At 48.3% G+C, this 125,439-nt stretch overlaps 4 protein-coding genes across 24 annotated transcripts; 3 read left to right on the forward strand and 1 right to left on the reverse strand.

Annotated features, from left to right (window-relative positions):
• Nucleotides 1–5,752: 5,752 nt before the first annotated feature.
• CELF1 (CUGBP Elav-like family member 1) lies at nt 5,753–72,627 on the forward strand. 17 transcript variants are annotated; one of them, XM_065945240.1, is made up of 17 exons: nt 5,800–5,931; nt 21,012–21,161; nt 38,528–38,568; nt 43,651–43,802; nt 51,618–51,805; nt 53,519–53,601; nt 54,109–54,157; nt 56,202–56,336; nt 56,859–56,938; nt 57,661–57,822; nt 60,178–60,253; nt 61,692–61,820; nt 62,183–62,296; nt 62,986–63,171; nt 65,701–65,844; nt 66,303–66,470; nt 69,745–72,627. In XM_065945240.1, exons 4-16 carry the CDS (start codon nt 43,732–43,734, stop codon nt 66,428–66,430), a joined length of 1,545 nt encoding a protein of 514 aa, XP_065801312.1. In that variant the 5' UTR covers nt 5,800–5,931; nt 21,012–21,161; nt 38,528–38,568; nt 43,651–43,731; the 3' UTR covers nt 66,431–66,470; nt 69,745–72,627. The 17 variants fall into 17 exon arrangements, with proteins under 17 accessions (XP_065801326.1, XP_065801327.1, XP_065801328.1 ...); XM_065945253.1 differs by lacking the exon at nt 43,651–43,802; XM_065945241.1 differs by lacking the exon at nt 38,528–38,568.
• An 11,551-nt stretch (nt 72,628–84,178) lies between these two features.
• On the forward strand, nt 84,179–97,153 carry RAPSN (receptor associated protein of the synapse). 3 transcript variants are annotated; one of them, XM_065944458.1, is made up of 8 exons: nt 84,179–84,493; nt 85,065–85,403; nt 93,464–93,622; nt 94,136–94,234; nt 94,316–94,438; nt 94,989–95,042; nt 96,362–96,514; nt 96,864–97,153. In XM_065944458.1, the coding sequence occupies exons 1-8, from the start codon at nt 84,302–84,304 to the stop codon at nt 97,134–97,136; spliced, it is 1,392 nt and encodes a 463-aa protein (XP_065800530.1). In that variant the 5' UTR covers nt 84,179–84,301; the 3' UTR covers nt 97,137–97,153. The 3 variants fall into 3 exon arrangements, with proteins under 3 accessions (XP_065800530.1, XP_065800531.1, XP_065800532.1); XM_065944459.1 differs by having other exon boundaries at nt 84,180–84,493; nt 94,989–95,087; nt 96,315–96,514; nt 96,864–97,085; XM_065944460.1 differs by having other exon boundaries at nt 84,184–84,493; nt 96,315–96,514; nt 96,864–97,085.
• A 4,909-nt stretch (nt 97,154–102,062) lies between these two features.
• Nucleotides 102,063–107,646, forward strand: PSMC3 (proteasome 26S subunit, ATPase 3). The gene is made up of 12 exons (XM_065945217.1): nt 102,063–102,155; nt 102,414–102,497; nt 103,120–103,245; nt 103,623–103,727; nt 103,833–103,895; nt 104,139–104,276; nt 104,694–104,837; nt 104,956–105,104; nt 105,953–106,049; nt 106,246–106,391; nt 107,148–107,229; nt 107,490–107,646. The coding sequence occupies exons 1-12, from the start codon at nt 102,078–102,080 to the stop codon at nt 107,598–107,600; spliced, it is 1,323 nt and encodes a 440-aa protein (XP_065801289.1). The 5' UTR covers nt 102,063–102,077; the 3' UTR covers nt 107,601–107,646.
• Nucleotides 107,647–109,506: 1,860 nt separating this feature from the next.
• Nucleotides 109,507–117,885, reverse strand: SLC39A13 (solute carrier family 39 member 13). 3 transcript variants are annotated; one of them, XM_065944714.1, is made up of 10 exons: nt 117,742–117,885; nt 115,888–116,190; nt 113,589–113,702; nt 113,268–113,392; nt 112,493–112,597; nt 112,290–112,379; nt 111,567–111,617; nt 111,125–111,253; nt 110,836–110,935; nt 109,507–110,742 (listed from the first exon to the last, which is right to left on the reverse strand). In XM_065944714.1, exons 2-9 carry the CDS (start codon nt 116,180–116,182, stop codon nt 110,873–110,875), a joined length of 972 nt encoding a protein of 323 aa, XP_065800786.1. In that variant the 5' UTR covers nt 116,183–116,190; nt 117,742–117,885; the 3' UTR covers nt 109,507–110,742; nt 110,836–110,872. The 3 variants fall into 3 exon arrangements, with proteins under 3 accessions (XP_065800786.1, XP_065800785.1, XP_065800784.1); XM_065944712.1 differs by having other exon boundaries at nt 109,511–110,742; nt 111,121–111,253; XM_065944713.1 differs by lacking the exon at nt 112,493–112,597 and having other exon boundaries at nt 109,508–110,742; nt 111,121–111,253.
• Between the last annotated feature and the right edge of the window lie 7,554 nt (nt 117,886–125,439).

A 125,439-nucleotide genomic window follows, 5' to 3' on the forward strand; every position in this document is an offset into this window, starting at 1 on the left:
ACAATAAAGGATAAAGTTTTCATGACCTGGGTGAACAAAAATTTCTCAAACAGAACACAGAAATCACCAGTCATTAAAGACCAATAAAAAGGTCTCATTAAAATCTAAAACTTCTGTTCATCAAAAGAAACCATTAGGAAAGTAAAAGGCAAGTCACTGACTGGAAAAATATATATGTGTGTGTGCGTGTGTATATATATGCATGTGTGTGTATATACATATGCATGTGTGTGTGTGTGTGTCTATATATATATATATATATATATGCATGCCAAGTCGCTTCAGTTGAGTCCGACTCTTCTCACCGACCCCCTGGACTGTAGTCAACCAGGCTCCTCTGTCCATGGGATTCTCCAGGCAAGAATACTGGAGTGGGTTGCCATTCTTGTCTCCTGGGGATCTTCCCAACCCAGGGATCGAACCCAGGTCTCCTGTGTCTGCATCACAAGCCAATTCTTTACCACTGAGTCACATGGGAAGCCCATATATTTGACAAGAAACTTGTATTTAAAATATGTAAAGAACTCCTCCAAACCAAAAAAAAAAAAAAAAAAAACAGAACAAAAAGAGAGAGAGAAAAAATAGATTAAATAGGCAATTCACATACACACAAAAGTATCCAAATGGTCAATAAGAATTATATATGTAGCCATTAGGGGAAAAAAAATTAAACCACAATAAAATATGACTCCACTTGCCCCAGAATGACTAAAATTAAAGGACTTGAAAGGGGCTTCCCTGGCAGCAGAGTGGTTGAAAAATCCACCTGCCAATGCTGGGGAGGATGGTTTGATCCCCGGTCGGGGAAGATTCCACATGCCTCAGGGGACTGAGCCGGAGCTGTAACTACTGAAGCCTGCTCACCTAGATCCTGAGCTGCACAGAAGAAGCCCCCGCCACGAGCAGCCTGTGCACCTCAACTAGAGAGGAGCCCTCGCTAGAGGAAAGTAGAGAAAGCCACCGTAGACGCCACCAGAGACGCTCAGAGGGCTCAAACAAACCTTGTTCACACAGGGACTGAGGCAGAACGGTGTTGGAGCGTCTCCTGCGGAGGTCCGGGTCAGCGGTGGTCTGCCGCGGGGACAGGGGCTCTGGGTGCAGCCGACTTGGGTATGGAATAAGCCTTCTTGGAGGAGGTCGCCCTTAACCCCACCATAGAGCTGCCAGAACGTACACAGGACTGGGAAATAGACTCTTGGAGAGCACAATAGAGGCTTGTGCTCCAGGACCCAGGAAAAAAGAGCACTGATCCCACAGCCGACTGCCCCGGACTTGCCTGTGGGTGTCTGGGAGGCTCCAGCGGAGGCGTGGGTTGGCGGTGGCCTGCTGCAGGGTCGGGGACACTGAGTGTGGCAGTGTGTGCATGGGACCTTTTGAAGGAGGTCACCATTATCCTCATTACCTCCACCATAGTTTGGCCCCAGGTAAATAGCAGGTAGGGAACACAGCTACACCCATCAACAGAAAATTGGATTAAAGATTTACTGAGCATGGCCCCACCCATCAGAACAAGACCCAGTTTCCCCCTCAGTCCCTCTCCCATCAGAAAGCTTCCATAAACCTCTTATCCTTCTCCATCAGAGGGCAGACAGACTGAAAACCGCAATCACAGAAAACTAACCAATCTGATCACATGGACCACAGCCTGGTCTAACTCAATGAAACTATGAGCCATGCCATGTAGGGCCACCCAAGACGGACGGGTCATGGTGGAGAGGTCTGACAGAATGTGGTCCACTGGAGAAGGGAATGGCAAACCACTTCAGTATTCTTGCCTTAAGAACCCCATGAACAGTATGAGAAGGCAAAATGATAGGATACTGAGAGAGGAACCCCCAGGTCGGTAGGTGCCCAATATGCTCCTGGAGATCAGTGGAGAAATAACTCCAGAAAGAATGAAGAGATGGAGCCAAAGCAAAACAAGACCCAGTTGTGGATGGGACTGGTGATAGAAGCAAGGTCTGATGCTGTAAAGAGCAATATTGCACAGGAACCTGGAATGTTAGGTCCATGACTCAAGGCAAATTGGAAGTGGTCAAGCAGGAGGTGGCAAGAGTGGATGTTGACATTCTAGGAATCAGCGAACTAAAATGGACTGGAATGGGTGAATTTAACTCAGATGACCATTATATCTACTACTGTGGGCAGGAATCCCTTAGAAGAAACGGAGTAGCCATCATGGTCAACAAAAGAGTCCGAAATGCAGTGCTTGGATGCAATCTCAAAAACGACAGAATGATCTCTGTTTGTTTCCAAGGCAAACCGTTCAATATCACGGTAATCCAAGCCTGTGCCCTGACCAGTAACGCTGAAGAAGCTGAAGTTGAACGGTTCTATGAAGACCTACAAGACCTTCTAGAACTAACACCCCCAAAAGATGTCCCTTTCTTTATAGGAGACTGGAATGCAGAAGTGGGAAGTTATAAGAAACACCTGGACCCCCACGCCGGTTCGCTTGCCCCGCCGGGCGGTGGTTCGCAGCCCACAAGTCAGGCCGCCGGCGCGGCGTCGCTTCTGCGGCGTTTCTCGCTTTTCTGAGGGCTCGCTCGGGCCTGAGGGACCCGCACCGAGCTCGAGGCGCCGCACACGGACCTCGACGGGACCCTCGGCTCGCGGAGTGGGAGACGCCTGCTGGGTGAGGTGAGAGAGCGGCGGCGAGCATCTCGCGGGCAGCGGGGCCTGGGCTGGAGCCTGAGGGACCATGGAGTTCATGTTGGCCAAGTCCCGGAATGAGAGGTCCGGGAGAGGCCAGGGGGCCCGCGCGGGGGCGGCGCAGGGGACCGGGGGCAAGCGCCCGAGGGAGCGGGCTGGCGACGAGGAGCTGTGGAGACCCAGGCCACAGAGGTTTCGCGCCTGAGGGCATTTCCAGTTCTTCCCTGTGTGGACCCCGTTTTGCGTTGTTTTTAATATGCGTTGGTAATTTTGGAAATAAAGCACTTAATATGTAAAAAAAAAAAAAAAAGAAAAGAAACACCTGGAATAACAGGTAAATTTGGCCTTGGGGTACAGAATGAAGCAGGGCAAAGGCTAATAGAGTTTTGCCAAGAGAACGCCTGGGCATAGCAAACACCCTCTTCCAACATCACAAGAGAAGACTCTACACGTGGACATCACCAGATGGTCAACACCGAAATCAGATTGATCATAATCTTTGAAGTCAAAAATGGAGAAGCTCTATACAGTCAGCAAAACAAGACCGGGAGCTGACTGTGGCTCAGATCATGAACTCCTTATTACCAAATTCAGACTTAAATTGAAGAAAGTGGGGAAAACCACTAGACCATTCAGGTATGACCTAAATCAAATCCCTTATGATTATACAGTGGAAGTGAGAAATAGGTTTAAGGGACTAGATCTGATAGACAGAGTGCCTGATGAACTATGGACGGAGGTTTGTGACATTCTATAGGAGACAGGGAGCAAGACCATCCCCAAGAAAAAGAAATGCAAAAAAGCAAAATGGCTGTCTGAGGAGGCCTTACAAATAGCTGTGAAAAGAAGAGACATGAAAGGCAAAGGAAAAAAGGAAATATATACCCATTTGAATGCAGAGTTCCAAACAATAGCAAGGAGAGATAAGAAAGCCTTCCTTAGTAATCAGTGCAAAGGAATAGAGAAAAACAATAGAATGGGAAAGACTAGAGATCTCTTGAAGAAAATTAGAGATATCAAGGGAATATTTCATGCAACGATGGGCTCAATAAAGGACAGAAATGGTATGGACCTAACAGAAGGAGAAGATATTAAGAAGAGGTGGCAAGAATACACAGAAAAACTGTATAAAAATGATCTTCATGACCCAGATAATTACGATGGTGTGATCACTCACTAGAGTCAGACATCCTGGAGCGTGAAGTCAAGGGGGCCTCAGGAAGCATCACTACAAAAAAGCAGGAAAGGGGGATTGGAAACATGGGTGTATGTGTCTGTATTCTGAAATAGGGTAGTCAGGGAAGGCCCAACTGAGAAGGTGACATTTAATTCAAGACCTGAAGGAGGCGAGGAGGTGAAACACAAGGATATCTGGATGATTCAATGGTGTACAAAAGAATGGAAAAGATTCTCTGCTTAAAAGGTTTCTACAATCTACAGCAGCTGGGAGACACATATAAAAATAATTGTGGTAGTGTATGTGACTGAGCAACCAAAGAACAGCAACATATGACAACCTTCTGTAAGCTGTAATGGTCTATAAATGGAAGATATTTTCAGTAAGTTACACATAAAACTATTAACAAGATCATAAATCAGGATTATTTGCTGTTGTCCACTAAGTCCTGTCCGACTCTTTGCAACCCCATGGACTGCAGCACGCCAGGCTTCCCTGTCCCTCACTATCTCCCCGAGTTTGCTCAAACTCACACCTGTTGAGTCGGTGATGCCATCCAAACATCTCATCCTCTGTTATCCCTTCTCTCCCTCCTTTAGTCTTTCCCAGCATCACGGTCTTTTCCAATGAATCAGCTCTTTGCATCAGGCGGCCAAAGTACTGGAGCTTCGGCTTCAGCATCAGAACTTCCAATGAATATTCAGGGTTGATGTCCTTTAGGATTGACTGGTTTGAATATCAGCATTATAAATGTATATAAAATGATAAACTACACAATACAAGGAGGAAATCAGTGTACAACTTAAGGGTTAATTGTTTAGATCTGTATGGTACTAGAAACACCATGACTATTTTTTTTTTCCCTCTAAAAGGGGAAAGAGGTGTTTCCAACACATGGGAAAACCTTTGAGGCCTCTGCTTGGGAGTCCACTTATTTTTTTGTGGTAAGGTAGGGTATAATCAGTATTTGTGGGTAGGAGAGTTAGTGTTCTGAGAAGCCAGATGTTACAGAGAAATCATTTGCAAACCCATGCGTTATTTGCATGTTGTTGGGGCCAAAAGGTCTCAGAACTAAGTTTTCTTTCTTTCTCTTCATTTTACTGTCCCACAAGATGTAGAACTTGCGGGAATAAATGACGTTGACCTTTTAAACAAACAAACAAAAGAAGGAACAAACTATTGAACTATTTGCATTCTACCTAGATCCTGGGATTTCTGAGTCACTCTGAAGGAGGTCTTCAGGAACCTAGCCTTGGTTACAGAAAAAAAAAATTTTTTTTCCACTGGGAGAAGCAGGTTAGGGCTGGAAAAATCAGTCTTTTAGTAGAACTCTTAGAGCTTCCTGGCGCTCCAAGGATTTCTGCAAGGTTGTGAGTTCACCCAGCTGATCATCCAGCCAGAGGGCATTCGTCTAACTCTGAAAGCTTGCAATACCCTTACAGTCCACATCACAGCGGACCAGGAAGGCCTGGATCCCGTTGCTTATCTGCTAGAAAGGAGGGTGTGACAGGTGCCCAGCGCTGGCCAAGCACCATTCCATTCACTCACCCATTCATTCATCAACTATTTTATTATGCGCATATTCAGCGCCAAGCAGAGGTCGGCGCCCGCCAGTTCGTCCAGAACTCCTGTGGGTGAGGGGCACAGAGCCGAGAACTTCCAAGTTTTCAGGCCGGGGGTCTTCCCCCGACCCGCGACTTCCCTGCAGCGGAGTAACAGGACAAAGAGACTTGCCCCGGCCGCTCCCCGGGCCGAGGGTTCCGCCCGAGGCCCCTGGGCTCCCGCGCAGCTGCTGCTCCACTCCCCAGCCCGAGGCGGCGCTGCAGCGCCGGGCGCTCGGCTCCGCGCTGCGGGCGGCACCGCGGTGGTACGTTCCCCCGAGCCGCCCTCCCCTCTCCGCGTCGGCCCTCCCCGCCGGTGGTAGGTGCCGGAAGTGCCGCCATTTTGGGGTGTTCTGCTCTGGCGGCGGCGGCAGCGGCGGCGGCGGCGGGACGCGGCGGCTCCCCCGGGACTCGGCCTCAGCAGCGAGGCGGCGGCGGCGGCGGCGGCTGCGGAGGCGCAGGCAGCAGCTGAGGCGGCGGCGGGCTGAGGTGCAGCCGCTGGTGAGTGCGGCGGCCGTGGGATAACGGGCCGCGCGGGTGGGAGGGAGGGAAAGGGGCCGGAGGGAGGCGCCTCGGGGCGGGTCCGGTCCGGGCGGCCCCGCGGGGTCACTAGGGCCCCTCCGGGCGCGGCCGCTCGGGCTTCCTCGCGGCCCCCGGAGGCAGGTCCGCGGTCTCTCCCCGGGTGTCGGAGTTCTCCGCTGCCCGGGTCCCGCCGCGCTAGTCCGGCGCGTGCCCCGCGCCCAGGGAGACCCGCCCTCCTCGTGGCCTTGCCCCTCTGCCCGCGCCCTTTGCCTTCCCCCTCGGGGCTCCGAGGGCTCGGTTCCCTGCCCCGGCGGTAGCTCCGTCCTCGTTTTTCCGGCCGCCGTGCCAGACCCAGGCTGCCTGCCCGGGACACCCCTTCCCTGCTCCTGTCGCCCCACGTGTTCTTCTCGGTCCTTATCCTTGGGGTAGGGGTGGGGTGTCCCCAGGACCCCCGCCTCCGGAGGGCCGCGCTTCTTCTCCGGAGCTTTGGGAGCCCCCCAATTCCTCGCCCCAGATCCGCTAGGGCCTTGGCTCACCCTCCCCCCACGTCAGGTGCTCACCCAGTCACGGCTTAGTAGCTGGGCTGGATTCTCGCACCCGGGAGCGCCGAGAGAGCACGGCCAGGAGCTTTCTTCTTTTGCTAAAGGACCTGCTTTTGGAATGTAAGCTTCTGGTGTCTTCGGTTGCTGTTCTCCTGGCAGGATGTTGTTTTAATTCTCGAGGACGGTTGTCTAGGCTCGATGCAGCTTCTCCTTGGTTTAGGCTCATCCCCGTAGTGGAGGGGCAGGTGGTAAGGTTTTGGTCAGAGGAGGCTGCTTTAGCAAAATGGAATCTTTTCCTTTTTTTCTTTTTCTCCCCAACAAAGTTAATGTTGTACTTTTATTACCTTCGAGTGACAAGGCTACCTAGTACTGTCAGACAGTGCTTTATAATGCTTGCAGTGTGAGAGGTTACAGATACCCGATGAATCCTTTGAAAGAACTTCACCCTTAACAAAGGTCTTTTCGCTTTCTTTGATGCTCTGTAGGTTGAAGAGGCTTTAGTGGCATTCTCTCACCTTTTCCACAAGTGTCGGGTTGGCTCATTTTCCACAAGTGTGCCATCTCTCCGAGGGGTATTGCCAAGTTTGAGTTTGTCCTGAAATTCTCGCTAAGGAAGGATCATCTGTGAGAACCACCAAGGATTCTTTCCACTTTAATATTCACGAGTCCACTTGGAAAATAATCCAGTTGCCACAGCGTGCATAAACTATTGCTCCAGGTCCCCCCCCTACGGCTGTGTTACCTTCTTCTAACTTTACTTTTTCCTCCTAAGTTAGCTAAGATTGAAGCATTGCTAGTAGGGAAGTGAAGCCGGAGCTTTCAGCTGTTGCTTCAACCAGGAAGTTCATGGTTTCCCCAGCCGGTTCTTTCCTCTTGACTGTCCATCACCTATTTCCATTGAGAATGGCCCTTGACCCAGAGCATAGGCCTCAACTTCTTTCCAACTATTCATTTATTTTTGCCCACGGGGTTTTCTTCTCCTCACTTGGTATCTAGACTTAAAATCCATTCGCTGGTGAGGCTAGATGAGCTGGTGAGATACAATAGCTTTTCCAACCACTTCACTTTTCAGATGAGGAAACTGAGGCTCCCACAGGTTCCTTGCCCCAGATTCTGTAGCGCCTGCCCTTAGGACGGTTTCAACATAGATTAAATATATATGTATTTAATAAATTATATATATACATGATGAGCAGTAATGCAAATTGCTCTTCAATCTGTGGTGGAACGGAAAGGACTTGGAGTTGGAAGGCCTCAGTTGTCACCCTTGCTCTGTTTCTAGCCATGCAGCCTTAACCCAGTCTCCGCTCTGAGCCTGTTCATTCTCGTCTGTAAAGTGGAGGGAATCATGACCATTTCCCATGGTGCCAGTTCAGCTCAGTGCAGTAGGACCAGAGGCAGACAGTGAAATTTTAAGCCAGAATGATTTATTCTTCTGACAGTTATATTTCTTATTGCAGAAGTTACAGATTCATTATAAAAAAAAAAAATGCAGGTATGGCCGAAAGGGAGAGCTTCACCGTTAGTTCCGCCACTCAGAGGTGATTGGTGATGTTTAGTCTTTATCTCACTATCTTTTTTTATATGCGGTAGAAATGTTCATTAGTTTATCAAAATAGGCTTATCCAGTTAATCGTTTTGTGATGTGTTTTTAGGATTTAATAATAGGTGATAGGCATTAACAACTACATATTAAATGATGCTCTGTGTCTTATAGCTCCAGCACATGAGTTAGGCCAGTGGCTATCCCAGCATGGGAGCTGAGAATTTGCCCTTTTAAACATGCTGGGCTGGAAGGAGAGGAGAGGAAGGGCAGAGACGGGACATTTATTGTATGTCTACTGTGTGATTTTTTTTTTTTTTTTTTTTAATATTTTGGCTCTGCTGCTGAATGTCGTGAATTCTGTGCCCTTTCCTGTGACTGCCACTGTAGCTTCTTTAACTTTCCTGTGACACCAGACATAATAAGGAACTGGGAAGTTAGAAGGTGGTGGTGATGTGCCTTGGAGGGGGAAAGAAAAGGGCTGTCACCTGGAGGCTGGGCTGAAGAAATTGGAGGAAGTAGAGGCACAGGATCCTCTCTGAGCTCAGGGATCTGGGTATTTCCAACAAATTGCTCTCTTTTCTTAAACCAGCAAATGATATAATTTGGTTAAACTCTGTTTCCTCTGCTTTTTTTTTTAAACAGCTTTATTGAGATGTAATTCACATACTATACAATTTCATGGTTTTAATATATTACATTATTTAAAGAAATTGTGGTAAAATATAACACAGTTTTGCCATTTTAACCATTTTTTTAATGTGACATAAAGCACATAATATGAAAGTTACCATCCTAATTATTTTTGAATGTACAGTTTTGTAGCATTAAGCTGTTATTGCCAAGTGGTATTTGACTCTTTTGCAACCAGATGGACTATAGCCCGCCAGGCTCCTCCGTCCATGAAATTTCCCAGGCTTGAAAATTGGAGTGGGTTGTTGAATGCTGGAGTGGGTTGTTGCCGACTCCCTCCTCTAGGGATTCTTTCCAACCCAGGGATCGAACCCACATCTTCTGCAGAGAGGAGGGTTGTTTACCACTGAGCCACCAGGGAAGCCCCTAGCATTAAGTACATTCATGTTAATGGAAAATAGATCTCCAGAACTTTGTCATGTTCTAAATCTGAAACTATATATCCATTAAACAACTCCCATTTTCTTCCTTTTCTCCTCACCCCAGCCTTTCATGGCTGCCATTCTGCTTACTACTTCTATGAATTTGATGATTTTTCTATTTATAAGTGGAATCACACAGTATTTGGCTATTTGTGACTGGTTTCTTTCACTTACTAGATTATCTTTAAGGTTCATCCACGTTGTAGCACGTGGAAGGACTTCTTTCCTTTTAAAGACTGAATAACCTGTTATGTGAATATACCACATTTTGTCCACTTATTTGTCGATGGACATAAGTTGTTTCCACCTTTGGGCCTTTATGATGAGTGCTGCTGTGAATATGGATGTGTGGATACATCTTTGAGATCCTACTTTCAATTCTTTTGGATAGTACTCAGAAGTGAATTGGCTGAATCATATGATGGTTCTGTGTTTAATTTTTTGGGGAGCCTCCATACTGTTCTCTGCAATGATTGCACTGTTTCACCACCCCACAAACAGTGCACAAGAGCTCATGTATCTCCCCATGCTCCTCAGCATTTGTTTTCTTCTTTGTTTTGGCCACACCATGGAGCATGCAGGGTCTTAGTTCTCCCCCCCAGAGACTGAACCCTGCCCCCTTTCTGAAGCACGGAGTCCTCACCACCAGACTGCCGGGGTTCTTCTCTGACAGTAGTTATCCTAACGGTGTGAGGACTCACTGTGGTTTTGATTTGCATTTCTGACTAAGGATCAACATCTTTTCATATGCTTGTTGACCATTTCTATATCAACTTTGCAGAAATGCCTGTTGAAGTCCTTCACCTGTTTAAAAAAATAAAAAATTGTATTTTTTAATGTGGTGTTGAGTTGCAGTTCTTCGTTTATTCTGAATGTTAACCCCTTAACAGACGTATATGATTTACACATACTTCCTCCCATGCCTTTTCACTCCGTTGTGTCTTTCGATGGAGTCTCGTTCGTGTTTGCTTTTGTTGCCTGTGCTTTTGGCGTCTCATCCAAGAAACCAGTGCCCTGAAGCTCATGCCCTGTTTTCTTCTACGAGTTTGATACTTTTAGGTTTAGGTCATTTTAACCTTCTGTTTTTGGCTGCTCCATGCCACTTGGCCTGCAGGATCTGACTTCCCTGAAGAGCCGTTGAACAGGGGCCACAACAGTGAAAGCCCGGAATCCTCACCACGAGGCCACCAGGGAGCTCGCCCGGTTTTAAGAGTGTGGTGCAGTGGCGTTAAGTACATTCACAGGGTTGTGCAGTCATCATCTCTGTCTGTTTCCAAAGTGTTTTCTTCAACCCAAGCAGAAAATCTATAACCATTAAGTAATAACTATCCATTGCTCCCTCCTCTTAGCCCCTGGTAACCTCTGGTCTACTGTCTGTCCCTGTGAATTTGCCTATTGTGGATATTTCATGTAATTGGAATCGTGCAATATTTATCCTTTTGTGTCTGGCTTATTTCATGTAGCACAGTTTTCAAGGTTCGTCCATGTGTAGCAGGTATTAGGACTTTGTGTGGTTGAAGTCCTCTGCTGATTGAAGTCAGGGATGTCTCTTTCGTCTTGGTATCTTGCTCTCTTGGCTCTTGAATTGGTTAGAATGCTTGCTCTTCATGGGAATTGCCAATTACAGGGGGATGTCCAGATTCCCTCAGATCTTTGAAAAAATTGAAACATATCAGTGTGCTTAAAAGTATGTAACAGTAACCCCGATCACACTTATCAGCATCATTTCTAATTTCTGATTTATATGTACAGAAAAAGTATCGCATGAAGAGAAAGAAAAGGCAAGTTTCTGCTATTGCTGTGTAACTGAGTGCTTTTTGTCAGAGGAGTGGACTGGTATCCAGGTATTCCATATCGTATGGAGGTAAAGTCTATAAACTGGCCTTTAATGGCCTACTTAGAGTTAATAATGAATACATTAAGGTAAGAGCCTTCGGAAAATTATGAGCCTCCGAGTTTGTTTCTGTATATTCAGAGTATTCTCACGATAGAAGGCTTTCTTCTTAAGATGAGCTTTTCCTTATTTTTTCGGAGGTTCATAACTGATTTTGATCTGCTTGACTGTCTACTTTTTCTCTTTGCTTTTCGGACGTAGCCTCCAACTCCATTTTTCTTCCTCTCCAGTAACAAAAGGAGTGTGATTAATATTAATTCTCGTGACATGAGAGGAACTGGAAGTTTTATTTGGTTAACTTTGTTGTCCTAAAGAGGTATTACAGGCCTCCCAGTACTTGATGCATGGGATTTTATTGTAGTGTTAGCCAGAAATTTATCTCTCTTTTTTTTTAATGATTTGTTTAGGGTCATAGTTGTTGCGCTCAGACTGTCTGGTTGGAGAGAGCAAGAGCTGCTCTGTAATTCCGGTGTGTGGGTGTCTTGTTGTGGTGGCTTTCCCAGTGGCAGAGCGTGGTCTCTTGGGCACACAGGTTTCGATAGTTTTGGCTCTTGGGCACCAGAGTACCCAGTAATTGTGGTGCATGGGCTTAGTTGCTCTGAGGCATGTGGGATCTTCCTGGTCCCAGGGATCAAATAGGTGTCCCATTCATTGCAAAGCGGATTCTTAACCACTTGACCACCGGGAAAGCCCCTTTTATTCCTCTTTCAAACAATGCGAACCATTTTTTTTTTTGTTTAGAACTGTTCCTTGATTCTTGATTATTTTTGGTAATAATTAAAAGTAGACTGTATCGTGGAAGTTCAAGTATTACACTATATGTTTGAAATAAGAATTAGCTTTATATGTAGGCCTTCTTAGCAGAAGTTACAAATTCTGCTAGTTGATTGCTATTAGTATAATCTTGTATTTACCTGCACACCTCTTCCTAGAGGTACTATGGCCTGCTGAAATGTTCAAAGAGCAAGTAAAATACAAACAATTTTTATACTAACTTTTTAGTTGAGGTATAGTTGATTTACAATATTATATATTTCAGATGTATGACATAGTGATTCACAATTTTTAAAGGATTTACCCCATTTATAGTTACTAAATATTGCCTATATTCCAAAACAAGAAATTTTTGAACAAAACCTGGAGGATTAATCTCATAATTGAGAGTTGATTCTAGGATTTTGAAGTTTTTAAAATTGGTTTGAAACCTGTGGTTTGAAAGAATGATGTGACCTGAATAGGGGGTATGAGCAGAGCTTGGCAGGGGTAGGTTTGACAACTCCAGCTCTGGGCCTTAAGTTGGTAATATCACTGTTTGACCGTAACATTTCTGGGCTTTCCCCCCATCTTTATTTATTTATTTATTTACAAATTAATATTTTTATTAACATGTTTCAAACAATAGCAGCTCATTTCTGAAAGAACAAATCTAGTCATATTTAATTCCCTTTTTGCTTGCTTCACCCCATCTTTAAAACGGAGGTCACCTGGCGTGGTAATGTGAGAATTGATTGAGATAACTGAGTAGTGCCTGGTGCAGTGCTGATAATGCTGCTTCCTTTCTTCATCTGTGAAAATGGGCCTGCTGCTTATTCGTTGGTCAGTAACGCAGTTAAGCCAAGTAAAAGATACAGGTAAAATGGCTCGGTGCGCCGTGCATGGACAGCAGCCACTGCCAGTGTTCCTTTCCCTTCCCCCTTTCAGGTGTGTTTTTTGTGCACTTTCCTTTGTTCATTGTGGCTTAGGGATAAGATCGTTTCCTAGAGTCCAGTTTGAGCATCTGAATTGTTTTGCTGGGAAGCGGGTCCTCTCCTGTGGGAACTTAGAGCTCGTTGTTCTCTGTGGGATGCTTGGGCACTGTGGTTTCCTGTCACCTTCACTTTGGGTACTTCACATGGACTTTGTTAATAGGGAGCCTTCCGTGTTCATAGAAAACTGAGTATATTACTGGATTTGCTCTAGGGACACCTGGTGATAGATAACTAGTTTTAGGCTTGGAGAGAGGGTGGACTCTAATATTTAGAGTTGTGATGACAGAGGATGAGATGGCTGGATGGCATCACCAACTCAATGGACATGAGTTTGAGCTGGCTCCTGGGAGATGGTGAAGGACAAAAGCCTGGTGAGTTGCACACCATGGGGTCAGGAGGAGTCAGACACCACTGAGCGACTGAACAAAGAGATGAAAGAGTTAATTGGTTGTAGCTATTTGCTTAGTAAACTATTGTATCAAGAGTCCTTATCTGAGCTTTGTAATTTACTGAAGACAGTTTTCTTGATGAGATCTTTGTAATTGTAACTTGTCCTTGCCATGAAATTGGCAGTTGGACTCTCCTTAAAGGACTGGTTTCCTCACAGGGTTAATCAGCAGAACTGTTGTATGGTTGGTTTGCGTTCCCTGGGGGCGCACCTTGCAGCTTGTGGGATTTGAGTTGCAGATGCCCAACCAGGGATTGAACCTGGGCCCACCGAGGTGAAAGCACCAAGTCTTAAACGCTGGATCGCCAGGGAATTCCCGTGTTCTCTAGTTATTTTTTAACCTGCTGTGCTGTGGAAGCCATGAGCATAGGTTTATTTTTAACTTCTTTGAGTTCCAGACCTGTAAAAATTTTCAAGAATGTTTTATATCCATGAACTCCCCTTTAGCTTAACACATTCTTTCGGCTAAGGAAATCTTTAATTCTTCAAAAATGTTACCTCACAGGCTCGAAGGATAAATACCAAAGTTTTTTTCTGGACATTGGGACATGAGCAGTTTTTCTTTTCTTCATACTTGGCATTGTTTTTAAATTTTCATACAGAGAACATGAATTTCATAAAAGTTACATTAAAATTAGACTGTATGCTCAAGAGATGAAAGTCTAGTTTGGGGAGACCGAGTATAAAATTTCTTACATTAAATGATTTTAAAGCATTTTAATTCTTAGAACTTTGTGAAGTTCTGATGTAACCCGCAATCAGCTGACCTTTCCCCCACTGTACAAGAAATGGACTCACTTTTAGAACAGCATTTGAGTTGTAACATTTTGATTTTTCTTTTACTTCACTTAGAAAATGTGGCAGAAAATATGAAGAGGAATGGTGAGTTCTGGTTTGGAGGCGGCAGTGAGATCTAATGGATCTCAATTGATTTTAATATGCCTCTTTTGGGATGTATTTGTAGGTTAGGAGTGTGGCTTTAGAACTGTTGGCTAGCTTTTTCTGACCCTAATAGCTGTGTTCAGCTTTGAAAAAATGGAGTTAAATACCGCCTCCCCCCCCCCCGCCAGATTGGGAGATGTCTTTAGTTTGGGGATTATACAAAATGAAGTTTTTTGGTTCTAAAGCTGTTTGATTTTATAGTGTTAGACATTTAATTTTGCTAGGTCTGTAGTTTTCATTTACATAACATTGTTACTCTTACAGCAAAGGAATCAGCAAATTAGAAACTGTCACCACTTTCTCATTGTTCTTTTTACCTTTTCCTTTCCTGTGAGATTGAAGCAAGCTCTCGCTGTGGGAATGTGTGGTATTTTGGTGATAATGGAGGGTAACTAATAGTCTGCTGTGAGTAGACTGTCTTTTTTAACCCAGTAGTTTTTGGACATCTGTTGAGTCTGTACTAGTTTCTGTTTTGCACAAAGAGTTTAGGCTTCTCCCAGCCCTTCTGCTTACAGCCTTTGTGTGTGGGCAGCTTTGCTCTCCTGTCCCGTCCCCTCCCCGCTCTGCTGCTCCCAGTCCGGCTGCTCTCGGCCTGAGCTGTCTGTGTGGTGCTGCTAGCCTGCTCGGCGGGCTGGGGCAGTGCCAGTGAGACACACCTCTGCAGTCCTGCTGGCTGCCTGGGCAGGAAGCTTAGGGGGTCCAGGGCGTGAAAGGAAGTCAGGGTGGGGGTGACGAGCACCTTGAAAATGTATAACCCACATTCGTCAGCTAGCAGGTTATTACTGCACTCTGAAACAGACCCTGATGCTGGGAGGGATTGGGGGCAGGAGGAGAAGGGGTCGACAGACGATGAGATGGCTGGATGGCATCACCGACTCGATGGACATGGGTTTGAGTAAACTCCGGGAGTTGCTGATGGACAGGGAGGCCTGGCGTGCTGCGGTTCATGGGGTCGCAAAGAGTCGGACACGACTGAGCGACTGAACTGAATTGAACTGAGTCCTTTTAAACCTTACAGCAGGCTTTCAACTGGGGTATTTCACAGAAGATATTTACGTGGTAAAAGACTGTTTATTCCTTAGGTTCATAGTTCTTAGATGTGTGGCCAGAGCGAGCAGAGCAGGCGTTGCATTTTGTGCTCTTCGGCCCTTCCCTGAACCTGGTTCTATTTCCGTTTGTCATGCAGTGCACAGCTGATCTTTGTCATGAAGCTCCTCCTGTCCGTTCATTCTGTAGTGTATCATAGGGTATTAGTTAGTATTAATATGTTTTTTCAGTGAGATTTTAAAGGTTTTTTTTTTGAGGATGCAGACTGTCTTATTGCCTATTTAGTGTAGTACACATCTTCTGAGGAGTCAGGCATGCAGACCCCACCCTAATTGTACTCTGTGATCTAGCCTTTCTTTTAACAGTTTGCTGGACCAGGGGCAGGCACTTAACCTAAGCTGAGCAAATCAGTTTCTCCTGGGAATTAGAGACTGGAACTGAGATTCGTGCCTTCAGGGAACAAACAGGTTCACCTGAATTCAGAGAACTTGAAACAGATAGGCAGATGCCAGGTCCTGCCAAATTCAGGCTTTTGTATGTGGGAGCATCGAGGCCAGTACGGGGTGGGGCAGGGGGGATTGAGTAGATTTACCCAGAAAGAAGCACTGATGAGAAATACTGCGCCGGGGAGAGACAGAGTGGAGACGCGTTGGAAGTAGAAGCCTGGGTGTGTGAAGGCCGTCCAGCTGTGGCCTCGTTGAGCTCCGGGCCTGTGGGTCCTGTCTTTGCAGTCAGCACCTCTCTTGCTTAAACTAGTTTGGAGGAAATTCTCTTTAATTCCAGCCAAAAGAGCTGTGACTGAGATGCTTACCGCAGAGCTCTGCCTAACATTTCTCAAATTTGAATTTTAGGATAGTCAATCCTAGGATCATGGCTCTTTGGAATATTGCCCTTTCCCCTCCAACCCCTGCCTGCGCCCCCTCCTCACCCCACCAGGCTGCCTGGGGTTCTGGCTTCTCCACCTGTGTGGTGTAGACATGCATCTTTGTTGTCCCTTCTGGTGTAGAGCTTCTCTCTGCTGCTTTGCCAGCTCAAGACTGAGGGCTTGGGTTCTTTGTAAAAACAAGTTTCTAATGATTATTTGTTTACAACTCGTTCTTCTTAGGCATGTAAGACTGATAATAAAGTAATACTGCTATTTAAGATAGAAAATTTAAAGTGAGCCATCATTTTTAAAGAGTTTTTTGTAAGGCATATGAATTAGACCCTCTCTTCATTTTCTAGTTAAATAACACATTTGCTTGTTTCCTGATTGTTTTCTCTTTAAGAAAGTTGATGGACTTGAGTGGAATACAATAATGTGGGTTGGACGGCAGTTGAGACTCTAAACAAAGGGTAATGGTGAGTGGCTGTGTGCCCAGTTGATGGAGTCTGTCTGGTCTCAGCTCAGCTAGGAACTTCATGAATGGTCTGTAATGGGAGCATCACAGTGGTGTTTTTCTCTTTGAGAAATAATAATGAGGGGGAGAGGGGAGCTCTGAGAAAGACAGTTTAATGCTTGTAATTTGATTTCTTTTTCTTCCTGTGATCATTTGGTTTCTGTTAAGTTGAAAGACTTTATACCAGAGAAGTGTAACATTCCTCTATACTATTAAAATGAGAGTTAAAAAGAAATGTGGATTTGTATACAGCCAAGAGGGTATATAGATGTGCAGGGTAGGAAAAGCTGAAAGTCATTATTTTACATTGAAGCCCAAATTGTTGAGAATACAACCTAAATAATGCTATGCCTTCGTATTGTGCTGTAGCGTGTGTATGGTATTGAACCAAGTGCTGTTCCTACTTTGACATTTTTACAGTACAGAGTGCTTACTGGTATAAGGCCCTTGCACAAAGTAGGTAATCGATAAGTATATATACAGTATATAAGTATGTAAGTTATATTTATATAAGTATATAAGTTATACAGTATATAAGTATAATACTGTATATCAAATGACAATTTTATGTTTGAGACAGTTCAGTGCTAAAGATTAGAAATAGGAAGAAAACTTTTAAGACTGAAATTCTGTGACTCCATTTTTTTGAATCATTGTCTTTTGAAAATTATCAGTACCTTAAAGCTCCAGAGAGTTTTCTGGGGGGAAAAATATAAGCCACTTTCCATTGAAACAACATTAAGTTGGCTGAGATTTGTACTATAAAAGCCTTTTTGTATCTTAAAACCTCACACCGTATAGTGCCTGGGCAGAATCAGAAGGCTCCTTGACAACCCAGCTTCTGGCTCTGTTTTCTGTAGCTCCAGAAAATAAGAAAAGGGGAATCTGATCTTGTTGGCAGTCTATGCTCTCTTGCTTTTCTGGGCCAAGACATGCATTCAAAAATAAAAGCAAGGAAATTGTAAACCAGTAGTAAAAACAAATAAAGCACCCAAGAGTGTGCCTCTTCTCAAGTCCTACGCCCCGAGTCTCTTAATAGTGGGCTTGTCCTTTCTTCTTCCCATTTACAGTTTAAGGGACATGCTCATGGAAAGACAGCAGGTTTACTGTATCGTTACTGTTTGTGTCGTATGCCATGTTTCTTTAATAGCCTCTGGATACAAGTCTTTTTTTTGTTTGTTTGTTTGCTTGCAAACTTCTTTACTGAAATAATTTGGGTTATAGATTGTGGAGATAGGATTGGGAAGCTGCTTAAAAATAACCCTTTTGGACCTGCTACAGAAGAGCTTAGGTGAGTAAAAAAATCAAAACCAGATGCAGTGTTTCTATGGAATATCTTGATGCCGGTTTACTTTTTCGACAGTGTAGCTTGTCTCCTTGGGTGTTTTTTTTTTCTTTCCCTCTTTAGACTTGTGAATTTGTGATTTGTTTTTTAGGTTATGAATTCTGTTTCAGCACATTTTATCTTAGTGATGTTTATATTTAGGTTTTTCAATAATTATTAGTGTGAGATCAGGGAAAGATTTTTATGAGCACGGGGACACGTCTTAAGCTTTGTTTCAAGTATTTTGTAGCTCACAAGGTAATTGTGGATCAGGCCTAGGATGGTTGAAGTTTTAGATTATTACTGTGAAATCAAGTGCTATTTTTATTAATGTTAATTTGTCAGGTGTAACTTTGCTTTGGGCTAAGTAAGACATAGAGAAATGTTTTATTCTGAATTCTGACTGCTCTACTTCCCTGAGCAAACCAGATCCAGAGATTAGCCTTGTAAATGATCTTCTTCCTTAAGGTATCTTCTAACAGAATGGGTCTCAGGGGAACCTGAGCCCTGGCACACATTTAGCTGGGAGTGACAGTTCATCTCCCTTTGTCCATATACAGCAGTTTTGGAGGCAGACCTGCAATTTAAACTGTGTTCTGGTCTGATCAGTGTGATTTATTTTATAATAAGTTTTATTTGTATAATTATTTTGTGTGATGTATTTCTGACATAATCGTGTAGGGAAGCTGAAATTTCTTGAGGAGAATCTTGATTTGGAAAACTTTGAAGTCTTGATGGGGAAATACTAAGTACAGTTCACGTGGTCTGGTGATCTGGAAAGAAATGACAGCATACGTAGGTCATTGAGACTTCACTGGGCTCGTGTTTATTTGCTTGTATGAATAGAGAGATTAAAAGTTGAACATACTTAACTCTTGTAAGAGTGTCATTAAAACAGTATTTTGTCAGAATTGTATACTACATAGGAAATGATCACGGAGACACACCAGTGTTTATTTTACCGTTATTGTTTTTATCATGTCATTTTTAATAGCCTCTGAATACATTTCCAAGTCTGTTTTTTAAAAATGTGTGTTCATTTTTGGCTGTGCCCCGTCTTCGTTGCAGTGCATGGCTTCTCACTGTGGTGGCGTCTCTTGCCGTGGAGCCGGGGCTCTAGACTCCGGGCTCCTGGGCTTCAGGAGGTGCGGCTCCCAGGCTCTGGAGCACATGCTTAGTGGTTGTGGCGCATGGACTTAGGTGCCCCGTGGCCTGTGGCGTCTTCCCAGGTCAGGGATTGAACCTGTGTCTCCTGCACTGACAGGCTGATTCTTTCCCACTGAGCCATCAGGGGAGGACCCCCCCCCACACACACCTTTCTTTTTTTTTTTTTTTTTCCACACCTTTCTTTTTAAAGCTTGGAGACTACCGAATTACTCTGGATTACAGATTGCGATGATGGGACTGGCAAACTACCCAAAAATAACCCTTTTAGACCTGCTATCTTTCCTAAAGGCAGCTTGCCGAAGAAAAATTAGATCAGGCTTTCTGAATTGCTAGATCCAGACCATCAAAAAATGCTCTGACCAAAAGGGGAAAAAGCCTGCTGGATCCACCCCCAGGAATCCTAGTGGGTCCCCATGGTAACAACCTCCTAGCTTACAACTTGTCACTGTAACTGTCACTGGAGTTCAAAGAAAAACCGGTATATCAAGGACTGTGTGGCATTAACTACTCCTTGGTAAAATGCTGTTGCACATGTGCAACAAGCCAGAAATAGAAAGCTAAAGGTTTTAATTTCTGTGTTCCATTAATTAGATGCTTTGAAAAGCTGCCTAATTATGGTAAGGTGCAGTAGTGGGAAGGTGGTGGGTGGCCGAGGCAGTCATAGGAGGAAGCCGTAGGCTCAGAATGTTAGGATCTTCATTTTCTTCTCTCAGCCTTTCATTTTGCAAAGAGGAAAGTGAAATGCCTTATTTAAGTTCACATAGAAGTAGAAGCAGGATTCCAACCCATGGCTTCTAATTTTCCAGCACTGTTCCGCTGTCTCTGCCTACACATCACATTTGCTTTGCTTCTACTTTTCAAAAACCAAGTCTCAGTTTCTGAGGTTAGGAAAAGACCTTAGAGGTCATGCAGGGAAATTTTCTACCCAGTGGAGGAATCCCTTCTGCAGCATCCTGAGCAGGTGGCCTCTTGCCTCTTCCCTCAGCTGGGGTTTACCTGTCTAGTTAGCGAAAACCCCACTGCCTGAATTCAAAGAGAAGATAGTTTTACATGGCTTTCTCATTTTAAAGCTGTAAGCTTTGTTTTTCTCCCTTACAAAATAGCAATTGGAAATCAGACCTGAATGTTTTTCATTAGCCTGTTTATCTCCACTTAAGTCATCCTTGTCAGTCATGACAAGATGGAATAATTTGTTGAAGAATTATGTCGTGCCTAAATCGTAGAACTTGGAAAAGATAATGCCATATTTGGAACAAGCTAGTCCTTTAACAGCTGGGAGGGAAGAGATGATAAATGCTATATTCAGCTTAAAGTATTTTATAATGTGCTTATTAATAGGATGAAATGATGGTGAGCTGAAGAGTTCTGCTGTTCTCAGAAGGCCTCAAAAGAGGCCTCAAAGTATTTTAAAAGCAAAATCAAAAGCTAAATAGGCAAGGTGTTTTTGGGGGGGGGAGGGGTTTGTGGTCCGCTTGTTACCATTACTCTCATTGTTTAGAGTAGATTGATTTACACAGAAGTGAGTTTTGGATTCAAAACCAACATTATTTTGGTAATTATTAATTGCATGTACCAAAAAAGGATTTTTTTAGGTCTGTTTTCTGGATATCATTGTTGCTCAATATGCCAGTTATTTAATGTCCCTTCAGTAAGTGCTTCAGCTTTTATTTCACTTTCCTTCTTTCCTAACTGCTGGAAGGGCAGTAACGGGTAAACATTTAAGGTTATTTGCCTGAGGTTTTGTTTCTTTAAATACCTTTTAAGCAAAGCATAAATGCATGTTTTCTGATAAAGTATACAAAAATGATTTCAGTTTCTTATAACCACGGATATTTTTTCCTCGAAGAATTTAGCATGTCTAAAAATGGAGAATTTGGCTCCAATGTTAATTTTTCTTTTTGTCTTACCAGAAAATTAAAGTGAAAATGCCGTTGGCAGTCTTTTGCTGTCTTGACTTCAACACAGTAGAGAATGCTATAATGAAAATGTGCCTGAGTTTTTAATGTTCTGGAATTTCATGACCACCAGCACCTCTTGGTTATGCAGCCAAGATAATTAAGGTAATCAAATATTTCAGTCATTAGCAGGTGCGACCTGGCTCTGAGAGAAACATCTAGTCCCAGCTTCAACCCAGTGCTCTGTTCCCTCATTTACTCCAAAACATTATTTTTATTGGTTGGTTTGGTTCTTAATTAAACCTGTGAGTTTTTGCATAAAAGTTCATACAGTTTTTCGTGATAAGAGAGCATGCCGAATTACAGTGTAATGATAGAAAGTAGCTGTTAGACTGCATGTTTTGGGTGGGAGGTGGGGAATGGGAGAGAGGGAGGAGAGGAAGAGAAGGAGTGAGACAGAGGGAGGGAGGGAGATGGTTGCATCTGTACCATGTTGTAGATAAGAAAACTTGAGTTAGGAACCTCAGTGAGGAGAGTAACTTATTGGGGGCATCCAGCTATCAAGTGGTAGGTCAGAGCAGGACTTCGAGTCCACATTCCAAATTCCATGCCATCTTCCTTTGCTTTTCTTGCTTTTAGAGGCTCAGACTCATAAAAATGATGAGATAATTTATTTTCATAACCACTCCTTTTCATGTGGTAGTAAATTTTTAATTGTTAATCAGTCATGTAAGTTCAGTGTCTCATTTTAGAAGTTCTTACCTTGAGTTAAGGGGGAAAATGGGCATATCTGTGAACTGCTCTGATGAGATATTGTTTGTGTACCTTACCTAAACTTTTTTCACCTGTTTTCTTGTTAAAAAGTAGGAGTAATTTAACCCTAACAGAAGTGGGATGGAAGTAATGGTTTTAAGGTAGGTAGCATTCATAGCACCTTCAGGTCTTTGCAAAGAAATGGATGGCATTCCTATGGGCAAATAAATGGGGGTATCCCTCCCACGGGTCATTTACTAGATGAGAAAACTAGATGTTGCATCTTTATTTGGTTCTTTAGTGAGAAATGGTGTGACAGAGAAGACTGCTCTGTTCCTTTTTTCCCCTTCTTCTTAGGGTCTGGTTCTTATCTCTGCTCCCGGGTCCACAGCCATCCTTTTGGCTCTGACATTACTTAATTCTAAACAGCCATATTCCACGAGCTCCTTGAAGAGAGAAAGAAATGACCAGTCTCTCCTGGCCACTTGTGCCAAGTGGTCTGCCCTGTGACCATGTCCTCTTTTTCTGGGCCCACATTACAGCCTGTCCCAAATGCTATCTGGATGTGTGTCCTTGCTAGCAGTCTTGTTTTTTAAGCCTCCATTTACAGGTTGATTCGCAGTGGGGAGAGCCATGCTCAGAAACTTTGTGATAGCCTGGTTTTTCTTGTCTTTCATCTCTTTGCTTCTATTTATGTTCTCTGTACCTCTTTCTTGAGCTTGCACCTTCTGCATAGTTGACTCTATTATATCATCTTTGAGGCTGCAAAATAAAAGTTGGAAGATTTTAAAGTTAAAGTTCCCAGAATAATGTTGTCGCCCACATTGCACATATGTCACATTTTTGAGTTTACTAGTTAAGCCTCTAAATATGTGCTTTATATACAGTGTGTGCAGTGTGATGACTTAGGTTGCCATGAGAACCTAAAAATTTTAGGTTTAAATGGTTCAGTAACGGACACATTTTTTTCTTTTATTGTCTTAGAGGCAGGCTAGCTTTCTCTTCGATCTAATGGACTTTTTACAAATGAGATGTTAGTCAGGCCTGTTCTCAGGGATCGCCTCTTGCTGACGGGATGGGCAGCCTCTTTGTCTGTCTGTCTGTCGTCAGTCTCCTTTATTCCAGCCTGCCATGCTCTGGTTTTTTCCCCTGTCTGTCTCCTATTACTTTACTACAGGATAGAATTAGAAGCAGGAAACTGGAAGCCTGGCCTTCTTAGACAAAGCAGTATAGCTGGTGAGGGAGGCGCTGTCTAGTGGGACAGCCCTGAGCACATCCACAGGATCCCACTCCCGTGCAGGCTCCTGGGGTAAGCTGTGGTGGGGAAGTTTGCTTAGGCCTGAGCCACTTGTTGTACTAGACTTCTTTTTTTTTTTTTTTTTTTTTTTCAACTCTGGCTCCTTTTTATTCAGGAAGCATACGCTAATTCATTTTATACATTTTTTTTTACATTCCAGAAATAAGCGAAAATAGCAGTTTTAAATATGTTACAAAGTTGGCTTTGGGGGCTAAATAAGCTTTTCGAGAGAGGACCAGCCAACTGACCTTTTCATCAAAGCACCAATGTATCTTCAGTCTTTTACCAAGCTCTACCACAGGTGTGGCCACCTTGGATGTGTTGTACATCCAAGCCACGTGAAAGCTGTTAACGGAGAGTTGCTGCGAGTCTCTCTGCAAGGCACCAAGAACAGACAGTTCCAGCTTCCTTTCTTCAGACTGAATCAAAATTTTGGAAACTTTTCAATTGCTCTCTCTAAGTAGTGCTCTCTCAGTGTGAAGACTGCTGCTGCTGCTAAGTCGCTTCAGTCGTGTCCGACTCTGTGCGACCCCTTAGACGGCAGCCCACCAGGCTCCGCCGTCCCTGGGATTCTCCAGGCAAGAATACTGGAGTGGGCTGCCATTTCCTTCTCCATAGACTTCTTTTTTTAGTAATTGAGGTATGGTTGATTTACAGTAGCTTGAGAATTTTTTAAAAAGAATTATGATGTTAGTCTGTCATGTAAAACAATTCAGATTCCTCTTGAATTGGAATATATTATTTTGAATAATTTCTTGGCCAGGGTGACTTGTTTATTCTTGACTAGGCTTAGTCATGAAGATTCCCTCCTTTTTGGACTAGGAAGTAGAAGAGGAGATGACGGGATGTTAGATGTAACAAACTGTGTATTGTTTGGTCTTTGATTCTTAAACCTGTTGTGCATCATAGACCCCCCTTTGATAATCTGGTAAAAAGCTATGGAGCTATTTCCCTACAAATACAATTTAAGTACATAAATTTATTTTGCATATATATGTAAAATTTTGCACATAGTATAGTGGAGTTTATGGAATCTATGAAATACTGTGAATTCTGTAGGTCTGTGGATCCTAAACACGGACTCCTGATCTGGTCCAATGCCATTTTTCTCCTGAGGATGTGGGTATCAGGAAAGAAATGACTTGCCAGAGGCCCAACTATAGGTGTGTATAGACATTTTGATTTTGTGGTTATACTTTAATCACCCTTGGTATATATAGTTGTGATGTTTTGCATTGTGTTTATTTTTACATAAGTAATCTTAATGGATAGTTAAAGTTGTGGTGTCATCCAGAAAGTAGCATATTAGTCCACAGTACGCTGCATTTTGGGAAATCAGAGTTGCTGTAACAGGCCTGGTCAGAATAAATTACACGTATAAGCCACCAACAGAGCTAAGAGATTTTTAATAAAACATTGAACACTGGCACATTAGTGTTTTGTGGGAAGTGCTTGGAACACCTCTCCTGCTGGAACCCCGTCACTCGTCACTCGGTGTGGACAAGGCTCTGCCTTGCACTAGGACATCTAGGAGGTGGGGTTGAGAGATCGGTTTATCTGTGATTGGGCCTCTTGCTCATCAGTACTGAGTTATGTACAAAAGGCACAGAGAAGGTTTCAAATGGTTAGTTTGCCTATGAAATACAGTAAAGTAGATAATTTTGATGGACCAATTAATTTTAAGGATTTGAAGGGTTTTCCTTTTTTGAGTTTTAGGGAAAGCATTTTGCTGGGGTGCTACCCAGTATGTTTGAGTGTTTATGTCCCGTAAGCTGGAGGATTGTGCACACATGTAAAGCAGACATTTCAGTGATAGAGAGGAGCTAGGCAGTGCTCTTGTCCACAGCTCCCCTTCATGACTGGATGACTTAGCAAATGTTTTGTCATCAAAGATATTCAAATGCACACTAAGTATTGGTTGATTGATTGAGAGCTAAAGTACAGAATCATTTGAGGCCATCAGCAATGCATTTCTTTCATTTTCTGGGCCCTCTCCCCACCTGCCGTCTTTTTTTTAAAAAAAAACAAAAACATGCATTTCTTATCTGTGGAGAGTTCACTCTGGCCACAAATGAAGCTTTTCATATATACTTTACATTGAGATGAATGTGAATGAATTGTTCGAGCAGAATAATTTTTAGAACATAAACATTTGACGTCTGATTATATAAGCCAGCATCCTGGGAAATACATTTTAAAAGTTATACATTGTAAAAGTTATATCAGGATTTATTTTAACTTGTAAATCAGAAGAGAACAAGAGACCCAAAATGTAGTCTGAGAGTTGGAATGAGACTTTCAATGTAAAAACACCAGCGGAGGGTCCTTCACACAGATGCAGAATAACCTTTTTTGCATGTTAAATTCCAGAATTTAAATGATAAATTAAACCTTGTGGTGGCTGCTGCTGATCTGGTAAGACTCTGACCTACTAAAGTGTTCACAGCGTCTTTTCTTTCTCCTGTGGCAGAGGGACTCTTGGTGTGAGTGACTGAGATGATTGGGAATTCCTCGGCTGAGATAGATGTCAGCGCTTTCTTCAAGCAGCAGCCTGTGTGTTTCTGTTCTTTGTCTGGAGCGTGTGAACACAGTGCCTGTGTGTGAGATAGCTGGGCTCTGAGCAGTGGCCCCCTTTCCGCAGCCATGTATGGGAAAGCTGCTGCGGCCCCGCTCCTCCCTCCCGCGCGCGGCGCGGGGTCTGTTCCGAGGCTGCGGCTCCACTTCTCCGCCTTCTATGTCAGTACGGCCCTTCCGGCCTGGGCCTGCTCAGGGCCCGGCCTGGGCCTGCAGCTTGCGCTCTTCCCTGCGTGCGTCTGTCTGTGCACACTTCTGTAGAGGACTGAGGTTTCAGGTTAAAGAGGTGACCTGTTTGCCGTGTTTTGTCAGTTATGAATGGTGAAGAATATTTCAAGAACTTGGGGATGGGGTGAGGAGGAAAGACTTGTATTCTTTAACAAAATATATTAGGGAGAGGATGCCAGACTGATAAACATAGTTTCAGAAATGACTTTGTTCTCTTAGAAACTTTTCTCATTAAAGTAGTAGTGTTTTTTCTCTTTTGTTTTTCACTAGTCACAAAGCCCAGTTCTTTGGGGGTGAAAGTGAATTCCTTTCCTGGTATGTGAATTTCCTGATGTAAGAATTGAGTGAAAAAGGCTAAGATATCTACCTCCTTAGGAAATGATCTCATACACATCTTTTTGTAAGAGGGGCTCCCCTGTGTCTCAGACTGTAAAGAATCTGCCTGCAATGCAGGAGACCCAGGTTTGATCCCTGGGTCCAGAAGACCCCCTGGAGAAGGGAATGGCCACCCACTCCAGGATTCTTGCCTGAAGAATCCCATGGTCAGAGGAGCCTGGCGGGCTACAGTCCACGGGGTCGCAAGGAGTCGGACACAACTGAGCGACTAACACTTTCACTTTTATAAGTAGGGGCTAAGCCTCTTCCTTTGACCTTTTGCTGGAAAAGGAACTGGGAAGTGCCCCATTTCTCTAGGCTTCGCAGTGACGGTGCTGTTTGCACCATTTCAGAGGGCTTTGTCTAGTTTGGCCTTACAGAAGGCTCGTGAATTTTTTTGGTGTCTCGTGTATTTAAGGACATGACATGTAGACAAGAGTTTGGGTTATTCCAAAGAGTATTAGGTTTGTTATGTGTTTAAAGAGTACTCTCTTGACTTGTTGTAAGGTATTTTAAGTAGACAAATAAATACCTCATTCTTGATCAACTCAAGTCTAATTTCAAGTTGGTTTCTTTGTTTTACACTTGCCTTTTACTCCCCTCCCCCAACCTCCCATGAGTCATAAGCACGCCAAGTTGGGAATAGAACTGTCAGCTGAGTAGGGATGAGACACTTCTCTGCACATATTTGTAACTGGCTGGTGAGGAAGGTAAGGGACTTTAAATGCTGGAGAAATGCATTCACTGAGGCAGCTTCTTCTGTGGCTGTGTGGTATGGTCGCAGGGTTCCGTGTGACCATTCACTGATGCCGTCTGCCTTTCAGTCACATAGGCATCTGTGGCCCCGTGACTTGTCCCTGTTGGCTTCAGGGGCGCGTATGTGTGTAGGGCCTAGGACCTGGTACTGAGTCTGTCGTGGGTCCCGTTACTTAACGACTTTCTAAAATTCTGTTGAGTGCGTCATTAAGTCGACTTCACCTTCTCCTTGGCAGCGCTTAGCCCCTGTCTCGGTTTGCCTTTCTGCTGATGTCTTCTCATTTATACCGTGAGTCACTGTACACTCTCTTTAGGGGCTGTCACTGGAGATGAAAATCAGTGGCAGCTCTCAGATTGTAGAGTTCAATCTCAGTAAAGGACACCGTGATTTAGCACATCTCTTATTTCACCTTTTCCTTTGTTCTTGATCGTTTAAAAACTTTTATAATTTTCCTGGTCTCGTTTTATTAGTTGGTATTTTTTCATTGTATGCTTCCATAAACCCTTTTTGGTATGATGAGGGTAATAAATAAATGTTTATAAATAAATAAGTGCTCTTAGAACAAGTGGTTCAGTCTTTTGTAATGAAGGTTACACTTACACTGGACTCTTAACAGACGCAGTTGAAGATTTGTCTGCCAGTCATTGCCTTCATATCTATAACCCCTCCCTCTCCTCCTAACAGGAGGTATTTCTGTATAATCTTAGGTACTCCATTTTGCTGGGATTGACATCTGCACACTGCTATATTTAAAGTAGATAACCAGCAGGGATCTACTGTATAGCACAGGGAACTCTGTTCAATATTCTGTAATAACCTAAATCGAAAAAGAATTGGAAAAATAATAGAAAAAAATCTTAGGTACTCAATTTTGAAGATAAATAATCCTGTCCTACCATAGGCACCAACCTCAGTGCCTGGGATAATCATGATAGCAGAAGTTTATTGAGTACTCTGTGTGTGCCAGGCACGGTTCTAAATGCTTTATATACATGGATTTTTAAAATTCAAACAAACACCTTCTAAAGTAGATACAGTTGCTGTGACCATTTGCCAGATGAGGTAACAGGTATAAAAATGTTAAGCAATTTACCCAAAGCTAAACGTGGCTAGTAAGGTCAAAGCTGGGACTAAAAAGCAGCGTTGTGACTCCAGAGTATGAGGGTAGGGTGTATTACTGGCTTGTACTCAATACTTGACTGTTAATTTTATTAGCATTCTGAATTTTATTTGGAGATTTTTGAATCATGAGTCATCTAACCCAGTTTCATTTTAGAATTTTCTTCTAAAAATGACTACAATATATGACTTTGGTTTTGCAGGTCACTGTCAACTAATTCATTTATTGATGATAAAAACTGGAAGGCAAGTAAAGTAGTGAGCCTGCAAAGCATACCCCAAATTACTAATTTATCTCTGCTAGTGCCAGATTGTGTGTTGAAGGTACTGAAAGCAGAGTTAATTTTAGCTTCTTTAAGTCTGGGGCCCTACACTACCCATCTTTAAGAGATGCCTTCATAGGGGAGCATGGGGAGCGAAGCCTGGCACATTTTTTTTTTGTCTGATCCATTAGCTTGTAATCTGTGTGAGGGTAACAGGATAATAAATATATTCAAAAGAAATGATGATGGTAGAATTATTAGTAGGCAGAATAATTTCAGCAGAGGGTAGCAAAAGTGTTATTTTAATCTTAGACAATGTGATTAACTATCACAAAAGTTTGGTTTAGACAGAAAAGGAAGAATTGGCTCTCCTGCCGTGTTTGTTCTCTTGAAATGATGACAGATTTTCCCTGACCATATATGCTTTTCCCTTGTATATATGTGGCCCAGTGTTTGTTCTTTGTGTAAAACTTGTCTTCTGAACAAGGACAAGGATTGGGCCTTTTTTGTACCCCCTCTGCTTTGAGAGTTAGATGTTCTATATGTGCGTTTTTTTTTGATGGATAGCTCTCCCATTTTATAAGGAGCTTGTTTTTGTAAAAATGAAATCAAAGCACTGACAAGTTTAATTTTGTGGAACAGTGGGATTTTTTTAGAAGTGATTTGAAGGAGGTGACAGAGATCATATAAATGGGTGTTTAAATGTGAGAAGCACTTTTAGGAGCACAGTTTGAGAGTGATGAAAGCATGATAATTGTTAGGAGCGCAGTTCGAGAGTGACGAAAGCATGAAAATTGAAGTCACTTTTTAAAAAAGTGACAGTATTAAAGAGAGATTTAGAATTTGCCCTAGGGCTGCACATCCTTTGGGATGAATCAAGCCATGCTGAACACATGCCCTGATTGGCTGAAGCAAAAGTATAATTTTTGTATCTCAGGGAGCATCTGCACGGAATGAAGTGGTTTCTGGTTTTGTAGAATTATGACCTTAACAGAGAGAGGTTGAGTAGAGTTTCCTGCTTTCCAACAGAATAGGACACACCTCCTGAGACAGGACCATATGGAAGCATCCTGCTTGAGTGCCCGTGTGTTGAGGTTGAGGTTGGGGCAGATGGTGCAGGCAGGGTTCCTGGCTGCTTGGTCAGGGATTTTGGAGATGACAGAAGTTAGATGCTAGGTACTGTGGAAGGACTGTTGTATGTGATGTATATTGGGCATGTTGGCCTAAGAGTTGAAGTGAGCTCAGTGAGAGAGTATTGATGTATTTGGTAGCGTAGGGGTAAGATAAGGGAAGAGATAGGAAGATGCTGACTTCAGTGATACCTCAAATTTGATCTTAACCTCCTGAGATTAGAAAGAGGGAGACAAGATACCGTGTGAGAAGCAGGATTCCAGATCCCTGGCCTCGATTGTTCTCTGGAGACTTCAGGTAAGGTACGGCAGGAATGTTCAGTTCAGTCGCTCAGTCGTGTCCGACTCTCTGTAATCCCATGGACTGTAGCACGCCAGGCTTCCCTGTCCACCAACTTCTGGAGCTTGCTCAAACTCGTGTCCATCGAGTTGGTGATGCCATCCAACCATCTCATCCTCTGTTGTCTCCTTCTCCTCCTGCAGGACTGTAGGATTTTTCTTTTTAAGCTTGAAGCTGTTTTGATTCCTTTTTGAGATACTCGGCCAAAAGCTGTATTTATAGAACTTGTTTTGACATGTTATCTCACCCTGTCCCTAGCTGGTGATTCCTTACTGGAATCCAGCTAATGTTGCACTCTGCCTGGCAGGAAGGATTGATTGAAGAAATGTACACATATATATATACAGCTGAGTGTTTGAAAATAGCTCCAGACTTTGTAAATAGGCCGGCTATAAGGTTTGCAGTCAGTTAAGCTGCTGGAATAATTTCACATGGTGTAATTCCTCAGCTAACACATGGTGGGTATACTGCTGGTTCACCTGGACATTGGCTGTTTCCACACATGTTTCTGGAGAGCAGGAAAAAAAAAATAGAAAAACAAAGTGCTTGGTTTGTAACAGATTTAGGATTTTTCTTTAGTTTGGTCTTCATAACTTCCAGGAGTTTTCTTTAAAAAAAAATTTTTTTTTCTATAAAATAGATAAAACATATCCATATGTAAGCTATTCAGTCAGTATTCCACTTCTGCAACCTTTTTAGCAATTTTTCTTTATTCTTCCAGAGATACTCTATTCTATAATTTTATAAATATTCTATTTATGTATTTATTTTTTTTGGTCAAACTGCGCTGCTTGTGGGATCTTAGTTCCAGGGACTGAACCCGGACGGACCCTGGCAGTGAAAGTGCTGCTGGACTCGGGAGTTCCCAGTCCTTTCCTGTGTATACACCCTCCTGATCAGTGCTTAGTGGTGTGTTGGAACTGCCTTTTTCTGTTTAATAGCTACAGCGGTATTGTGTCCCTATACTATAGTTTATTTAGCCAGGATCCAACTGATAGGCATATGTTTTTCCCGTTTTTGCTGTTATAAACAATGTCCTTGTGAATGCCCTTCTGTGTATGTCAAGTATAAGTTTATTTGGAGGGTGTATTTCTAGAACTGGAGTTGCTGGATTCAAATTGCATATATAGTTGTCAATATTGACACACATACTTAAGATCATTTTTTATATTTTGCAAGTGATGTCTATTGAAGGCTAGAAAGATTTTTTTTTTAATTTTATTAAAGTATATTTGATTACAGTGTTGTGCTGATTTCTGCTGTACAGCAAAGTGATATATTTATATTCTTTTTCATCTTTTTTTCAATTATGGTTTATTACAGGATATTGATTATGGTTCCCTGTGCTATATACAGTAGGACCTTGTTGTTTATCAGAGTAGAAAGATCTTAATGCAGTGGCAGTCAAACCGCTAGCCCAAACAATTACTAGAATGAAGAACATATGACTTGAAAGGGAAGATTTTTTAAAGAGACTGTCCTGAGATAAGCTGGACTATCAAAACCAGCAACCATTATTGCTGGAAAAGAGCCATGTTGCCTAGAGTAGGCAGGAGTAGCCCCTCCTTTTTAAAAATTTTTAGGGAACATGGTGATAGTAACTGAATCTGTAAGCCAGATATAGTTCTTTTACTCTCAAAATGTTAATTTCACCCATTTATGATCTCTGCCTTAGAAAAACATTTATGGTCCATATTTCATTCAGTTCTTTTTTCTTTCACCTACTCAGGTGGATGTCATGAGACCAGTCACAAGAATCAGCCAATAAATTCCAAGTAGTTGTTAAACCTAAAGTTTAATAATCACCTCAGAAAATGAAAGCAAACTAATAGTTTGAGTGTGCCCCCTCCCCCCGCAAAAAAGCACATTTTACAAACGGGTGTGTTTTACCAAATAAAGCCCTGTGACTCCAGAAAGTATGTCTCACTGGCTGGCTGTGGAACCTGGGTCACTCAATCTGGTATCTGCACTTTAGTTCCCTCATCTGGAAAATGGGAATAAAAATGCTGAAGAATCTCTTTTGAGCACTCAGAAGAATAATCATAAAGTCATTTCCAGAAGGTTGTGTATTACAGAAATGACTCTTCAGAGACATCAAGATTATAAGGTAATTTAAAAAGTAACTCTGACAGTGTTTTAGGGGAAAAAAAATTAGTCACATTCTGCCTACATGGTACTAACATATGGCACAGCCCTCATGAGCTGCACCAGTGGGCTGAAATCAAAATGCAGTTGGAGGGAGGAGCAGTGTGACTCACTGGATGAGACAGATTTGGCCGTGTGGCAGGGCAGTGAGACTGAGGCGGGCCTGGTGCTCTCCGAGCACGCCAGACTTCAGCAGAGGATACGTGAGCCTTCCGGGGAGGAGAATGGCTGCGCCCTGGGACTAGGTGCTCCGGCAGGGGCGCAGTCCCTGAGGCCCTCTCTCCTCGGTGCCCCCACTTCTCACACGCGGCGGGGACCCTGTGCTGCCTCTGACTGCTGGGTCTTTGGAGGTGGAAGCCACTTGGGGCTTCCTTGGTGGCTCAGATGGTGAAGAAGCCAGCAGGGAAGTATTTAACATTGTATCACTGGAGCACTGGGTTCAAACTAAAAAGACACATAGAAGAGTTAGCAGCTCTGCCTAGAGAAGGCTACATGGAAGCTTGGCCACCACATGTGAATTGCTGCCACTCCGTCAAGCAGTTTTGTTGGCCAGGACTGACGGTGCTGCCAAGGAGACAGGAGGAGCTGAAGGCAGAATGAGATTCTTATTCACTGCCCCCACCCTCCCCAGACAGAGAGCTGGATGGGGAGGAGAGAGTGAGTACTCATGGGGATTTGAGAATTACTGAGAGATAGAGGTATTTGGGGAGGAAGTATGAAGAATTTTTTTTTTTTTTTTAATGTATTTTGCATTTCCTGTCTGCCTCATCAGAGCACCTCCAAAATGGAATGGAGGTGAACTCTTGTTTCCATGTGTATGTAATCATGTGGAAAGATCATGTGACTCAACAGGAGATGAGCTGGCAGATCAGGGCAAGATAGAACAAAGCCCAGCTCACCACCATTCAAACTTTTTTTTTTTTTGGCCCTGTTCTATTTTGTGGACCACTTTTTTGTAACAAGTTTCAGAAGACTTAATCATTACGTTGACTTTGTCAGATAGGTGTTATATTTATTGATTTCTACATACAGATGATGTTGGCAGTCAGGCTTTATACCACTTCTAACTCTTAATTCTTAAATATGGGCTGCTCACAAGAAAATGTTTATCACTTTTTTTTTTAAGTGTTGCTATATTGCATAACAGTGTTAACACTCCTGAACTGTATACTCAGAAATGGTTAGATGGTAAATTCTTGGCTTTGTGTGACCCTGCTGTACCTCACAGCATCAGGGATCTTTGTTTCCTGACCAGGGATTGAACCCACACCCCTATGCATTGGAAAGTCCCTGTGCATGTAGTTTTTTTAATTGTTTCTTTTTTTTTTTTTCCAAGCTGGAGAAAAGTTGTTTCTAAAGAAAAGATGAGCATACTGGCCAGTGGTGAAGGAGATGAGGTTGAGATCTGTTTATAAACTTCTCTCCTAGGGTCAAGGAGAGGACACACATAGATGACTCAGTCAGTAAAGAATCAGAAGCCCCAAACTGAGTCTGAATCATGGAAATAGTAGCTACAGAGCAAGTGTCATAAGGCAGGGAAATGGTTTTTATACACCCCACAGAGAAAGTGTCAAGTTTTATCCCTGCTGACCAAGACAAGTCAGAACTAGGCCTGAGATAGTGCAGGACCCAAGCTGTTTAACATGAAACAGTTTACTTTGTGGAAGGAGATGCTCTGGGAATGAGGAGAGTGACAGGGGGATTTATTTGGTGTTTCAGTGCATCTGTTTAAGTTACCTAATCACCTCTATTTTACAGATGAGCAAAACAGTTAATGGTCAAATAGTTTCTCAGTCTTGGGTCCAACTATTTGTTGCTGAATTCTTTTACACATTTTTTTTCATTGAATGCTCAGATCATTGAGATAGATTCTGCTCACTATTAGCTGTGATGTCAAGGATCCTGGATTAGGATCTGGTGGCAACTGCCATTCCCCTGCTACAGGTTCCTGAGGAAAACAGATAGAGCGGCCAATCCAGGCAAGCCCCGCTGGATTTAGCACTAATCCCTGGTGGAGTTTTGCATCAGGAAGAGCTTGGTTAGGTAGGACCGCTTCCAGAGTTGATCCTTTTATCTGGTTATTTGGCTTTCTAGGGTATGGGAGTGGAAGAACATGCAGTTTTCCAAAGCAGTAAGCCCAACCTTCTTACTGAACCAGCCACATAACGGGAGGAGAAAGAAAGCCATGAGTGCATTGCACGCAGTCTAAAAAGTAACAGATGTTTTTTTAAAGGAGCACAGTTTTCGTGAGTCATTCCTATTTGTTTCCTCTTCCAGTTAGAGATTTGTACAGTGACTTGATTATATTCTGGGCATCCATTTGGTTTCTTTTGAGGGGGGCGTATAGTTAAGCCCTCTTTTACAGGTGAGGAAACTGACCCTTAAGAGATGTTAATGAACTTGATCAGAGTCACATGTCTCCTGAGTAACAGGAAGTTTTCACTAGCCCCAGTCAAATCTTTCAGGACCACTGAGATTTTGGACATTTACCTACTTAGAAGATTTGCCTTAGAAAAATGGTCAGATTTGGCTTTATGGAGTGCAGCATTTAAGCAGTCTTTTCTGTGGTCTGTGTACAGGATCTTCCTTATAGACAGCTTTTAATCTGATGTTCTGCAGGACCCAGACTTCCACTTGCTAGAGTGAAGGAGAGGTTCTGGAAAAGATGGGACTTGGAGAAGAAAGTTTATGATGTGCTTCAGTGTATCTGTCAGGCTTTCAATCAAGGATATTTTTGCCTATCTTTATATTCCGTCCAGCTCCTTCATTGCCTGGATTCCTGTGGTCTTGAGCGTTACTTCATTTCTTTGTGCCTCGTCTTGTCTGTAAGTGGAGATAGAATAGGCAGGAGGATTAAGTATTTAAAGAACCAAAAGCACCACATGGTGTACAGTAAATACCCACAACATGTTAACTTTTGTAATTGCAGCCTCTTGTAAATGACTGGATATTTCCCCCTGCTTTTTGGTGTACAGGTTTTAAATATAGATCCCATCCGTTTGAGGATGCACACACTGAATACCATTGATGGCATCTTAAATGCCTTAATTTGTGATAACCTGTTAGATTCAAAGAGAAAAATCTGTTCAAGAAACTTCATCTCAAAGCTGGACATAAAATTGGTGAATTATCTGTTGTTTTGAATTATCCAGGCCTGCTTTCAAATTTCCCAGGAGACCTAGGGGTGCTGTGAGGGCCAGAATAGACAAACAGGTAGGATCTGCCTTGCCTCTGTTTGTCTTCCACCTTAACAGCTTCACCTTTATGTTTATGGGAAAAGCACTTCATTTAAAAGCATTTCAAAAACCTCTCATCTGGATCATTGTTCCGTTCTTCTTTAGCTCCCTGCTTTATTATTAACACATTAATAATGTCCAGGTATTGTAAGAACACTTGCTAACAGTGGTTAGTCAGTGAGTCATGCTGACGAGGCTGGAGTCATAGCTTTAGGCCTCATGTAGGTCTGAGCATCGGTGTGCCTCTTACCAGATACTCTTACTGTATCTGGAGTTTGCTTCCGTGCACACAATGTGAGAGCTGTTGGTGGTGATTGAGTCAGTTGACTCTATCTTCCTTTGAAGGACTGTGTTTTGTTATTCAACATACAGGCCAGCAGAAAACTCTGAGAAATAAGGTTCATTACCTTGCCTACACCATGGGAGGTGTGTAGGAGATCTGAGACCTTTCCTATCAGATCTTCTTGTGAGAGGAGATACTGTTCATTCACTCTTGCATCCTTGAAACATGTCAAGATCATATAAAAGTTCCAAGATATATTCCAAAAGCAAATATAAATTCTTTCCAGGTTGTGTGTTGTGGGGTAAGTACTTTGCCTTTCAGAGAGCTCGGCGCCACCGACTCGCAAGGCGCGGCTGTAGTTCTGGAGCCGCTGTACTCTCACCGTCTGACCGTCACAAGCAGGCGGTCCTGCTCGCGTCCTCGGGGCCGCCTTGCCCCGTCCGTGTCTGTCGCCCCTCACCCCAACCCCACCCACCTGTTCGGTGCCCCTTTCTCCCTAACTCCCCGTTTTTACCCATCTTTGAAACCACTTCTGTGCCTCCACACATGGTGGTTAAGAGCATGAAGATGATGTTAATAGAAACAGACTTTGTGGAGCCCCAGGGAAGTATAGAACAAGGGTAGTTCAGGCTTCCTCACAGCTTGCAACGCATTTTGTTTGGTTCCCTACGGAAATGAAAGATGTAGAAAATTCAAACCTAGGGACTTTTCTGGTGGTCCAGTGGCCAGGACTCCATGCTCTCAGTACAGGAGCCCGAGTTCAATCCCTGGTCGGGAAAAACTAAATTCCACATGCAGCAACTAAGAGTTTGCATGCCCGGCACAGCCAGATAAGTACATAAATACTCAAAGGAAGAAAGAAAAAGTGTCAGTTAAAAAAAATCCCTCAAACCTAAAGCTTTTAATTTCCATGTAGCTTTCCTCTCTCCCCAGAGCGTTTCTGGTTTTTTTTTTTTCTTTTTTACAGACAAGGCAACCAAATGTGAGAAAAGTAAAACTGGAATGACGAAGCTTTTTAAAGCAAACACCTTCTTGTGTATTAATCTTCCCACTGTCCTCCTTCAAGTGACTAGGGCCTGGTGGAGGAAGACAGTGTGTCCTTTTTTTGGTCTGCCTAAGTTTTCTTTAAAAAGTCTTTGGGTGACTTAGTAGGATGATTAATCTACTTATGTGTGTGTGTTTTAAATGAATAATTCCGTTTTCTTTTTCTCTGCTATGCAACTAGGGTGTTCTTAGTCCCCGCAGGGCTGCCATTTTCTCTGGGGCCTTGATGTGTGTCCCTCTTACTTTAATATAATTGCTCCTTCTTAACAACCCCAGCCTGCGTTTTGCTCTTGTATCCTGGAGGTTCCCCAGCCAGCATGCAGTGTGAGTCTGGACTCACAGGGTCACACACTGTAGTGCTTCTCAGCTTTTCCGTGCAATATACTGGGAAACATGACTCCTTGGTCTTTTATTTGCCCTTTATATCTTCCAGAATAAAACTAACAAGTAGACATTTAACTTGTTCTCTGCTGTCTTAACAAGCACTCCAGAGCACGCTCAAGACACACTGTCCCTATACAGGTTTGTGCAGCCTGGATGGGCACATTTCTCAAGAGAGAGAGATTGTGGGCTCTGAAATTAGAATTTTTCATGTATTCAGTAGATCATTTTAGCCTCTGAATTCCTAGACTAGTCCCCACCTTGGAATGGCCATATAGGATTGAATGAGGTGTTATGAACTTAGAAATAGTAAGTTCCTTTCCTCTTAATAACTGCTGATGATGTAGGCAGGTCCAAGAAAGTGCTTTTAGTTTCTGTGTGTGTGTGTGTGTGTGTGTGTCATAGTGTAAACTTTGCATTAAAATGGTTGGAAGCGTCATTACTCATTAGCAAAATTGGAGACTGGTTAAGTCTGTATGAAGCGTCAGTTAAGTATTCATGCACCCATTTTATGCCAGTCAAGAAATGTCTCTGTGTTCAAAGAGGGTAGGTAGAGTGCAGTGTCTCCTGGTGAGTTCTGATTCCGGCTTTGTCTTTCAGAATTCTTAACACTTTGCAGTGTAGACTTGGTGACTTTCTGCGTTTCTCTGTCGGTAGCCAGGGCCAGACACAGGTACAGCTGGCAGGAGCTGTAGATGGACTTTTGTAGGAATTTGGGCAACTTTTATGGAATCAGCCTTCACTTGAAAGATTGTTCAGTATGTTTAGAAATGGAATAGATGAGTGTTTTGGTTCCTCTGTTTGCTTTTACCTTCAGTTAACTTCCCCATCTTCTGAATTTCTGTTTGTTTGTTTCAGTGCTTCACCGCCGTCCTGGGACCATCAGTATTCGTTTACAAGGCGGAAACTGCGGGTTGCTTTTGAAGAGTTTTATACCTGGCACCAGCCTATTCAGGACGATTGCTTTGGGGAAATAGCATGGCTTCTTCACATTAATAATACGATCTTTAACTGCTCAGGGCTTACCTTTCTGGCTCAGCTGGTAAAGAATTCGCCTGCTATGCGAAAGACCTGGGTTCAGTCCCTGGGTTGGGAAGATCCCCTGGAGAAGGGAAAGGCTACCCACTCCAGTATTCTGGCCTGGAGGATTCCATGGACTGTATATTCCCTGGGGTCACGAAGAGTCTGACAGGACTCAGCGACTTTCACTTTTAACTGCTGAAAGGATTATACAGCCTTTAGCTTTATGGTAGTTTCCCACCCAAGAGCAGATGCTAAAAATGATTGTTTTGGTGACCTCGATGTGCTGTAGTTCAGTCTCATAAATTCTAGTCATTGATTTGCTGTTTGTTGTGACATTTTTGGGTAAGCATCTTTTTAATAAACCTTTGAGTACTTTAGTTTTCCCTTTTTTAACTTTCTGGGGTTCTTTAACTTTGAGGCATTAATGTAATTGTGTATTGTGTACTTTAAAATGGGGAGAGGGAGAGTTTGTTTATCTTCAGTCTCGGTGACAAAGGGGCTTTTGTTTGACAAGAAGCTATGTGTCTGGAGTTATGAGAAGTATAGGCATGGTCCACTCACTCTTCTTTCCTTGGTTTTTTAGAGTGAAGACAGTAGTCCAGAGAGGGAGGTGGAAAGCCACAGGTACGGGCTGACTGCCGGGTGCTGTGCTCTGTGGTTATCTGTTTAACCTTCTTGCATGAGGCCTGTTTTGCAGATGTGAAAAGATTGCCTTCAGAAAGGTGATGGCTTTTTTTCTACATTTTGGGATTAAATTTCCTATTCCTGGGAGGCTAAATTTTTTTTTCCCTCCTTCCCAACTTTCTCCTTAGCTGTTTACCAAGGTAAGGTTATCTCCCATCTGAACTAGCTGCTGCCTAGTGCAAATAGTTGGAGCTGGGCAGGGGAGTGGAGAAGGAGTGGGGAGAAGGGGAGGGCATGTGTGTATATCTGCACACAGCAGCTGCCTGGCTGGCTTCCTTTCCCCTTTCTACTTCATAGTTGGAAAAGGATTAGTTGCTCAGTGGTGTCCGAGTCTTTGCAACCCCATCAGCTGTAACCTGCCAGGCTCCTCTGTCCATGGAATTCTCCAGGAGGAATACTGGAGTGGATTGCCATTCCCATCTCCAGGGGATCTTCTCGACCCACAGATGGAACCTGGATCTCCTGTGTTGCAGGCAGATTCCTCACCATCTGAGCCACCTCATAGTTGGAAGACCCTAAAAGTGAAAAAGTGAAGTCGCTCAGTCGTGTCTGACTCTTTGCGATCCCATGGACTGTAACCTACCAGGCTCCTCTGTCCATGAGATTTTCCAGGGAAGAGTACTGGAGTGGGTTGCCATTTCTTTCTCCAGGGGATCTTCCTGACTGAGAGATTGAACCTGGGTCTTCTGCGTTGCGGACAGACGCTTTACTGTCTGAGCCACGGCTTTACCGTCTAAGCCATGGTGGCTTATTGGGAGACCCTAAGTAAACTAGAACAAAGATGAGGATAGAACTTAGTGAATTTCACAAAGATGATAGGACCCTCTTGGAACCAGAATTTGTTCAACATACTGGTTTTTCAATCAGCACTGGAACCTAAATAAAGCTTCAACTTACAGTATATTGTTATCAAAACAGTTACACTTAAATTCCAGAACTAGTTGGGGACCTGAAAATATGACCTGATTTGAAGGGTGGTCAGTTTGACAGGATGATTTATTTGGTCAGGTTTGTCCCAGAAACTCCATGGAAGTTTCTGAGCTTACACTTTTGCTGAGAGAACTAAGCATAGAAGAATGTCTTTCTGCTTGGACTTTGATACTGATTGGGGAGGAGATAGGTGATTAAAGGTAGGGAGAGGAAATGGAAAACTTTTAGATTTCAAAAAAGGTAACTTTTCCTCCCTTCAGTCTTGTCCTGTCTTTTTAGTGTACCGTAATACACATAATAATTTTACAGGCAAACAGTCTTAGACATAACAGTTACGAAACTTAGTGCTTTGGTCTTACTGTGATTTTAGATTTGGAATAGAACTTTTTTTTTAAAGCGATACTTCTATTCCTTCTTTAACCCCCCCATCCCTCTCTTCAGAATTTTTTCCTTGTCTAGACTCTCATGGAAACTCAACAAAGGTTTTCTGTTTTAAGATATGCTTAACTCTCACATGCTTGCAGAAAGTCTCCCACAAAGGGATGTGTCCCAGAGATGATTAGCAATTTAGGTCTGTGTATTTTTGCATATGCAGAGTACTAGCTTGGGAGTATTAGGAGATCCACTAATGATATTAGAGGTGCTAAACTTTAGAAATGAAATTCAAGTCCAGAAAGATTTTAGGCTAAATTTTAAGTTGTTCTAGTTGGTTATTTCCAAGTAGTATCAGTTTGTTGCTTCTGAGGGGATATCCAGTCCACTTCCCTGTGTTAGGTTATGACTTTTCCCTGGATTTTTGCACTTTTCCTTAAATAGACTAATGATGGAGTTTTTTAATGACATAGGCTCTCTTTTATAATTTAGTAGTAGGTTCTCATTTTCTCTATGCTCATATAACCAGACTTCACATTTTTGCCTTTTAAAACACATTTAGATTATTGAGATGGAAGTATAAAATCCCTTCACCTGTCATTGAACTCCCTGGTTACATCAGTCAAGATCGACAGCCTGACATTTGTACGTTCCACGTGGGCTTTTTTGCTTAACTATACTTTGCTCTTTCTTTTGACAAATCAAATGCTGTGACTCTAGCATTTCTGTTTTCTAATCCAGTTTTTAAGCTGTTTATTCCCTTCTGATACTCTAAATGCAGGGTGTGCCACTCTTTCGAGGTGTCCCGTATCCTCTGGTAGTATCTAGAGGGTTTTATAGGAACACAGGGCAGGGCACCTAAGGGACTCAGGAAGGTTCTCTAGGAGAGATGATGTGTGTGTGCGTGTGTGCGCTGTGTCTGACTCCACGACCCCATGGACTGTAGCCCGCCAGGCTCCTCTGTCCATGGGATTCTCCAGGCAGCAATAGTGGGGTGGGTTGCCATTGCCTTCTCCAGGGGATCTTCCCAACCCAGGGATCAAAAACACATCTTCTACCTGTGTCTCCTGCGTTGGCAGGTGGATTCTTTACCACTGAGCCACCTGGGAAAGCCCCAGTATCTTATCCTCTGATCATTTTTAATGATTTGGGTTCTTACTATGGGAACAGACTGATTGTTTCTACCCTCACATAATCAAGCTTTGAATTACTGCCCTTAGAAAAAAAGAGAATATTCAAGGCAAAGAAAACTGAGACAGCCAACTAGGGGGCGAAGAGGAAACCATGAGTAAATTCACAGACATGTGGCTAAAGGGAGACTGAGGGAAGGTTAGGGCCTGCTGTTGCAGTGGACCTTGGATTTTAGTCCTAGACTGTGTTTCTGATTAAGAACTTTTAGACAGCTGCTTACGGATAGTGTGCTATGAATAACTTTTAATTCTCCTTTTTAATTTCCCTCTAACAGCTGCATTTTTGTATTTCCATAATTGTTTTTATCGTCACTTTGTAACCCTTTTCTAAAATGGAGTGACTTGTGATTAATTTCTGTTCTTTCTTTTCCCACAAGCATGTTGAATTTAATTATACCAAGATAATTCTTGTGACCTGCTTAAAGAGAATCCCCCCTCCCCCCATGTAATAACATTTCCACCTTGTAGGTTTTTAAAACACTGCAGGCTTATCCATCATAAAATGAATTTTAAAACATAACAACCTTTGACTTAGTAAAAATTACTGTAAGGAGTACACATCCTTTCATACTCCGAGCAGTACTCGTTATAGCTGTGATTCTGATTAAAATAGAGATGGAGTTAGGAGTCATGCATTTTTGGTGAATAATAAAAGCATAGCAACCAGTGGACTTTCTGAAAACTTGATTCATTTTTAAAGAAACCCTTGAACTAGAAAATCTAACTTGGTTGTTAACCGACCTCACACAGTTAACTCCTTGGTCAGGTGCTTCCCTACAGGAAGAGGCGTGTGGCCGGCTCCAGCGCTCACGAACACCGACCAGACTGGCCAGTCGCTCAGCCAGCCCCTGCTGGGGTCGCCGTCCCCTTTCTCTCTGGCAGTCGGGGCTCGGTGCACTCTGTCTTGGGTGCCCCTTGCAGTCTCCTCACTGGCAGCCCGTCTCTGCTTCCTCTTATAATAGGGTGGCAGAGAGCTCCTGTCCCTGCTGTCTCTACAGGGGATCGCATGGGCCAGGGTCTCTGATGAAACAGAAAGAGCAGTTACCTGCTATTTTAGTTGTAAATTTTGGGTGGTTATGTCTGGATATTGGACAGAAGACACAGTTTCTACCTTTCTCTGTTAGATGCAGACAGGTGTCAGCCATTGCTAGACAGACTAGAACATTCAGACCTGTACCGCGACATAACTGCCTTTCCTTATTTTCTGTTTTAATGTCATTCTGTATCTTTAGCTCATTTGTTTACCTCTTTACATAACTTCTTTTTTTTTCAAAGTTCCCTGTATTGTGATCTGAGCTTGAGTGAAGTGAAACCTTTGAGGTAAGGCAACCCTAATGGTAAAAATGGAAAGAAGTCCTGTGAAATTTGGGAGCCTTCAGAGATAGTTTTAGAGTCCCTGCCTAAATACTGAAATGCCACCATTTGTTGTTTGGAGGGATGTGAAGCTAAATTGAGAATGAGAGTACCACATCTGCCTTGACTGCTAAGTATATCTATCTCTGCTGCTCACCCATAATAGAATTTTTATGTGTGCATTCATTAATTTTGGTTTTAGGGACAGTTTAAAAGAGGGCAGACTGTGAAGAGACTTAGTCTACATTCCTCTCCTTTTAAGTGGTTTTTTTTTTTTTTTCTTCATTATTATCACTGTGGTGGCTTTTGTTTGTTTTTCTTTTGTTTTTTGTTTCTCTGCTACTGCTAAGTCACTTCATACTGAATAAACAGTGTTTCTTAGTACTGTGTCAAGAGGCAGAATATACTATTTTTATTTTTTGTCTTTTATATTTTCTGGCAAATTAAGATGCAGAGTTAACTAAAGTTGTTTTGCCTTGTGCTCCCTAAATGAATGCCACTGCAACAGCAATTTTTAAAGCCCTTCACTGCGATAAAGACCATCAAGAAAGCAAAGTTGGTCCAGTGCAGGTGGTAATATAAGAGCAATATGTTTCTGGTGGCCGGTTCTTCAGCCACCTTGCCTCTGGCCTGCTTCTAATGGATGGTCTGAACCATTCCTCCTTAAATGACTCTTCTGAGGTTAGTTTGAAACCCAAACAGTGCGTTCATTGCTGTCTTTGGCACGTGGAAAATAAGTTCAGACCAAGGCTAACAACTCAGTTCTTTCTAAAAACATTTTCCGACTACATGACGTGAACCTCCCCCCGCCCCTTTCTTTTGCTCCAGGTAGTTTCCCGCTTTGGGGGGTTCCTCTGAAACTGATGGGCAGGGAGGAGTTTGGAAGATGTGAAGCAAGTTTGTGTTTCTTCTGCTCTGTCAGCCGCTGCTCTCTTCATGGGTCTGACACTCTATTTATCTGACAGTGCACTTAGTACTGCTTCGCCAGGGAAAATCGCACAGAACCAGCCCGGCATCAGCACTTCCATTGTGTGCGGGGCTGAGCTGCCCTCCACAGCGCACGTCCCGGGCTAATCCCGCGCCCCCTGCCCCTTCCCCAGCCCCGCCTGCTTCTGTGGCACTCACCGCCGGCCTCCCTGAGCTCCTGTTTCCACTTTGTGTCTTTTGTGGGGCCCAGGAAGCCAAAGCTGTGTGTATTTGTGGATCAGACAAGTGCAGCAAGTTAATATCATTGGCTTCTGAAGGGGAGAGTGAGGTGATGGCTGCGTTTAAGTTGGATTTCCTTCCAGAAATGATGGTGGATCATTGCTCTTTGAATTCCAGTCCCGTGTAAGTATTCTTGTTGTCTAATTTTTATCATAAGTAGAGCACTTTGGCTGTTTTCTTTGTTACTTGATAAAACGAGTCCCTTTCCTTAAAAGAGGGAAGAAGAAAAATTGGGTGAGAAAGCCAAAGTCCACACTGTAGTTATTTTCTATTGCAGTCTGGTTCTCTCTCATTACTGCTGACTTCCTGTAGCTGTGACTAAGTTTTGTACATAAGGATGCATTTGATACATGACCAGCTCAACATCAGCTCAGGTGTGCTGGGCTCTGATTCCTTTAGCGTAGTGTTCCTATCTGATAGATTCCTAAGGTATTTTTTTAAACCTTAGATTTATTGCTTTGGGTTGGGTATACAACTTCAGATAATCTTTTGGGAAGTTATTTATTTATTTGTATGTTTTATTTCTAATGATCAAATTTTTAGACTCATATCATAGACTTAACGTAGCTAGGGTGTATTTAGCAGTGTATATAGAACACTGTATTGATGTGTAAACTAACCCTGACTCTTGACCCTCCCTGTCCCCCCAACGAATTGAAAATGCAATACAGTATGTGATTTTGGGGGACATCAGATGTGCCCCACCCCAAGGGGGGCAAACTGAATTAATCTTGATTGGCAAATTGCCTAAATAAATTTTGATGGTAAAAAGTGAAAAGCCTAATCAGTTTGCGTTACTGTTCACCGTTTTATGCAACTAAAATGCCAATCTGGCTCTGAGTTGTACCTGTAGGGAGCCTGAATTCTGGGGTATGTATTAAAGAACACACTTCTAATCCTTGATTTCAGTTACTTTAACCAGGCTTCAGAGTACCTTGGACCCTAAGTGAAAGAGACTTAAGTCATTCAAAGCCAAGAATAGGAAATGGTAGAATATAGAATATTCCCTAGATCACAGTGGGTAGTGCAAGTCTTTGACATTAGGCCTCCGTGTGCAGATCAGTTTGCCTTGGGATTCGGTGTAACAAGCGTGGTGATAGCAGATTCTCAATGGTTCTTTGTGGAATAGTTTTGGGGGCCTCAGACAGAGTTGGCTTGCTCATTTGAAATGGATCCTGTACCTTCTCTGTAGTCTCCAAAATAATGGTAATTTAGAAGTGTCTTTTTATGAGAGTTCTCTTTACTGCTAAAATAAAACCTTAGCAGTAGATTATAGGTGAAATCACAGTGAATGCCATCATAAAAAATTATAATAAAAATATTCCCACATATTGGATAGATGATCCCTAGAATTAGGCCTGAATTGTCTTTCATTATAACACTTTCTGTCTATACATTACCATTGCCTAGTGGTTCGATACAATATTTTTCCTCAGCCTGTTTTCTCATCTTTTACTAGGTCGGCCTAATTCAGTAGCCCATGAAATTTGGATCATGGACCACTGTGTGAAAGGCACCTGGACTTAAAAATGCAGGCTGTGCACACACGCCCAGTAATTCTCGCTAGAATAGCTGTTTCAATGGTGTCCCATGTGGGTTACATACACTGAAGTATGAAAACTAATGGAATAAGTGCAGTGCCCATTCTGAGGAGAAGTAATCAGGGAGCACTCTATTATATTACTATTTTTTTCCAAGAGCATTTGCTTTTGTTTTAATCATCCGTCTTCACACATAGTTTGTGGGGTTAACTGGGCATAGGCTCTTGCCCCTATTTTACAGATGAGAAACCCAGCCGAGAGCGGCTGTGGCTGACTTGCCTGAGGACGGTTAGTACCAACCTTGGGCCTGGAATGCAGGTTTGACGGCGGCCTCTTTATTTTCTGCCTGCTGCACTTGGCTTCCTCAGGTGTCATGAAGCGGTTACCATCAGCTCTTCTCACGACTGCAAGTCCTCTGGCCCGCTCCCAGGAGCACCACACACCCAAGCCACAGAGTGGGAAGAAAGTTCTAGAGAATGGTGGGTGCTTGTCACCTCTTGGCTTCTCTCTCTTTTTGTATTTATTCATTTGACTGCACCAGGTCTTAGTTGTGGCATGAAGGATCTTCAGGCTTTGTTGCAGCATGTGGGCTCTAGTTCCTGGGTCAGGGATCGACCCCAGGCCCCCTGTATAGGAACCTCGGAGTCTTAGCCGCTAGACCAGCAGGGAAGTCCAACCTCTTGGATTCTCAACCCTTCTTTTCACTCATATTGCTCTAGCAGAAGACTTGATGTCACTAGTTTTCTCTCTGAAGTACTACTGCCTGGGAATACGACCTAGCAATGTATCTGTTCCAGAATTTCAAATTATAACAAACAAAAATTGCTGGAGGAGCTGTGGAAGGGCTGAGGGACCTGCTCCCTAGCTCCCTTTCTTGTTTATGGTGACAGGTGTTGCAGATACTTACTCTGTGTAGTCCAGCAACAGGGGAAGCTGACGAGCACTTGGCTTGGGCCCCGGGACAGAGGCGTTCTCTAGGCTGGGGTCACATCTCGGCCCTGACCTCTCAGCTTCTCAGTTGTTTAAGGGGCACCGATGTGTCTCTCTGATCGTCACGCCTGTGCCCCAGATGCCCCTTGTTCTGTGCGCCTAGTCTCGTTCCCCTGGGGAGCAGCTGGTAAGCACCTTAGGCCAGCGTTGCTGGGTCCTCTCCAGCCCGACGTTTTGTGCCCATTGTGAGCCGGAGGACCAGGTCGGAGTTGGTGGCGTCTGGAGGTTGGGATGTAGCCAGGTGTTTATGCCTGCTGGGGAGGTAGAGGGATTAGTAAGCATGTGAAAGTTTTCTGTTTGTATGGTGAACAAATGGAGGTCAACAGGCAATAAGGGGAGAGGGAAAAAATAGTAACTAAAGATTTTGGAAATGATTTTTGAACAGTTGTGAAGGTAGTATTTGCCAGCTTGTTTGGCTACAAGGAACAGATTCCACTCAAGCTAGTATATGTGAAAGGCTTTTCCTGTAAGGACATAGTGGGCTGGACTATCATATAATCAGGAACTCTACCGCTCAAGGACTCGAAAACTCTAGCTTTTTGACCCAGGGCACACCTTCAGCTGTCTGCATGTGTTTCTGCTGTTCACCTGCTGGATAGCTTTGGTTGCAGCATGACTTGGCTTTGCCATTGCCCTTCCAGGATGTCTTGACACTCCCCCCCCCCCCCCCCCCGCCCCAATACAATTAACACAACACAAAGTTTACCCTTTTAAAGCGCACAGTATCAGTGATTTTTTAATGTTTTTTACTATATCCATAAAGTTCTGTGATTATTACCACTAATAACAGCATTTTCATCACCTCCAAAAGAAATCCTGTCCTCTTTAGCGATCATTCCCTCCCTTTCTCCCCACCACTAATTCCCATTCCCAGGCAACCACTAACCTACTTTCTGTCTCCATGGGCTTGCCTATTCGTTTCACAGATGTAGAATCACACAATATGTCACTTTTTGTGATTGACTTCTTTTACTTACCTTGATGTTTTCAAGCTTCAGCTGTATTGTTGACTCCCATTGTCTCTTGCCACTACCCTTTCATCTTAGCTTAGCTCAAGCTATCCTGAGTTGCAGCTTTTCCTCTTGCACCTTCATCACCGACTGCCTGTTTCTGTCAGTGGGTTCTAGGTTCTGTAGAGCAGTCCTGGGCAGTAGAACTTCCCGTGATGTTAGAAATGTTCTTCTGAGTAGTCCCTGCTGGTCCAGTACTTAGGACTCCAGGCTTTCACTCCTGAGTCCCTGGGTTCAATCCCTGGTCAGGGAACTAAGATCCTGCAAGCCGCATGGCATGTCCCCAAAAAAATTAAAAAAAAAATCTTCTGTCTCTGATATTCTGTGTTGTCGACACTAGTCATATGTGGCTAGTGCAAATTGAGAAACTGGATTTTTAAATTTAAATAGTAACATGTGGCTAGTGGCTGTTGTCTTGCTCAGGGTAGCTATAGAAGGTCTTGATTAGCCACAGGCCAATCTTTCTGTTTTAAGCATAGGTCACAGTCTTGGGTTTCTAGACAGCCATTGCATCATCTTGTTGAGCTAAGATCCACCTCCTGGTCTAGTCATGGAGGCCAAGGGATGGAAAAAAAAGTAGAATAGAACATTAACTCTGCCCTCTGAACTGGGCCTGGAGCTGGGAAGTTTTGATAGGAAAAAGTGAAGACAGGGGTTAAGAGTTTTGAGTGGAAGTGTACTTTGATGATATAACTCTTCGTTTCCCTGCCCCTGTCTCTTCCAAATGGCTGTTCCCCTTTCCTGTGGCGGGTTCCATCGGGAATCAGGTAGACAACACAGCCTCTTGTCCTGATCCCTCCTAGTTTCTCATTCTTAATGACTTCGCCAGTTGCTGCCAGAGCCAGAAACATAGAAAGAAGTGGATACCATGCCTCTTTGCTGAAACACTGGCTGCCTTCTCGCCTCCCTTCTTCTCCTGCTGCAAGCCTGCTTTTCCTCTCTCCCACCCCCCTCCCCAGGCAGCACTCCACTGATGGGTAGCACTTCCTCAGAAGATGAGAAGGAGTTTGCATGGACCTGCCTCTTAGGAATGACAGCGATGGTATAGGTACTTCTCCAGGGGGTTTGTTGAACTCATTGATTCCTGAATGAATGTAATAAATATGTTTGATTTATAATCCCTGACTCTGAGGAGCTCTCCATCAATGGGCAGATGCGACACAAGTTTGAGAATGTATTTAGTGATGGGCAGAGGCAATGCCATACCTGGATACTATGGGATCCTTGGCGTGTCACACTGGCAGTCTTGTCCCCAGGTGACTTTTTTATGTAGTGGTTACTTCTTGAGGACAAGGTGCATACCAAAAGTATGTGCGGAAGGTTGAGAACGGAAGAGCATTGTTGATCATGTTTTCAGACACAGTACCAGTTGATGAGGAAGTTTGTGACTGCTTACTACATACACATGTGGTTGCTTTTCTCTTTTTTTTTCTCTAGCTGATATTGGCACTTATATTTCTAATTGTATCTTCATGTGCTCCAAAGAAAGACCCCATGTTTTCCTTATTCACTGATGCATGCCACATCTTGAGCTTCCCTTGTAGCTCAGTCGGTAAAGAATCTTCCTGCAGTGCAGGAGACCTGGGTTCGATCCCTGGGTCGGAAAGATGCCCTGGAGAAGGAAATGGCAACCCCACTCCAGTGTTCTTGCCTGGAGAATCCCATGGACGGAGGAGTCTGGTAGGTTCCCAGTCCATGGGGTTGCAAGAGTCGGACACGACTTAGCGACTGAAGCACCAGTACCGTACCACATCTAACACAGTGCTTGCACTGTATAAAGAAGAGCTCAGTAGTAACTGGAGGAAGAAATCAGTCAGTGAGTACTCCAGTTGAATGATGTCCACTGCATCTTGAGTGCGGCCTGATCATTTGCTGTGCTCTAGAAGTGCTTCTCAAACTGGTGAAGGACCATGTCCCATCCCTCCCTCCACCCAGCCTGTAAAATACAATAAGATAATGTCATAGAAAAACAAAATAATGAGGTAAAGGCTTGCATTTTGCATATCTTTTTAATACTCAGTTAGCCATCTGTAAAATTATGGAGTGTGATTCCTGTAAAAGTTTCTAATGGTTAAGTTTAAAGATTGCTCCAGTTCTTGGGGGAGTCTTCTGGTTCTTGAATAGGTATACTGCGGGGACAGGGTGATTCAGGCAGTAGGTGGACATGAAGGAATGAGAGGGACTTGGAGAGTAAAGAGAAAAAGGAAAGGCACTTGTCTGGAATGCTGAGTCTCCACTGAACTTTTGGATAAAGCACAAATCATATAGCTTGACTACATTTATGCTTTTGTGCTAAAAAGCGATGTAGAAAATTTAGAAGTGGTACCTGAATACAGAAGGAAGGGACAAACTGAGAGTGGTTGCCGCCAATGTAATACAAACTAATGAGCTCCTGCCTCTTCAGAAACAGCTGTCTACTTCTTTATAGTCAAAACATTCTAAGCACCATTTATTTGGGTGCTATGTTAACCCTCCCTAGAATAGAAATATGATGAAAAATTAGCAACATTTTAATAAAATATTAAAACTGGTAATTAAAGTTGTGGAGCATTGGATGGTAGGAAGTGATACCCATTTTTTCACTAGTCATAGGACTTTTTAAAAAATTCATGATGAAGTGATTTCTGTTAGATCATTGGGGTTAGGCGTTTAGAAGTAGCTATGTTATATTTTTGCAGCAACTTGCCAGACGTGGTTTTAAATTAATAAGGGAAAACCAATAAAACAGTGTATTCAAAAATGCTTAGAAGGCGGGGGGGAGTAGGTTGATCCTGTGACAGTCAAATAGTCATAGGAGAGGATGCCTGCTCTTGAGTCTGCGAGACCTTTGTGCACAGCACTGGTCTTTTATCGAGTTTAGTTGCTTAAATGGGGGAATTGTTCAGAACAAGAAATTCTCCCCACCCTGCATCTGGGTAATTACTTTGACCCAGGCACCAGTACCAGGTGTGAGTATCAGAATACGAAATGAAGCGATGTCTACCCTCAAGGAGCTCTCAGTCTTGTTGGGAGAGGTAGGTGGAGCCAGAGCATGCTGAAAGGTGTTCAGTCCTGTAATCAAGTTGGAAATTTAGTGCTGCTTGAGTCTTGATGGAATTGACTAGTTAACCTGGGGAAGAATGTGGGGAACCTTCATAGACAAAGCAACAAGGATTGGTTTATATGATGTTTGTCTTACAGTTTTTGATGTTTAGTACCTAGACATGAAAATAGCCCTGTATTCAGTTACAAGAGATGTAGGAACTAGCGGATGAACTACTAGATTCAGCATTCTCAAGGATTTTCAAATGCTAGTCAAAAGGTGGCAGTGGTGACAAAACTTACTGTTTTTCTTTTAAAGAAAAGTGGTGTTTTATTTGGGGTTGAACATTAGAATATGTGAAAGAAAGAAAGACATATTTGAACATAATGATGTAATTTCTGGATTTAGCAGACACTGAAAAAAGTTAAACATGCTAACTATTTGGAATTTAAGTTGTTACTAGTTTGGATAAATACTCAGAATAAGATTGTGAAAACGTGGTAGAAGGACTTTGATTCATTCTGAGTGGAAAATTTAATAGTGTAGGAGTTTCCCCCATGGTTCTTGACAGGCAGACAGAACAGAGCTGCACTGCCTGACAGAAGGAAGGCCTTTAAGTAGGGGTATTACAGATTTGGTGTGATCAAACTGGAGGAATTTGTGGACACTATAACAGTTAGAGTTGTTAAGGGAATTAACTGGTAAAATCTTGGAGAAAGAGCAGCAAATCGGATTACTTAGAAACAGAAGACCCTAGAATGATGACATCATTATTTATATAACAATCATTTCTGAAAGTTTAAGAGGTTTTATTTTGTTTTGATTGGAGGGCCTCACTCAAGAGTACCAGGATTATGCATGAGACAGCAGCAACCAAAGATTAATGTTCTAGTCGGTTCTTAGGCCTTGGAAGTCCTGTGCTTCTGTTCTGACATCTACTGAGAGAAAACTTTTCACCCATCATCGTGTAGATTGAGAATCCTGAAACCTACCCATAAGCAGTAGTCTTTTGTGATTTTGTGGACATTTTACAAAGTTTTATTATCTCTACTTAAAAATGATTAAAGCTTTCTTTAGGAACTTTACCTCTTGAGTTCTTCTGAGACTTCTCTAGTTAGACAAGGAATGACTGACATTCATTTCCTTAGGTAAAGCCCAGGGCGTCCTAATCAGAATGATGCCTTTAGTTTGGGATCAGACGGAAGGGGTGGCATAGTGAGGGAGGGCTGGGAGACTCTGGCAAATAGAACATGAGTAGTGAAAAGAAGTAGGTTTTTCCCCCCTTACTTCTTCAGGAAGTAGTTGAGACTTTTAAAGAAAAGAAGATTCTTTTAGAAACAACATGAATACATAATAGAAGTTTTATTTTACACAGCTCAAAGAAAATGAACGGCACCCTGGACCACCCAGATCAACCGGATCTTGATGCTATCAAGATGTTTGTGGGCCAGGTTCCAAGGACCTGGTCTGAGAAGGACTTGAGGGAACTGTTTGAACAGTATGGTGCTGTCTATGAAATCAATGTCCTAAGGGATAGGAGCCAAAACCCTCCACAGAGCAAAGGTAAGGAAGGGCTTTGAATTTATGTGTCTATGCAGTCACGCGCATGCTCTGTCTCATTGCCGGGATGCTCTTGTGGTCATGGCGGTGGTGTTGGGGGGGGATATGACTGTCTTTTTGTTGCAGCTATATCTCCCAGTCCAAACACTTTTAATGGCTTAACAATAAAATAAAATCGTCATGAGTGACATCACAAGGATAATTTGTAAGTTGGATCTTGGGCAGTCATTTTCAAGATCTGTAAATTCAAGAGACAGACTCATGTGAGTGTCTCATTTGATCTTGGTAATGAAATGACAGAAATAATGTTGAAGTAAACCAACCATGTAGGTTGTTTTTTAGTATTTTAGCTAGGGTAAGTGAAGAGAGAAAGACTGTCTAGGTACTCGTGGGTTTTTGTTAGTGTTACAGAGGCCTTCTGGGGTGGCTTAGCAACTAGGAGGGGTTTGTTTGTAGATCACCTGTTTGTTATAGCCCCAAAGTGAACAGGGAAGGAAGGCAAGCTGCCTCCAGAAATACCCAGCAGAGGAGAGGGTTTATAGGACTGATAGTAGATGAGGTGTTAGCTTTGCCCGTAGACACACAGAGATATACACTTGTTTTCCCAAATAACCCATTTCAGAGTAATTTTCTGTGAAAGCTTTTCTATAGTACAGATGTAAGCAAGCATGATTGTCATGATTGAAACCAGCTTAATAGCAGAAGGTCTAGAGCTGAGGAATTATTTTCTCTTTGTGGCATAGTTAACCAAAAATAAAAGGTATTATAGTTTCTGAAAGTGACTGTCAATGTAATATACAGTAATTTAAAATTTTAATTGCAGGGTGATTTTAAAAGAAATCTATATCATATCTTACAGGACTATGGGCCTAAGATTTACAAAACACACTTATGCCCTCCAGTCCCCAGCAGAGGAACAGAGCACGGTCTCAGGGTCTTCTCAGTCAAGTGCTGTTGGACATGTAATTGCATTTGATGAGAACCAAGAGTCCAAAAAATGGATACTAAGAGATCCTTGCTCTAAAGTCATTTTATAATTTAATAAATGATAATTGTGTTTAGGGCATGTGGTAGAAACTGGCTGCAGTGTAAGGCCTGTTCTGAGAAAGCAAGAGCTGTAGACTACAGGCTGTGAGAGGGCACGGCTGAGTCTGCTTGCCCAGCCCGCTCCTCGGTGCTCCAGGGAGGGTGGGCGCCCGCTCCTCGGTGCTCCAGGGAGGGTGGGCGCCCGCTCCTCGGTGCTCCAGGGAGGGTGGGCGCCCGCTCCTCGGTGCTCCAGGGAGGGTGGGCGCCCGCTCCTCGGTGCTCCAGGGTGGGTGGGCGCCCGCTCCTCCGTGCTCCAGGGAGGTTGGGCGCCCGCTCCTCGGTGCTCCCGGGAGGGTGGGAGCCTGCTCCTCGGTGCTCCCGGGAGGGTGGGTGGAATGGCATGGTTCTGTGACCTTTGTAAGGATGTTCATCTTTCCCAGAGAAGTTATAGGAGCAGCTAAAGAATTTTAATAAAACCAGGTGACGATAGCAATAAAGAAAATGGTAGAAAATCTTTTTTTTTTTTTTCTTCCTTGTTAGATTTTCTCCCCTCTCCCCACCCACCCACCCATTTGAATAAACCCAGCCCTGACTTTTGACTTTCAGTGTATCCCTGGAGGAGGGAGTGCTCTTGGAAATTATCTGCTTTCAAAGGACTGGTTTGATTTCATTAAGTATTGTCTATTGCAGGGTGCTGTTTTGTTACGTTTTACACCCGAAAAGCTGCATTAGAAGCTCAGAACGCTCTTCACAACATGAAGGTCCTCCCAGGGGTAAGAAACTCCTACTAGTAAGTGGAACCGTGGTGACTTTGACGCATGGAACACCCTTATGGGGGGAAGTGGTGACTGCCACAGGAATTGATGTAAAGGAGGAATAAAGGGCGTGTTTCAAAGAAGATAGACTGAAAGTACTTCTCAGCCAAGAGAATTTTGACTTGTTGACTCACATTCTATTTTGAGATTCTGTTGAGAGATAATGAGGCAGGCGTGAGTTCAGAGACAGTTCTTCCTTTCTTGGGTGCGTCATTGCAGCGCACGGACTCTGGTTATGGCGCATGGGGTTAGTTGCTGCCAGCCATGTGGGCTCTTAGTTCCCTGATCAGCAGGCAGACCCACGTCCCTGCATCACAAGGGGTATTCTTAGCCACTGGGTCACCGGGGAGGTCCCCAGAGACACCTCTTAAAGCTCAGTTTTGGTATTTCCTTTAGAGGCCTCATTTGTGTCTCTGAATTCCCTCAGTGTGTGTAATCATGATATTCATTTGTCTTCCGTTTTAGATGCATCATCCTATACAGATGAAGCCTGCCGACAGCGAGAAGAACAATGGTAAGCAAGCACATGAGCAAGTCCTCCCCTTACGAGATTTCTTCTGGAGTATTTGCTGTTCTCATGGCATTTGGATTGTCCTGTGCACTAATTGATCTTTTGTTGAGGTATAATTGACATATAACATGTTAGTTGTACAACATGATGATTCAGTATCTGTGTGTTTTGTGAAATGACACTGCAATAAGTCTAGTTATCTGTCACCATACATAGTTAAAAAAATTATTTTTCTTGTGATGAGAACTTTAAAGATCTACTTTCTTGACAATGTTGAAACGTACAATGCAGTATTAACTATAGTCACCATACATCCTTGTGACTTATTTTAAAACTGGAAGTTTATATATAGTAAGTTTATTAATGCTTTTTGACCTCCTTTACCCTTTTTGCCTCCCTCCTTTCCCCTTGCCCCTGACAAGCACCAGTCTGTTCTCTATGAGCTCAATTGTTTTTTTATTTGAAATATCCATATTTAAATGAGAACAATACAGTATTTATTTTTCTCTGACTTAATTCACTTAACATAATGCCGTCAGGGTCCATTCATGTTGTCACGTATGTCCAGATTTCATTTTTCATGGCTGAATAATAATCATGTATGTATAGAATACCACTTTTTCTGTATCCCTTCATCTGTTGATGGATACTTAGGTTGCTTCTGTACCTTTGCTGTATAAACATGGGTGAACATAGATCTCTTCAAGTAAGTGTTTTCATGTTCATCAGATAAATATCCAGTAGTGGAACTGCTGGATAATTTGGTAGCACTAATTTTAATTTTTTGAAGAACTTCTGTACTGATTTGCACAGTGGCTGTACCATACAGATCCTACCAACAGTGCACAGGGGTTCCCTTTTCTCCACATCCTCACCAACACTTGTTCTTTTTTGTCTTTTTGATAAGAACCATTCAAACATATGAGATAATATCTCATGGTTTTGATTTTCCTTTCCCTGATGATTAGTGATACTGAGCACCTTTTATGTCTCTGTTGACCCTGCATTGGAAGTATGGAGTCTTAACCACTGAACCACCAGGGAAGCTGCCCATTTTTAAATCAAGTTGTTTTTCTTTTACTGTTGAGTTCTTTAAGTTCTTTATACATTTTACATACTAACTCCTTGTCAGATACATGATTTGCAAATACAGTAGATTGCCTCTTTATTTTGTTGATGGCTTTTTGTTTTTTTGCTGTGCAAAAGCTTTTTCATTTGATGTAACACCACTTGTTTATTTTTTGCTTTTGTTGCTTTGCTTTTGGTGTCTAATTCAAAAAAATCATTACCAAGACTCATGTAAAGGAGTTTACCAAGCCCAACTCACCTAGGCGTTTCATGGTTTCAGTTTATTACTTACTCAGAATTAATGCATTTTGAGTTAAGGTTTGTGTCTGGTGGAAGATAGAGGCTCAGTGCTGTAAGTAATCTGTCATCTGAATTGTTCTTTAAAATAATCATGGTAAATAAATGACATAAATAGAGTTGGCGGGGAAACATTACAAGAACATCTGAGAGTGAACCGGAATGCCTTTGAACTGCATAGTTTCTTATCAACGAGAGTAAGGAGGGGAACTGAGGAAATTCCCTCCCTAAAAAATTAGGAAGGAAAACTCAGTCCTCAAGAAGATAACCAGAATATGAAAGTGGACAGTTACATTCACTGAATGTGTATTGTGTTTCTTTTGTCATGTCAGGTAAGTGTGAAAACTCATCCTTTGGTACAACAGTATTACTAGTGAGAGCAAACTTTGCGAAGTATGAGGCAAGATGCTGAGTTCTTGGTATTTAATACCTATAGCAACCTCTGAGGTAAACTGTTTCCTCTGTTAATCACACGAGGAAACAGGCACAGAATGGTTAAGTAACTTTCATAAGATCATGAAGCTGCTGTGTTTCATCTAAGTGCTCCCAGTTATGGTTTAAGAGTAGGCGCTAAATTATGGGGGAATGCATCGTAAAGTCAGTGCGGTAGGTCCCGAGGCCCGGGGCCCTGTGCCCACTGCCGCCGTAGTAATGGTCCAGCGTTCGTTCCTCACTCTCTCAGCAGTGGAAGACAGGAAGCTGTTTATCGGCATGATCTCCAAGAAATGCACCGAGAACGACATCCGAGTCATGTTCTCCTCGTTCGGGCAGATTGAGGAGTGCCGGATACTGAGGGGGCCCGACGGGCTGAGCCGAGGTACCTTTAAAAGCACTCAGCTTAAATTTGAAGTCTCTTTTTAATTGAATCAGTGGAAACCAGTGATCTCTAGCTACCATGGATGATACTGTCAAGATGGAGAGGGTTGAGTATGGTGTTGTATTTCTAGGTCCCGTCATGGTTCCTGTCAACTGGTCCCAATTCCCCCAAGGAATCTTCATTCTGCACCTAAGTGTCATGCATTAAAATTCTCTGTTTCTGTCCTTGGAGAGATTCTATGCCAAAATGGAAACATGCCTTTCACGAGAGAAACTAGAGAATGTGATTCCTCCTTTATCTCTCAAGCACTTTCTCTCCTATTTGTGCTTCCCTGATTTCTCACTGAAGCATGTATCACCTTGTTGTAACACATCATCTTCCCCACTAGATCATGAATTCCTGCAGGCAGGAATCATGTCTGTATTGTTAGCATGGCACTTGGGCACATGGTAGGTGCTCAGTAAATGTCAGTGTGATAAATCATTGAATGAATGGACGAGTTATTGACTCTTCTCTTACCAGGTTGTGCATTTGTGACTTTTACAACAAGAGCCATGGCACAGACAGCTATCAAGGCAATGCACCAAGCACAGACCATGGAGGTAGGGGCGGATGAACGAAAGGGAAGCTCCCTTAGCCTGAGCGTGCTAGGACCATGGAAAACCAGGGCCGGGCAGCGCACACAGCGCCTGATCGCCCTAAAAGTCGCTGTGTAGGTGGGAGGGGGGATCGGGATGGGGAATACGTGTAACTATATGGCTGATTCATGTCAATGTATGACAAAACCCACTGAAATGTTGTAAAGTGATTGGCCTCCAACTAATAAAATAATATTAAAAAAAAAAAAAAAAAAAAAAAAAAAAAAAAAAAAAAGTCGCTGTGTGCTAAGTCACTTCAGTCATGTCCAACACTTTGCAACCCCATGGACTGTAGCCCACCAGGCTTCTCTGTCCATGGGATTTTCCAGCCAAGAATACTGGAGTGGGTTGCCGTTTCTTCCTTCAGGGGATCTTCCCAACCCAGGGATCAAACCTGGGTCTCTTAGTTCTCCTGCATTGGCAGGTGGGTTCTTTACCACTAATGCTGCCTGGGACGCCCTGAAAGTTAAGCCAAACATCTAAAACACGGGTGCTTTCTTTAAAATCAGCATATTGCAACTGGTTAACCCTTTTAACTGGTTAACCTTTCGCCACTTGTGTCTGTCAAAGAGGAGAATCATTTGGCACTGAGTAAAATGAGAACGCGGCCTATGTGGCGCTGGAGAGGAGGGTTTCCCTCCACCCAGAAGGAGGAGTTTGACCCTTTGGTTTTGGTGTTTTTGTAGGGTTGCTCCTCCCCCATGGTGGTAAAATTTGCTGATACACAGAAGGACAAAGAACAGAAGAGAATGGCCCAGCAGCTCCAGCAGCAGATGCAGCAAATCAGCGCGGCATCTGTGTGGGGAAACCTTGCTGGTCTAAATACTCTTGGACCCCAGTATTTAGCAGTGAGTCTTTGTGGTTCGCTTTCTGCAGGCTGTGCAAGCTCCCAGCTGTTTCTTCTTCTGCTGTCCCTAGTTAACATATATAATGGCACTCACAACTTTTAGCATATCCAAGTTTTACATAAAAATTCAGGCAACACGATATTCTTTGTCACATTAGTCTCTTGTGTGCACTGGCTCAGTCTCTCTTGTCATACATCATTGGTTGTATCTTGAGCTTCTGCTCCAATTAGAGTGAAATCCTAATTTCCTAATACAAAGATTTAGAAACATGTGTCCCTGCCCCCAAGAAATAAAATTATTGGGGAGGTCTTAGCTACCAAGTATCTCTCTCCATCTGTCTCTCTAGTAGATGTAGAGGCCATCAATAAAATCCTTCCTGAGCCTTCCATGAAGAGTATAACAATAGATTTTCCCATCGACGGAGAGGTCAAGAGATTAACATGGACATTATTAAATGAGTTTTACAGGTGTCTATTTGAGTTCACTAAATAGTAAATAGATTTCCTTTAATTTGAATTCTCTCTTGTCAAGTTTGAGTCATGTAATCCAAAAGCAGGCTCTAATTTGTTAGATTTATTAGGTCTGCAGTGTATATTATAGGGGATTATCACTGCTTCAGCCCTCAAAAGAGCCACAGGTGGCACAAGACGCTTACAACCGTCTCATCTTTGAATCAGAAAGAACAAGTCATCTGTGAAGCTACCAAAGAAGGAAAATAAACGGTGAAACCACTAGATTAGTATGGATAGTCTAAAAATATACACACAGAAGTATAGTCATTCATTCCTCATCCTTTAAAATATTATTTTATATGGTGATTTCTATCCCTCAGTACTGGGTTTTGACTAATTTGATGCCCTCTGGTTTCCATGTTTCTAACATATTAGAAGAAATCCAAGTTTATCCTTGCTGGTATTTCTCTGAAATCAGAAGACCTAGATGGTTGTTATATCTCTGCAGATTAAATTTTTCCTTGGTTCTAGAACACTGCCTAAAAGTTGAGAAAATTCAGAGATTTTAGTCTTCTGCCAGAATGATAATGCTTTGAAAATTATCTCCATGATGTGTGCTTGCTTTTCTTAGAGAGTTTGGAGCCTTCTTTTAGGGAAGACTCATGTTTTTGTTGTCACTGCCACATCTAGCAGGCACATGATGGTATATGTTGAGAGCTGTGGCCTCTTTGTTTCGGTTAAACGTGATCCCCGCCCTAAGAGCTGGTCTCTTTTAGGGAGGAAGTAAAGTGCCAGGGACTGAGTTCATTGGCCAGGGTATTTAAGAACACAAAAATAAAGACATGTGAGAGTGAATGGACTGTGTGATAGCACGTCATCATTAATTAGGACGTACTAGAATGTGTGAACTTGAAACTAGAGCAGTAGTTCTTAAATCTTTGAGTTTGTGGAGCCCTTTGAGAAGCTGATAAAATTCTATGTGTGTACATTTTTTCATTCTACTTCTGGAAGTTTGTGAAATTCCCTGAAATGCCTGTAGACTAGAGAGATTCGTGATGACAGAGGAGCCTGGTCAGATGTTTATAGGAATGGATAACAGATTGAACAAAGGATCCAGAAACAAGAATACCAGCCATTCATTGATTGGGTTTGAATGGAACAAAAGGTTTCAGCAGGTTGCTTAGATCAGGGTTGCAGTTTGCTAGGTACAGGGTAAGGCCGTGGAGATTCATAGCTCATAGACAGGTGTTCTTGTTTTATTAGTTATGGAACACTCATTGAAAGAGAATGTTCCCTGCATGAATGCGGACTGAGCCATCATTTGGTCATCTGCAACAGTGAGATGAATGGGGCTAGATGAATGCATAGTATTCTAATCACGACGAGGTTGATCTAGTCACAAGTTCATCGTGGCTGGTAAAGGATACTCCAAGAAAGAGCCTGAAATGGTCCCATATGGTATTTTAAGTAGTTGGCTAAAGTAGAAATTAGGCCTCCAGAGGGGAACAGCCTACAAAATAAGGTGTGTGGACCTTCCAAGGAGAATTTGGGAGATGAATTAGACATGGCAGCCACCCGTCTGCAGACGCCCCTGGAGGCAGACTGCACGGCTGCCCGGGTTGAGCCCTGTCCCCCTCTCCCGCTGCCCTCTGCCGCGCCGCGCAGTGTTGCCGGGGCCTCGAGCCTGGCTCAGCGCTCAGCCAGCAGCTGTCCTCCGTGCCGGGCTTGAGCTGTGCTGTGCTGTCACAAGCCTCGTGTTTCTGTCGTGTCGGCTTGGGCTCTTGTCTTCGACTCTCCTCTCTGGGGGCCTCTGCACTCTCGCTTTGCTGTGCTGTAGAGTTATCCCAGACGCAGAACCAGCCCTCACTCTCACTCTTGTTCTGTTTTTTGGTGTAATGTCTAGCTTTATTTGCAGCTCCTTCAGCAGACTGCCTCCTCTGGGAACCTCAGCACCCTGAGCAGCCTCCACCCGATGGGAGGTAAGTGTTTCGCTGCTGTGGAGGAGCAGCAGCAGCCAAGCCAACCAACGCAGCTAACTACAGTCTTGAGAGTTTTCTACTCTTCATGCAGAAAAAACAATTTTTTTTTCCCACTCATTACATAAACCTGATATATGATGAACATCCTGGGATTCAACTACCTTTTCTCTCAAAGGAGGCTCTTTTAGTTACTGATGTCATATTGCTCTCCAGTTGTCTGCTGCTCCCCACCCCTTTAAGTCTTTAGTAAGAAGAACTGTTAGTACCTGCAGACTGTCTGCAACCACACTGATAAGGAGAAAATTGCAGGAATTATTTCCACAATAAAGTGACTTTTCCAGTGGTTCTCAGAAGAAAAGTCTAAGTTGGCTTCTGTGTGTGTGGCTTGCCCTACAGCTGCTAGAACCTCGGAAGTCAATGTCTCATACATGTTATTCCTTAGGTAATTACTGTTTTTTGTGTTAACACACACCAGAAACTTAATTTACAGATGCCAGAGTTATTAACAAAAGGCAAACCCAAGGCAGGGACGGGGCCACTCCAGAGCTGCCCAGCCCCGCCCCTCCATCGGTGGGATCCAGCTCGGCAGGTGCATCTGAGGAAGGGCTAGTCTTAGGCAAGGTGCAGTGCACCACTGAGAAAGCTTGATAGTTTCACTTTTTTTGTCCCAGGGACTCAAAGGTTGCTGTGTTTTCAGAAAGTTGCTAGATTTTAAATCTGTGCTGTAGCCTGTTTATTCTCGTTAATTCTCCACCCCTACCCATCTGCCTTTCCATTATCCAGTAAGTCATTTGCCGCACGTTCTTGGTGCACATTGCTGGTGCAGTTCAGATTTTTTGCTCTCCTTTTTACCAGTGTCGCTAGGTTCTACTTGGAGGTCTTTTCCCCAGTGTTTGTTTTCTCTTGTTTTTCTGATTAACCTGCTTTTCAGGCAGTGGTTTTTTCTTTGTTCTCTCTACTCTTGCAGTTTTCACGTCATTCCTCCATGGTCTTCGGGATCTCTGCTACATTTTCTGCTTGGTTCACCTCCATTGCAGAGAACAGATCCCCTGTAAAGTACGAGTGAGGGGCTCAGATACAGATTCATCCTGTGCCTCGGGCTTTGGCACTGTTCTCCTCAGTCTGCCTGGCTCCATGGTAGACCACAGAACCCAGCCCTTTTTCTCTGATTTCCTCATTGCCCATCCATTTATTAATGCTCACTCACTTGGGCTGGCCTGCTATTGTATTAGACATGTCTTATCTGAGGAAATGTCAAGTTTATTAATGAGTTGAGTGGTATCTGAGTCTTTTTGGAGCTCTGTAGTATTGCCTGTAAGGCTTATACCTAGAACAGCTCCTCTTTGGGATGAGCCTTCCGCCTGTCTGCACGGTCATTGCTGGAGTGGATATAGGGCACCCTTATCTGCTGACTGATGGCTTCCTTTGGATGTTGCAGGGTTAAATGCAATGCAGTTACAGAACCTGGCTGCCCTAGCCGCTGCAGCGAGTGCCGCTCAGAACACACCCAGCGGCACCAGTGCCCTCACCACGTCCAGCAGTCCTCTCAGCGTGCTCACCAGTTCAGGTGAGCATGGGACAGGGCCGGGCCTGCGGACCTTGGGCAGAGCCCCACGTGAGGATTGTGTCCTTCTGGAGAACAGTTAACACCCATTTCCAAAGGGGTCAGATCATGAACAGTAAAGTTTCAAATGTCTTCTGAGTTAAGAGCTCTCTCATAGTTTTCAGTTTGTTGCAATCATCACTTCTGTGTACCGCAAGAACATGTTGTTACCAGAATCATTAACTGGGGCGAGTGGGGCGGGAGGTGGGAACTGGAAGCCTCCTTACAAAGAGAATGAACAGTTGAGTGATCCATCTTGTGCTTTGGCGCCTGCTGCCGCGAGAAGGCAGGTGTTGGTCTGAGTCTGACTGGTGGGTGTCTGACAGCAGGGTCCTCACCCAGCTCCAGCAGCAGCAGCTCCGTCAACCCCATCGCCTCCCTCGGAGCCCTGCAGACACTGGCCGGAGCCACGGCAGGCCTCAACGTCAGCTCTTTGGCAGGTGAGGGCCGGTCCCTGGATGCCATCCGGTCGCTCTGTGCAGGTAGCATGTTTTAAACTCCTCTGGTAGGGACACTTAGAGTGAATGATCGGGATGGCCAGTGAAGTTAAGAGATGGTCGTGGGGTTTTGAGTCAGACCTGACCCTATCTGTTAACTATCTGTACCTTAAGGCCACCTTTCTAAGGGCATTTTCTCGTCTGTGAAGTGGGCCTAGATTACTCTGAGGGTTGTCAAGTTGAATGAGAATACAAGTGAAGTGCTGAGCACATCACGTAGCACAGTGTCTGACACTGTGTACACACTCAGTAAATGTTAGCGGCTATCTTGATGATAGGATTTGCCCACATCTGTCATACAGTGTATGGACTCATTTTAGTCCCCAGTTCTGGGACTGTTATTTTACCACATTCCAGTTCTTAGGAGAAAATGGCAGCGAATCCAGAGAAGAAGTGGGGCAAGTCACGTGTCAGTGGTATCACTTCTTGCGCAGGTTGGAGGATGAGCTGCCTCTGGGTGTGGCAGTTTTAAATATCCCCATTAGCCATGGGCCCTGGTGAGTGTCCTGACCCGTCAGATGGCTGCTCCTTCTCGGGGAGAGGCTGAGGACGAGATGGCAGGGTGTACTTTGGAGTTTGTCTTTCGCATCAGTTGAGTCTTTCCGATTTGTTGACCGTCCCCGCCCCCCCAGGGATGGCTGCTTTAAATGGCGGACTGGGCAGCAGCGGCCTCTCCAACGGCACCGGGAGCACCATGGAGGCCCTCACGCAGGCCTACTCGGGGATCCAGCAGTACGCGGCCGCAGCGCTCCCCACCCTGTACAACCAGAACCTGTTGACACAGCAAAGTATCGGTGCCGCTGGGAGCCAGAAGGAAGGTGAGTGGGGAGACGGGGGTCTGGGCGGGGCGGGCACAGCCTCTGCAGCAGCGCCGGAAGGCAGGGCAAAGCCCGGGAGGGCCGGGTAGGTGGTCAGGCCGGCACTGACCTTTGGCATTGTCAAGGGTCCACTGAGAAGCTGGTCTGCATTTGGAATGCGTTCTGGTCGTGGTCGTATCAGGACCTCTGTATGCTCTCCTCAAGTGGGGCTGCAGCTTTCAGATGAAGAGACATACCAGCCTTGTTGTGTCTGATAGCGTTTGGCAGTCTGTTTTTGAGAGGACGTCTTCTCTCTCACAAATATGCTAGAGGATGTCTTCTGTCTAGGTGTCCCCTTTAGCTCTGTCATTTGGCATTTTCCTCACTTTCTTATCTGTGCTTTTCCTAATTGAGGACAAACCGGAGGACGATGAGACAGAGTTACAGCCTGTGGGTTGATGGAGTGGGGAGTGTGTGCTTTGACACAAACAGTATTAAATTCAGGAGAGACTTTCTAAGCAGAAAGAGGCCTGAAAGTGGGCTCTCTAAGCAGGAGGAGGCCTGAAGGTGGTTTGTGTGAGTAGAAAATCCTGCCGACATCTCTGTGCTCCTATTTGACAGGTTTTCATAGCCAGGAGCTGGCAAGATCTAAGCGCTTATGTAGGAAAAGGCAAGCACCCTCTCTTGCTTTAGCCCCAAGGAGTCCCGGTGCAGCGCATCCTCCCTGCTCTGAGTTGGACATTTACCACGTGGCCTGGGCTGTGTTGAGAGGGAGCTGTTGGAACTCTGGAGACAGACAGTGAGCAGAAGCGTGAGGTGTTCCAGTGGCGCTGTGAAGAATAACACACAGGAAAGCGGGATAGAGAGTGCCAGAAAGATAGCATTTTACATAGAAAGAGGTTTCTCCAAGTTGACGTTTAGGCGCGGACCTTAGAGAAGGAAGGAGCGAGCCATGTGTGTATCTCGAGGAAGGACAGGAAGGGGGCAGAGGGGCGGCAAGCGCACAGACCACGAGGCAGCGTGTGCCGTGGCGTCTGACGACAGCAGGGAGGCCGGGGCGGCTGGAGGCTGGCCGGGCTGCAGTGGTGATAAAGCTCTTCTCTGAATATGTGGTGCGTGTATACAGCGGGGTGTCACTCAGCCATTGAAGAGAATGAAGCAGTGCTGTTTGCAGCCACATAGATGGGCCCTAGAGAGCATCACACCAAGGGAAGGAAGGCATAGAAAGATAAATATGATAGTGCTTACATGTGGAGTCTTTACAAAATGCTACAAATGAACTTCTTTACAAAACAGGAGTAGTCACTGATGTAGGAAACAGACACGTTTACAAGGGGGAAGAGGGGTGAGGAGGGGTAAGTAGGGAGATTGGGATTGACATAGACATGCTGAGATACATTAGACAGACAACTAGTAAGGACCGCTGTGTAGCGCGGGGGACTCTCCTCAGTACTCTGATGACCTGTATCGGAAAAGAATCTCAAAGAGTGGATATGCATGTATATATATATCACTGATTCACTGAGATACACAGCAGGAACTGACAGCAGGTTGTAAGTCAATTATACGCCAGTAAAAATACTTTTTAAAACTTTCCTTTGGTTGGGAAGTCCTTGAAGTGAAGAGGAAAACATATTCTGTTTTTGAGCTGAGTTGTTTATCATATATAGTGAAAGTCGCCCAGCTGTGTCCAACTCTTTGCGACCCTGTGGACTATGTAGCCTGTGGAATTCTCCAGGCCAGAGTACTGGAGTGAGTAGTGTTTCCTTCTCCAGGGGATCTTCCCAACCCAGGGATCGAGCCTGGGTCTTCGCCACATTGCAGGCAGATTCTTTACCAGCTGAGCCACAAGGGAGGCCCGAGAATACTGGAGTGGGGAGCCTGTCCCTTCTCCAGCGGATCTTTGCACCGGGGTTCTCCTGCATTGCAGGCCGATTCTTTACCAACTGAGCTTTCAGGGAAGCCCAGTTTTTTATCATAGGCATGTATTTTAAAAATACATTTTTACTGAGGCCCAATTTACATATGGTGAAATTCACCCTTTGCTGAGTATAGCTCTGTGAGCCCTGACACGCTCCTGCCACCATAGGTGTGGACCACTCCCGGGATCCCTAGCGATTCTCTCACGTCTCTTCCTGGGCACGGCCTGCCCCACCTGCCTCTGGCAGCTGCTGACCTCTTTGCTGGCCCCTAGTTTCTAGGCACTCTTTTGAAACCCATTTTACTTACAATCTCTTGCTACTGTTTTTTGCTCCAAATGCAAATCTGCCTGCTCCTTCCCAGCATGCCATTCTCCCACAGGGTCAGATTCTGCCCTCTGTCGGTGAGACAGAGCGTGAGAACGATGGACAGGAAACAGGGCAGGAACCTGTGTCGGTGATCACCCTTCAGCTCCCTGCTTGTGTTTGGAGAGTCTGCTTAGTTCTCCAGACAAGTTTCTGTGTTTGGGGATGCTGAGGGTGTTAACACAGGTGGGAATGGGACTCAGTTGGTGCAGGGGGACGAGTGTGCTTGACCCAAATACCTTGTCAATCAGTGGGAATTTTGCAGGTCCAGAAGGAGCCAATCTGTTCATCTACCACCTGCCCCAGGAGTTCGGAGACCAGGACCTGCTGCAGATGTTTATGCCCTTTGGGAATGTCGTGTCTGCCAAGGTTTTTATAGACAAGCAGACAAACCTGAGCAAGTGTTTCGGTATGCTGGTGTTTCTTCTGGAATCGGGAGGGTTAAGTGTTTTTACCAGTGAACAAGAAAGAGAAGGGGCTAATAGCAGGAAGAGCTGAGTTTGACTTTGCTTAGCTTTAGTTTAACTTTGCTTTGAGTAGATTACATTACCTCGTTTTCAGCCTCAGTTTATTTTTTCATTTCTCTAGTGGGAATGGTGATTTGTACCCACACTGTCGCTCCAGAGGTAAAAATAATGTATGGAAAATGGCTTGGCCAAAAAATACTTTAGGATACTGTGTAGATGTCACCTGATACTGTTAGAAACCTGATTTGTTTCATGTGATGTAATTTCAAGAAGTCTTCTTCCTGCTGAGAAAAATTTGAGATTTGAAACTCAGCTCATGTCAGGATCCTGTTGCATGAGGAGGACCGAGGCTGTCCCTGCCTCCTCACGCCCCTCACTGGGTTTCCGCTTGGACACACAGGTTTTGTAAGTTACGACAATCCTGTCTCGGCTCAAGCGGCCATCCAGTCCATGAACGGCTTTCAGATCGGCATGAAGCGGCTTAAAGTGCAGCTCAAACGTTCGAAGAACGACAGCAAGCCCTACTGAGCGTGCTCCCCTCTTGAGACTGGAGTGAGAGGGTCTTCTGGTAAGTGGGGGAGGAGCACCCTTAATGATTCGAAGCCCTGAGGCTGTGTGCTGACAGCCCTGGACCCTGATCCCTGCCACTCTCGCAGGCACGGCTTGCCCTGAAGACTCGGCTACTGCCTTCTGTGGGAATTGCGCTTCGTACAGAGGACAAGTTTGTGCTTTGGTTTCCAGTGTTTTACTTTGGAGTTTAGGTGCCATATCCTGAGTTGTTTTTTTTTTTTTTTTCCTTTATTTAAAAGTTTGCTGTGTTTGTAACCAGTGTGTGTTGAGAAGGACCAACATCAAACTGCCCTGGGGGAGGAGGGGAAATGGAGAAACATTAAGAAAGAGGATCAGAATTTGCCCCAAACTATCCCAAGAGAGAGGACGAAGTTAGACGAAATTGGACCCCCAGAATCTTCCTGAGCACGAGAGTGGGTGATGTGAGAACTGATACCCAAGAGCTTTTGGGGGGCAGAGCAGGTGGGATTGGCTTTGGAGAGGGAGAGTGACTTGGAACCCGGCAGCCCTGGGAGCTGGAGGCTGAAACTCCTCTGTAACCGCCTTCGGTGGAAAGTCTGCGTTCTTGCCAGCGATTTTTTAGATTCTCATCTAGGATTTCTGCCCCTCTTACCTAAGGAGGGGCTGACAAGTCTCTGGAAATAAAGCACCTATTAAATTAGCCTGATATGCAAAAGGCAGGGATTTGTCATCCGTTACCCAGCCAGCCATTGCTGTTGGATTGGCCCTTCCTTCCTGGCTGGTGGCTCTTAGGAAGAAGAAGCCGGTCAGAGAGGTCGTGTTTCGTTTATTTCAACACCAGACCCTTAGACCATGGCCCATGTCTACCAGGTCCCTTTAAAGGTGGCCTTTTGGGAAGCCACTGTCGGGCTTCCTTTTTTGTAATTGACTACAGCAAGGAATGTCACTTCCACCCCCAACCACCGTTTTCCCGTGAGGGTAGACCCAAGAAGGGCTTATGGTATCTGGCAGAAGGGAGCACCTCTCCTGAGCAGAGTGATCAAAAGCCGTCGAGTTGGGGGAGGAAGAGCCTGCTTCTCAGTGAACCTGAATCCTAGGGTCCCTTTGAGCTGGTGCTGCATTTCCCGGCGGCCAGCACTCAGTACTTAGAAGGATTAAGCAGTCCGCGTTTGCCTCCTTGGTTGAGACGCCCGGGTGTGGCGTCTGAGTTGAGGCAGGCCCCTCTCCTGACCTCCCTAGCCCTGTGCTCCGCTCTTGGTGACAGAGGAGACGTTTACAGCCTCCGTGTGGGTTTAGTGTTCATTTACCTCAGTATTACCGTGTTCACTTTTGTCCTCGCGCCTACAGTCAGGTCCCTGCTGCCTCCCACAGGCCTCACTCTTGCCTGTGACCCACACAGCCTCGGGGCTCTGCCTCTGCTCCAAGAAGCGCTGTTAGTGGGGAGGCCCAGGAAGGACCTGCTGTCGGGAACGTGTCCCTGGGCAGAAGTGGCCCTGTCAGGATATGACCCTTAGCCAAGGCCAGGGACCGAGTGCCTGGGGTCCTCAGCCTCGCAGACGTCAGCCCTGCCCCCTAGCGGCAGAGGCGCGATCACAGGGGTTGGTTTGCTGTCGGTCGGACGGGGGCGCGCTCTTTGTCACGCTGTCCTTGGGCCTCAGACAAGCGTTGACTGTCTTGCTGTTGTGCAGGTAGTTGGTGGTGGTGGATTATCCCATTGAAGCTGGGACAGCTGTTCCCTTCTCGTAGTGATAACTTGGGTCTGTTGTCCTCTAAGAAACATGAAACATACTTCTTAAGCTGAAACACGTAAACTTGAATTCCGCGCACTGGGAGAAATGTGTCCTGTGTTTCAAGGATAAAACTGTTCCAAAGGCTTCCAGGGTCATGATGGGATTTTTTAAATAAATGCAAAAAATAAAAATAAAAAAGAAAAAAGAAAACAAAAAAAGAAAAAAATGCTAGGTTGGGGAGGCGCTGTTCTGAATCCCAACCAGCTGGAACCAAGAATGTCGTTTCTATTTTTATAGAAGTTTTATACAGCTCCGGGGTGGAGAATATTTATTACCTAAATTATATCTCTGGAAAAGGCCAGGATTTTGTAGAATCCAGAATGTGACTGTTGTACACACACGGTGCTGTGTGTGGTTGAAACTACTGACCTTCTGTGGCCGTCTGCAGCCCAGCTAACCTGCCCGCAGGGGAGGAGTTACGCTGTGAATTGGCGGAGGAGAGAGCTGTGCTCCCCAGGTTGCTGCCGGTGCTGTGACTGCTCACCTTCTGTTCTGTCTTCCTCCTTGGCCCGCGTGGGGTTTTCCAAAGCCCGGAACTCCACTCTGCGCCCACCTTTGTCCCTCCCTCCTCCCCCATTTCACTGTTATTTGCATACCTGTTTGTCCTGGGCTCCAGGGACCCCTTCGCTATTGGCATGAAAGTTAAAGGTGTAATCAGCCTGCCTCTGATACCAGACCCTGAGGTTTCATACCTGCTGTGGGTTCTCCTTTCCAAAAGGGGTGTGCACCTCGGTGCGGCCGGGGAGCCCAGGCGCTTCTGCCCCGCGAATCCCCACAGCAGTGCTGCCCTCGAGCACAGCTCTCTCCCCAGGCCAAAGACGGTGGTGTGTAGAAGCTGCTCCCCCTGCAAGTCTCACGGCGTCAAAAGGTTCAGCTCGGAGAGGGGGAACTCGCAGTCTAGTCTTAAGCAATCCTTTTCTGTTGTGTGGGGGTTTCACTTACATAAACGTGTTTTCTGCTGTAGTTTTGTTTCTTCCTTGGGTTTCATCATGAAATTGATTTGCCTTGAATGCAGCCAAACACTGTGTCCTGGGTCCCACAGGAGTGGCCAGGGCCCGCGCGGAAGCTAAGAGCTTGGATTTCCAGCAACAGAGGGCCATCCCCATGGGAAGGGGGAGAAATTCTGGCCCTCTCCCCCAAAGAATTCTACCCGCCCCCGCCCCAGCCGGCAGCTCCAGCTGCCTCCCTGAGTCTGGACCGGGAGCGAGACGGGAGGCGGAGGCTCTGCCCCGCCGCAGCGCTGCTTTTCGGATGCGTTTGGGCGCTTCTGGGGAAATCCAAGCCTTGGGCTCGCTCTGTCTCTGGCAGTTGGATGTCCTCCTGGTGTCCTCCGTGTCCTGTTGACTTCCCCTGTGTTCATTGTCAGCATGTGCGGCAGTCGCGTCATTGCCCAGCCCTCCCTGCCCGCCTCCGCATTTCAGGGCTGCACACAGTGAGTGTCCTGTTCTCTCTCTCTGTTTGGATGTATTGCTCTGTGTAACTCAGTGGGTCTCCCTCTTTCTGGTTTGTTTTTTTTTCTAGATTCCTGCCGTTTGTTCATCGTTGTGCCTAAAGCATGTCGATGTGGCGTCAAGTACATCGTCCAAACCCCTGTCTCTTCAGCTTCTCTGATGCTTGAACTCTCACCTTTGACCTTGTGTTGACCTTTGATGCTGACGTGTATTTTTATTATGTTTGTTTCTTTCTTTGTTTTTTCTTTTTTCTTTCCTTTTTTTTTCTTTTGTGCTGCCAAATTGGTTTTGCTAGAACGACTGCTGAAGGGGAAATATTTAAACTTGCATTTGAATATAAAAAAATCTATTTTTCTAGAACTTCATAAGATAACCACTTGATTTTGTGATTCCAATCCTTTGTAATTGTCTTCAGAGCAGCCCTACTAGCACATACCGCGTGGTGTTTGTATTTCTGTGGACACACAGCCAGTCCGTTCCTAGGCTTCGTTTCTCTGTGTGCGTAGTTTTAAAGACAACTTTGGAGTAAACAATGAAATAAAAGATATCGCTAAAACCTTTGAGGCTCCTGAGCACATTTTGCTGATACAGTTTGTAGGGCTTGAGGAGACTGCATGTGTTCCTATTTTTGTTTTTTCTGAGTTCTCAACTGCAGAAAACCCCTGAACCCTTTTTCCTTTTTGACCACCGGCTGCAGCTTGGGCCCCAGGCCAGCCCCCGCGCCCCGGGGCTCTGCCCTTGCGGGAGGTTTGTGGTCCCCCTGCCCCCAGCCCCGCTCTGCCCACCCCGACGCCTGCCCTGCAGTCTCCACAGCAAAATGTGATACTTCGATTGTTTTTGTTTTTGTACTGTTTTTGTTTTGAATTTTTTCCTTTTCTACTGAGATGATGCCCAGAAAAAACAAGCTCTGCATGTCTCCTGCTGTTTCTTCACACCCTCGTATATATCACCTTCACCTCTCTGTTTTCTATAGTTTGTGCAAAAACTGACCGATTTAAAAGGGTTTCAAAGAAGCTGTTTTAAATTGTTGTGGGTTGATTTTTTTTTCTTTCCAAGATTGTATTTTATTTTGAAGTGGCAACTTTCTCCTCTATTGCCCTTAGAGCGTTTGCCTGTGCACTTAGACTGTCTTCTCACAGGGCCTCCAGGCCTCGGGGGGCCTCCGGGGCCGGCTGCTCTGCTCAGAGACGGGTGGGAAGGGGGTTCCAGAGAGGCGCAGGAGCAGAGAGAGCGGACGCAGAGGGTGGCTGTGGGCAGGCAGGAGGCGGAGCGCGCTCCCAGGCACTCGGAGGAGGGCATCGTGCGCTCGGCGGCAGCGCTCCTGCCAGCGCTGCCGTGAGAAGCACAGTGCTGCAGTCTCCACACTGTTTACAGTCGGGCCCCGCCGCCCCACTCTGCTCTTCACTGCAGCTCTGCTCTTGCTTAGCTGGTGGGGTGGGGGTCAGGGCAGTTTTTTCTGTTTATTTTTTTAAATTGGGTGAAGAGCCAAATAGCTACTGTCCCCGGGTGCCAGGCAAGCCCCGGTCCTTGGTTCCCTGAGGGGAGCCTGTCCTCCTCTCTCTCGGGGCACCGTCCAGCCTCAGGGTCTGCAGGGACTTGAGTGAGGATGTGCCTGGCGAAGGGTGAGGCCAGAGGAGACGTGAGGTCGCGGGGTGGGTCTGTGGAGGTCAGAGGTTGCAGGGGGCGGCGTTTGGGATAGCTTCCACCCAGGCCCGAGCGGCTGGTGGGCGAGCGAGCTGGGAAGTAGGGCTGTCCAGGGAGGGGTGGAGAGGGGGGGCCAGGGACGGGGGGCGGGGGGGATGGTAGAAGCACTGTCTGCATCATCCACGCTGCGGGTGATGAGGAAGGGTCTCGACAGGCTCTCTGCCCCTGGACCGGGCAGGCGGCCTAGTGTTAGCTTGGGGCCCCCCTTACCTGGAGGAGAGGGGGCCAGGTGGAGGCCCAGGGGATGGTAGGCTGCTTAATTTCTTCAGAGGGGTGAGTGGATGGAAGGAGTCCAGGAACCCCAACCTGAGCGAGACCGCCTCGCACCCCACAGTCTGACTGCACAGAGCAGCCTCTGTGGGCGGGAGGCGCCGAGGCCCCCCTTCCTGTGTTCAGAACCCATGTTTGCCAATACATTTTGCTTTCAATTCCAAGAGGAGCTCTGGGAAAACCTGTGGATAAAACCAAATGCCAAACGTTGGACGTTGTTTCCTTTTCCTTTTTCTCTCTCTGATTGTTTTAATTGTTCTGTGGTGGTTTTAATGGATTTGAGACCCTGGAGCGGCAGCTGCCTTTCTGATTTCCAGCTGCTTTTTGTGAATAATTTAAAAAGAAAAAAAAAAAAAGAAACTTTACATTTTGGAGACAAACCTGTGTGAGTTTTTTATTGGTACACACGTTGTATTTAACACTAGGGGTTTTGTACAGTTTTTTGCCTTTTCTACTAGAAAACAATGTAAAGTGATTTCACAATGTGAAGAGAACCATTGCCACTATGACCAAACGCACAGTCTGTTCTGCAGCAGCAGCGGGATTCAATCAGCTCCAAGCCGTGACTCAGCCGCGGAAGCGCTTTTCTTACCCTGTTTGAGCTCTCCTTTCTCTCTGTTTTGATTTGCAAAAGAAAATGTCTTTTCTGTGTGAACTTGTGTTGTACTATGTAGAAAATTATGGATTTTACTTTAATGGTTTAAAAAAAAAAAAGGCAAGAAGAGCCCCTGTCGCTTTTCTGACCTGATCACAGAGTTTGTGTAGTGGATTAAAAAAGAAAAAAAAAATGTTACAAGTTTGGAGCAAGGGAGTATGTGTTTAACAGGAATCTCCTTCCTTTTTTGTGTGTTTTTCCTTTTGTCCCGACTGGGAACCTAAATCTGTTTTAATTGCACAGACACACGGACAAAAAGTCATTTTGTATCTGCCAAGTGTGGTACCTTCTTTGTTTATTTGCTATTAAACTGTTTGAGAAGAACTGACGTGTCTTCTGTGCTGTTGATTGTTGGGGGGGTGGCCTTTGGGGTGGCGGGGTTGGCCTTCCTGAGGAAGGGGTGGGCACGCTAGTGTGGTCCCACGTTGATGTGCCCGTTAGTATCCAGTGGGACCACCCCAGACCCCGGGAAGCACAGGGTGTCTTCCAGAAAAGTGGCTGCTGTATCGATCCGGCGTTCTTATCGACGTACCGGCTAGCAAGGAGGCACTGAGGAAATTTTGGGGCAGCCTTCATCCCTGTGCTTCTTACATTGCCGGTCGTGGCCGCCGCCCTGAAGGACTGGCCCAGACCGTTGGGTGCAAGTCCCTTCCTTGGCTGCGGAGGCAGCCAGCGGCCCCGAGGTGCCGTACGTGGGGGTTTCCTCACTCCGGACCAAGGTGCGTGGGCTCCTTTTCCCCTCTCCCTGAGCTTAGGACAAGGTCACATTTCTAGGATTTCTTGGGTTCACTACTCAGTAATTCTAGATCACTTTCCGAGTGAGGCCAGTACCGAGGCTTCTCCTCACACCTCTGTGAACTGCGGATGCAGTCAGCCCCTGGGCCAGGAACCTCAGGCCCTCTGACTGAGGCATGAACTGGTCTGCCCCTTCCTTCCACTGTCAGCCTCACTCCTCTGGGAGGCTAGTCCTCGTGAAGCTGGCTCCTGTCTGGGAGCCCACAGCCAGCTCTGGCCAGTAGGTGGGCCAAGCCTCAGCCTTCTCATCAGACTGGCTCTATGTGGGGTGGGTCTGGAGTAGCGTTTCCCAGAGTGGGTTGTACTGGGTGCTAGCCCACGAGATGTTTATGCAGTCATTGTCCCAGCTAGTCTAGTGTTCACTGACCACCATCTAGTGCTTCGGGGAACACCTAACACACACTGAATGCTCTTGTCTTTATAACCCCTGGGAGGGACCTGCTGTCCCCATCCCCACTTAGCAGATGAGCACTGAGGTTAAAAGAAGTCAGGTTGTGGACTTCTCTGGTGGTCTGCTGGTTAAGACTCCATTTTTGCACTGCAGGGGGCATGGGCTTGATCCTGTGTGCCACGTGGCATGGCCCCCAAAATAAAAAAAAATAAAGTTCTTCACTGAAGAAAAATAAATTGCACTGAGGTGGGCAGGGGAAAGGGTTAATCTTGCCCCCCCCCCCCCCCCCGCAAAAAAGGTAAACAGAGTTACTGTGGTTTTTTTTTATATGCGGTAGTTTATTTACAGACATCTAGTATGTTGAGTTCACAAGTTTGATCCTTTTTTCAAAGAGATTGTACCTCTTAAAATGCTCCCCTTCATATCTGTGTCCTGAATTCCCCACCCGGCCCCAGCCACATCGGACAGCTTTGGGGTCTTACTTCCCCAACCAGAAATTGAACCCCAGGCCATCGGCGGTGAAAGCGCAGAGTCCTAGCCTCTGGACCACAGGGAATTCCCTCTCAGCTTATATTTCAGGCTGTGAGTGTCTTACTATAAAAGTACAGCAAATCCAGATACAGGGTACAAAGTCTTCATAGCTAGTAGCTTCCACTTGTTTTCCCCTGAAAGTGGGGAGATCTTCCCACGGACCACAGAGGTTAGGAACCTCCGGACGCTCTGGTCCAACACAGCAGCGCTGTAGAATCTGCGAAAATCTCGGAGACTGAGGGTGGAAGTGATGGCGGCAGCACACCAAGACCTCCTTTCCCAACGACCTGTTTCCCCCGTGTCCAAAGTACTGCTGTATTCATGGAGTCTTTTTGTCCTACGCGCGTTTTAGAAATAGACCTGGGATCATACTAAAAGGAGACCCCGAGTTGTCCCTGGGAAGGGGTGGGCACCGAAGAGTCAGACCAGGTCTGCTTGGCTTGCAGGCCGTCACCCCTGAGGAGAAGCAACTCCGTAAAAGCAACCGAGTGTGCTTCACTGACCTGTGCAGTCTCATCGCGTCATTGCCGTGCTGTCCTCTAGGCTCAAGGGGAGGGGCCCTACGCCCTCTGACTCCCTCAGTGGTGCGTTTGTCTCAGCTTTGGCCTCAGAGTGACTCTCAGGCACTCTAAGGGATTCACTAGTAACTCCTCCAAATTGTTGGCCAGCACGCCCCTGCAAGGGGCCACTCCCCGTGAAAACTGGGGTGCTTCCTAAACGTCACTCCTACCATGCTGTTCTTTACATCAGTTCAGTCACTCACTCGTTTTCGACTCTTTGCAGCCCCACCGACTGCAGCACGACAGGCTTCCTGTCCATCACCAACTCCCGGAGTTTACCAAACCCATGTCCATTGAGTCGGTGATGCCATCCAACCGTCTCATCCTCTATCGTCCCCTTCTCCTGCCCTCAATCTTCCCCAGCATCAGGGTCTTATCCAAGAGTCAGTTCTTCGCATCAGGTGGCCAAAGTATTGGAGTTTCAGCTTCAACATCAGTCCTTCCAGTGAACACCCAGGACTGATCTCCTTTAGGATGGACTGGTTGGATCTCCTTGCAGTCCAAGGGACTCTTGTCTCCATCACTTCTTGCCACTTTAACTCATCTTTACGTCATGTTTAATTTTTTTTTTTTTGGCATTGTGGTAAAGTAAACGTTAACAGTTTTCTCTTCTAACCATTTTCAGGTAAACAGTTCAGTGACATTCAGTACGTTCAGTGATGTACCATCACCACTTAATGTTTTAAATCAGCTTGAAACGCACCTTTTTTAACTTCACCTCCCTCTGGCCGTTGGTATTTGTGAAGTCACAGGTTCAATACCCTTAGTTGTATGTTTTAAAATACACATCAAGGGATGTACCTGGCAGTCCCGTGGTTAAGACTGGGGGGGCACAGGTTCGATCTCTGGTCAGGGACCTGACACCCCACACATGCTGCTCAGCCAAAATAAAATACACCCGAGGTCACGTGAGCATCGGTACTCAGAGAATGGCCACACGGCACCTTCTCAAAGGACCTGTGTCCACACTTCCGGAATCTGGGCCAGGGTGAAGAGTCGGGTTTGCCCGTGGACTCTTCGGGACCTGTTGCCTCTGAAATTGTATTGGTTGAACTTCAAGTTATGTCTCGCCTGCCCCTGGTGCTCTGTGATTGACGGTAAAGAATGAGGTGCGTTCGGACTCCTGTATTCCTGAGACAGGAGAAGGCAGTGGCAGCCCACTCCAGTGCTCTTGCCTGGAAACTCCCATTGATGGAGAAGCCTGGCAGGCTGCAGTCCATGGGGTCATGAAGAGTCGGACACGACTGAGCGACTTCACTTTCACTTTTCACTTTCGTGCATTGGAGAAGGAAATGGCAACCCACTCCAGTGTTCTTGCCTGGAGAATCCCAGGGACGGGGGAACCTGGTGGGCTGCCGTCTATGGGGTCGCACAGAGTTGGACACAGCTGACACGACTTAGCAGTGGCAGCTGCATTCCTGAGACAAAACTTGACATAAAAATAAGTATGACTTGAACATCTTCCAGTTTGACATCATACTTAAAGGCTGTTGTTTCTCTTTAAAAATTTACCAGAAAGGGATTATGTCAAAGGTACTATTTTTAACCTCAAAAAATTTTAGGTTTGTGCATCTCTATAATCATATATCTGTGTCTTAAACTGTTTATATATGTGTGTGTGTGTGTGTGTGTATATATATATATATATTTTTTTTTTTTTTTTTTTTTTTTTAAAGCTCCCATTCAGTCACCTTTATTTTTTTTTAACTAGATTCCTCAGGCACCACCTAATTTTTGCCACAGTCCTAGTTCCCAGCTTCCTGGCCTTCTCGGTCAGTACACGACCTCCCTGAATCTCCCAGGTACATCACACACTGGGCTCACTTGAGCATCTCAGTCCCTGATGAAGACGAGCCGTCAGGAAGGAAATGAAAAAGCAGGTTTGTCCCTTCACCTCTGGGAATGTCAAACTAATGTGTGGTGACATCGCCCTTCCATGAGGGACCATAACGTGGCTTTCTCTTGCACCTTCTGCGTTTTTCAAGCTCTTTTCCTCGGGAGTCCTTCCCAACGCACCCCCACCACCATCTGGTGTTCAATTTCTTTTGCATACGTTGACTTTCTCCTTACTGGTACAGGCTCCAGCTATAGAAAGGGCTCTAGTTCTTTGAAATCACAGTCAGATCTGGGGATGGGAGAATGAACACATTTCGGCCAAGAAGCTGTCGCCTGACACTCCAGCCAAGTCTATAGGACCTCAGCCCCACTTCCATCCCCCCGCCCCCATGAAGGGTCCCAGTGACCTGAAGCCGCCTGTGGTTTTGAGTGTTTTTGAACTGCCTTATTGAGATGTAATTCACACACTATAGAGTTTGCCCACTAAAGCATCCAGGTCTGGTTTTGAGCATTGTGCAGCCATCACCATAACCTAATTTTAGAACATTTCATCACCCTAAAAAGAAACCCTGTACTCCTTAGCCATCGCTCACCTTCCTCCCCCACTCCCCATTCCCATTCCCAGCCCCTCAGTTCAGTTCAGTTCAGTCGCTCACTTGTCTCCAACTCTGCGACCCCATGGACTGCAGTACACCAGGCTTCCCTGCCCATCACCGATTCCCAAAGTTTACTCAAACTCATGTCCATTAAGTCGGTGATGCCATCCAACCATCTCATCCTCTGTCGTCCCCTTCTCCTCCTGCCTTCAATCTTTCCCAGCATCAAGGTCTTTGTAAATTAGTCAGTTCTTCATATCAGGTGGCCAGAGTATTGGAGTTACAGCTTCAGCATCAGTCCTTCCAGTGAATATTCAGGACTGATTTCCCTTAGGATGGACTGGTTGGATCTCCTGGATTTGTCATACAAATGCAGTCATACAGTACATGCCTTTTGTGTTTGGCCTTTTACTTAGCCTACTTCCTGAGGCATCTTTTCCTTTCCTCCGCCTGCTTCAAAAGTCCTCACCACGCTAGCCTGGGACCACCTGCCCCTGCCATTTCTAGCCCTTCTGAGCCCATCTCCTGTTTCTGGGCAGCCAGGGAAGGCCCTCGGCAGAGGGGAGCCTGTGTGTGGCCCACCGGCCCTGAGAGCGCCACCAGCCTAGTCATCCCTGCAGTGGAAAGAGTGCCCTGAGCCTGGGGCGAACGTGACACAGAGGCCCTTTTAAAGGTTATAAGGGTTGAGGTGTTTTTGTTGTTGTTTCTAAATGCAACATGTATATAGAAGAAGGTTTAGTGTGTGGTGGGTAAAGCTTATGTGTTTAGGAGCCTCTTCCACCAAATAAGACCCAAGTCCCAGGTGGCGCTAGTGGTAAAGAACCCGCCTGCCAGTGGAGGAGACTTCAGACACGCGAGTCCGATCCCTGGGTGGGGGAGATCCCCTGGAGAAGCAGATGGCATCCCACTCCAGTATTCTTGCCTGGAGCATCCCATGGACAGGAGCCTGGTGGGCTACAGTCCATGGGGTCACCAAGAGTCAGACACAACTGAGCATGCTCACATCCCTGTCCCATACCTCATTGATAACTGTCAAACAGATGGGGGAAGTACGCTCCCAGAATTTCTCTCTATACAAAGATGTGTGCATATATAATTTTTGTTAATAAAAATGAGATCATGCTTTAATGTACAGAATGTTCTGCTGTCTGCATTATTTTTTCAGTTACTGTTTCATGGGCACCCTTCCATCTGGTTATCTACGATTTTCACTTTTAGAGGCTTCGTAGCATTTCATGGTTTCTCAATGACTTTCCTATTGAATGCAGGTTCTCTCTACATTGTTCACTATTGTAAACTGAAGAACCAATTCAAGGGAAGTTCATGGGTTCCTTTAGAGGGCCCTTTGTGCCACGTCTTGTTTTCAAAGCCAAGTTCTTCCTTTATCATCTTGTTTGGTTTTCACAGAAACCTTCCCAGAAAAGTAAATCCCCGTTCACAAATAGGAAAACTAAGTTTGTTGAGAGGAAAGACATCTCAAGGATACCAGTAATTGTGGCAGGAGGGGCCTGGGACTGTCACTTCCAGTTATACTTGACAGGGCCTGCAGCGGCCAAGCCGGTGATTCAGGCCTGCAAGAGGAGGCCAATCTGAGATGATAAGTGATGCTTGGCTTCAGTGTCAAGGCACGAACAGCAGCAGGTGGGGGCTGCAGGTAAAGGGGGAGATTGTTGGTCTCTTGACTTCAGATGCCGACCCCTTGAGCCCAGACACTGACCCTTTGACCGGTTGACTGTGGACTCACAAGCCCAGGGATCGCTTGAGCTTCCAGTCTTCAGGAGAAGTAGGAAGTGCGGATTCCCACATGAGATCTCCCAGGTAGCCAATGTAGCCACCATATGTGGGAATCATCAGCCCTCGCAGGCCAGATTGTGAGCCCCACTTCAGGCCCAAATCTCATTTTCTACTTTGGATTCTCAACCAGGGCCCTAAAATGTAGGCCGAGTAGCCAGAACCTGACCCAGCAGGCACTTGGAACAACAAACCCCCAGGCCCTTGCTGTCCCATCACCCTGTGAGGGTAAGTGGCCCAGAAAAAGACTCATGTTGTGACTTGGTCGCCTGGTTCCGGGGACCTTTGGTCAGCCTTCGTTGCTGGGCTTTGTGAGTAAGGCTTGATTCCATTCGCCCTCTCCTTAGCTTTTTTTTTTTAAGAGCAATTTTAAGAAATATTTATTTTTATTTATTTGGCTGTGCTGGGTCTTAGTTGCTGAACAGAGGATCTTTGATATTCATTGTGGCATGCGGGACCTTCAGTTGCGACATGTAGGATCTAGTTCCCAACCAGGGATCGAACTCGGTCCCCCTGCATTGGGAGCTCAGAGTCTTAGACCTTGGACCACCAGGAAGTCCCGCCTTAGCCTTCTTTGTGTACATTTCTCCTGCCCAGCCAGGTCAGAGCCTGGACCGAGTTCCCAGGGGGCTTGGTGTGTCTGGTGAAAATCACTAAGCTTCCTGGATACAGCTATCTACTTCCCCTTCACTTTTGTCCCTCTCTCCTGGGCCAGCGTCATGATCAAGAGTAAGACCCCTGGAGCCACACTGCTTGGGGTCCACTCCCTGCTCTGCCTCGAGGTCGAGGTGTGGCCTTGGGCAGGTCACTTCACCCTCGGGTGCCACCCGGTTATCTGTAAGCTGGAAGTGCTCAGCTCGGGCAATGTGACTTATTAGCCTTCCTTTGTTCTCCTCTCACTTTGCCAGGGGCTGAGCGGATGCTAGTACAGAGACCACCCCCTTGCCCTAAAGGAGCATGACCCTGACCTAACTATGTTCAGAGGTCAGCAAATGGCCCACTTGGGGGCAGAGAAAACTCGGTCAGGTTTTTGAGTTTTGAGATCATTTGAGTTCCCAGGTACCTGGAAGGTTGTGCTTCCAGATTGCTCTGGGATGCTGAGGCAGAGTGCCCATCTCCTTCCCGCCAAAGACTCATGGCGGACTCGGGGCTGGACTGTATCTCAGCCACAAATGGGAGAGAACCTGCTGGCTCTTCAGTACTTGGCCGGTGGGTCCGGCTTCCTTCCCCTCTGGAGATCAACCCAGGACTCACCTTCCCAGCTGAGAGGAGGATCCCAAGACAGTACTGTGCCAGAGGCTCCCAGCTCTCCCCCTTTGCCCAGCTTCCTGTGCGCCGGGTTCGAGAGCACGTCCCCCAGGACCTTCCTGGTGGTCCAGCGACTAAGAAACGTCCCGCCGGGGCAGGGGACACCTGCGTCTTCCTGCTCCAGGAAGGCCCCACATGCCTCGGAGCAGCTACGCCTGCGCACCGAGAGCCCACGCTCTGCAGCAGGAGAAGCCGCGGCTCGGAGAAGCCCGCCCCCCGCAGTGAAGAGTAGCCCCCCTGTGCCAAAACTAGACAAAGCCTGAGCGCAGTAACCAGGACCCAGCACGGCCCAAAGTAAGTTTAACTAATTAATTAAATGGGCTTCCCTGGTGGTTCAGACGGTAAAGAGTCTTCCTGCAATGTGGGAGACCCAGGTTTGATCCCTGGGTTGGGAAGATCCCCGGGAGAAGGGAATGGCTACCCCATTCCAGAATTCTTACCTGGAGAATTCCAGTGGATAGAGGAGCCTGGCGGGCTAATGTCGGTGGGGTCACAAGGATTCAAGACGCAACTGCACAGTTAAATAAATTTAAAAATTGAATTTAAATTTAAAAAGAGCTCTTTCCCTGGGACGTCCCAATGTCTATCTAGTCCCAAGGGCCTATCCCTCTATCCCCTCGATGTATGACCTTGGGGCATGGACCTCCCTGCCCCATGCCCAGACTGCCCCACTCTGGACCCATTTTGCTTGCAGCAAACAGGAGGCAGTGATTTCTGCCCCTGCTCAGTTTCCCCAGGATGAAGGAGACACAGCAGGTTAGCTGTAAGCCTGGGGCAGCTACTTTAAATTTTAAAATTAAGTTTTCATTCCTCCCTGTTTTTTCCCATTCATTCATTTAACATATTTTGAGTGGCCACGGCATGCCAGGTTTTGCTCTGGAGACAGGTCAGTGAAAAATGAGATAAAGTTCCTGCCCACACATTTGAGAGGGGAAAGCAGACACTAAGCCAATACCCTCATCAATGAATATAAAATTATAGAGATGCACCTTGTATCAGAATGGGATTTAATTCTCTGTGAGTATCATAAGCTGATCCATCCCAACTGGGACTTCACTGGGCAGAACTTTGAGGTAGGGAGGAGGAAAGGGACCATGAGGGGCAAAGACCCTGAGGCAATCAGGTTCCTCACAAGTGAAACACAGAGTCACCTATGACCCAGCAATTCCACTCCTAGGTATGTACTCAAGAGAGACGAAAACTTGTCCACATGAAAATTTGTACTTGGATGTTTACAGCATCATTATTCATCATCAGAAAGGGAAACCACCCCATGTGCATTAACTAACAAATGGATGAACGAAATGGTATAACTGCATAATGAAGACTGAAAGTGAAAGGCGCTCAGTCGTGTCCGACTCTTTGCGACCCCGTGGACTTTATAGTCCATGGACTCCTCCAGGCCAGAATACTGGAGGGGGTAGCGTTTCCCTTCTCCAGGGGAGTCTTCCCAACCCAGGGATGGAAGCCGGGTCTCCTGCATTGCAGGCGGATTCTTTACCAGCTGAGCCACAAGGGAAGCCCTAGAATACTAGTCAGCCATAAAGAGGAATGAAGTACGATTCCCGCTGCAACACTGAAAACATGATGCTGAACGGAGCCAGTCACAAGGGGCCGCCCGTTGTCCAAGTCCGTTTACGTGACGGACGAGCATGTCCAGGGCAGACCAGCCCCGGATAGCAGGCTGTGGTTGCGGGTGCCTCCGTTTGCTCCGGCTGCCGTGACGCCGTGCCGCGGGCGGGGGGTGTTTAAACAGCGGAAATGTGTTTTCTCAGAGACCTGGAGGGCAGAAGTCAGAGATCAGGTGTTAAAAGGGTTAGTTCCGTTCCGAGGCCCCTCTGCTTGGCTTGTCAATGGCCCTCTTTCTCCCTCTGTCTATGTCCTAATCTCTTCTTGTGACGCTGGTCACACGGGATCAGGGCCCTCTCTAGTGACCCCGTTTTACCTCTTTAAAGATGAATTCCTGGCAGCCGTGTGATTAGGACTGTGAGCTCTCGCTCCTGAGGGCCCGGGTTTGATCCCTGGTCAGGGAATGAAACCCCCACAAGCCAGGCGGTGTGGCCAAGAAAAGATGGTGTCTCCAAATAGGTCACATTCTGAGGTCTGCAGTCAACATCCCATGTGAACGGGGACGCGGGCAGCAGTGCCTAACTCGACTGAATGAACACAGGGCTTCTCTCCAGGGTGATGAAAATCTTCTGGTGTTAGGGCCAGATCAATGCTCAACTTTGTGCATACAGGCACACCTCAGGGATACTGCGGGTCTGGTCCCAGACCACCGCAATAAAACGAACATCACCATAAAACGTCACATGAATATTTTGGTTTCCCAGTGCATATGAAAGTTATGTCTGTGCTATGTTGTAGTCCATTAGGTGCGCAATAGCCTCATGTCTACAAAAACAATGCTCAGACCTAAACTGAAAAATACTTTATTGCTGAAAATGCTAACCATCGTCTGAGCCTTCAGTGAGACATAGTAGTAGCATCAAAGATCACTGATACAGGACATAGCTGGTGGTCCAGTGGTTAAGACTCTGTGCTCCTAACGCAGTGGGCTCAGGTTCAGTCTCCGGTCGGGGAACTAAGATCCCATGTGTCCTGCACGCGACAAGGCCAAAAGGTTAACAAAACAAAACGAAACAAACAAAAAAAGATGTTAAGCCAAGAGCACAGATCACACATCACCATAAGAAACGTAATAATGAAAGAGCTCCAAATACTATGGGAACTGCCAAATGCAACACAGAGACACGAAGTGAGCTCTTGGAAAAATGGTGCTGACAGACTTGCTCGATGCTGGGTTGCCACAAACTTCCCATTTGTAAAAGACAAGCATCTGGGAACTGCAATAAAATGAGGGATGCTTGTGTGCTCAAAGCCACTGTCCGCTCTGAAAGGACAGCTTTGCCCTGGGGCAGGAAGGAGCCTGGTTTGCAGAGGGGGGGAGAGAACAATGCAGTGAGACGAGCTGGTAATTTTGGCAGAGCCCTCTCTCAACCCTGGGAGCCTTCACGGGTCTGCCTGCTCCCTCTGTAACACCTTGCCCTTCTCCATGGTGTCTGGCATTCAAGCTCATTATAAGGGACTCTTTGAGACTGGGATTGGAAACTTATATTTTTTGTTTGTTTGTTTGTTGTTTTTGTTTTTTTGAGGCGAAGTAGAAAAGAATAGCTTTATTGCTTTGCCGGCTAAAGAGAGCCACAGTGGACTAAGGCTCAAAACTGTGCGTCCCTGGAGCTGTATATTTTTTAAAACTCCAGAAACCAATTTCTGTTCCTTGTGGACAATTTGCCGTGGAGCAGATGAACGCAGCTTGAGATACCCTCTTGCTTGTTGTCACGTGGTGTTTCCCCTGTGTCAGGCACTGCTCCAAGTCCCAGCCAGCTACTAAGGCGTATAGTTCCAACAGCCCGGTGAAGTGGGAACCATTCCTCTCCCACCCAAAGGCACGCTGCCCGTAGAACTAATAAATGGCAAAGTCGGCATTTGAAAGTCGGCAGCCTGGTCCAGGGTCCACGCCATTACCCATCGCACTGTGCGGCTCATAGAACGTCAATAGGTGAGGATTTATTGGCCTGTGACAGTTCCATTTTACAGATGAGGAAACTGAGGCCCAGAGAGGTGAGCAACTTGCTGGCTGGGCTGGGCTAGGACTCATTGAGATGGGGTGGGCCTGTGCGCAGGTGTGTGGCCAGTCCCTCACAGAAGCAGAGCCGGGGAGGGTGGCTCTGGGGATGGCCGTGATTCAGAAGAGGGCTCAGAGCTGGGCACCCGCTCCAGCCTCCCTGCCACCCATGTGCCCAGCTTCACCCCTACTTCCTCCCACTCTCAGGCTGCAGGGAGAGCCTGCCCTGCCCCGGGGGGCTTGGGTCTAGGGTCAGAGGTGCTAAAGAGATGCCCGAGGGGGGTACCCCGGGGCAGGAGGGGGCGGCACCTACCTCCCAGCTTGGGGGCGGGTGCGGCAGAGGCCCGCGTGACCTTGTGGCTGACATTCCTTGGCGGCCACGTGGCCCCAACTGGCAGGGACAGCTGCGCACAGGGGCCGGACCGGCTTTGTTCCCAGGGTGGCGCCCGCTCTCCATTCAGGCCCTGCGCCTGCTCGGGGCTTGGTGGGCGGCGGGCACCGGGGGTCGGGGGGGGTCCCATGAGAGCCTAGAGGCGCGGGGCCACCGGGGGTCTCTGGGAGGATGGGGCAGGACCAGACGAAGCAGCAGATCGAGAAGGGGCTCCAGCTGTACCAATCTAACCACACGGAGAAGGCGCTGCAGGTGTGGATGAAGGTGCTGGAGAAGAGCTCAGACCTCGTGGGGCGCTTCCGCGTGCTCGGCTGCCTCGTCACGGCCCACTCGGAGATGGGCCGCTACAAGGAGATGCTCAAGGTGGGAGCGTGTGTGGCCAGGCTGGGCAGGTGGGGCCCAGCGGGGCTTCTCCCAGGCTTCCCAGGCCCCCTCCCGCCTCCTCAGGCTCGCCTGTACCCCCAGGCTAGCAGCCAAAGTCTGAGGCTCTGAATCCTCTGCATCTCAGGCCCTGGGTCTTGGATGCTCGGTCTTGGCTTTGGATTTGGGCCCATGGCCTTGAGCTTTGGTGTCTGAGGTTCTCAGCCTCGGGGTTTGAAACACTCGAGGCCAGGTCTCAGAGTCGAGGTTCCAGTCCTCTCCTATGGGGTTCTGAGTCTAAGCCTGGAGTGGGGGGCCGGCGCACTGGCTCCAGGTTCGAGGCTGGGAGGCTGGGTGGGTGGTGGAGACTGCAGACCAGGTTCGGGATGGAAGTTGAAAGTGGAGGGTCTGGGTTTGGGGGGTGAAGGCTCCAGGTTGCAGCTTCCAGTCTGGCTGGGGAGCCCAGCGCGTATCTGAGGCTAGGGGTGGGTGCTCTGGGTCTGAGGCTCTGGGGCATGGGGGAGCTTTGGAGGGGCAGAGGCTGAGCGCCCCGGCCCTCCTCCACGGCGGGCAGTTTGCTGTGGTCCAGATCGACACCGCCCGGGAGCTGGAGGACGCCAACTTCCTCCTGGAGAGCTACCTGAACCTGGCGCGCAGCAACGAGAAGCTGTGTGAGTTCCACAAGACCATCTCCTACTGCAAGACCTGCCTTGGCCTGCCCGGCACCAGGGCGGCCGCCCAGCTCGGAGGCCAGGTCAGCCTGAGCATGGGCAACGCCTTCCTGGGCCTCAGCCTCTTCCAGAAGGCCCTGGAGAGCTTCGAGAAGGCCCTGCGCTATGCCCACAACAACGACGACGCCATGCTAGAGTGCCGCGTGTGCTGCAGCCTGGGCAGCTTTTACGCTCAGGTCAAGGTGCGCCCGGGGCCCCGGGCGAGGGTGGCGGAGGTTCCGGCTCCCGGAGAGCCTCCTAGGAGCCTTGCTCCCTGTTGCGTCACCTCGTTCAGTCCTCCCATTTAAGTAGGGACGAGGCAGATGGGGGTCTGAGAAGAGAAAGATTTAGCCGGGAGGTACAGACATGGCCAGGCTTCCCAGTGGCTCTAGTGGTGAAGAGCCCAATTGCCAATGCAGGAGACGTAAGAGATGCAGGTTCAGCCCCTGGGTCAGGAAGATCCCCTGGAGGAGGGAATGCAACCCACTCCGGTCTTCTTGCCTGGAGAATCCCATGGACAGAGGAGTCTGGTGGGCCACAGTTCACTGGGTCGCAGAGTCGGACACAAGTGCGGTGACCTAGCCTGCAGAGATGTGGTCAGGCAGGGCAGAGCCAAAATTCAAGCTTCAGTCTGTCTGACTTCCTGGGGGAGTGGGAAGCTCCTATAAACCTGTACTACCATGAGTTTGCTGTATCATCTTAGGCAAGTCACTTCTCCTCTCCAGACCTATGAAATGAGGGCGAATGGAACCCGCCTTATAACACGGTCCTAAGGATTCATTCATCAAACGTGTATTGAGTACGTATTATACCCCAGGCACTGTCGGTCAGGATATAGCAGTGAAAATAACAGCCAAGTGCCTGGGCTCATGAAGCTTGCTTTCTAGCTGGGGGAGGAAGTTGAATAAACATAATCAGCCAAGCCAAGTATCCAGTGTGGTGGAAAGTGCTGAGGAAAAAGGAAAGGGGGTCGGAAGGGCCGAGGAGGGGGCGTTGCAAGTTCAAACAGGGTGGCAGAGGTGATGTCTGATGACTTGCAGAAGAGAGGGTGAGCCATGCAGAAATCTGGCAAAAGAGTGAAAAGCAGGGAATGGTTAAAGCCCAGCTCTGCTCTTGGGGGAGCTTGCCTCGTGTATTCCAGGAAGGACGGAGGCCAGCGTGGCTGTCGCAGGAGTGTGAGAGAGGGTGGGAGGTGGTGGTGTCCGAGAGGTAAGAGGAAAGGGAAACTGCAGAGTGAGAAGGAGCTGATGGAGCCAGCGGCCGCAGGCTTCTGGTCCTGAGCATTCGCTCTCCTTCCTCCAGACAGCCAGGCTGCGCTTGGCCCTTGGGGGATGTCAGCGCCGTGTCCATAATAATGCCTAATAAACCTCGCGAAAGTCAAAGTGTGAAAGTGTTAGTCGCTCAGTCGTGTCCCACTCTTTGCGACCCCGTGGACTGTAGGCCACCAGGCTCCTCCGTCCATGGGATTCTCCAGGCAAGAACACTGGAGTGGGTAGCCATTCTCTTCTCCAGGGGATCTTCCCAACCCAGGGATGGAACCCACATCTCTGAAGTTTCCTGCATGGATAGGCAGGTTCTTTACCACTAGCTCCACCTGGGAAAGCAGCTGGGTGTGAGGAAATGAGAGTCATCCATGGATTGATGGATCATCCTTCATTTGAGGATTTTAATAAGACATCTGGGAAACTCATTCTGTGAGATCAAATACGGTTGGAGAGAGATAGGGGTGTTTTTTTTAAAACCTTTTTTTATTATGAAGAAAATTAACCATGTAGGAATACATAGAGGATGATATAATGAATCACCCTATACGGGCTACTTATATTTAACAATTATTAATATTTTGCCATGTTTGACTTACATATTTTTCACTGAAGTGTTGTGATATAAAATTATATCACATTATATCCCATGCTTAATGGGACTTCCTTGGTGGTCCAGTGGCTAAGACTCTATGCTCCCAGTGCAGGGAGCTGGGGTTCGATCCCTGGTCAGGGAAGTGTATCCAGTATGCTGCAACTAAGAGTTTTCATGGTGCAGCTAAAGACCTGGAACAGCCAGATAAATAATTTTTTTAAATTATACACATTACAAAGTTTTACCCAGAAGTAGTTCAGTATGCATTTCTGAGGAATAAAAAGACCATTTTCTGGTATAAGGACACTTTATTATATAATCACAATACTATTCTCACACACACACCATGGTGAAAAATTATCTCTTAAATTTCTCTATTTATCCTGAAAATACACCTTTACCCTCAGCTTGTTTGAACTGGAACACAAGCAAGAACCGCACAGTGCAGTGATCATGATGTCACTTTCAATAGAAAGTTAATAGACTACTCTTTATTCTCCATGATTTACTGAAGAAGCCAGATTAATTAATATTCCATCTCATTGTCTCATTGCTTCCTCAAGGAGTCACATATGCTGTTTCTTTGTCTCCATTACTCTCTATGAACCAGAATTTTAAAAATGACTTGGTAAGATCTAGGTCACACATTTTTTAATGTTTTCTTTTTTTTAATGTGGACCATTTTTGAAGGCTTTTTTGAATTTGTTACAGTATTGTTTATGTTTTGGTTTTTTGGTCACAAAGCGTGTGGGATGTTAGCTGCCCCGCCAAGGACTGAACCTGCACCCCCTGCATTGAAAAGGAAAGTCTTAACCGCTGGACCGCCAGGGAAGTCCTGTAGGTCATGCATTTCTGGCGAGAACCTATACAAGCAGGACTGCGTGCTTCATAAGACACCATAGTGACATCTGAGCAAGTGACCACCTGATCCCACTCTTTTCAGCTTTGCCTTCGTCCTTGCAGGACCAGCAGGTTAATTTGTGGGGTGACGCTTTGTGAATATTCAGTTCGGCAGCAGTATTTTCCATAATGGTTTTGAGCATTTGTTGATGTCTGTTGCCTGAATCAGTTCTGTCAACTCTCATGAAAGGGTGACTTCCAAGTTCTATGAAAAACTAAACAAAAAAGTTCTATGAAAAAAAAACAAAAATTATCAGCTGGGATTTTCCTATAAGGAAGAAGTTTCGCTCATTAATTAGAGCTAGCTGATTACTCCGAAATACAGTTCCTAAAGGAAAGGTGAATACATCCTTTGTCCCACTCCTTTAATTGCCATGTTTCAGGATAATGAGTTGATGTGATAGTTTTCTTTTGCTTCCTCTTCTTGGTATTTCATCATGAAATCTTGGACTTAAAAAAATATTCAATATTCTTCAGTCGTTTGCAATCATTGTTCCTTTTGATACTCACATTATCTTAATTTTAGTCAGTGGAACTCTCTTTAGCATGACCCCTATGTCCTTTTGACGAGACTTCCTTTCATCTTTGAAAGAAAGCATTCTTGTTTTCCAGCACAATAGCCTGTCCCATGGTGTTGTGTAGAGTTGCCCCTTGGTATTCTCAGGGGATTTGTTCCAGGATCCCCGAGGACACCAAAATCCAGGAATGCTCAAGTCTCTTATATAATATGGTGGAGTATTTGCATAGAACCTACATATATGGCTGCAGTGGGTCTTAGTTGTGGCACGTGGGATCTAGTTCCCTGACCAGGGATCAGACCTGGACACCCTGCGTGGGGAGCCTGGAGTCTTACCCGCTGGACCACCAGGGAAGTCCTCTCTCCTATATTCTTTAAATCATCTCTGGTTGTTTTTGTTTCAGTCGCTAAGCCGAGTCCTACCCTTTTGCGACCCTGTGGACTGTAGCCTGCCAGGTTCCTCGGTCCGTGGGGTTCTCCAGGCAAGAATACTGGAGTGGGTTGCCATTTCCTTCACCAGGGGATCTTCCCCAGCCAGGGATAGAACCCCTGTCATTGGCAGGCAGGTTCTTTCCCACTGAGCCACCAAGGAAGCCCAGATTATTTATAAAACCTAAAACACTGTAAATGCTAGGTTAATAGTCAGATGCCTGGTAACTTCCAGCTTTGCTTTTTTAGAACTCTCTGGACTTTCCCCCCCAATATTTTCAAGCTTTGATTGGATGTGGAGCCCTTGGTTTCTGAGGGCTCACTATATTTCCTGCTCCAGGCCTGCAAGGACTGGATGTGGGCTCTCAAGATGCTCACTGCCACTGGCTTGTTATTGCTACTAAAGCTGCTCGGTTTCGAGGACAGTTGGACTTTATACTGAAATCTCCAACTCCAGCCTAATGTTTCAGGATTTTCTTTATTTCAAACTTGATTTTTTTTTCTCTTTGGCTGAAAATCTTGGTTTCTAACAGCATAATTAAATATTTACTTTATCTTACAAAGTACACAAAATAATTTCAAAAGACAATATACCACTATTACTGAAAAAAAAAAAGATGTCACGAGGTTTAAGATTTCTCTACAGTTCTTTTGTCTTTATAATATATCCCACTATGGTTGAACTGTTCAAGTGTATGTTTTAAGGTCATTTAAATAGCACTTTTTCTGTATGGTTATGTTAATAAGAGGTTATATATTATGGCAATTATGAAATCATCATAATATATTATAATATACCTTAATTATAATTATATTATCATTATAATTATATATTATATTTTAATTATATATTATATATATTACATAATATAATACATTGTATATAATAATAAATATATAGTATATAATTATATAATATAATACAATGTATTATATTATATAATTATATAAAAGTATATATTATTGTGTATTATTATATTATTATAACATATAATATATATGTTATATATTATATATATATAATATTATATATTTTTATTATATATATTATGTATTTTATATATTATAATCATATTTATTATAATATATATTATAATAAATAAAATAAAATAATAAAATATAATATGTAATATTTTTATAATTTATATATTTATATATTTTGTATATTTTATATATTTATATATTTTATATTTTAAAAAATATATATTTATAATATATCTATAATTTATATATATAGTTTATATAATAATATATAATATACAATTATATATTATATATTATATAATATAATTACATAATAATTGTATAATAATTATTATGTAATAATATATTATATATTATATTAACTATATATATTTAATTATATAATTATAATTAGATATAATTATAATTATGATATATTATATATTATAATAATATATAAATTATAATGAATATAATATAATTATAATATATGATATGTATTATATATTATATAATTTATGTTATATATTTAATATAATATATTATAATTATATTCATCATAATATATTATAATATATAATATAGTATAACATATAATAATTGTATATAGTATATATAATTATTTTATAATATATAATGTAATATAATTATATAATTAAACAATTTATTATATAATATATAATGTAATATATAATAATTATATGTTATATAATTTATATGTAATTTATTTATATAAATATATTATATATAAATATATGATTATATATTATTATTATATTAAAATTAATGATATTAATTATAGTTATATTAAAGTAATTATAATTTTATATAATAATATACAGTTAAGGTCATTTGTTTCCATTTTCTAATCTTAGGCTTTTTAAAATTAAATTTCCTATTTTTAAGTCTGTAAAACATTTACATGGCTTTGAATTAAAAAGTACATAGTACAAATTAAATTTCTTTTATTTTATTTTTTAATTTCTAAAATCAATTTATTTATTTATTTTACTTTACAATATTGTATTGGTTTTGCCATACATTGACTAGAATCCTCCATGGGTGTACATGTATTCCCCATCCTGAGTTCCCCTCCCACCTCCCTCCCCATCCCATCCCTATTGGTCATCCCAGTGCACCAGCCCCGAGCACCCTGTATCATTCATCGAACCTGGACTGGCGATTCGTTTCACGTATGATAATTTACATGTTTCAATGCCATTCTCCCATATCATCCCACCCTCGCCCTCTCCCACAGAGTCCAAAAGACTGTTCAATACATCTGTGTCTCTTTTGCTGTCTCACATACAGGGTTATCATTACCATCTTTCTAAATTCCATATATACACGTTACTATACTGTATTGGTGTTTTTCTTTCTGGCTTACTTCACTCTGTATATTAGGATCCAGTTTCATCCACCTCATTAGTACTGATTCAAATGAATTCTTTTTAATGGCTGAGTAATATTCCATGGTGTATATGTACCACAGCTTCCTTATCCATTCGTCTGCTGATGGGCATCTAGGTTGCTTCCATGTCCTGACTATTGTAAACAGTGATGCGATGAACATTGGGGTGCACGTGTCTCTTTCAGATCTGGTTTCCTCAGTGTGTATGCCCAGCAGTGGGATTGCTGGGTCACATGGCAGTTCTATTTCCAGGTTTTTAAGGAATCTCCACACTGTTCTCCATAGCGGCTGTACTAGTTTGCATTCCCACCAACAGTGTAAGAGGATTCCCTTTTCTCCACACCCTCTCCAGCATTTATTGTTTGTAGACTTTTGGATAGCAGCCATCCTGACTGGCGTGAAGTGGTACCTCATTGTGGTTTTGATTTGCATCTCTCTGATAATGAGTGATGTTGAGCATCTTTTCATGTGTTTGTTAGCCATCTGTATGTCTTCTTTGGAGAAATGTCTATTTAGTTCTTTGGCCCACTTTTTGATTGGGTCTTTTATTTTTCTGGAATTGAGTTGCAGGAGTTGCTTGTATATTTTTGAGATTAATCCTTTGTTTCCTCGTTTGCTATTGTTTTCTCCCATTCTGAAGGCTGTCTTTTCACCTTGCTTATAGTTTCCTTTGTTGTGCAGAAGCTTTTAATTTTTATTAGGTCCCATTTGTTTATTTTTGCTTTTAGTTCCAATATTCTGGGAGGTGGGTCATAGAGGATCTTGCTGTGGTTTATGTTGGAGAGTGTTTTGCCTATGTTTTCCTCTCGGAGTTTAATAGTTTCTGGTCTTACGTTTAGATCTTTAATCCATTTTGAGTTTATTTTTGTGTATGGTGTTAGAAAGTGTTCTAGTTTCATTCTTTTACAAGTGGTTGACCAGTTTTCCCAGCACCACTTGTTAAAGTGATTGTCTTTTCTCCACTGTATATTTTTGCTTCTTTGGCAAAGATAAGGTGTCCATAGGCACGTGGATTTATCTCTGGGCTTTCTATTTTGTTCCATTGATCTATATTTCTGTCTTTGTGCCAGTACCATACTGTCTTGATGACTGTGGCTTTGTAGTAGAGACTGAAGTCGTGCAGGTTGATTCCTCCAGTTCCATTCTTCTTTCTCTAGGTTGCTTTGACTATTCGAGGTTTTTTGTATTTCTATACAAATAGTACAAATTAAGTTTATTAGAAACAGGTTTTTATTGGGGTTACCAAGAGTTCTCTTTGGGTCATATTAGTTTGTTGGGTATCAAATAAAAATTCAAGTAGGTTTTCTACAAAGAAGAACAGAGAATCAGGGTTATAGTTGAATGGGACATGAAGTCAAAGGTGGTTGTTGGATTTTTATTTTTCACGTGAGGTAAGAAATGCCAAACTGTGTTTTTACAGTGATGGGATTATTCAGTAGAGAGAGACTGGGGAAGGGCCTTCCAGAGCCCGCATGGAGGGGTTTATTTAGTTTGACGGGAGCAGGGAGGAGCAGGAGGGAGGCAGTGTGGAAACAGGGCCGGTGGGCTTGACAGAGAAGCCGGGTGAAGGAGCTGGTCTCTGATTTCCTTCTCTTTCCTAACGGGGTGTATGGTGAGGTCATGTGCTCATGGCAGGTTGAGAAGACATTTGAAAGTTTGAGGACAAGGAAAGGGGGAGAGGATGATTTCTTTGCCTCAGTGAGTCTGTCCTATGTTCTTGGAGCTGACTCTGCTGGCAATCCATCATCCAGCCTTCAGCGATGGCCTTGCCGCCAGGAGGCAAACTCTAGCGTGGGGTCAGGGTGGGCTCTGACAGCCCCACCAGCACCCTACCGTGCATCTCTGAAGGCGAGGGGCCCAACCGGGACTGGCTGAAAGGAGAAGCCAGTTGCCTTTCTTGCTTCTCATTCTCATTCATTCATTCATTCATTCAACAAATCCTTTCTGAGCCAGGAACTGTGCTAGGCCCTTGCCACACCCGGCAAACCAGATGGAAACCCTTACGTTCATGAGCCCACCCCTTTGCAAGGCTGTTCCCTCTGGCTGGATCACGGTTTTCCTGGACACCAGAATGAATGAATGAATGAATGAACGAACGAACATGCGGTGGAGCGCTCCACTTAGGGGCAGCTCCCGCCACTCAGCATGCGCCCTCCCATCCCGGCCCCTCCCTTTGTCCCCTGCAGGACTACGAGAAAGCCCTGTTCTTCCCCTGCAAGGCTGCAGAGCTCGTCAACGACTACGGCAAAGGCTGGAGCCTCAAGTACCGGGCCATGAGCCAGTATCACATGGCTGTAGCGTATCGCCTGCTGGGCCACCTGGGCAGCGCCATGGAGTGCTGTGAGGTGGGCGCCGGGCAGGGGGCGGGCGGAGGACGGCGGTGTGGGTAGGGTCCGGGCCCGGGGCTTCTTCCTGCCTGCCCAGCCGGCTGAGGCCCCCCAAAGCTGGCTCCTGGGCCCCCTCTCTACACCTGAGCCCCTGAAGGGTGCGCTTGCTCCCCTTGCCCCAAATCTCGTTCCCTTATAGTCTGTTCCCAGCGGAGGGGGCTTTCCTCTGCCCCCCGCCCAATACCCACTCTGTGGGACATTTTAAGTCGGAAGCGAGTCAGTCTCTGGGGTTCCACCGATCTAGGTCGGAATCCCAGCGTTGCCACTTAATAACCTGGTGGCCTTGGTCGAGCCCCTTCCACTCTCAGAGCCTCAGTCTCCAGGGTGTCAGTCCTCAGTGGTCCGGTACACAGGGGCTCAGCACCAGGAAAGGGGTACTGGGCTCTGAGGGTGTCAGATGGGCCCCCGGGGCGAGGATGCCTCCGGGGTGGGGGGCAGACCCCCAGGCCTGAGGGACCGGCTCCGTCGCAGGAGTCTATGAAGATCGCGCTGCAGCACGGGGACCGTCCGCTGCAGGCTCTCTGCCTGCTCTGCTTTGCTGACATCCACCGGAGCCGTGGGGACCTGGAGGTGAGGTCACCAGGACGCAGAGGGTGGCGGTGCGGGCCCGGCCGGGCCTGCCTGATCCCACCCCCCAACTCGGCTGCGCAGACGGCCTTCCCCAGGTACGACTCCGCCATGAGCATCATGACCGAGATCGGGAACCGCCTGGGGCAGGTGCAGGTGTTGCTGGGCATGGCCAAGTGCTGGGTGGCCAGGAAGGCGCTGGACAAGGTGAGGGGGACCCCTGTCCTGCGGCCCCCAGCTCTCCCCAGCACCCCCACACGTCAACCAACTGTGTGTGGGTCTGGTTCCCAACTGGCCTCTTTCAGACCCCTTGTCCAGTATCAGCCTCACCCCAGGGCATCCCAGGTCACTTTCCAGGCTCAGAGCAGGGTGTGACTTGCCCAATCACCCAGCTCCTAAAGGGCCAGACCGGGGGTTGGAACTTGAGAGGCTTGAACTACATCCTACAATCTCACATGGAATAGGAAATCCACTGTGGTGTTTTTGCCTGGAAAATTTCAAGGGCAGAGGAGTCTGGCGGGCAAAAAAGGGTTGCAAAGGGTCGGACACGACTGAACAATAGAGCCCAATTTTACAAACCCCCCATGAGATAGGAATGATCTTCCCATTCTGTATCCAAGTAAACTGAGGCAGCTCAGGCCTGTGTACCCCAGGCTCTTCCTCTCCCCAGCCCCACCGCTCCCTGCCTTTCCTTCCCTACAAGCCAAGGCCTCCATCCATGGCCCTGCCTGCAGCCGTGGCCTTTCTCCCCTTACAGGCTCTGGATGCCATTGAGAGAGCCCAGGACCTGGCTGAGGAGGTGGGGAACAAGGTCAGACGTGATTCCGTCTGCTGGGTCTGGAGTCAGGAGCCCAAGGTGGGATCTTGGGTGGGTGGGGAGGAGGCCACGCCCCCCACCAGCCTGCTCGTGCCCTTAGTCCTTCGTGATCTCCAGGAGATGCCCCCAGTCACCCCCTGACCCTGGGTGTTGCTCCTCCACCCCGAGAGCACTTGGGGGTGGGGTGGGCAGGGCGAGAATTCCATAGCTCGGGGGGTATCAGAATTCCTTAGTGGTTTGTTTCTCTTTCTCTCTGACTCCGCTGGGTCTTCACTGCTGCGTGGGCTTTTCTCTGGTTACGGTGCACAGGCTTCTCCCCGCCCAGGTGGCTTTCCTTGCTGTGGAGCACAGACTCCAGGGCAGCTGGGCTTCAGAAGGTGTGGCCCCCCGGGCTCTAGAGCACGTGCTCAGTACACGTGGCGCACAGGCTTAGTTGCCCCCTGGCACCTGGGATCTTCCCCGATCAGGGATCGAACCTGCGTCCCCTGCACTGGCAAGCCGATTCTTCACCACTGCGCCACCAGGGAAGCCCCCCTCAGAAGTTTCTTGATGGTCAAGACTCTGCCACTGATAGGGAGGCGGGCACCCCAGGGCTCTTCTAGCTGTGGGTTCCAGGACTCACTGGCTTCCTGCAAGGTGGGTATAGCAAGCCCCCTTTTACAGAGGAAGAAAGCGAGGCTCAGAGAGGTGCTCAAGGTCCCACACCTGGTAACTGACCTGTGTTAACTCCACAGCCTGTGTTCTTCCCACAGTCTACGTGGCCTCTTCAAATTTCACCATCCTATCCAAACCTTTAAATGCTGAAAATAGCCTCAGAGTCTTGTGGAAGATGTGCATTTCTCAGAGGTCAGGTCACAGTCCCGTTAAAATACCAAACAAACCTGCCTTCTGGCTTACCCAAATATCTCGACTTCTTCAGAAATGCTGATGAGCTGCTGTGGGTATGCAATTAACAGAAACAGGAAGGGCGGTCGAGGCAGCAGGTTCGGTCAATAAAAATCCTTCAAAAACATGAGGTCCCCAGTTGCTTCTAGGAGTATCGCTGATTCCACCCACCCCCTCATTTGGCATTAAGGGAAGCTCGGGCCAGGAGAGGGCCAGACGGTTTTCCTAGGTCCCTCAGCAAGGCGGGGGCGCGGCCAGGACAGGCCCCCCGTGTCCTGAGCGCCCTGGGGCCCCGAACGGACAGACAGACGGCGTCTGGGGCAGCTGCTGGGCGGCTGACCTGGTCTCGTGCCCCCACCCCGCCCCACCCCCGTGCCGCAGCTGGGCCAGCTGAAGCTGCACTGCCTGAGCGAGGGCATCTACCGCAGCAAAGGGCTGCAGCGGGAGCTGCGCGCCCACGTCGTGCGCTTCCACGAGTGCGTGGAGGAGACCGAACTCTACTGCGGCCTGTGCGGCGAGTCCATCGGCGAGAAGAACAGCCGTCTGCAGGCCCTGCCCTGCTCCCACATCTTCCACCTCAGGTGAGCCCCTGATCACACTTAGGCGGTGCTTTCGGGGCCTCCCGGGTGCCTGTTCTGAGAGTTTCCTGTCTAACCACTCATCGAACCCTCCCAGAGGCCCTGTTGTTTTCCCCAAAGAGACCACAGAGAGAGACTTCTCGAAGGTCATGGGAGAGCGGCGCCCAGGGCCAGAGGTGCCTCGGTCACCCATGCCCGACCCCTGGCCCAGGCTCTGGCCTGCAGGCCTCCCCGGGCACAGGGCCAGGGGTCAGCAGGGCTGCCTGCCGCGGGGAGGGGAGGAGGGAGCCGGGTCCAGGGTGGGCGGCCAGGCCTGCCGAGTGGACAGCGCCCTTTGCTCCCCGCCCCGAAGGTGCCTGCAGAACAACGGGACCCGAAGCTGCCCCAACTGCCGCCGCTCGTCCATGAAGCCCGGCTTCGTGTGACCCAGCAGGTCGGGGACTTCACCTGGCCTCCCCGCTCCTTCTCTGCCCTCACGCTGGAGGGCCCCGACCGGCTGAGCCTCTGCCATGCCCGTTTACTCCTGGGGCAGTGGCCGGGGGCGCCCCCTGCGGCCTGCCCATCGCGGCTCCGCCTGGCCCAGCTGCCTGCCCTCCCCCGCCTCTCTGGACTTTGCTCTTTCTAGAAAAATAAAACCGTTCGTACCTGGTCCCAGTGATTCGGACTTTCCCCGCCCACGGTCTGCCCAAGGCTGAGGGAGAGCAGCGGGCTTCCTCAGACACCGCTGTCTCTCTGCACACACGGACGGGCGCCTCCGCCGCCCTCCCGGCTGCTTGGGCTGCAGCGGGAGCCCAGGCAAGATCCTGCTGGCGAGCAGCGCCTTTAAGTGCTGACACGCAGGGGTGGGCAAGAGGATGCAGTACAAACACAGCAAACCAGCCACATAGAAAGTCTGTCAGAGGACTCCCCTGGTGGCCCAGTGGATGAGAATCTGCCTGCCAATGCAGGGGACACGGGTTTGATTCCTGGTCCGGGGAGATTCCACATGCCACAGGGCGACTAGGTCCATGCATCACAACTGCTGAGCCTGCGCTCTACAGCAAGAGAGTATAGAGAGCGGTCCCCACTCTCTGCAACTAGAGAAAGCCCGCACGCAGCAGTGAAGACCCAGGGCAGCCAATAAATAAACAGAATAAATTTTATTTATTTTTAATTGAAGGATAATTGCTTTACAATATTATGTTGGTGTCTGCCATACATCAACACGAATCAGACATAGGTATACATACGTCCCCTCCCTAAAAAAAAAAAAAAGACTGTTCTAGTCAGCTCAGGCTGCCATAACAAAACCACACACCGAGTGGCTAAAATAACCGAAATTTATTTCCTCGCAGTTTTGGAGATTGGAAGTGCAAACTCAAGGTGCCAGCAGGGGTGGTCCCTGGTGAGGCCCCCCTTCCTGGCTTGCAGACAGCCGTTTCTGTGTCCCTGCATGGCGTCTTCTCTGTGCTTATATGTAGAGAGGAGAGAGCAAGATTTCCCTCTCTTTAATCCCATCATGAGGGCCCCCTCTCATGATCTAATCGAACCCTAATTACTTCCCAAATGTCCCATCTCCAAATACGTCACATAGAGGGTTAGAGTTTCAACCTATGAATTTGGAGGCAGGGATACAAAATTCAGTGCATAGTAATGATTAATCAGATTAAACAAAAATCCATACTGATGTTAATAAATAAATGAACAAATTAAAACCTTAATTTAAAAAAGAATAGGATATTTACATAGTTTCAAAGTACTTCCTCACAAAATACTTGTCAATTTCGAGGGAAAAACGTCACCATGGAGAAGGTTTGCAGAACCAGATTAATCATTGAGAGAGATCGACATCTCCAGTAATGAGACACGATGAAATCAGCTGCTACCTGAATGAATGGAGTAAGAAACTCAGCATCTCTTCTGTGAGGCTCCTGCAAAGATGAATCACGTGAATGTAAAATCACGAGAAAACACCAGATAAACACAAATGTAGAAATATTCTACAGGACTTCCCTGATGGTCCAGTGGATAAGACTCCACCTGCCAGTGCAGGGGACACGGATTTGATCCCTGGTCTGGAAGATTCCGCATGCTGTGGAGCAGCTAAAGCCTTTGCACCAGGACGGCTGAGCCCACGTGCGGCAACTATTGAAGCCCGGGAGCCCTAGAGCCTGTTCCTGCAACAAGAGACTGCAATGAGAAGCCCAATCATCACAACTAGAGAGTAGCCCCCGGTCAGTGCAACTAGAGAAAGCCCGTGAATAACAATGAAGACCTGCCGCAACTAAAAAATAAATACATTAATTAATTTTTTTAAAGACTGTTAACGCCAGATTTTTTTTTTTTTTTGGAAAGAAATATCCTACAAAGTATCTGTAATCTTCAAAACTGTCAAGGTGATGAAGCCAGGGAAAGACTGAGAAACGATCCCAGATTGAAAGAAACTAAAGCCCTACAACTAAATACCATGCCTGATTCCGATCTTGATTCTGGACTGAATCCAAGTCTGAATGCAGTCTGTCCTTTAATGCTGTGAAGAACATTACTGGGACAAGTGATGAAATCTGAATGGAGGCTAGGGGTTAGATGGTAGAAACATATCAAGGTTAACTTACTGGTACTGAAGTTGTATTGTGCTTAAGTAGGAAAATGTCCTTGTTTGTAGGAAATTCCCACCAAAGTATCTGAAATGATGTGGTATTTAGTTAGGAATTTTCTCTCAAAAGATTCAGGAAAAAAATTATTTACACTGTATTTGAAACTTTTCTTTAGGTTTGAGATTTTTAAAATAAAAATATATAATTAAAAAAAAAAAGAATAGCACAGGGTAAGGGGTTGTGGAGTGTGGGAGCAGAAAAGGCCCAGGAGGTGCAGGCTGAAGCATTAAAAGCCTGTTCGAGTGGATCTGGATGAGAAGGAGTCATTTAAGCAAAGACTTGAAGGAGCAAAGGTAAGGGAGTGAATCAAGAAAATATCCTGGAAAGAATATTTCAGGACAGCGGAACAGAGGCCAAGGTAGGAGTTGGCCTGGCCTGATCTCTAAGCAACAAGGAGCCATGTAACTGTGGGCAGGGAAGAAAGGAGTGGGAGTCAAGGTCCTGGAGAAAATTGTGGGGGAGGAAAAAAGTGGGGCCAGTGGTAAAGGGCCCACCTGCTGATGCAGGAGACGTAAGAGATGTGGGTTCAACTCCTGGGTCAGGAAGATCCCCTGGAGGAGGACATGGCAACCCACTCCAGTATTATTGCCTGGGGATTCCCATGGGCAGATGAGCCTGGCGGGCTACAGTCCATGGGGTTGCACAGTTTGGACACAGCTGAAGCGACTTAGCAGCAAGCACAAAACCCCCCGCAGGACCCGCGAGGCTGTTTCAGGGACCTTGGCTTTTACCCTAAGTCTCGCAGCTGCCGCAGGGTTTTGAAGCAGAGAAGTGACATGATCTAACGAGACTTTAAAATAATTCCTTTGGTTGCTGTGTTGAGAACAGAGTACACAAGACAACTGGCCAGGATGCTTTAAAAATGTCAATGTCATGAAAGGCCAAAAAAGATTGGGAGACCGGTCTAAACTGAAGGAGAATGTAGAGACCTGACAACTGACTGCCATGTGTGATTCTTGACTTGATATTGGATTTTTTTTTTTTTTTAAGGCTCTAAGATATGTTTTGGAGATAATTGAAGAAGTCCATACGGACTGTATATTAGATTTTATTGCCTCAATATTAAATTCTTTAGGTATGACAATATACTATGCTATAATTGGAGTTCCATTATTAGACTGTCTTTACTCTTAGGAGACACAAGTTGAAATATTAGAGGTGAAGTAACATGATGTCTGCAATGTACTTTGAAATGGTTCAGAAAAATACACAGAGAGCAAAAGAAAATGCAAATCAATTAGTGAATCTAGGTGAACGATACATAGGTATTCATTTTTTATTCTTTCAGTTTTTTAATATATTTCGCAGTTTTCAAAATAACAGATTTTAAGAAGTATTTTAGTAGGGGTCCCCAGAGGAACAGATCCAATAGGAGACATATATGTATGTAAAGAGGTTTATTATAAGGAACCGGCTGATACAATTACAGAGGTGGGAAACCTCCAGGGTAGGTAGGGTAAATTGGCAAACTGGAAACCCAGGAATGTTGCTGGTTTAGTTTCAGTCTGAATCAGAAGGCCTGAGATCCCATGGAGCTGCTGGTATACATTTTAGTCTGAAAGCCAACAGGCACAAGACCCTGTTCAGTTCAGTTCAGTCGCTCAGTCGTGTCCGACTCTTTGCAACCCCATGGATTGCACCATGCCAGGCCTCCCTGTCCATCACCAACTCCTGGAGTTTACTCAAACTCAAGTCCATTGAGTCAGTGATGCCATCCAACCATCTCATCCTCTGTCATCCCTTTCTCCTCCTGCCTTCAATCTTTCCCAGCATCAGGGTTTTTTCAAATGAGTCAGTTCTTTGCATCACATGGCCAAACTATTAGAGTTTCAGCTTCAACACCAGTCCTTCCAATGAATATTCAGGACTGATTTCCTTTAGGATGGACTGGTTGGATCTCCTTGCAGTCCAAGGGACTCTCAAGAGTCTTCTGCAACACCACAGTTCAAAAGCGTCAATTCTTCGGTGCTCAGCTTTCTTTATAGTCAAACTCTCACATCCATTCATGACTACTGGAAAAACCATAGCTTTGACTAGATGGACTTTTGTTGGCAAAGTAATGGCTCTGCTTTTTAATAAGCTGTCTAGGTTGGTCAAAACTTCTCTTCCAAGGATCAAGTGTAAGGACTGATATTTCAGTGTAAGTCCCAAGCCTGGATCCATATTCTTGGGCTTCCCTTGTGGCTCCCTCAGTAAAGAATCCGCCTGCAAGGTGGGTAGACCTGGGTTTGATCCCTGGGTTGGGAAGATCCCCTGGAGGAGGAAATGGCAACTCATTCCAGTATTCTTGCCTGGAGAATCCCTATGGACGGAGGAGCCTGGCGGACTGCAGTCCACGGTGTCATAAAGAGTTGGACACGACTCAGCGACTAAGCACAGAACCCAAGCCTAGAAGAAACCTAGCTCAAGACAGTCAGGAAGAAGGAGTTCCCTCTATCTCTGGGGGTGTTCAGCCTTTTGGAGCTATTCAGGCCTTCAACTGATTGGATGAGGCTCACTCATTTTGCAGAATCCTAGGCCAATTCAGCAGTTGAAAGACCGCTCCCCACAACCCTCCTTCAAAAGCGCCCTGTGACCCGCCAGAGTAGGACTACATTTCCCAAGGGCCCTGGGGACACTGGGTCTTTTCTCCCTCCCCTTTCTAGTCCCCCTCTGGACGTGCCAGCCAATAGCGCTCTTCCTCTCGCTGCGGCAGAAACAGGACGAGGGCGGGAACTTTTCAGCGGCCGCGGGGGCGGGTCCTGTGGCCTGGGATTCATCTTTTGAATCCGAGCAGCAGATTCGCCGCCGCAACGCGGCCCAAACTAATTTTTTTCAAGAGTCAGGACTTGTTGACGGAATCTCACTAGTCAAGAGCGGACGTAAAGAGAGGTAATATTAATCTCTCACCGCGGCTGCCGTCCGGATTAACCTTCAGGCTGCTTCTCCAAATGGTGAATCTGCTGCCGAAACTCGAGAGTCCAGTGACTCGGCAGGAGAAGATGGCGACCGTGTGGGACGAAGCTGAGGTTCGCGCTGGGGAAGCCGGCGGTTCTGGAGCCCGGGCCACCGGGAGACCCCGCTGGCGGGAGGGGAGGCGGTGCCTGCGGGGGTCAGGGTCGAGCCCGGTCCCGGGATTGGGGCCGCTTGGTCGCGACTCTATTCGGGTTTTGTTTTCTTTTTTTTTTTGGCGCATAGTGGGTTAATTGAGGCGAAGAGTTGGCTAAGTCACAGTGCTGAGTTAACTGCCTTGAATTTAAGAAGAAAAAATTATTTTTTTTTCATAGCAAGATGGAATCGGGGAGGAGGTTCTCAAGATGTCCACAGAAGAGATCATCCAGCGCACACGGCTGCTGGACAGTGAGATCAAGGTGGGCGGTGAAGCCCCCTCTCGCTGCCCGCGTCCCCCCACACAGGGCAGGCCCTGGTGCTCCCACCGCGTCCTGCCTCTCTCGCGCCGTCCTCGGCCTCCCTCGGAGAGGCGTGGGCGCCGCGGTTTCCTCCTCAGACCAGAAAAAGAGGAAAGAAAGGGACGGGAGAGGGCCAGGGTGGTGGGCGACCAGGCCTGAGAGGGGGAATGGTCTGACTGCCGTTCCCAGCTTGGTCTGGGAAGTATTCCTCTTGAAAGTCTGTCTTTGAAGAAATACCCATGTTACAGATGAGCAAACTGAGGCTAAAAGAGTTTTGTTTTGTTTTTTACCGCGGTGAGGTATGGAGCCTGTAACGAAAGGCAGAAGTTGAAACCTGTGTTTGCTCAACTCAATCTGGCTCTTTTCCGTTGAATACAACTACTTCTTCTGGAGGTTTCCCAATGGGCCTCCTGTTTCGACCTTTACTGGTTGTGGACACAGTCAGGCTGAGCATTCCGAGAGCCTTCGAGCTGAGTGAAGGGGTGGGTGCAGGAGGCTTCCTCCAGCAGCCTGGATAAGGCGCTCCAATTCCGTGGCCCTCGGATAAGCTGGGGTAAAGCTGAACATTTCACCCTCACCCCAGATCATGAAGAGCGAAGTGTTGCGAGTCACCCACGAACTCCAGGCCATGAAGGACAAGATCAAAGAGAACAGCGAGAAAATCAAAGTGAACAAGACTCTGCCGTATCTCGTCTCCAACGTCATCGAGGTGTGTGTGTGTGTGGAGGGGAAGAGGGTCGCTGGGGCTTGGAGACGGCCTGCCACTGGGGAAAGAGTGGGTAGGCCTTTTGAGGCCTAAATTGCATGCAGGATCTAAACCTCTTAGGTTCTCCTCCCCAGTGTAAGTTTTTAGGGGAATATACAGGCCTGAAAAGGCATCGGAAGCTTCATGTTTCTTTTTCTACTGGGTATTTTTCCTCAGGAGGTAGACGAGCCCTTTGCTGGGCTCAGGGCTAGGCTGAGGGGTGAGGTAGGGGTGGCGAGCCCTGGGAGTGCTGAGGTTGTCTAGGCCCCAGAGGTGCTGGGTTCTGCAGAGTACAGGGGGGCTGAGCAAGGCCTCTGGATCTGAGCTGCTTTCTTTCCCAGCTTCTAGATGTTGATCCCAATGACCAAGAGGAAGACGGTGCAAACATCGATCTAGACTCCCAAAGGAAGGGCAAGTGTGCAGTGATCAAAACCTCTACACGGCAGGTGAGGCTGGCTCAGCAAGGGCTGCAGAGGATGAGGGGGATGCGGGACAGGACTCAGGAGCCTCCCTGAGGACTGACTGAGGCTGCACCTGGAATCCTTCTGCAGACCTACTTCCTGCCTGTGATTGGCTTAGTGGATGCCGAAAAGCTGAAGCCGGGAGACTTGGTGGTGAGTGGTGTCCCTGAGCCCGGGTGGGCCTTTTCCAGCGAGGTTCCTCCTACTGCTGAGCTGAGCCCCTGCCCCCAGCCCAGGTCACTGTGGGTTCTGAACATTTGCGGAGCTGCCTGCCATTTGATTCTTGTGTTGCTCTGTCATGAGGCTCTCCTTTCACGGCTCTGGACACCTGTCCCCCACTCACTTAGGTAGGCCTTGAGGTGGGACAGAGCTGAGGTTTTCATGCTGTGTCCCCAGGGTGTGAACAAAGACTCCTATTTGATCCTGGAGACCCTGCCCACGGAGTACGACTCACGGGTGAAGGCCATGGAGGTGGACGAGAGGCCTACGGAGCAGTACAGTGACATTGGGGGCCTGGATAAGCAGATTCAGGAGGTGAGGGGGGCCCGGCGCCTCAGCAGCCTTTTGTGTTTCTCTGCTTCAGTGACCAGAGCACTTTTCCTCCCACGCGTCTTGTCCTCGCAGCACTCAAGGGAGGCAGCTGGAACAGAGGCCATGGAACAGTTTAGGAGACCCAGCTCTGGAGAGTCTGAATGACTTGCTTGGGATCTCAGACAGTTAGGGCCGGAGCCAGGACTGGAGCGCAGGCTCCTGTTCTTAGCCCATCCTTCTGCCCTATCCTGCTATGCTGGGAGTCCACCGCCAGCCTTGGTGGGAGCGAGTGTTCTGTCCTCTGGATGTGGGGCAAGGAGACGGCAGTGTCCCTGAGTTGAGTAGGAGGGTTACAGATAGGGTTAGGCTGTGGGAGCCCACGGGGCTTCACTCTCCTCACCCAGGTCTTCTTCCTGGCAGCTAGTGGAGGCCATCGTCCTGCCAATGAACCACAAGGAGAAGTTTGAGAACTTAGGGATTCAGCCCCCAAAGGGGGTGCTGATGTACGGGCCCCCAGGCACAGGGAAGACCCTGCTGGCCCGGGCCTGTGCTGCGCAGACCAAGGTGAGTGCCTTGGGAAGGATGGGGGGAGACGGGCGGGAGCTGAAACTCGGCCAGGTGGGCTTGAATCGAAGGGGCCTCTCGTTGTGCCTTTGTCCTGATTCTGTCACCCCCACCCCAGGCCACCTTCCTGAAGCTGGCCGGCCCCCAGCTGGTGCAGATGTTCATCGGGGATGGTGCCAAGCTAGTCCGGGACGCCTTTGCGCTGGCCAAGGAGAAAGCACCGTCCATCATCTTCATCGATGAGCTGGATGCCATCGGCACCAAGCGGTAAGGGGCGCGGGGTGCCAGCAGGCTGGTTGCTCTGGATGCCTGTGCTCCCACCCTGCTCACCCTGGGATGGCGGCAGCTCTCTGCATGTGCTTGTACTTCATCCTCTTCTGACTCACCTCCCTGCTTCGTTTCTTCTCCCCACCATCCTTTCTCCTCACAGCTGCCAGCAGGTTCCTCCCGAAGCATCACTCACCGGCTCCCACAGACCCTCGGGCAGGCAGAGCCTGCTTTCCCTTTCTGGGCCTCCCCACTGCTCCCTGGCATACACGCTGGGCTCGCCACGGGCTGCAGGGCCCCCGTGTGGTGCCCCTGCTCCCCTCCCGCCCCACCCCATCCCTGCCCTCGCCTCCCCGGGCCCACCGGGCTTACTCCAGGCAGCCCCACGGTTTGCAGGCCCACTCATTGGCAGAGACTTGCCACCTGCTCTTTTCTCTCTGGAATGCGCTTTCCTTCTTTCCTGATCTCTGCTGGTCGGCTGCCCAGTGATGTGTTTTCAGCCTTCAGATCTCAACCTGAGGGACAGTTCCTTGGGGACAGCTGCCTGGGCACCCTGTTCCATGCCAAGTCTGGGCCAGATCTCTGTATTTCTTCTGAGTTTTGGCTCAGTTTGTGATGGCACCTTCATCAGGGGCGCAGGCCAGCCAGTGGGTTTTGCTCACTGTTTTGTCCTCACTTTGGCACCTGAGCCCAGAAGCCTCTCACCCCTGATACCATTTCTGTGCTGGTCCCTGGGCTGGGCGAGACTTCTCTCTGCCCCAGGATGGGTTGGGTTGGGCTTCTGTTGGTGGAGCAGGGGAGGGCGCCCCCCGAGCTGCGGTCTCACCAGTGTCTCCTTCGGGGTCCAGCTTCGACAGTGAGAAGGCCGGGGACCGGGAGGTGCAGAGGACGATGCTGGAGCTGCTGAACCAGCTGGACGGCTTCCAGCCCAACACCCAAGTGAAGGTGAGCGTTGGCATCACTTCACAGGAGAAGAAGTGGGGCCGAGAGGTCAGGGGATCTTCTGTTGTCTCAGTGGCGCAGCTCGAGTTAGAATTAGAGGCGGTCTTGAACATCCCCTGCCATCTCCCCTGAGCCGGGCCACCTCCTTGCCTGTCTCCGAAGCTGCCTCCTCCTTCAAGCGGCCGCGTCTCCTCCTCAGGTCATCGCAGCCACCAACAGGGTGGACATCCTGGATCCCGCCCTGCTCCGCTCCGGCCGGCTGGACCGCAAGATCGAGTTCCCCATGCCCAACGAGGAGGCCCGGGCCAGAATCATGCAGATCCACTCCCGAAAGATGAACGTCAGGTGGGTCAAGTCACGCGCGAGGTGCTGAGACGTCCTCTTAGGACTGAACTTCCCTGGGCTTCCCGTCTCCCTCCACCTTCCGTTCACACGGCGCTATCCCTGCGGCGGTCTCCGTTTCTCCCAGGCGCCCGACCTGATGCAGAACCTTACTGGGGCCTGGGATCCTCAGAGTTCCCCTGCACACACCCCCTCCCCCGGGACTGCAAGGTGTGCTGACCCGGGCCGGTTCCTGGCCTCTCCCGCCCCAGCAGGTGAACACAGCCCAGCCTGGCCCAGGGGAACCCTGCCAGGGGCCAGGCAGACCCGGGTTCAGATCTGTGTGACCATCTGCAGGTGGCATAAGCCTGGGTTTCCTTCCTGGGACTTGGGGGTGAGTGCTCCAACCTCACGGGGCTGTGACCATGTCAGGTGCAGCACTTGATGCAGGAGGGGAGTCAGCGCAGGGCTGTGCTGGGTCAGGACAGATCGCTGTCTTCTGTCTGCACAACCTCCTGCTCCCCCGGGCTGTGTCCCGGAGTCCAGGTGCATCTCGAAGGCTGGCGACACTAGAAATAACTTGGTCTAACCTACTCTGACCTCCCTCCCTCCCTCCCGCCTCTCCCTGCCCTGTGCAGCGGAGGGAAGAGGCACGGTGGGGATGGGACTCGCCTGTGATCTGGGCAGGTCGACCTCACTGCCTGAGGGAGCATGTCGGGGACAGCTGCTCTTTCTGCCCCCTCCCCAAAAGTCACTGAGTCTCCCCCTACCTCCCCACAGTCCTGACGTGAACTATGAGGAGCTGGCCCGCTGTACGGATGACTTCAATGGGGCCCAGTGCAAGGCGGTGTGTGTGGAGGCGGTGAGTGTGGGCGCTTCATGCCACCGCCCTGCTCAGGCTGGTGGAGGTGGCCAAGGGAGGGGCTGAGAAGGTGGGGCGTGGGGAGGGACCCGAGAGCCTGTCTGTCTGTCCTGGGGGCTGGGGCGTGGGGAGGGACCCGAGAGCCTGTCTGTCTGACCTGGGGGCTGGGGCGTGGGGAGGGACCCGAGAGCCTGTCTGTCTGTCCTGGGGGCTGGGGCGTGGGGAGGGACCCGAGAGCCTGTCTGTCTGTCTGGGCACAGGGCATGATTGCACTGCGCAGAGGTGCCACGGAGCTCACACATGAGGACTACATGGAGGGCATCCTGGAGGTCCAGGCCAAGAAGAAGGCCAATCTGCAATACTACGCCTAGGGAGCCTCCTCCGGGGAACACTCGCAATAAAGGATGGTTTCCGGTCCCTGCCGCCGGTCTGTCTTGCCTTCCCCGGGCCTTGGGTGGAGGAGTCGGGGTGTATGCCGGAGACCCTTGCCCCGGTGCTGCTGCTGGAAACCCGAGCGAGCCATGGGCCTCAGACCAGTTGTCAGGGCGAGGCCCCCCCGGCAGGGACGGGTGTGTGCCCAGCTGTTCCCTGGGGTCTTCTGGCCTCCGGACCCCTCTGACTGCACACTCTCCACCCCACCTCTCAGTCTGAGCTTCTGAAAATTCTCGTTAACCTGCAGCTCTCCTGAGGGGCCTACACAGAAGCCAAACTAGTGTTGCCCTTCCTTTTGAATTTTGGCGCTCTGGCCCTCAACCCTGCTTCCTGGTAAAGCCAGGCTCTGGGCCTTGGCTCCATGGGTCCTGGCTGCCAAGCCTTCTGTTTTTCTCCACGTCCCTGTTCGCTGTTGGCCCATTTCCTCCGGCTGAAAAAGGAGCTTCAAGCAAGATCAGCTGAGAGCCCTTCTAGGCCTAACCCCGGTCACGCTGTGTCCTCTCCCACCCCTGGACCTGCCCCAGCCCCGTCCCTGTGATGCCCCACGTCCAGTCAGACCCCTTTACCATCTTGCTGGTCCTCTCTGCCTGCCACCCTTGCAGCTCTGCCGCCTGAGAGCTGACCAGGTGGTTCACCGCTGGCTGAGGGCTCACCCTGGGCTACATGCTTTGCGGGGCTTCTGCATAATTGTATCTAGTCAATCTCAGCCACCAGTTGGGCAGCCCTGTTCTATGGATGCATCTGAGCAGCTGGGCCAAGACCACACAGCTCTTAGATGGCACAGCCAGGATTCAAACCCAGGACTGAGCATGAAGCTACTGTGTTGTCGTTAGCAGGTTTGACTGTCCCCCTCCCCGCTCCGCAAATGGCCTGTTAAAACAGCAACCCTTCGAGAACGCCCCGTCGGCTCTCACTTGCACTCTGGCAAGAGCCCCTTACCCTTGTTTTCCCACCCCCTCGGAGGGGCCGTGCCCACGATCCCAGAACTGCTGCTGACTGCCGGCCCCACCCCTGACCTCGGAGCCCCATCTGTAAATGGGACCTGGCTGCCTCCTGCAGTGGGCTGAGTGCAACTGCGCCTGGGAGGGGGCCGGGGCTGGGGGACAGCCCTGGGTTCCTTCTTTCTGCCAGGCCTGGGCCCACCAGGCCCCGGCTGTCACAACCAGGTAGAGCAGGTCCCTTTTCACTGAAGATAGCTAGTCAGAGCCAGGCCCTCCCCGCCAAGGAGCCAGCCGACCTGGGCTTCACACCCTGAACCAGACCCCGTGATGCGGTGCAGATGCGCCCCCCCCCACCCCGCCCTCGACAGCCTGCCAAAGGTGGGAGAGGAAGCGGGGCTCCCCACCCCCCTTTTCCCAGGAAGCGGAGGCTCCCCGTCCCCCTTCTCCCAGGAAGCCACTCCCTCCCATGCCTGAGGCTGGCTTTACTCTCAGTGTGTTCACTGGAGAGGAGGGTGTGGTTTAGAATAAAGATCTCATTTTTCCTTTTTAACAAAAAATAATTTCATGGAGGCCAAACCTGGAGACGACACTGTGGGTGGAGCTCCCTTCTGTGGTGACGTTACTCAGGCCAGGCTGGGAAAAATCCCTTGGTTTGTAGGTCCGTGAGGACACCAGCCTTGGGGTGATGTGGGCTATAATGACCTAGTACCAAGCTTTTATTGCATAAAAAGCTAACAGAACAAACCAGGGAAATGTGGAATGTACATACCCTATTCTGAGAAGCAACTCAAAAGTCTAAGAGTGCAGAGATGCGCAGAAAGGCTGGAAGGCGGGGATGACAGGCTGGGCAGCCTGCAGGAGCCGGGGCGCGCAGAGCAGCCACCCCGGCGGGGACGCGGGGTACCCAGCTCTCGTGTACAGAACACAGGCGGCCAGTTCGTTGTGTATTTATTTGCATCTCGTCTATACAACAGGTTATTTACAGATATAAACGAAACCACAGCAAAACTGCTGTAAAACCCTTCAGCCCCTCCTGACGTGACTCCTCCCGACGCCCACGGCCGAGCGGAGCGGCGGGGCTGGAGCCTGGCTGTGGAGCGGGCCAGCTGAGTACCTGGGCGTCGGCCAAGGGAAATAGCTGGGGATTATGGCTTCAGCATTCTCCCAGAGCACATTCCTGAGCGCTGACAACGTGGAGCCCTTGCCACCCCCACCCACCCCCACCCAGCCCCACCGGCGGTGGGCCAGGGAAGGGGGCCTGCGTTGGGGGTGGGCAGCCACGGTTCGTCTTCCTGCCCCCAGCGTGTCTGCCGGACCCCGGGCTGGCAGGAGCTCCCGAGCGGACGGGGAGGATGCTGGCCCGGGGCCGTGTGCTGCCCTGCTGGCTGCCGTTTGGCAGCTGGAGGTGGCAAGAGCTGCCGGTGCTGCCAGGAAGGGGGGGGAACAGGAGCCGGCCCAGGGCTGACGGGGAACAGGTCTTAGAAAGCATCTCCCAGCTCCACGCTGGGCGCAGTAGGACCATCAGCGCCGAGTGGAGCCAGGGGCGAGGCACCCGCCTCTCCTCTCTTTGGCCTTGGAACTGGTAAAGGAGGGACTGGGGCGCAAGCCGAGAAAAGGTGCCCCAGCCTTGGCCCCTGGCTGCTCGGGGCCGGGTGCACGCGCCCAGGGGCTCCCCCCCTCAGGCCAGGGCCCCCGGAAGCCTCAGCGGGGCACAGCTTCGGGGCTCGCGGCAGGCCTGGCCCCTTGGGCGGCTCACTCCTCCCGGCTGCGTGTACAGAGGCCTCTGCTCGGACCGGCGCTCCCGTGCCTCACTGCTGACTCCGGGGGTGCAAGGCCACAGGGTGGCAGGGGGAGGAGACCGCAGTGGGCGGGCCGGGCATCGGGGATCACAGTGTCGGCCTCGCACACGCCTCTGGTCACCTGTGCACACCACACGCACACCCCCCACCCTCCTGGGTTGGAGGCACACTCGCTCTCTGACACACAGGCACATTCTCACTCACTCACACACGGTCAGAGTGAATCCGAGTCTTATTGCTGTGCAGGGGGGGGCGCTGGGGACGGTCACTCCACGAAGACCGAGAACAGCACCATCACCATGATGCCCGTGCAGAGCAGAAGCACCTGCTGCAGGGAGCACCTGTGGGGAGAGAGGGCCGGGGCTCAGGGGGCCGTGCGGGCCGGCGGGCAGCGGGCAGGGGCCTGCCAACGGCAGGGCCGGCGGGCAGCTCACCACGGGTCGTCTTCCTCCAGGAGGTCGGGCAGCACGTTCACCAGGGCAATGTAGAGAAAGCCGCCGGAGGTGAAGGGCAGGATCCAGGCCACCGTCTCCTCTGCAGTAGGGGGAGGAGCCCTGACTGGCTGGGGGGGCCAGGTGGCCACGTGTACCGACCGCCGCCCCCCGCTCCCCGCCGTGGGGCGGACCAGGGCAGAGCCGGGCTTGGATACCCGGGTCAGGGCGGCCGTGCCCTTCAGCCGGGGCCCCTCTGCGGACCGCCACCACCCCCCACGCCCGTACCTACTCCCTTGGGGGACTGCGCGCAGATGGCAAAGCAGGCGCCCAGCAGGCCCCCCAGTGCCGTCGAGAGCTGCAGCTTGGCTGCGCTCCATCGGTCAAAGCCGGCCCGGAGCAAGATGGCAAAGTCGCCCACCTGAGGGGAGGTCCAGACGATCACTCTGGGCCCCGGTGGGGCCAGACGCCCTGAGCATCTCAGGTGTGCACAGGTCCACTGAGCCCCAGCAGCAGCCCCATCGCTGGGACCCCGGCCCACATCCCCTCTGCTGGGCCCCAGTCCCCAGGAGGCTGCAGCGTGCCCGCAACGGCGGTCGCAGCCTGAGTAGGCTGAGCAGCCCCAGGTCTCTGGTGCAGCCCCCCAAGCCCCCATTGCTGGGCAGTCCCACCCAAAGTACCCCCCACCAGCTGTACACCTGCACGGCTCATCACGGCGAGCCTGTGGCACTCACCTCATGGGGGATCTCATGCAGGAGGATGGCCATGGTGGTCAGGAGCCCGATCTGCAGGGAGGGGAGTGTGTGGGGGGGGTCTGTTGAGGGCACCCACCTGCCCGCTCATCCTACCAGTGTCTGCTCTGGGTCCCTGGCTGGACACCATTTGGCTACTAGAAATACAGCAGCGAATGGAACAGACCAGGAACCCGCCCTCAAGAAGCTAACCATCAGGGGTGGAGAGGCAAGGACTGCGTAAACGCAGGAACCATGTGACTACACACCGTGACAGGCCACGGGGACCGGAGGGACTGCGTGCCATGGGACACGGGGGGCCTGACTGAGACAAGGGGTCAGCAGAGGCCTCTTTGAGAGAGTGCTTTTGGAACGGAGGCCTGAGGATGAGAGCAGGAGAAAGAACACTCCAAGCAGAGGCAGCAGGGAGGAGGAAGCCACAGGTGGGGGGCGAGGTGGGCCAGTTCAAGGGCAGACAGCGCTCGGGGCCAAGCACAGAGGGCAGAGGGAGCCAAGTGGGGAGAAGCATCAGGAAGCAGGCAGGGGCCGAGTCTAGCAGCTTGGCTGAGGCCCGTGGTCCCAACGAGGACGGCTGGGATAAGGTGCTGGGTGGAGGGAGCGTGGCGGAGACGGACTGGAGGCCACCTCTGGAAGCAGGGCCGCCTGGTCAATGCGGGCCCTGCACGCCCATCGCGATGGCCTACCCCCCGCCCCAGCCTCACTCACCTTCTTGCTCACAAGGAAGCTGGCGGCCACGGCCAGCCCGTGGGTGAAGTTGTCTATGGTGTTGGCCAGCAGGTTGAGATAGCCACTGACCTGGGTGAGGAGGGACAGGGTTGGGCTGAGCCAGGCAGGCGGGCCTGAACCGGGCCGGCCACTCGGGGAGGGGCGGCTATAGGACAGGGGGGGCCCCCGAGCGGGCCACTCACTTTGATGTTCCGGACCACGGCGCTCAGGCCGGGCTCTGCAGCCGGCTGGGCCAGATAGTGGCCTCCATTGAGCGCGGCAGCAACTGCGGGGTCTTTGCTGGGGGCCTAGGGCCAGGAGAAGGGGGGAGAGGTGACATTAGATGCCCCCCACTCGGCCAGGGTAAGCAGAGGGAGTGAGAGATGGAGGAGTCAGGGGACACCTCTTTTACCTGGCTGGACTGCGCTGCCCCACCAGCCGGGTGACCCCAGACCCAACAGGCCCTCTGCCTCCCACACTGCTGTCACTGGCATCTACGGGGACCAGTCACGGCAGGGGCTGGGGCCCGGATCCTTCCAGACGAGCTGGCCCAGCCTCCCAGAGCTCCCAGGAAAGGGCCAAGAGACCCTCTTTTTTTAGGGTTTGGCTCAAAACCTGAATATTCAATGGAAGGGCTATTGCTGAAGCTGAAACTGTAATACTTTGGCCACCTGATGCGAAGAACTGACTCACTGGAAAAGACCCTGATGCTGGGAAAGACTGAGGGTGGAAGAAGGGGACGACAGAGGATGAGATGGCTGGATGGCATCACTGACTCAATGGACATGGGTTTGAGTAAACTCCGGGAGTGGTGATAGACAGGGAGGCCTGGCGTGCTGCAGTCCATGGGGTCGCGAAGAGTCAAACCCGACTGAGGGACTGAACTGAACTGAACTGACTTAAAACCTGGGCCTGCAGGCCCTAGCACCACCGCAGAACGAAGGCTGACCTGTGTGGGATCTGGGGTTTGGGGCTCACCTGGCTGGTCTCCTCCTTCCCCTTGCTGTCCAAGAACAACTTCTCCAACACCAGGAAGGTCAGGAAGCCAGCAATGACCCACAGTCCCAGCTGCTGTTGCTGCTGCAAGCTCTGCCCCTCACCACCTGCAGGGGGCAGCACTGACAAGCCAGGCCCGGCCAGGGCACAGATTGGGGGTGGGGAGCCCCCCATTGGAACCGGGGCACTAGGACCGTGACAGATGTCCAGGAACCCCTCTCCCAGTCATTCTGCAGGCCGGGGCACCAGCTCCCACCCACCGCCCGCCACCCTCCTGGCCCCCCAGCCTGTGGCCTCACTCACCAGAGCTGGCACTGTTCGTGTAGGCCCACGCCTCGGGGAGCAGGTGGAGAAACACGTTGCCCAGAAGTCCCCCCAAGGCAAAGCTGAGCAGCTGTTTCAGGCGCCGTGCTCCAGCTACAAGGCAGAGATGTGGGACCTGGGAACCGAGTCCCTGGCCTGACCCCTTCCCCACCCAGCTTACTGGGCTCCTAGTGTGATCTCAACCAGACTGCAGGTCTCTGGAAGGCTGCATGTGGGCTGCTGGCCTTCCCGGGCCCCCCAGCCTCCAGTCTCAAAAGGGGCTGGTGTTCAGCAAGAATTCACCGTGTCCTCCAGGATGCCCGTGGAGCCACTACTGCTCCAGGGCTAAGAGACCGGACAGGTCCCGGCTCCCAAAGCCAGCAGCTGCTAAGTCTGGGCAGATTACTTCCAGGACTCAGTTTCATCATCTGTAACGTAGGGGCAATTGTATCTACCTGACAGTGACTGATCCTGAGGAAATTAAATGACAACACGTACAGGAAGTGCTTATTAAAGAGGAGCTTTTCTCTCCTCAGCCACTGGAACTCTCAGCAAAGTGGCAGAGACCTGACAACTTGTGCAGACTTAGAATATCCAGAGTTGGAAGTGCCCTAAGGGGGCCATCTCGAAACCCTTGGTCCAACAGACAAACCGAGGCCCAGAGGGAAAAGGTGGCTTGGTGGTGGGGGTGGGGGGTACGATCCCAGGGTAGCAACTGCTTCCAGGCTGTGCAACCTTGGGCTCCTCGAGAACTTCTCTGTGCCTGTGCATCCCTGTTTGTAAAGCGGCGCTAACAATCCAAGTCCTCCCTAGGCTGACCCCGCAGGGATGCTATGAGAGGGGCAGGAGCTCCGGGCCTGAAGAGGGCTGCGCTCACAGATGCGGTGCCAGCCCTCAGCCCAGTGTCCGGCATGGCTGCGTGCCTCACCGTCTGCTGAATGAACAGTTCCTAATCCTGGCAGGCAGCACAAGTCCCTGGGGGACCCTCGCTTCAAAGCTTCCCAGGGCTGGTCCCGAACTTCTGTGTCGTTGTCCTGGCTGGGGGCGACAGGCACCTGCATCTTTAGGGCTCCCCATCTGACCCTGTTTATCTTTCTCACAGAATGTCACTGTGGACACGCGCACACCGTAGGAAAGGGAAGCCAAGGAAAGCCCTCTGCCACACCTGCGCCCATCTCCCAGGTGCCCTCCCCAGAGGAGGTGGGCTGCTGGCCTCTCCGTGTTCCAGGGAAGGCCGCCCTGGGGGCTCTGGGTCTGAGCACCCTTTTGCACGCTGAACGGGGCCGAAGCGAGAGGCAGCGCTTTGTACGGGGCACTGGCTGGTGCACATGGAGCCCGTTCCCAGTGCCGGGCAGTCTTCTTTTTTTTCCACGTTAACAGGTTAATTGATGTGGTGTGCTCCATGGCCCACCTTGGGCCCACCACCCCCACCCTTGGAGGGGTCGCCGTGGCACCACCTGCCACACGAAGCCAGCCTCGCTGCTGCTGGAGCCCGGGACATGAGCCTGCACACTCCATGCCTAAGCATGGTTGAGACAGCAAGGAAACTCTGGCCAGAGACAACGCCTAGTCCCGCTGCTCATCAGGTCTGTATAGGACGTTTCGTGTATCACCCCAGAGGTATAACATCAAGACAGTCTGAGTAGCAACCGTCTTCTCCTGCATCATCCCACCCGCCCCACCAGTACCAGCACCCCATGTCTCAGTAAGATCCCAAACCCACTCCTCACTCACTAAATATGGTACAAGGTGACACTCAGGGGAGGCAGGTCTACTTGTGTTCAAGAACCCCCCCTCCCAGGTCTGGAAGCCAGGATGGACGATATCCCCCAGGCTGTTTAGTGGCTGGGCAGTCTTTCAAGCGCTCTACCAGTATTAGTTCATTTAACCGTCACAGTAACATCTATGAAGCTGATAACTGTTATTCTCCCCGTTTTTAAGGTTGGGACCTTGAGGCAGAGCGAAGTTAAGGAACTCACCCTGTACCACCCAACCGGTAAGTGGCAGAGCCAAGCTTTGAACCCCAGGCAGCCTGGCGTCCTATTTCCAGCCTTGCCTCTCGCTTCGCAGTGAATGTTCGCTGACGTTCGTCTTTCAGGATAAACAGGTGCACAAACGGATGAGCAAATAAGCACAGCGCACCCTGGCTCACTGGACCGCGGGGAAGAACCGTACTTGGTCCAGCCCTCTATCTCAGACACGCTGCCCCCTGGGACGAGACCCGGCTCTCCCAGCAAGGGCAGTGGCATGGTTCCCCGGTCACCTGCCGCCCCCAGGTGCTGGAGGGGCTATCACCCACCTTCTGAGCGCAGCGTGGTCCCCATCTCCAAGGGAATGACGAGCAGCGGGAAGACCCCGCTGAGCCCCACCATGAGCGAGCCCAGGAGGGAGCAGATCCACGTCTCCAGTCTCTCACCACTCAGCAGGGCCCCCCAGGACTCACTCTCCTTATTGTCCAGGCGACAGGCCGCCGCCGCCCCCCGGCTCCAGAGGGCCTGCTGGGAGCCCCCAGCCCCTCCCAGGAGCTCCAGGGCAAGGGCAGCGAGGAAGAGGAGCCTCTGTCCCGCCATGCCGGGGCAGGGACATCCAGGCATGCCACGTGCTGAAAGACACACAAAGGCCGCTTATGTGAGCGGCCACCCTTGGCCGTGCACCTGCTTAGAAGACATGGTACCCGGACCTTCCCTGCACTCCCGGCGGCCACGGCGCCCGCCCTCCTGCCCGCCTCCCCCAGGGCCTCCGAGGACCCCTGTGAGGGGTGCACAGAGCAACGGGGCTCTGTTCCTCCACACCCCACTTCCAAGGACCACACATTTCTTTTTTTCCTTGGGAGCCATTTCCAGACTTTATGTCAGCCTGTCCGCCTAAGGCTAAACTTTCCTTAATGACAGGGTGAGGCGCTGGCTGGGTTCCCTTCAGCCACCGGCAGGCCCGCCCCATCAGGGTGTCTGGCTGCCAGGCGAGAAAGCTTGGCTACCAGGATGCGCCCCAGTGAGGACACCCCCAGGGGCGGCGGGAGGCGGTACTGTCTAGATTGACAGAACGAGCTTAGGAAGTGCAGGTGGCGGGAGCCAAGCAGCTGGCCTAGGTCAAGACCATCAGGGCTTCTTCCTAGGAAATGAGTCTAATATCCTGGGGCCTGGAGACAGATAGGAGGTGAGACTGGAGAGGCTCCTTCAGTGACGAGCAGCCTCCCAGATGCACATCCAAGACCTACCCTTAACTTTGTGCTCCACGCTTAGAGCTGCGTGGCTTGCAGTGCTGTGTGCTTAGTCGCTCAGCCCTGTCAACTCTTTGCGACTCCGTGGACTGTGGCCCGCCAGGCTCCTCTGTCCATGGGGATGCTCCAGGCAAGAAGACTGGAGTGGGCTGCCAAGCCCTCCTCGCCTGACTGCGGACAAGTCCCTAAAGCCCTTCTCTGAGCCCTTAGTCGCCTCCTCCGAGGGAGATCAGTATGGCCTCCCTCCCTTGGTCGTGAGGGTGAGATGAGTTTGCCCGTCAGGTGAGTCTGCCTGGCATGCTGAAGGCACAGATAGCCCTCCTCATGTTAAGGGAGCACCCGGCGGGCAGATCACAGGACCTGGATGTGAGTCAACCAAGAGGGAAGTTCAACCTGGGAACTCAGGCATGAGGTTTAAATGTGGTCTGCCCAGCCTCCGGCCGGCTGTGACCTTGAGCCAGTGATGTCCTTGCCTCAGTTTCCTGATCTGCTGATGGAGGTGGGAGGGAGGGAAAGCAGCTGGAAGAGACGCTGGGGTCTGGGATCTCCAGGCCTTAACGGGACCCTGATGAAACCCACTGGGCTCCACTGGGGACCAAAGGCGGGACTGCGGCCAGGAGGCCAGGCTTGGGAGGTAGAGGCGGGTCACGGTTAAAGGTGAGGGGGCCCCAAGTGTGGAACAGGAGATGGGGGTTACCGAGAGAGTCAGAGAGGAAGAGGGAAGGGGGGAAGCAAGAGCGGCAGAGTGAAGAGGGGGAGAGCCAAAGACGGATGCGGAGCCGGGAGAGAGGGGGACGACGCGCGGGGAGACAGGAGAAGAGCCCAAGGAAGTTTTAGCTCCCGGGCGAGAGGCCCAGGTCCGACCTGGACAAGGGGATCGGCAGAGTCCGTCCCGTCCGGGGCTCGGGCCCCGGGCGTCGGGCAGTCACTCACCGTGCGGCGGTGGCGGCGGCGGCGCTCCAGGCGGCCCCGGCCATCCAGCTGCGGCACCGCGCCCCGCCCCGGCCCTGCCCCGCCCGGCCCGGCCCGGCGCCCCCCTCCACCCGGGCCCGGAGCCGCCCCCAGCGCGCGGCCACGTCACACGGGACCTGTCCGGAACCCGGCGCGCCGCGCGCCGCGGGGTCGCGGGGGGAGCGGCGGTGGAGGGGCGCGCTTCCGCCTCGAGGCTATGGGGGACCCAGGAGGCTGGCGCACTTCCGCTCGGGCCGGACCCGGGACGGCGGCGGGGCGTGTCGGGCGGAAGTGGGAGCCTTGTGGGCACCCGGCTCGGCCTGGCAGCGCGAGGGCGGAGGCAGCGGCCCCCGCAGGGACCGCGAGTGGCCAGGGGACTTGGGCTTGCGGGGCCTGGCCGCCGCTTCCTCTCTAGGGCGGCGGTGCCGGCCGCGGCCGCACGGGGGCGCGCTCGGCCGCCGGACGGCGCCGCCCCGGGACGGGGTCCGGGTGTGCGGGGCGGGGGACGGCTGCCGCGCGCTCCCGCTCTGAGTCAGCCGGGCCTGGCTCCTCCATGAGCCAGGGAAAGGGGAAGTGCCTGCCACAGGGAGGGGCCTAGCCCCGGGAACCTCAGAAGAGGGAATTTTATTCTTACTCATCGAATTATTTTTATGCTTTGGTTTTTCACTGGGAACCTCAAGCCTTTTGTCTCCAGGGCTTGTAACCCTTTGGAGTCCAATGCACGGTGGCCCGACGTTGCTGCCCGTAAACTCCAAACCTTGGGGAGCAGAGACTCTCTGCTTCCCTCACTATAGACGAAGGCAGCGAACAGCATCATTATTGTGATTATAACTGCAGTTTAACTGAACATCTACGATGTGCCATTCACTCTGCTCGTACTGTCTTCACTGAATCCTCGGGTCTGTTACCCCAGGGTCGCACAAATGGCAGAAGCCCGATTCAAACCTGGGTGTCCCTGGACCCAGAGCATGTGAGAGCACCTCTCTCTTGGAGGATCATGGGACTCCGGTTGGCATTTCCACTTTTGCATTCTTCTTGGGGAATCAGCCAGGACCATATAATACTAGGAAGGGGCACTTGGGTGCTCCCTTGGGTAGAGATTGTGAGCGGGTTGGGAGTCTCCGAGCCTCTGACCCTCTTCTACTCCTGCGGTGGGTCCTTCATCCGTCATGTGTCACTCTCCCTTACAGGGGGCTCCGACAGCACAGGGCTGTCACGGGCTACACCAGTTACCCTATTCCACCTCACTCGCCCACGTTTGCTCTTCTTAAGCCCCCAGCTACACAGCGGATCAGCTTTCCTCTGAAACTCCAGTGTGCCTCATCCACCAGGCCCTTAGGTCTGCTGGGGTGCCCTCCTGTTCTGCTTCCAGAGTTCTGAAGTGGAAGCCCTAAGTCACTTACTTTGTGAAGGGAGGAGGACGCTCCGGGATGCTGCTTTGGGATCTCCTAAGATGCCCTCCCCACCTATGCAAATCACTCCATCACATGCAAAGCACTTCACAATATACAAATGATTTCACAATAACACAGTCAGCATTCCCGCCACTAGGAGCTGAGGACTGCTGGCCACCAGTAAGGGGATGGGCAAGACCCAGCTAGAAACACCACATGCTGCCTTCTCTCTGCCCTTTCCTCTCACTCGGACCGGAATTTCCATCATTGGGCTCCCTAATGTACTGGGGGTTGGGATGAGACTCTGGAAAATGGTCATGAGCCAGAAGAGCCCAGGTAGACTTCAATGGGGGAACCATTGTGTGGCTGTTAAAAATGGTGAGTTAGACCTGCCTGGGGTTTCCGGATGTGGACGAGTAAGAAAAGAGAAATGTAGAAATATATCTGCTAGTTTAAACTCATGACAAGGAGGATGAATAGAGGTATTGGTATATATATATAAGCCCATATACAATTATGAGTAAATAAAAACTAGAGAAAATCAAGTCTTCCCAGGTGGTCCAGTGGGTTGAGGCGCACGCTCCCAATGCAGGGGGCATAGGTTCGATCCCTGGTCAGGGAACTAAGATCCCACATGGCGCAGCCAAGAGTTCGCATGCCACAACTAAAGATCCTGCATGCTGGGGCTTCCCTGGTGGTTCAGTGGTAAAGAACCTACCTGTCAATGCAGGACACACGGGTTTGATCCCTGATCCAGAAAGATTCCACATGCAGTGGAGCAATAAAGCCCAGGTGCCACAATGGTTGAGCCTGTGCTCTAGAGCCCGGAATCCATGACTACTGAGCCCACACCCCACAAATACTGAAGCCTGTGGGCGCCTTGAGCCTGTGCTCCACAAGAAGAGAAGCCACGACAATGAATCGCAACTAGAGAGTAGCCTCCGCTGGCCTCAATTGGAGAAAAGCCCCACGCAGCAGCGAAGACACAGAACAGTCAATAAGTAAAATAAAAGTATTAAAAAAAAGAATCCTGCATGCCACAATGAAGATCGAAGATCCTGTGTGCTGCAAGGAAGACAAGGCACAGCCAAATTAATTAAATTTTAAAAACATACATATAGAAAAAAGACAGTATTACAGTAATGAAAAGAGCAGAGGATGACATAGGGTGGGGGCCACGCCCGCCTCTCCTTGTAGAGCGCAGATGAATGGTTTCCAACACACTTATCAATCGGCTTGGAGGCTTCAGGGATGTCCTGGGTCACGGCACTGGGCCCACACACTCCAGCAGGGCAAGGTGAGCCTGGACACTGCTTTCTTTATGTTTGGGCGCCCCGGGGTGGGGGTGGGGGTGGCGCAGACCAGTTTCTCTGATTTCACCGAGTTGCCCAGGGTCTGACTGTACCACGTTGTTCCTGGCTCTGGTCCCTTTACCGGGGGGCCTTTCTCAGCATCCTCAGCCCCCTGCTTCTGGAAGGAGGGGCTGCTCCTCACCGGGGGATGGCTGGCACTGCCCAGCCCTGCCAACCCTCTCCTCCTCTGGCGGTCCAGGCTGGAGGCCCGGGGCTGGGCGCCTTCCTCCCGCTTCCAGAGCATGGCCTCTGAGAAAGCCGACCTTCTCTGGGCTTTCCGTGGGGGCCTGCGGGGAGGCAGCAGTCTCTTGGAGAAGGGCGTCTGAGGCTCAGGGGGCCCAGGGTGAGGTGAAGCGGAGCCCAGGGCTCACCGGGGCCCCGCTGCTCTTACTGTGGCCTCCGGCTCTGCCTCTCCACACTGGACGTGCCCCTCTGGAAGCCGCGACCCTAGTTCTGTCTCAGCTTGTTCTTCCCAGAGCAGCCTTAGCTCCCCCGTGAGTTCCTGGGGTGCTGTCTCCTCTGAATTTCCAAGCCTGGCCCAACAGTGCCCAGTGACTCCCCCGAAGGCGCTCCCTGTGACCAGGCTCCCTCCCGCCCAGCCCGGCGGCCTCGCTGCTTTCTCTGCCGCCTTCCTGCCTTCACTGCCCCGTGACAACCACCTTCAGCCTGTTTACACGGCCGCCTCCTCTCTGCAGCCTTCTGGGTCAGTGGTTGTGTCTTTGGAACCCGGAGACCTGTCCCCTGGATACCCGGGGCTTCTCCACCCCCCCGCCCTCCTCAGCCTCACCCCGCTGTGGGCTTCTGGAAAGAAAGACAAGCTGAGGAGAAGTCTGTCCAACTCAATTTAATGTCTCCCTTTCCTCCTCTCCTGCCTCAGGAGCACAGAATGGGATAAAATTCCTGTGCGCTACACACTGTGTTCTGAGACTTTGCAGGCCTCTCTTTCATTTAATTTATGTATCTGTAAATATATATCGTTATTTATTTGGCTGTGCAAGGTCTTAATTGCGGCAAGTGGGACCTTAGTTCAGGCATGCAGGATCTTGGTTTCCTGACCAGGGATCGAATCCACAGCCCCTGCGTTGGTAGGCGGAGTCTTAACTCCTGAATCGCCCTATTTAATTCATGTTTATTCATAGATTTCCTTACATTTTGCCCTAGTCCGAATCCCATATCTCTGCTTCCTCTTGGGGGAACCTGAATTTTAACAATTCTTTTTTTTATTTTTAACAAACATGACAGGCAATATTCTGTCGAATCTGACTTTTTTAAATAAGGAAAAGAGCTGTTTTCTTTTATATTATTCAGAATTTTATTTATTTTTTAACAATTGTTCTCATATAGGTCCTGCCTAACTCTTAATACACTTCAGTTCAGTTGCTCAGTCATGTCCAACTCTTTGCAACCCCATGAACTGCAGCACGCCAGGCTTCCCTGTCTATCACCATCTCCCGGAGCTTGCTCAAAGTCATGTCCATCAAGTTGGTGATGCCATCCAACCATCTCATCCTGTGTCATCCCCTTCTCCTCCTGCCTTAGTAAGCTTACTTTTAAATATTTTGCATCTTACGGGTAGTTAAAAGAATGTCACATTTTAAATGTAGTGCACAGGAAGGCGAATGATTTTTATGTGCTCCTTTGATACCTGGTAAGCCAACTCCATTTTCTCACTGGTTCTGGTCAGTTCTCAGTATTACTCTTGAGTCTTTTGGGTGGGTAATCACGTCATCTCCTAATAACAAAAGTAGCAGAAGGAAGGGACCCACATCATCTGTTGTAGAGATATGGTTTGGCGTGGTTTTGAAATTTGTAGGAAGTATTTGGGGACTGGCTTTTTCCATCAACAGTATGGGTACTAAGGGCTCCCCTGGTTGCTCAGACAGTAAAGAATCCGCCTGCAATGCAGGAGGCCCAGCTTCAATCCCTGTGTCAGGACGATCCCCTGGAGAAGGGGGTAGATACCTATTCTACTGTTCTTGCCTGGAGAATTCCATGGACAGAGGAGCCTGGCGGGCTACCGTCCGTGGGGCCACAAAGAGTCGGACAGGACTGAGCGACTAGCACTTTCATGGGTACTAAGACTGATTCACAATATCGGGAGAAGCTTGTTCACTTGCACTGCCGAGCAATGTGCCACTGTGTGAACGAGTCCTCTGTAACGTACCCATTCTCTTTGTCAACGGGCATTTGGGATATTTCCTAGATTTTTGCTATTCAGGACAGCACAGCTTTGAATGTTCCCTGTCTCTTGGAGCACACGCCCAAGTTTCTCTTGATTTTAGCCTGGAGGGGGATCTGCTGGGCTTTACAAGATAAGGCCAGATTGTTTTCCCCAGAGGTTGTGTGGAGTTGCACTCTGACTAACCAGGCACTGGAGATCCCGAGGCCCCACCTCTTCTCCAAGGTCTGGTGCTGTTCATTTTTGCCCTTCCTATGGTGTAAAATAGCATCTTATTGTGGTCTTCATTTGCATTTCTCTCATTGCCATTGAGCTTGAGCATCCCTTAGATGTTGATTGGACAAACGTGTTTCTTCTTCTGTAAAAAGGCCTGTTCATGTCTTACATCTGTTTTTCTGTTGCATGACTAGGGTTGTTCTATCGTTGTTTGTTTTTTCCCCTGTGGATTTGCAAGAGTCCTTTATGTCTTTTTGATGTTTATCCTTCACGGGTTGGGCCTGGCAGACAGGCAGACGTCTCCTCCAGTTTGTGGCTTGCATTTCACTTTCTCTAAGGTGTCTCCACGTCGCTCTTCCCTCCACACCTGTGCCAGGGATGCGAGTGTGCGTGCGTGCGTGTGTGCACGCGGGCGCGTGTGCGGCGTGTGGGAGGGGTTCCTGTCCCTCAGAACACACCTGGCAAACCGACGCCACTGCCTCTCCTGCTCCCTGGGGCGCTAAGGGACCCCGTCGCCCTCCCGCCCTCCCGTATTTGGTGGAGGGGGCCTGGGTGGGGAGCCCCCGTCGGGGTGGGGGTGGACGTGCCGCCCAGAGAGGGCCTCCTCGCGGTGGTGCCCCCTCCCAGGAGTTATCACTTCCGGCTGCTCACCTGGGGGCCGGGCCCCTCTCTGCTCCGCTGGGCAGCAGCCCGGGCGCTCCCTGGGGGCGGGCGGCCGCGGGGGAGGGGCGCCCCGGGCCAGGCCCTCGGGAGGCGGAGGCGCGGGCCAGGCCTGCGGCGGGGGCTGGGCGGGGGGCGGAAGCTGCCCGAGCAGATAAGAGCCGAGGTCGGTCCTGCGGTGAGACAGTGCGGGACGCCGCCTCCTCCCCCCAGCCTCCGCCCAGCCCGCCCCCGCACCCTCCGGTCCCACTCCCCGGAGCCACGGTCAGCCCCGGCGGCCCCCTCCCTCCAACCCCGGGGGTTGATGCCCGGGAGCCGTGGGGGATGGGGCTCCAGCCTACACGTTGTCTTTCCAACCTCAGTCATCTCCGCTGGCAAATGGGGGCAGGAGCTCCCGTTACCCACCCAGGGCCTGTTGGGGATGGGACGGGGGCAGGCTGGTGAAACCCCTTTGTAGATCTGGGCCCTTTGTAAAGAAGGGGTACCCTGTGTTCCTCCTATGGCCCCCGCCTCTTCTTGCTGACTCTCCAGGCTTGATCCCCACTGTGTAGGTGAGGATTTGGGGGGCCTGCCTTAAGGCACAGAGCCAGCCGTCAGGAAACAAGTGGGGAGCGGAATGGAGCTCTTTCTATTGCCCCCAACCTGGGGAACAGAGTTAGGTTTGGGGATGCTTGTACACTCTGGGGGTCCTCTTTAAGAAAAAGATTACAAAATCAAACACAAATTTGCTGAGTCCTCTCCTTGGGCCTTGAAAGGGGTCCAAGCAAGTGAGAAGCGCAAGTCCAGCTTCTGTTTCCTGGCCCCACCCTGCAGGCCCCCAGGAAGGGCTTACACCCCTCCTATAGGAGCCGGTCGGACACCAATATAGCTGCGGGGTTGGCCCAAGGCAGGACAGCTGGGGCCCGGAGGAGTCCCTGCAGCAGCTGGGCGCACCCCCCTGCATGCCCAGGCAGCCCTCTGCCAGCCCAGCCCAGCCCAAGAGCGAGAGCAGTCAGGCATTTGGGGACTGCACACAGCTGGGCAGGGCCCAGCCCTTCAGCCCCAGCCAGTCAAGGTTTACTTGCCACTCAGGGCCTCTGACTTGTGGGCTGGCAGTGGTAGGGAAAATTCCTAGGAAAAAAGGAAGGGGGATCGATCTGGGGCAGGGTAAGTGCATCTGACTTGGAGTCACATGGGACTGAGGTTCAAGTCCCTGCAAGACCATGTGACCTTGGGAAGACTCCTTCGCCTTGGTTTCTTCATCTGTAAAATGGGAGTAATAATAGTACCTACTCATCAGAGCTGTAACGAGGCTTAAATGAGGCCATGCATGAAGCAGGGCTGAGCCCTTGGCCTTTAGAAGCAAATTTCCCTTCTGTGAAATCTCCAGGTCAGGAGAGGCATCTTTCTCTCCATATTAGGGTTGTCACTTATGCAGTGGTGGGGGTGGGGGTGGGTGGAGTGGTGTGTCTCTGGTTGCAAAATTGAGAGTTAGACCCCATGAATGTCTGGCAGCAAGGCCCTGGTTCTAACCACTAGGGCACACTGCCCCCTTGGGCCTGTCTCCACCCACTGCTAGGTGTGCATGCGCAGGGCAGGGAGCCAGGGGGAGCATTTGATTCAGGAGGCTGCTCACCTTTTCTGAATTTTGTAATATCTGATCTTATGGTCACCCGAGACTGGAATTTTTCTAACTCTGGCATACTGCAGCCTGAACCAGGAGAAACAGGAGACTTGGGATGGAGGTGACCTGGGGAACTGGGAATAGGCCATGACTGTGAACCAAGAACCTGCCTGCCAGTACAAGAGATGTAAGAGACATGGGTTCTTTCCTTGGGTCTGGAAAATCTCCTGAAGGAGGGCATGGCAACCCACTCCAATACTCTTGCCTGGAGAATCC

Source organism: Muntiacus reevesi, chromosome 9 (assembly GCF_963930625.1).
Source record: "Muntiacus reevesi chromosome 9, mMunRee1.1, whole genome shotgun sequence".
NCBI lineage: Eukaryota > Metazoa > Chordata > Mammalia > Artiodactyla > Cervidae > Muntiacus > Muntiacus reevesi.

Bases quoted from the DNA above. Each gene is read 5' to 3' on its own strand.
- CELF1 (XM_065945254.1), top strand. From the start codon at position 43,732: ATGGCTGCGTTTAAGTTGGATTTCCTTCCAGAAATGATGGTGGATCAT. The intron at 51,806-53,518 runs GTAAGGAAGGGC...TGTCTATTGCAG, and splicing joins AAACCCTCCACAGAGCAAAG to GGTGCTGTTTTGTTACGTTT. The intron at 62,297-62,985 runs GTGAGGGCCGGT...CCGCCCCCCCAG, and splicing joins CAACGTCAGCTCTTTGGCAG to GGATGGCTGCTTTAAATGGC.
- RAPSN (XM_065944458.1), top strand. From the start codon at position 84,302: ATGGGGCAGGACCAGACGAAGCAGCAGATCGAGAAGGGGCTCCAGCTG. The intron at 93,623-94,135 runs GTGGGCGCCGGG...GCTCCGTCGCAG, and splicing joins GCGCCATGGAGTGCTGTGAG to GAGTCTATGAAGATCGCGCT. The intron at 96,515-96,863 runs GTGAGCCCCTGA...CCCGCCCCGAAG, and splicing joins TCCCACATCTTCCACCTCAG to GTGCCTGCAGAACAACGGGA.
- PSMC3 (XM_065945217.1), top strand. From the start codon at position 102,078: ATGGTGAATCTGCTGCCGAAACTCGAGAGTCCAGTGACTCGGCAGGAG. The intron at 102,498-103,119 runs GTGGGCGGTGAA...CCCTCACCCCAG, and splicing joins TGCTGGACAGTGAGATCAAG to ATCATGAAGAGCGAAGTGTT. The intron at 104,277-104,693 runs GTGAGGGGGGCC...TCTTCCTGGCAG, and splicing joins TGGATAAGCAGATTCAGGAG to CTAGTGGAGGCCATCGTCCT.
- SLC39A13 (XM_065944712.1), bottom strand. From the start codon at position 116,182: ATGCCTGGATGTCCCTGCCCCGGCATGGCGGGACAGAGGCTCCTCTTC. The intron at 113,703-115,887 runs GTGGGTGATAGC...TCTGCCTTGTAG, and splicing joins GACCACGCTGCGCTCAGAAG to CTGGAGCACGGCGCCTGAAA. The intron at 113,393-113,588 runs GTGAGTGAGGCC...TGCCCCCTGCAG, and splicing joins CACGAACAGTGCCAGCTCTG to GTGGTGAGGGGCAGAGCTTG.